The sequence below is a fragment of the Megascapheus bottae genome, unplaced genomic scaffold (assembly GCF_031878675.1).
Source record: "Megascapheus bottae isolate mThoBot1 unplaced genomic scaffold, mThoBot2.hap1 HAP1_SCAFFOLD_40, whole genome shotgun sequence".
Classification (NCBI taxonomy): Eukaryota; Metazoa; Chordata; class Mammalia; order Rodentia; family Geomyidae; genus Megascapheus; species Megascapheus bottae.
In genome coordinates this window covers 3,120,547-3,242,442 of record NW_028327715.1, presented here as the reverse complement: position 1 = coordinate 3,242,442, position 121,896 = coordinate 3,120,547, and the positions used below count along the sequence as shown (strand labels likewise).

At 39.7% G+C, this 121,896-nt stretch overlaps 1 protein-coding gene and 1 pseudogene across 1 annotated transcript; one reads left to right on the top strand and one right to left on the bottom strand.

The window, feature by feature from the left end:
* Positions 1 to 1,428: 1,428 nt before the first annotated feature.
* LOC150039353 (piezo-type mechanosensitive ion channel component 2-like) lies at positions 1,429 to 106,411 on the bottom strand. The gene is made up of 12 exons (XM_090327828.1): positions 106,396 to 106,411; positions 99,318 to 99,360; positions 67,386 to 67,548; positions 53,296 to 53,506; positions 51,625 to 51,838; positions 21,198 to 21,360; positions 18,268 to 18,387; positions 10,916 to 10,954; positions 9,538 to 9,673; positions 7,375 to 7,571; positions 3,076 to 3,306; positions 1,429 to 1,476 (listed from the first exon to the last, which is right to left on the bottom strand). Exons 1-12 carry the CDS (start codon positions 106,409 to 106,411, stop codon positions 1,429 to 1,431), a joined length of 1,581 nt encoding a protein of 526 aa, XP_090183954.1.
* LOC150039354 (poly(A)-specific ribonuclease PARN pseudogene) lies at positions 77,033 to 81,976 on the top strand (annotated as a pseudogene).
* Positions 106,412 to 121,896: the final 15,485 nt, after the last annotated feature.

The window sequence follows — 121,896 nt, the reverse complement described above, 5'->3', positions numbered from 1 at the left end:
TTTGATTTCATCCAAGTGTGTGGCTATCAGCAGTGGGTTAGGGGACACTGTATTTCAGCTTGGAAAGGTGATGTCATTTGTAGGCCCTATGATATTCCTTGACACCTGTCCCTTCATGTCCCCTCATCCACACTGACCTCTGGACTGGGATGCTCCTATTTATGCCTCCAATGGAGCTTGGAAGACAGATATAAAATTGTTAATGTTTGTATTCTTTCCTGGTGCCAGTTGTGAGGCTTACATTCTGGTTTTGGGCAATGTCCTTGAGCTTCTTGGCTCCAGGTTGGTACTCTATCACTTCAGCCACTCTTCTACTTTTGACCTTTGAGTGTCAGGAACTTTTCTTCTGGAGACGGCTTGGAACCTCAGTCTCCACATCTTAGCCCCTGAGAAGCTATTAGTACAGTGGTTCCTCATTGGCGCCTGGTTTCTATCATGAATTTTCACTGTTGTTTATCCCATCTCCTTTTCCTCACTTTGTTATCTGATATATTGAATTTATTTGTATTTGGTTATTTGAAATTTGATAGGGAAGGGGGGAAAACCAAGACGGGTGGGGAGGGTGGGGGAAGGATAATGGGACCAAGACATGTGAAAGGGTATCAATGTATGTGAATTAATGCACCTTCTATCTGGCAAATATCATGTAACCCTTTTAGTAATTACAATAAAAATATTAAAAAACAATATATGAGGTAGCAAAGTCAGATACAGTAACAATATGAGATTAACCAAAGGGCAACAAAAGAGAAGAGAAATAGCATATTACATTGAGAACAACAATCACACGAGATAAAGCTCTTGTTTCCATATCCTAGAGTTCCTTTCACTTAGTCTCATCCTATATGACCTTATGTACCTAGGTTTTGAGCTATTGTAATCCTCTGCTAGGAGAGTCTTAGATGTGTACTAATTATTAAAAATGAGGGAAACCATTGAACCTGTGTTCCTTTGGGTCTGGCTTACTTTGCTTAATATGATTTTTTCCCAAGTCTTTCCATTTCCTTACAAGTGGGGCAATGTCATTTTTTTCTGATGGCTGCATAGAATTCCATTGTGTAAAAGTACCACATCTTGTTGATCCAATCATCTACTGAGGGGCATCTGGGTTGGTTCCATTATCTTTGCTGTGGTAAACAGTGCTGCAGTGAACATCGTTGTGTTAGTGGCTTTAATATGTCCTTGTTTCTGGGCTTTTGGGTAAATGCCAAGGTGTGGGATTACTGGGTCATAGGAGAGCTCTATGTTTAGTCTTCTGACGAATCGCCATACTGCTTTCCATAGTGGTTGAACCAGTTTACACCCCCACCAACAGTGTAGTAGGGATACCTTCTGCTGGCGCCCATTTGTTAACATCTGATACTCTGGATCATGTTAAAGTTCACACAACCAAGGAAGACAAAATTTGAATTTCTTTAAGTTTTTTCCTTATGGAAAAAGATATACTAGTTGAATATGAGTGGGAGCTTGTTCCCACTGCATTTAAGGGAAAGAGAGGGAGAGTGAAAGAAAAGACCTTGATAGGCACTTGTGAGCAATAGTGTTATGAGGGAGTTTTGGCATGGAGTTTAGCTCAGAAAGAAAGTGGGGTTTATGATGAATGAATGATAGCATTTTCACAGTCCACAAAAACAGCACAGAGAGCCACCTGCTAGGATTTTTTTCTCAATAGCCCTCCTTTATATAACCTATGGTGTAGTACTAAGTATCCCACCATATAGGATGGAATTGTTGCTCCCAGAAAAAATTAATTTCAGTGATGGTAATGAGTGTCTCTATTTTTCTCACTAAATTTCTTCTCTATCACTGGTGGGGAGAATGTTTGAAGCTTTTTCCTTTTGCATATTAGATTGCTTTGATTGTCTTAAAGAAAAATCATGTACAAAAATCAAATATGCATTTAAAATATATCACTTTGCTAACTAAACAGGCAGTAAGTTAGGACACAATCTTCTCAAATAAAAATTTTAAAATATCTTAATAAAATGAACGAGCAATGGAATGATTATGATTTTGTTAGCACAAAAATAAAGCTATCATAATTTCTCTGATATTTTTTAGCATATACTTAGGGGCAATGCTGATATTTCATATCCATTTCAAAATATCCATAATAAAAATTTACTAATAAACAAACTTATAATCAAATTCATAAATAAATTGACAATCAACCAATAATCCCTTGGTATATTTTACATCGTATTTTAAAAAATTCTATTTTGGAGCTGGACGTGGTGGCTCATGCCTGTAATCCTAGCTACTCAGGAGGCTGAGATCTGAGGATCACAATTCAAAGCCAGCCTGGGCACAAAAGGACCCGAGACTCTTATCTCCAATTAACCTCTAGAAAATGAGAAGTGGGGCTCAAGGTCAGGGTGGTAGCCTTGAGCTAAAGAGCTCAGGGACAAAGCCCAGGCCCAGGGGTAGGGTGGTAACCTTGAGCTGAAGAGCTCAAGGACAGCACTCAAGACAAGTTCAAGCCCCACTACCCACAAAAAAAAAAGAATTCTATTTTGGGCTGAGACTTTGGACTAATTGTAGAGTTCTTGCCTAGCATGCACAAAGCCCTGAGTTTGATTCCTTGGTACCACATACATAGAAAAAGGCAGGAAGTGGAGTTGTGGCTTGAGTGGCAGAGCTCTAGCCTTGTGCTCAGGCCCTGAGTTCAAGCTCCAGGACTGGCAAACTAAAATTTCTATTTCTATTCATTTTTCTACATTTGTTGACATTGCAATTTACACATCTAATTGCTACTAAACTATTTTGAACTATACCATTGTACACTAGTATAAAAATAATTCATGCTATAATTCTTTGAGAGTAAAGAATTACCATTTTTAGTAAAAGTCAAAAGCATGGTATAATACACATCCATGCTTAGATGAAAGAGACATTTGAGCAATATGAATTATTCCTCACAGCCTCACATCTGTTCATTTGTGAAAATCAATATGTATTTAGAACCTAGTCTTTCAAAGTTTCCCTGGATAAGATTATGATGATGATTACTTTTTTTTGGTTATTGTTACGGTTTTTCTGTTTGTCTCTAGGTTTCTTGTTTTTCTAACAACATACCTTTGAGGCAAGTTCTCCTGGTTCTTTCTTTTCTAGAAATCCAGGTACCTTTTTAATTTCAGGAAGTTCAAAACTCCATATATACTGTAACACCAACAGCAGATTTCTATAAACAACCATAAATGGGGAGCTGATCATGGCATATTTTCTTCTGTTTCGAATCATCCAAAGAGTACATGACCAAATCAACAGCACGAAAGTCAGCCAGCTGTGGTAGGTGATGCTCCAAGCCTCCAGGGAGAAATATCAAGGAAAACACCGTCACAGACTAGTTGATGTACTTCCCACTTATATTATGTTCAGTTATCTAATAGACAAACCTTGAATAACAAGTTAACTAGGGAAAGGACAGAGTTCTAAAGGAAATGGAGAGAGACCCCAGACTGTGGAACAGGGAACGGAAAAGAGATGAGGTTTGTTGAGGAGGACACCGGCTTTTTGCTTCCTGTAGCTAGTGGAGTTTAAGGCCTTCTCACCTCAAGTCTCTTTGTCTCCACCCCACTTTGAAATATTAAAACAACTGCAGAGCCTGGTAACTCATACCCATAATCCTAGCTACTCAAGAGACTGAGATCGGAGGATCACTGAAGGGAGCCTAGACAGGGAAGTCTGTGAGGTTCTTATCTCCAATTAACCACCAAAAATCCAGAAGTGAAGCTATGGCTCAAGTGGTAGAGTGCCAGCATTGATAGACAAAGCTAAGTGACAATGTCAAGGCCCCAAGTTAAAGTCCCACAGCCAGCACAAAACAAAGCAAACAATAACAAAGAACAAACATAGAAAAATGCAAGTGACTTTTCCCCAAACAGTTTGGATCCAGCAATTATTTATAAATAGTGAATGTGAGCTATTTCTGGGCTAAGAAACAGAAGCTTTGAGAATCACAAGGTTATGTGGGTAAACAGGATGGACAGATAAATGGGGCAGAAATGAATCAATTAATAGATGGACATAAATTCAACATTTAGCTTGCACACATGCAAACATACATACACAGGCCAAGTTAATAAAGGTGATTAGGGCCAGGAGTTTGGCCTAGTGGTAGAGTGCTTGCTTAACATGTACAAAGACCCAGGTTAAATTTCTTAGTACTACATACATAGAAAAAAGCCGGAAGTGATGCTGAAGCTCAAGTGGTAGAGCTCTAGCCTTGAGAAAGTCCAAGGACAGTGTTCAGGCCCTGAGCTCAAGCCCAGGACTGGCAAAAAAAAGGTGATTGCCAGTGGTTCACACCAGTAATCTTAACTACCTACCCAGTGGGCTGAGATCTGAGGATTAAGATTTGAAGCTAGCCCAAGCAGGAAAGCCCTGGAGCCACTTATCTCCAAGTAACGAGCAAAATGCTTGAAGTGGAGCTGTGGCTTAGGTCACAGCAGCCTTGAGTGGAAAAAGCTAAGTGACAGTACCCATGCCCCAAGTTCAAGTCCCAGGACTCACATACACACACACACACACACACACACACACACTCACACACACACACACACACTCACACACACACATACACACATATATACAAATTTAAACCTGCTGCATGAATCCTGTGAACTAGGAAATCTGTTATCTATTACTGTAGTTTTGACTACCATATTATTTTAGGAAAAGGCCTTTAAAACATTTTGCAGCTATGTTGAAGGCTTAGTGAGATGAGACACAATTTTGAATATTATATCAAGAAACAGTTATAAATTCCAGAACATTTTAATAGTCTGCTTTATGTAGTGGGCAGAAATGAGGTAAATGAACCCAGCATGGCACTACGAATATTTTTTTCAGCAAATTGCAAATTTTCCCTAAAGCAGAACTAGCTTTTAAAGCAATAAGTTATTTAAAATTATTGGATAAATTACATGGTAATTATCCTGGAAATTAAACTGCTTATATTGTTAAAAAGTGATAACCATAAAGGTCCAAACTATTTCCCTCAAAGTATTATATTTTATAAACAATATATATCAAAATTGAGGATATGCTTAGAGTATTTACATAAAAAGAACACACTGAGTGGATTTATCTTCATTAATATATATTAATATATTAAAATTATTATATTAATATATTCAATGAACTTATCCCATTAGGAAAGGAAAGATACATTTGTCACTTTCTTTGTATCATTCAGGAAAAAAGAATCTTCAAAAAGCTGTGATTGCAGCAGATATTTTCCTCCCTCACATTGTTCTTTTTGGCAGGGTGAGGGTAGCAACAGAACAATGAATAATGAGGATTTTCAGGGAAATTTAATGCAATCTACCTTTGGGTTGTGGTAGTTAAGAAGTTGAGTGTGAGCTGTGGTTTCCTACCTTTGATTTCAGAGCTGTCAGATAAGTTGGCACACTCATACCATGAATTTTTGAAGAAATATAAAATCATTGTAAGGAGGCTTGGGTTCCTAAGCCTTCTGCTTTCATAAAATGCCTGTTGCAGTATGGACAGCCTTTCCGAGGACAGGCTCCTCCACCAGCCAGGATTATGTCCTTTGTTGGGTGGGGCTGCAACTGGGACTTCTCCACACCTGACACTTTTGGTCACTGGCTAGCACTCTACCAACTGAGCCACACCTCAAACATCATGGCTTGGTCACTTGTGGCCACCTTTTTTTCTTTTTCTTTGCTTCCTTTCTTTTTTTGGGGGGGGGTTATTGGGACTGGAGATATGACACCTGGACTTTAACTCAGTACCTGATACTTTTACTCACTGGCTAATGCTCTACTAACTGAGCCAAACACAACAGATCATGTCTTTCTTTTTTCTTCTTCTTTTTTTTCTTTTGCCTGTCCTGGGGCTTGAACTCAGGGCCTAAGCATTGTCCTTGGACTTTCTCAAGGCTAGAGCTCTACCACTTGAGTCATAGTACCACTTCTGGCTTTTTTCTGTGTATGTGGTACTGAATCGAACCTCTACATGCATGCTATGCAAGCACTGTATCACTAGGCCACACTCCCAACCCCAAAGTTCATGTCTTGAATGAAAAATCATGCTGTTTTAGTACAGATTTTCTTTTCTATTACGTAAAAAAGATATTGTATTCAATCTATTTTTTCAAACTCTAAAGAGAAAAATAAGTGTATGGTGCTAAATAAGAATTATAAATTAAATTCATACTACCTACATAGAACAATTCTTATTTTGAACTCAAACCACCATATACTTATTTCTGTAAGTAATCAGAGTGCAGACTTAATTCTATTTAACTAACAGAGTTGGAGCTGGGGGCTGGTGGCTCATGCTACAGATGAGGCTAAGATCTGTGCTTTGCAGTTTAAAGCTAGTCCAGGCTTACCTCAAATTAACCACCAAAAAGCTGAAAGTAGAGATGTGGCTAAAGTGGTTAAGTGCTAGCTTTGACTCCAAAAGCTCAGGGACAGTGCACAGGCCCTGAGTTCAAGACCCAATACTGGCACACAAACACACACACACACACACACACACACACACACACACACACACACACACACACACCAAATAGAGTTGGGGATCATGAGGTGAGCTCTTTTTATTTCAGGAACTTTTTCCCAGCTCCTTTCCCAGATGATAGTGTCTTTTTTAGAATCTGTAGCCAAGTCATACATAGCTTCATTTCAGAAATTGTCGGGACTGACTGCCTGGCTAAGTTATATCTACATTTTTTCCCCTGAGTTAAAGTATTTTCATTTTGTATCACCAAGCTGTCCCTGGAATCTCATCATTGGCAACAGAATTTAGAAGAGCTATGCTATAAATAAAAGTATCATGTTTTTCAAAAATAAATCAGATCTTCCAAGAATTTGTATTTAGGAAAGGGAAACATTAGAACTTTCTTTATCTTCTAAGAGTCAAAGAACTATCATCAGAGCTGTAATTTGGAAACAGAAGTAAGCAGAAACAGTAGAAATAGAGAGCTCACAGTTGTATCCATGATAGTTTGACGCTTGTCTTGGTATCTTTGGAAGTAATACAAGAAGCTTATGTCAAATGTGAACATCATTCATACCTTCTATACCCCAATATGTGCTCTTGGCCTTAAGTTGGCAAACTAGAAGACAATGTGACTTGATAAGCTAATTGGAGAAAAAATATATTAATATTTAAAAAGAAAATGAGTTGAAGAGCACATTACTTTGTAGTCCGTAGCACAAAAATCCCATGAAAAATAAAAATAGCCCACCATTGTCTGCCAAGCCATGGACAAGAGTGAGTTCCTTATGCTGGTTGTTAGATGCCAGTAGGTTCTGCAGCCACGGGGGCCTGTGCACCATTTTTCCGTGCTGTGTTGGGTGATGCTCATATCTACCGGGTAATGGGGGCAGATATACCTACCATCATAGCGATGAGGGCACAAATATAACTTTGTTTCATGATAAATTGGAACACAGAGACCATGGCATGAACTTTGACACTTCTTTTTTCCTCCTGGCTCCTTTCTTCTTCAAATTCTTCTTTGTCTTCTTCTTCTTCTTCTTCTTCTTCTTCTTCTTCTTCTTCTTCTTCTTCTTCTTCTTCTTCTTCTTTCTTTTCTAGACAGACAAATACCTTATATAACTATTCATGCAAATGTGTGATATCTGTACAAATGGCCCAGGCAATGTAGAATGGTCTGGTTGGGGCACAGCCTGAAAATACAGATTTTAGGAGGAATTGGCAATGAATCATGGCCCCAGAAGTCAAATAGAAGCACCCACTTCTGCTTGATGAGGGTCACAGTATACAGCACCCTGAAATTTCCATTTGAGAGAGTGTGACGGCATCCTCTAACATGATCTTCAAAGCTCCACCTGCTGGGATTCATATTTTCAGAGCAGCCTTCTATGAGTGTGATGGAGCTTCTAAAGTAAAACCCAATATGTAGGAGGACAAGAGAAAGCCAGTTAGCCTTGACAGAGAAAAGGGATGAGTGTTGACCATAGTATATTCTTCAAGGGTTCCAGAATTCCAATTTCTATATCACATGACGTTTTCTCCTATTTGGACTTAAAAAAAAACAAATGACAATAACAAGTGGACTCACCACTCTTCCCCAAACTACAAAAATAGTCCAGTGGTAAGCTATTTGCTATTTGCTTTGCTGTGCCAAAGGAAAGGAGAGGGTGTGTGAGAGACATCCCTTCTGGATCTTTGATGTCTCCTACCTAGAATGCTACCTATTGAGGGAAAAGTGCAAGTTCTTTCTCTCTCTCTCTCTCTCTCTCTCTCTCTCTCTCTCTCTCTCTCTCTCTCTCTCTCTCTCTCTCTCTCTGTGTGTGTGTGTGTGTGTGTGCGTGCTAGTACTGAAGCTAGAGCTGAGTAGAACTGAGGGCCTTTTTTTTTTTACCATCGCAGCCATGCCCAAATTTCTGGTTTTGCTGGTTAAATAGAAAGAAAAGTCTCCTGGAGTTTTCTGCCCAGGCTGGCTTCCAACACTCAGATCTCAGTCTAGCTAGAATTATAGGCATGAGCTACCAGAAATCCCTCCCCCTCTTTTTTTTGTTGTTTTTTATGGTCAAAAATGACTGTCTTAAAATGTTTTTATACATTGTCAAGAAATTACTGATATAGGGCCGGGAGTTTGGCCTAGTGGTTAAAGCGCTTGCCTAGCATGCACGAAGACCCGGGTTCGATTCCTCGGTACCACATATATAGAAAAAAGCCAGAAGTGGTGCTGAGGCTCAAGTGGTAGAGCTCTAGCCTTGAGAAAGTCCAAGGACAGTGCTCAGGCTCTGAGCTCAAGCCCAGGACTGGCAAAAAAAAGAAATTACTGATATCATTGAAACAGCAACAAATAGAAATATTAGTATACAACTAGCTAACTAGGTGAATCTGCATACATTCATGTAGGTTTCGTGTTGTTAAAAAGTTAACTTGTTGGGGCCAGGAGTTTGGCCTAATGGTAGAGTGCTTGCCTAGCATGTACAAAGAGCCAGGTTTGATTCCTTGCTGCCACATACACAGAAAAAAGCCAGAAGTGGTGCTGTGGCTCAAGTGATAGAGCTCTAGCCTTGAGGAAGTCCAGGGTCAATGCTCAGGCTCTGAGCTCAGGCCCAGGATTGGCAAAAAATGTTAACATGTCACCTGTAATCCTTGCTACTCAGGAGGGTAAGATTTGAGGACAAAGGGTTGAAGCCAGATCAGGCAGATAAATTCAAGAGACTCTTATTTCAAATTAACCATCACTGAAGCTAGATGTGGAGGTATATGTAGCTCTGATAGAGAATTGGCTTTGAGTAGAAAAGAAAAAGGACAGCACACAGGTCTTGAGTTCAAGTCCCAGTACCAACACCAAACAAACAAATATAAATAAATGAATAAATAAAAGCAGTGTAGGTATTAAATATAGGCACAAATTAAGGAAATGAGCTTAGCTTTACTGGCCTGAGACCTAAAGAACATTTGCATACCTGTACTCCTAAAGAATCACATAAGCAACAAACAGGAAAGATGCAGTGTGTCTTGAATGAGAGGGAAATGGAGCCCTGGGTAAGTTCTCCTCCTCCGCAGGTACTTTACCTGAGGACTCTGATGTCTCCCACCGGTACTGGGGGGTGGAGTATAGGTCGGTCTTGGCAGGGCCATTCTCTATGGGTAGACTGGGATGGATGGTATGATAGTCCACAGGATTGCCATTCACTGTCACCAGCAGGCCCTAGAAAGGAAGCCAGCAAACAGGACACCTGAGCCAAGAGCTGTGGGCTGCCTGCATGTCATAAACCCCGCCCCATGCTCACAAATATTCCAGTGATGAAGAAGTAAATAGAAGCTGAACAATTTAGGCAATTATCCAAATATTCTAATAGTGACTGTGATAATTCTCCCTAAAATTATGAGGGTTATTATTATTATTATTATTATTATTATTATTATTTACCAATACCAGGTTTGAACTAAGGACATAGAGCTTGCATTTCTGGTGCTCTACCACTTAAGCCATGCCTCTAGCCTAGATTTTTGTGCTGGATGTTTTGGAAATGGAGTCTCATGAATTTTTCTGCACAGGCTGGCTTCAAACTTTGGTCTTCTAGATCTCAGCCTCCCAAGTAACCAGAAGAAAAGGTATGTGCACCAGGCCTGTCCCTTTAATTCTGATCTCTCCTGAATGACAGTAATAAGATGCAGGCCTGGCCTTGCAGCACCTCTATTATGCATTGCACACTCTGCCTCACTGTGGTGTGATCTTGGGGGAAAGGACCATAGTGATGTTTATACTTTCTTTAGCCTTAGCTTTCTGCACTCCTACTTATCTCTGTGCCCTTGAGGTCCACCAGACCATCCTGGCCCTCCATCCCAACTCCCATCCCCAATACTGGGGCTTGAACTCAGGGCTTGGACACTGTTCCTCTTTCGTTCAAGGCTAGTACTCTACCACTTGAGCTATAGCTCCACTTGTGGCTTTCTGATGGTTACTTGGAGACAGAAGTCTCATGGATGTTCCTGTTCTGTTTGGCTTTGACCTTGGATCCCTAGATCTCAGCCTCCTAAATAGCCAGGATTATAGACATGCAAATATTCCTTAGGTCTCAGGCTAGACTCTGTCTGGGATTTCTGCCTAACTGCAAGGTCTGGTCTACTGACTGCAGATACTTGGGATTTTCCCTAGTTTCTCTGGCATTATGTATTTTGATTTTAACATATACATAAGTAAATGCACATGCAAGACTTTCTTTTTAAATTTTTTACTTATTAGTAGAGTCAGTACAAAATACATAAAACAGCCATATGTATTCTGTATGTTATACTCAGTGATAAATGAGGTATCACTTCTGCAAATAAAGTAATGGAAAAGCTTTGGCAATCTAGATTGTTAAATCAGACTCATAGGTGTTCCTTTTGTTTGTCATTTTCAAGTCACTTACATAAGCATAAATGTTAAGTCTAAGAATATACTAACATCAGATGGTTTGTAGTCATCTTGAGTCATGGATAAAAGCTGCAAAAAGCAATGCAAAACAGTATGTTATTAGGTAAGCAAAGAGCATTTTGAAGGTTTCTATACATCTATAAACTACTATCCATGCACCCACGCCAGCTGACTCCATGGTACGGTTCATTCTGCCATGCAAATGCAAAGGGTTCAATAACACCAGTTACATTTCACTGAAATCACTTCCCAGCATCTGAAGTTACCTTCAGTTATCACAGCAAATAAGCACCATAAGCCACATAGTTATCATGCTGCTGCACTGTCCAAGAATTTAATTCTATAGGATAATCATTTTACTTTTATGTTCCCAGATATCTATCAGATAGGAGAAAGATTCCTAAGGCACTCACTTTTCAAGGTATAAAGGTTTCTTACTAGGATGAATGATTTATACTGAAGTCTGGGATATATTGATGTGTGTGTGTGTGTGTGTGTGTGTGTGTGTGTGTGTGTGTGTGTGTGTGTGCGCCAGTCCTAGGGCTTGACCTCAAGGTCTCATGCTTGCAGTTGGCCTTTTCACTCAGAGCTGGCACTCTACCATTTGTGCAACTCTTCTATTCCTAGCTTTCTTGCCAGTTAATTGGAGATAAGAGTCTCTTGGAATTGTCTGCCTGGGCTAGCTTCAAACTACAATCCTCAGATCTCAACCTCCTGAGTAGCTAACAATATAGAAATGAACCAGCATCACTTGACTTGAGATTGTTTTATAATTTACATATTGTTGACTACAAAAAAATTCTTATATGACTGTGCTTCTTTTAAACTCTTTTAATAACAGGTGGTTTGGGATTCCCTAAAGTCATAATCAACACAGAAGGTATTTCTGCAACATTTTGCAGACAAGACTCATTTGCATTCTTAAAAATCACTCAGGGTCCTAAAGAGTCTTTTGTTAGGAGATGACCTACCACACCAGAAAACTAAAAGAGAGGCATTTAAAAATAAGTTAGTAATTCATTAAAAATAATCCTATTGTCATGTATTGATGATTTATGCCTGTAATCCTAGCTACTCAGGAAGGCTAAGATATGAAGAATATGGTTGGAAGTCAGTTGGAGCAGAAGAGTTTATGAGACTCTCATCTGCAATTAATCATTGAAAAGCTGCAAATGATGCTGTGGCCAAGTGGTAGAGCAACAGCTTTGAGTGCAAACACTAAAAGACAGAATCCAGACCCTAAGTTCAAGCCTCAGTGTCGGTGCACATCCACATGCAGACATGTATGCTCGCATACGCGCACGTACACACACACACACACACACACACACACACACACACACACAAAATCCTATTATATGTTATAAAAAATTAATCCCACGTATATTCTTAAAAAACCCAACTACTGGCATTGCTTTATGCTTTTACATATTTTCTTAGGCTTACACAAGGCAAACAATCTGTGCTATGATCTGCTACAACACACCATTTTGATAATAAATGTGAAGCATGAGTGGTTTCAAAGAGAATGCTGTTAGAGATGGGAGGATATGTTAATCTTCTATCCAGACCATTTTGCTACGTCAAGAAACTCTACTAATGGTAGCGTTGTGAAAGGGAGATGCAGGTAGAATTGGAGATTCTACTGGAGCAGTTCCCATGATCCGTTAGAGTAAAATCTCCTGATCTCTTTTGTACCTTGAATGAATCTTTTACCTGTACCTTGTGCTCTCCGGTTTCCAGGTTGTTGGTTGGCTGAGCTACACAGACACCAGTGTTGACTGACACTTTTCATTACATAGTATTTATTTTCATTTCTTCATTCATTTAGTTTGAGAGCATTGGGGTTTGAACTTAGGGCCTTGGACTTGCGAGGCAGGTGCTCTACCCTCTAAGCCATGCTTCTAGCCCTTTTTTGCTACTGTTTCTGAGCAGTTTCACATTTATTCCAGGCTGACCTGCATGATGATCACTTGTTTCCCATTTCCCATATAACTGTGGCAAGAGGGGCGGTCACCTTGCCCAGCTTTAACAATATTTTTTGTCAGTCCTGGGGCTTGAACTCAGGGCCTGAGCACTGCCCTTGTGTTTTCTCAAGGCTAGTGCTCTACCACTTGAGCCATAGCACTATTTCTGGCTTTTTCTACGTATGTGCTACTGGGCAATTGAATCTGAGTCTTTGTGCATGCTAGGAAAGCACTCTATCAGTAGCCAAACTCCTGGCCCATGCCCAGCTTTTATCGTTTAAGAGAGAGTCTCTTAAAGTTCTGCCTAACCTAGTCTTAAATCATAATCCTGATCTCAGGCTCTCGGGTGGTTAGGATTGCAGGCATAAGCCACCTTGCCTAATAACCCTATTATGTAATACTCTAATGACACATTAATATTTAGATATCATACAACATTAAACATGTACATTTGTTTACCAAACCATCATAAAAAGAGTTCATCAGAAGTTTTTAAATGTTAGGAAGTTTCCAGAGTCTCAATGATTTCTAAAATTCTGAGTAGACTCAAATGTTTAAACTTTATAATTTCATTAAGTACCAATCATCACTTTCCTTAAATTAATGGACTTGTTTCTTTTATTTTCAAATAATGATTGCTAAATAACCAGACTGGAAGAACTACATTTCTATCAACTGATCCAATAAGAAAAGTAGCTCTAGGCCTCAGTCTGCCTGGCCTCTTCTGTAGACAGCTGACACCAGTATGCTGTGTGGATATCTTTTGGTCACATCGAATATTCAAGGCATATCCTGTCCTTCCAACCTGACGTGGAAGAAAAGCTGACAGTCATTAGCCACTACACGGATTGTGAGAAGTTCATTGCTTGACAATTTTCATTTTGTGGCAAGGCCTGCTACACTGCTAAGTTCCATGGCATGCATAATTCTCTGGGGTTACAAGCTTGCACTGTACCTGCTGTCCTGAAGGAGCTAGCAGAGGTTATACAATATGTCTGTGTATCAGCCACAGAAAACATACAATAACAATGTGCTAGAAAGAATGGGGTCCACTTCTAAAGGACACATTACACAGGTACCATGGTACCATGGCTGAGGCAGGGAGTGAGTTATGTGTCTGTAATGGTAGAGGAGGACATGACTGACCCACCTTAGATTTGTCTGTTTGTCTGTCTGTCTATATGTCATCTATCTATTGTACTGATAACAAGGGCTTGAACTCTGGGGCCTTGCACTCTCAATCGGCTTTTTCACTCAGGCTAGTACTCTACTTCTGGATTTTTGGTGGTTAGAGATAAGTTTCAAAAGTTTCCTGCCTGGGCTAGCTTTGACTCACAATTCTCAGATCTCTGCAATAGCTAGAATTACAGGCATAAGCCACCAGGTTCCTCTATTTTAAAAGCACACGTATGGACCTGAGTATTGCCACAGCCATGTGAGTCACATGCTCTGATGCCATTGTGGATTTTCTGGGGCAGGGGGTTTTTCAGGTCTTTATGATGTATGGAATCACTAACTGCATGGACAGGACAGAAACAGTTATGTGGGCCTGAGCGGTTCAGCAAGATTGTTCTTATGAGGAAGCAGGTTTTCTCTTGCTTTCTGTGCATTCTTGGCAGTGAAGGGTTCCACTTATGACCACTACTTTGTGGTTAGAGTTGGTTAGCCCAACTGTGATTTATGATGCTCAGGCATCCCAGTTTTACTCACTATGGTCTTTGAATCCTCAGGCAAAGATTTCATCCCTTCTTTTTCCCCTTCCCCTTCCCCTTCCCCTTCCCCTTCCCTTCCCTTCCCTTCCCCTCCCCTCATTTCCCCTCCCCTCCCCTCCCCTCCTTTCCCCTCCCCTCTCCTCTGTAGTGGGTTTTGCACTCAAAGCCTTGCACTTGTTAGCTTGATGCTTGACCACCTGAGACATGCTTAAAGCCCTTTGGCTTTAGTTAATTTTTGAGAAGATCTTAAGTTAAAAAATTAATACACAGAGGGATTACAATGACAAGAGTCAGGTAATGAGTACATTTCCTTTCATACAGCATCTTCGGTTCCCTCAGTCTCCCCTCGTCCCTCCTTCCCACCTCCACTCATGAACTGTCTAGTTCACTTATATCAGTGTCTAGTGAGCGCCACTGCTGCATTTTTCACCCCTTTGTCCCCTTGAGTTCTCTACCCTCTTCCTACCCACCTGATGATATACACATGAATATACCTTCCATAAAGAAAAGAAGACAAACCTATCAAAAATAGAAATTGAGAGAGAGAGAGAGAGAGAGAGAGAGAGAGAGAGAGAGAGAGAGAGAGAGAGAGCCATTACTCCTTTACATTTGTCTCCTCTTCTGGTCTCACTATGTGTATCTAGAACCCTGTATAATTTGTCATATCCCAGTGTATTTTAGACATAACTTGAACTTATCAGAGAGAACATGTGCGGCTGTGGTTTCTTCTTCTTTTATTGTTTTTGCATTTTGGGGGGCATCAACTCATCTATTCTAGGGCATCAGGTCCCTTTCCATATCTTGGCTATTGTGAATAGTGTGGTAAGGAACATGGCTGTGCAGTCTCCTTTTCAGATCCTGACTCATGCTGCTCGGCTTAGATGTCCAGAGGTGGTTTGGCTGGGTCATAGGGAAGATTTATGTCTAGTTTTTTTAATTAAAGAATTTATTAACATTTATTTTTACATCATATTTCAAATGATGTGTTTAACAAACAAGTATTCAAGAAGGGAATCTCTATATACAATCACTGGCACGTAGATTTTAGAACATAGTTAAAATTAAGCTGAGGGTTTGTATGTCATAGATACATATTAACCTATGTAATAAAACATTACATCTGGCCTGGAGTTTAGCCTAGTGGTAGAGTGCTTGCCTAGCATGCATGAGGACCCGGGTTCAATTCCTTGTTACCACATATATAGAAAAAAGCCAGAAGTGGTGCTGAGGCTCAAGTGGTAGAGCTCTAGCCTTGAGAAAGTCCAAGGACAGTGCTCAGGCCCTGAGTTCATGGCCCAGGACTGACAAAAAACCCCATTATGTCTATAGAGTCATAAGTTTTTATATCTATGTAGTTGTGTTTATATTTCCAGTACCATGTCTATAGCATTGTTTATGCAAATATTGAGTCATCATTCTTGTACTGTTTGGATCTAATAGACACATATTAAGGATACCATGCACCTTTTGTTCCTTAGGTCTTGACTTATCTTATTCAACATGATTCTATGTCTAGTTTTTTGGAGGAACCTCCAGAAAGCTTTCCAGAGTGGTTGTACTAGTTTACATTCTCACCAACAGTGCAATAGGTTCCCTTTTCCACACCCATATCCTTGCCAACATTTGTTGTTTGAATTCACATTGGCCAATCTAACTGAGGTGAGATGGAGCCTCAGAGTTGTTTTTATTTGTAATTCCTATACAGTCAGGGATGATTAGCATTTCTTCATGTGTTTCTTTTCCATTCTTACCTCTTCTGAAAAGTCTCTCCTTAGTTCCCTTGCCCATTTACTGATTGGTTTATTAGGTCTGGGAGGAGTTATTTTCTTGAGCTTCTGGCATATATTGGATATTAGACTGACATATTATTGGTGAAGATCTTCTCTCACTCTGTTGACTGTCTTTCTAGTTTAATAACTAGTCTTTAACCATGCAGAAAATATTTATATTGGCAACTCTATCCTCTATCTGTTGTGCCCTGGGACTCTTTTCAAGAAGTTCTAATGTTTCTCTTTTTCTCTCTTGTTAGTGATTTTGAAGTTTTGGGTCTGACATCGAGTGTTTTTTTTGGGGGGGGGGTTGGTCATGGGGCTTGAACTCTGGGCCTGGGCATTGCCCCTGAGCTCTTCAGTTCAAGGTTACTGCCCTACCCCTTGAGGCACAGTGCTGCCTCTTGTTTTCTGATGGGAAAATGGAGATAAGAGTCTCCTGGACTTTCATGCCTGGGTTGGCTTTGAACTGTGATTCAGCGATCTCAGCCTCCTGAGCAGCTAGGATTACAGGCATGAACCACCAGTGCCCGTCCCGATGTGGAGTCTTTGCTCCACTTTAAATTGATATTGGTGCATGGTGACAAGCAAGGATCCATTTTTGTTTTCTGCATACAGATGCCTACTTTTCCCCACACTAATTGTTGAGGAGGCTATTATTTTTCTACTGTATGTCTTTGGCTCCCTTATCAAATATCAGATAACTATAAGTATATGGTTTTATTTTCCGATTTTTCACCCAGGGCAGGCATTTTCCTACCCCAGTCTTCCTACCTATGCATTCAGTAGGATTACAGGCGTACATACCAGACCCAGCTAGATTTTAAGTATAGTTGTAGTCTCAAGAACATTATTCACCTCAGAGCTCTATAGGCCTCACTGGACAGGTTGGGCTACCCTTGGTTCTATCTATTATTTAATGGACTAAATGTGACAGCCTGAAACGTGGGGTGATGTAATCAAAGGGATTCCATAAACTGTCAAGTGTCACATCCCCCTCAATGTAGGACAGCCATGCTGGTGCCAGGGCTGAGTATCTTAGATAAACTCACCAATTACCATGTGAATCTTTGAATGGACTCCTGTGTTCTCTATGCCGGGAGCCCCTTGCTGATACCAGTAAGAATGCTAAGAGGACTTGTCCTCACAGCACTGCACGAGGCCATGTGAACACACAGGCTGGCCAGTGAATGATCAAGAAGGTAGAAAACACTGTTGTTACAGATGATGCAGACCTTGCAGGCCTTCAGGACAATCCCAGTGTGAGGCCTTCACGCAGTGATGGGTCCAGGTTCTGTTCAGCAAGACCTTGGTTCTCCCCTAATTGGTTGTTGATTACTATGGAAGGGGCTCAACAGAGCAAACTCACTTGCCGAATGTATTTCAACTCTGATTTTCTTCTGGTGTCCACAGATTCCTTCCTTATTTGTTAATTTATGTTGGTGCTGAGATTTGAGCTTACTTGGTTTGCTTCCTCAGGCTGGTGCTCTATCATTTTAGCAATGCCTCCAACTTGGCTTTTTGCTGCTTAATTGGACATAAGGGACTCAGAGATTTTTCTGCCTGAGATGCCTTCAAGAAGAAATCCTCTGGATCTCGGCCTGCTAAGTAACTAGGATTAGAAGTGTGACTCATCCACTCTTGTTTTGCTTGTTTAAGTATGGTTTACTTCAAATATGAGATGTAGATATATTAAGAAGATTCATTTAAGGACTAAGAGGCTTCAGTTGAAGCAAGACCATACAGAATCACATTTGTTCAGGATTTCATTGGACAAGTCATTCCTATATTGTGACACCTAGCTGTGTAAATCAAACTGCACCCTCATGTTAACAGCAGGGACACGTCAGCAGCTTGACAAAGCGCATACTCAACAGTAAAATACCAACATAGCAGCAGAAACTATTGATGGAGTACGTGGCTCCTGGGCTTACTTTTCTCTCATCAGTTGGATAATGGGCTGCATACCACAGGCCCCGCCTCCTTTCTGCTGTATTCTGATTAGAGCTGCAAGCCAGGGCTTGGTCCTCTTCCTTTGTCTTGTCAACCTGTACCTGAAACACAGAACCACAAGAACAGCTCTGCCTCCCAAAGCTCATCTGTGAGGAGGCAGCAGGGGATACCACGAGTGTGGGGTTTTTTTTATTACATATTGTCCAGTACTTGAGATAGACCCATATATGATAGCATATGACTTATGTTAAATATTTTTAGTGTCTCTCAGTACATTCTAAACAGAACTAGAAAATAATTACACAAATCATTTAGTTTAAAAACATTTTATGTGGTGTGTGTGTGTGTGTGTGTGTGTGTGTGTGTGTGTGTCTGTCTGTCTGTCTGTCTGTCTGTCTGTCTGTCTTGCTACTGAGGCTTGACCTCAAGTCCTTGGCCGGTTGAGCACTAGTGCGTGAGTACTACTTCCACTTCCAGCTTTTTGCCAGTTAACTGGAAATAAGAGTCGCTCTAATCTTTCTTCTTGGATTGGCAGAAAAATCAGATCCTTTGACCAGAACCTCCTAAGTAGCTAGGACACAGGAGTGAGACATCAGTGCCTAGCAGTGTTCCCTAGACTTTCGCCTGAACCACTCACATTCGGTGGCCTGTATTTTTTTCATTGAATGTTCTAAGGTATCTGGGATCAGGATGTAATCAGCCTCTTCTATTTTCACATTACCTCAGCAAAAAAGTCCTACTTCCAGTCTACTTAGAATACAGATGAACTGAAATACTGATGCTGATGTGATGTCTGTGTTTCATGGACAGCTAGAGGTCTCTGCTTGTAACAAAGCTGTGGCCAGTGTGACTGCAGCCCAGATTGCTTTCCTGGTTCTCTCTGCTTGCCCTTGTTTCCTGGAAACCCCAGGTCTGGGATACCAGGCTATCACACAGACCTGGAGGGAGCAAAAGGATCTCACCAAACTACTGCTTTATCTGATGCCCAGAGAGAGCCAAAGACTCCGAGAACTATTCCTCACTTCCTTGGTTTCTGCCATGTATAAAACATTATTTAGAAGTAATTCAATCGTGTGTGTCAATTCTGTGTACATATTAGTCTATAGATACACATCAGTATCTACATTCGTTGGTATGTTTGTGGAGGAAGCAAACATAATGAAAATGTTAAAAACATTTTTTTTACCAAGAATAGGATATTTTATGAGAATTCGAGCACATGGCAATGCAAGGTGACCTTGCTGCTATTAAATGCTCTCTATGGTAGCCTCAAGGGAGATGACCCATCATCAAGGATGTAATCTATCCTTGCTAGTCGCCTTTGCCCTGCATGCCTGTTCATGCACTAGGAGAAATAACACGGAGAGGGAAAGCACATCCCTGTTTCTAGTGGCACACCTGCCAAGCCTGGGTTGGGACATGCTTTTCTCTTGTAGGATGTGCCAATTTAACAACTGCAGGCCTTGTCTGTTGAGGTCATGCTATTTTAACACCTATATTATCATGAGACACAGCAAGGCCCCTGACTGAAGACTGGATTTGTGGATCTGGTACAGCATACGGTGTGAAGCCAAGTAAAAGTAGGAAATGAATCCAGGCTGGAAATGATACCCAAGGAGAGATTGGATTCAGCCAAGTACTGATGTGAGTAGCACCCTGGCAGTTGATGGGGGAAAAGCACAGTCCTCTCTGTAGTATCAACTTTCTCCCTTTACATGCCATTGATGCACCTCTGAGCTCCTCACAGTCATTTAGGAGAAGGAATAGAAGACTGAGCTGTTTACTACCGAAAGAGGAGAAGTTTCCCCTCAAAAACCCCAAGTCTTTGTTGCCAATACTGTAGGCAGGGAGCTTCCTTACCCCTCTGCCTCACAGCTAGGCAAGGCACCCCCAAAGCTGGCCTTGCACTACAGGGTCCTGAGGGGATGAGAGCTCTGGACAAGATTTGGAAACTCCAATCGTTGTAGTAATAGAGGTTGCACGGTCTCTCAAGACTAAGTTTTGCTGTCAAATTAGGCTATAAGCTGGTTTGTATCATTTAGTGTGAGATTTTAGAAAATACCTGTCACACCTTTCTTTCCTTGTTTGTAAAACAAACCTAATACATTTCAGAGGAATTTAGCATACTGAGATAATGTATATAAACAACACGACACTTGGAGCGTACCAAGGGCTCAGTCCAAATGAACCTACTCTCCTGCTCACCATCCACCACTCATAGTGCACACAGGGGTGAAAGAAATCTGCTCTTTCACACTCAGTCCGCTTTGCAACTTTGTGTATTGATTGCTGTGTGTGTGTGTGTGTGTGTGTGTGTGAACTCAGGGCCTGGGCTCCGTCCTTTAGCTTTTTTTTTTTTCTTTTTAGTTCAAGGCTGGCACTCTGCCACTTGAGCCACAGTTTGACTTCTGGCTTTTTGTAGCTTAATGGGAGACAAGAATCTCACATGTTCTTTCTGCCCAGGGTGGATTCGAACCATGATCCTCATATCTCAGTCTCCTGAGTTGCCAGGATTAGAATTAGAAGCATGAGGGCCAGGAGTTTGGCCTAGTGGTAGAGTGCTTGCCTAGCATGCACGAAGACCCGGGTTCGATTCCTCAGTGCCACATACATAGAAAAAAGCCAGAAGTGGTGCTGTGGCTCAAGTGGTAGAGCCCTAGCCTTGAGAAAACCCAAGGACAGTGCTCAGGCCCTGAATTCAAGGCCCAGGATTGGCAAAACAAAAAAGAATTAGAAGCATGAGCTACCAGAGTGTAGCTTTCCTTGTCAGAATTATGATACCACCACCAGAACGTGAGCATCAGGAGGGACTAGAGTATTGACTAGTCAGTGGGCTAGAGGGATGCAACTCTTTACCCAGAGATTTAAGGTTACTTTGCAGACAAGATCACAGAGAGTGTTTGGGCCTTACAAGGGGTTCCTGTAGCCAGATGCGGATCAGCGTGGCCAGCGTGTAGTACATCACCAGCAGCAGGATGGGGTTGGCATGGTGATACCAGGACAGGTCATGGTTCACTATGATCTTCCACGTGCTGGAGCAGTCTGTTTGGATCACTGACTTGATACCAAACAACCTGTGAGCAAATAAAGAGAAGGCCTGAAAGCTGCTACAAACTCTATGATTCATGATAGCCCCAATCTATAACTATATACAGATATTTGCAATATGTATATAATATATACATCCTTGTCACATGTAAACATATATCCAACATTAACATCCACACTAACCAAATGAGCTCTATAGTGATTCAGAAATTCAGCACCGGAAGCTCATGCCTATAATCCTAGCTACTCAGCAGGCTGAGATTGGACAATCACAATTCAATGTAAGCCTGAGCAGGAAAGCCGGTGAAACTCTCCAATTAACTAATGGTCAAAGAGCAGGAAGTGGCTCGAGTGAGAGTTCCTGCCTTGAGAAGAAAAGCCAAGGGACAGCACTCAGGCCCTGAGTTCAAGGCTCAGTACTAGCATAAAAACTTCACAAAATTAGCTTCTACTAGTTTTTTTTTAAATAAAGAAATTTATATTTTGGTCACCACCAGCTCCATTATGAAAGTGCCAAGTATGTGGTAACATGTTACCAAGTCCAACTAAATGAACAAATATTTTGTTTCTGGCTGGACTTAGCATTAGCTGTTCAGCTAGTGTTGATATTATGGGGCAAATATTGAAGTTGGACATAGTTCTACAAATGAGCCACAAAAGGCAAATATTATATGGTAAAATTTCTATGATATATTGCTGTTAAATTTTATTTATAGGAAAATTGATTTTTTCCCCAAAGCTTTGTCCCTCATCATTTTGAAAGATGAGTTTATGAGATTTGTTAAACTTTGAAAGGATTTCTTTTTAATGCTAGTAGACTATTTCTAATTACATAGTAGAGAACTGTATAAAATATGATTGGTGTATAAAATGTGTAAATTTATAAAATGTGATGAATTTAGAAATGTATTTGCTTATATTCCTGCCTACTTTGGAGGCAGAGAGCTGAGGATCAAGGTTTAAAGGCAGTCTGGGCAGAAAAGTCTCTGAGACTTTTTTTTTTCATCTCCAATTAACCACCAAAAAGTTGAAAGTGGTGCTGTGGCTCAAGTGGTAGACTGCCAGTTTAAGCAATAAAAGTTAAGGAGAAGGAGGAGCCCTGAGTTTAAACTTTATAACAAGTATATATACATAGAAACACACACACACACACACACACACACACACACACATGCTAAATAAACACATTTCACAGAGATTTTTCATAGTTGCTTGTGAATTGAACTCTATACCTTCTGAACTGGTTTTAACATTTCTATAGAAACATTGAAGAACCTACATTTTGTACTACAAGATGTGGACCTAAGAAACATGTCAAGAAGCTGTAGAATTGTCCTCTACAAAGATTACTCTCTCTGTGTTTCTCTTTGTATCTCTGTTTCTGCATCTTTGCTTCTGTCTCTCTCTGTCTCTCTCTCTCAAGAGACTATATACTGTAGAAAGAATCTGTATTTAAGCAGAGGAATTTATACTTGGACTCTCATATTGTTTGTGTTGTTACAATTCGAGGTCCCTTCAGTATATAACTGTTAGGTTTACTTTGTTATTTACTTTCTAGGGTGTGTTGCATTTAGAAAGAACAGTGATTCTCATGTCAACCCTTACAAACTCCCTCCCACGGCCTGTTGACCACATGATGTGATGGCTAGCCTGAGGGAAGAAGGAGAGCCAGGAGGTATTTTCCCAGTGAATGTGGAAGGGGGGGCACAGGAACATGTTGTCAGGAAGAAAGTGTGATCTGGGGCAGTTAGTAGATGAGTAGATGAGAGGGGAGAAATGAGAAATGTTGAGGGATTGGTTTTTTTTTTTTCATCCCATGAGCCTGAGCAGGGGAAAATACTCAAAGGCTGGAGATAGATGGAAAATGGTTTTCACTGTGTATTAACAAACCTTATTCTATGTTGACAATATCCACATGATTGCTAAAATGTTTACAGTGGTACAAGTCTGGCATTCAAACTGTTTTAATAAAAATGGAGTCAGCCATCTTATTTATGAATCCACACTCATGGATCCAACCAATATAAAATTTTCAGACAAAAACTGTGTCTCTACTGAACATGTACAAACTTGTATTCTATAATAAATACCTACATAAGACAGGCTAACATTTATCTATGAACCATCTATCTCCTATTAGTTATAAGAAATAATCTAGGGATGATTTCAAGTGGGACATTACATGCAAACATCAGGTCATTTTTATAACAGGAACTTGAGTATCCATATATTCATATTCACACTGCCTCCTGGAACTATCCTTCTGCGCCTCCAGAGGGACAACTGTACCTGTAATTTTTTTAAATTTATTTTTTATTGTTATTATAAAGATGATATACAGAGGCGTTAAAGTTACATAAGTCAGGTAGTGAGTATGTTTCTTATATCTGTAATGAAAACCCTTCTCCAATCACCAAAGTCTTTGAATAACTATCTGAATCTCTTTATAAAAATGTCTCTTGGAAGCTAGGCAATGGTGACCCATGCTTGTAATCCTAGCTAGTCAGGTGGCTGAACTCTGAGGATTAGGGTTCAAAGGCAGCCTTGGCAGGAAAGTGTGTGAGACTCTTACCTGCAATTAACCAGAAAAAATCTGGAAGTGGAGCTGTGGCTCAAGTGGTAGAGTGCTGGCTTTGAGCAAAAAACAAAACTCAGGGAGCATGCCCAAGCCCTGAGTTCAATCTCTAGGACCAGCACAAATTTAAGAAAAAAAGGGAGGGGCTCTTTTTGCCTCAGGAGTGTATAATGACAAAACTGAAAATAATCTGTATGTTGCTTATTTGGAAACAAAAAATACATCTTTGTTTCTGCTTTTGTAATATTCCTTTCATCTGTTTGATCTGAGGTCCAGGTGTTTTTTTTGGGGGGGGGAGGGGTGTTTTTACCAGCCCTGGAGCTTGAACTCAGGGTCTGATCACTGTCCTTGGGCTTTCTCAAGGCTAGAGCTCTACCAGTTGAGCCACAGCACCACTTCTGGCTTTTCTATGTATGTGGTGCCAAGGAATTGAACCTGGGTCTTTGTGCATGCTAGGCAAGCACTCTACCACTAGGCCAAACTCCTGGTCCCGTGGGGTCCAGTTTTATGGATAGTTTATGTGAGAATCTTTGATAATTGCCTTCCTATCTCTGATTATCCTCCCCCTAGGACAGATGCTCACAAGCTCAACTTCTGAGCTTTGGGAACTTGTGGACCTCTAAAGACACCTCCACTCCACTGCGCTCTTCCTTTGCCATTTCCCTCCTCTGAAACAGTCATGATGGTTGACAGCAGAAGCAATGATGAAATGGCAAGACATTTGTTTCTTCTTATATGCGTTGGCAGATTTACACTGCCTCCCCCTGTTTCTAGCTTTGGCCCAGACTACATTTGCCTGGCCTCTCCACAGGATCCCAGGCCATTTATAAGACATGTGCAATACTGAAATCAACCCACACTTACAGGTAATTTTAACTGTAGTAAAATATGTGTAACATTGAAATGGACCACTTTAATCATTTTAACTGTGTAGTTCAGTGGTATGTTCAGTATTCCAATATCCAGAACTTTTTCAGTTTTGCAACACTGAAACTGCAACCCCTTGCTTAAACATTTCCCAACCCAATCTCCCCATCCCTGTAAACCATCCTTGTACTAATGGGTCTCTATGAACTCAGCTGGGTATCTTACAAACCATACCTTACATAAGTGGGATCTTACAGTATTGGTGTCTTGGTAGCTAGCTGAGGTCATAGTTCATCTATATCACAGCAAGTATCAGAATTTCCCTTTGTTTAAGGCTGAATATTATTCAGTTGCATGCATATGCCATGTACTGGTATCTGTTTAGTTAAATCATTGTTATGATATCATTGATATAAATTTTTTTAATACAGGGTCTCACCATGTTGCTTCAGCCAGCCTTGGGCATGTGATCCTCCTATTTCGGCCCACAAATAGCAAAACTACAGATGTGCAATGCAATGTTCAACATAGTACTTCTACTTTTACTCAGGAATAATGGTCCTGGGAATACACATGTACAAATATCTCCCCAATATTTTGCTTTCAATTCTTTTAACCAGGATTTGCTGACTTATACCGTGATTATAATTTTACTTTTTGAGGAATCACCATACTGTTTTCCATAGTGGCTCTACCAGTTTACGTCCTATCAGAAAAACTAGTTTCCAATATCTGCACACCCTTGCAAACCCTGCCAACATTTGTAACTTTATTTTTTTTAAGGGTAACTATCCTCAAGAGTGCAAAATGAGACACCTTTTCTCCTTGAGTGCTCAGAGCCCTTTTCACCCTGGCCCTCTGAAGTGAGCATTGGCTATCTAAAAGCATTAGGTTGATTAAAGTCTAAGGTAAATGCTTAATCTTGTCCTGCCACCAGGAAATAGGCTCCTTCCTGTTATTATAAAGTACTATACAAAGATAACATCTTTTTACTTTTTTTAGTTTTCCAGTCCTGGGGCTTTGAGGGACTTGGTGATATCCTGGAGATCTTTTTGCTTAAGGCTAGTATTCTACCACAACTCAACTTTCAGCTTTTTTGGTGGTATACTAGAGATAAAAATGTCATGGATTGTCCCACCAGAGCTGGTTTAAATCTTGATCCATAGATCTCAGCCTTCCCAGTAAGTAGGATTATCAGGATGACCCATAGGTGAGTTCTGGGTAACCAGAAGAAGAAAGAAATGGAAGGGCAGTGCGGGAGAGGTGGATGTGTCTTAGGAAATCTGAGTGCTGGGATATAGGCAGTAAGGAAAAGCAGACTTGGAAGACACACAAGAGACTTGTTGCTTGATGCTCAGCTTTGCAAAGTCGGGGAAAAGTTCTGGTGTTGTCATACTTCTAGTGCACACACTCAAGTTTACTTTGTTTTTCCTTTGGTCAGTTACTGTGTTTGGAACTCTGGACCCACCAGCTCTCACTCAGCTTGCTTATTCAGCTGTGCTCTGCTATTTAAGTCGAGCCTCCATCCTTGCTTTTTAGTGGTTCTTTTGGAGACAGAGAATCATTTTTTCTGCTTGAGCTGGCTTTGAACCATGGTACTCCAGGTTTTAGCCTCCAAAGTAAAATGGAAACATGTATTCCATTTTAAAAGTTAAAAAAATGAGGAGGATTCAGGTGGCATATATTCTCTATTTAATAGTTTGATTTATAAACAAGTATCTTCCATTGATTTACTTTAGGATGGTTCTCCCAATAAACTTGAAAATATCCGAGGCTTAAGTGTAGTGGGAAGAATGGGAGTGGGAAGAATGGTTTCCATGTGACCTTGAATTAGACACTCCACTATTTTATACTTCAAATTTCTCATTTGGAAAACAAGTAAAATGCAACTTTTGTTTTTCCAGTTTGTTTCAAACTCACTATCTTGCTGAGGCTGGCCTTGAACTTGAGATTTGTGAGTCTGTGGCTCCCATGTGCTGGGATTATAGGTATAGGGCACCACAGTTGGCCATACATAACAAATGGTGAGGGTTAGGTGTATGATATGACTAAAGCTTTAGAAAGGCTCATGACACTTCAAACTAGAATTCTTTTTTTTTCCCCAGTGTTGGGGATTGAACTCAGGGCCTGGGCACTGTCCTTGAGTTTTCTCAAGGCTAGTACTGTACCACTTGAGCTACAGCACTATTTCCAGCTTTTTCTGTGAGGAATTGGACCCAGGGCTTTGTACATGCAAGCACTCTACCACAAGGCCAAACTCCCGGTCCTCAAACTAGAATTCTGAGAAGTGATTTGGAAATGTCTTATGTAAAATTATTTTAGACTGCAAGCAAGTTTCTTAGTAGTATATATTAACTTTTGTGTCTCTTTGTGTAGTTTTCTTTGCATAATTAAAAAATTATCTTTACTTGTACAAAGATATTTCAAGTCAGCATGTCAACTTGTGAGCACAATGCATTTCGATCTGTATCACTCCATCTATCATTCTCCCCATCTCTCCCCAACCCCACCCATCCCCTCAATTTTTTCTAGTTCATTTTCACATATATACACTGAATATTATGACTGCATTCGCCTACCCTTCCTCTTTTCATCTGCCTACTCCGTAATCCTCACAAGCACATCGGTGACAACTATATTAGTACATAATAGTTACAAACCTAATCATAATGTATGTGTTTTAAGCGCATATAATAGTTGTATGTAAATGATGACATTTGTGCATATTTTATGCACCTTTGTAATATACTCATTTGAACTTATGAGCATTTCATTGCACTAAAAAAGACCCCACAGACTCAGAGGGAATGAGAATGTTAAAAGAGATGACATCGATCAAGAAGCTGTATTCATAAACTGCTCTGTTGAATGGAAACTCCTTTATATAGCAACATAAAGATAGTAAAAATTGATTAACATTAACCCCCGCAGACTAAGAATCTAGAACCAGGGGGAATTTACAAGAGGAGAAAGATATATTTCTCATTAACTTGAATGACTTCTGAAAAGAAAAATAAATATTGTAGATAGTACTAAGATCTACAAGATCTTAATATTTTCAAAATTGTGGATTCCCAACTCCAGTTTTCTCTACCAGAGCTTTGCAAGCCTTAGGTTTTATGCACAATTTTGATATATATTTTTGCCTGTGTGCACACATGTGAATTTAGGCCTTTTCTGGACATGTGCAGTAGTTGCACAAAGATGATAATTTTAAATGAACATATGGCAGAATGTTTGAATCAGATTTAATATAGTTGTGTACATAATGGAATACTGTGCACCTGTTAAAAATAACATACCATCTATATATCTATATATCTATATCTAGAATACATCAGGATATGTTTTAACTATTTAGACATTAAAAATAATTCTAGAGTTGTAAGAAGTTGAAAATATAGTAAGAATATGGGATTCCCTATACCCACTCTCTCCTGTTGCATTACCACAGCAGATTTGTCACAACCAACAAGCCAGTAGTGATGAGTCACTTTTAATTACAGTCCACACTGCATTTGGGTTTCTACTTAAGCCCTTTATTTATCTCTCTTAGAATCCATCTGGGGTACTGAATTACAATAAACCAACAGGGAACATTTATTCATCTAGTTGCTTACTTTTGTCATTATGGATGTAGTACAAATTGATATAGCTTTATTTTGTTGCTTAACTCATTCCAGCTAGAAACATTAAAACATCTTTCAGTTTGTGCTTATGTTCCTTTGCTAAGCCCATAGTTTCCTTCCTTTTTCTTCCCCTCCCCTCCTCTCCCCTCCCCTCCTCTCTGCTCTCCTCCCCTCACTTCCCCACTCCTCCCTTCCCCTCCCCTCCCCTAGCCTCTCTTCTCCTCTCCTTTTCTCTTCTCTTCTTTTCCCTTCCCTACCTGCTTTCCTCCCCTCTTTTATTAAAGTTGGGCTCAGGGCCTCTCAAGTTCTCTAATGCTTGAACTCTGGCCCAATTTCACACTTTCCTACTTTCTAGCACTACAAGCTGCTTCAGCTCTGTCCACATATTCCCTGACCCCACCTTAGGCAGTCATGCTTTAGTGAAGAGTGGTTTTGAGTTGTGAGTGGAAAAGTTGTCTGTGTACAGCCCTCCCCTCCCCTGCCCTTCTCCCTGGCCTGCCTCTCTGCTTGTGCCTTTCCTTGCAAGGCAAGCCATTCAGGCTTCTCTCTACAGGTCCTGGAGATTCACACCTGCCACAGAAGAGACAAAGGAAAGGTTTTCTGTTCCTATTAGCACAGCATATTTAGGCATGGAGATTCTTTTAAATTCTGCTTGTTGACTAAATCTTATTTTGTATAAAATTGGGTTTAACAGGCACCATTTTGGCAATGTGGAAAATTAAAAACAAAACAAAACAAAACAAAACAAAAACTCTTGGAGTGGGAGACCTATCTCCCAGGTGTGCCTGAATTCCAAGAGGCGGGGCAGGGATGTAGATAATAGGTTAGTGAACCTTTCTAGACCTATACCATGAACTCAGGAGACTCTTTGCCTCCTGACCAAGGCCCTGTTTAGGCTCCAAGTAGCTCAGCTGTCATTTTGCACTATGCCTTTCCTTAGTTTACCATGGTGTCCCATTCAGGTCTCCAGTAGAGTTGATCTGGTTTGTTGATATTATGTTTCTGCTCTTTCTTTACCAGCTTCATGGCTTATTTTCCTAACAGTATTAAGTATATTTGGAAAAAAACATAGTCAAGTATTCAAAGCTCACAAAGATGTCTACACATATTCTGTTTTAAGCTTTGTCGGTCTTGGTAACCTGAAAAATTTTGTTTGTTGCCCAAAGTGTTTGTTTTTTAAGTTTTTCATTTTCTAATTGACCACGTGGTTCCATCATGTTGAGGTTTAAAGTGATGTCATTTTTGCTGCTGAAATTCCAGAGAATTCAAATGACCGATTTTCTTTTTTTACAAAACTCTAAGCACCTCTTAAAACTTGTGCATAAGTGTGTGTGTGTGTGTGTGAACATATTCAGAATATGTAACTGTCACCATGGTACAAAATTATTTGCTTTATGACTACAAGCTAATGTAAACCCTGTGTTAAAGGAGTCGATTATCAAATGTGCTGCTTGTTAAATGGGAAACTGTTATCAATAAAAGCTGTAATGTGAGCCACAGTCTGACAAACTACTCTGTCTCTACAGCCTAACTGTGGTAGGAGTCACAGTTAATTGCCTTGGGGCAGGTCAAAGGGAAAAAAAAGAGGAAAGTTTTAAATATAAACCACAAAGAAGCTCATCAGATTTGGGTGCAAGCAAATGTGTCTAAGAGTTAATTTAAAACACAAATTATGGAAAAAACCAATAAGTAAATGTAAAAAATGAGGAAAAGGGCCTTGGGAAAGGAAGTGAGAAGACAAAAATGTTTTCCTTTGGATAAAAAATGATTTGGAAAGTAAAAAATTGTCTTACAAATCTCAAAAGGTTCAAATATACTATTGAGTTAGTCAAGTTTTAATGTGTGCTTTCCAAGTGTGTATGCCATTGGTTTATTTCAAGTTTTTATTTTAAAGTGCTATATTCAGCTAAACAGATTTAAAATTTTCATTATATCCAATGAGTTTTACCCTCTGCAGTGTTTAGCCAGACCCACAAGAAAAATAATAAACCTTATTCGTCAAGTCTAAAGTTATAGAAAAGCTCAACTTCTTATTTTAGTCTCCTTGTTGTAGCTTTTATTGAAAGTATATATATTTTTTGTAGCAGACTCCTTTGATCTGAGGACTGCTAGAAGCCTGGTTCTTATCTCTAATTAACCAGCTAAATATTGGAAATGATGCTGTTGCTCAAAAGTAGCAGAGTGCTAGCCTGGATCAGAAGTGCTCAGGGACAGCAACCAGTCCTTGTGTTCAAATCTGGTGAAAGTAAGGCCAGCTGAGACACACGATAGCAATGAGCACCTGAACTCCCAGGACAAAGCCAGTCTTGAAAACAAGGAACCCTGAAGAGGAGTATGAGGAGATGGTGTCACGTTCTAAATGGAGTCACTCCATTCTCATCCTTTGAAAATTAATCAGAGCAGGAGCTCAAGAGAAATAGTTAATAAGATTGCCCATCTAAGGTCCATGACTGGATAGCAACTTACATTCTTGCCATTTTTACCTGCTATTTGTATTTATAGTAAGTCTTAGACTGAGTACAGTTAGCCTTGGTGGCTTTCTGGGTCTCTATACATAGTCTATAATCCAGACATCTACAATCTGAACGTCTACCAAGGCTTCCTGTTGGACCCTTAACCACACCAATCCAACTCTAGTCTCAGACTGGTTATTCTCAACCAGTCCACTATGTTCTCCTTTACCTAAATGCCAAAAACCCCAGACATTCTCTTCCTGCCCCCAGTCCAGTAATATGGAAATTCCTCCTTCACTATAATGAGCCACAACTGGGTCCATGCTAACTTTTCTGTCTTGTGGCCAGGCTGTGTTCTCTAGTATCATTGATGTTAACTGGTCCTGCCACCCTGTCAGCCTTTTGCCTGATCTCACCTTTACAAAAGTTTCTTTTGACAGGATAACAACCATTACTCAGGATACCACCTGGGAACAAGTCAAGGCCACCCTATTACTAAAGGCAAATAGGGGCTTCACTTGCACTGCCCTGCCCTGCCTAGTGCAGACCTAGACTCTAAAGACCCCAGCCCCATTGACTCCTTGATGCCCCCACACTAGCAGAAAGTGCCCCCGAAAAGACCATGATGCCATTGCCTCTGATATCTTTAAATATTTCTGCTACCTCCTACTCGGGCTCCTGTGATCATAAGATAAAGTATCCCTATAGAATGGGGGAGTCAGGTACCATGCTACGATCAAGAAGGCAATCTCAGGTCTTTGATAGCCTCTTTAGAGTATGAATCATACCCTTGTTTATGTATTCCTTGGGTCCACTAACAGCAAGTTTTTGCTTTCTACTAAAATATTGTCATGGAAAATATGAAGACTTTTACCAACCTGTCAATTTTCTTGGACGGTACTCAATTGAACAACAAATCAGGGTCCCTTGAATACTTCGCCCATTGACAGTAGGAAGAAGCTCCAGAAGAAATGACCTCTGCCCATACTCCTTGACCTGTACTCTTACTTATTAAACAACAAAGGGGGGAATGTTAGCATGTTCTCTACCTCAGATCCTCAGCACCTCCCACTTCTCTTCCTGGGGCAGCTATGTCTCTTACCCCCAGCTGCCTCAGCAGAATACCTTCCACACAGACCAGAACTCCACCCTGCCTAGAACTCTCCCGGGATAGGTCCCCACACTCTGCATAGCTGTGCACACAGAGCACCTCCTACCTTTGGCCTCTATGTTGTATGGGTGCCCCTGAATAGGGAGAGGCACCATTTCTCCCTTTCCCATTGTGGAGGTGGCCTTGTTAACCAATGCTGGCAATAAGCTACTTTTCCTGGTTAAAAAATTCACTACCCAAGGTAAAGTTAGCACTGAATAACCCTAGACAAATTCTAACCAGTATGATGGCATTTAATAACCATAAAACTAGTCATAGCTATCATTGGGCTTCAACTTTAATCATCTGAGGCTGGATATTGAAATATTATTTGATATAAACTTGTTCCCATCTTCAAGTATTTGTAATAGTGGAAAAAAATCCCCAGTTTTTACATTTAATGTCGATGGTCTGTACAACCCACAAATGAAACTGGACAATGAAATTTTTCCAAAAAAGAACCTGAACCCCCTGCAGGGTTTTCTATTTTAACAAAATGGGTGGAAAGTTGGAGGCATTGTACTTGCCTGCTTAAGAAGTTCACCTTTTCCTTCCACTGATTCCTAAATGATGCTGGAGATACTTGGAGTAGAAGGCAATAATTATCACAGGGAAAATGAGTTCTGTGTGGATGGTGGAATTATTGTAGGGTGCAGGGGACCTGTAAGTCCAACAGGCCTCTTTTTTACATAGCTTATGCTCGTTTCCCAGCATCTGACAGGTACCTTTCCTAGAGAGGTCATCATTAGGCCTACTTGGTACAGGCAGTAAGAGTAGCAAGAACATTTGGTGCTGGCAGTAAATAATCTACCTCCCCCCACCCAACTTTACCTTGAAATGGCACTCCATTGGGGCAGTTCGAAACCATATAAGGTAACAGGATCCCTTAAATTGACCTTCAGGCGAATCTCCCAATGAGAGTCCTAACTGAGGGCTTTAACCAAACTAACAGTAGTCAAGAAGCTTTCCACAACTTCCCTGGCACCTTAATTCTCATTTCTGAATAAATTTTGCTTCTGCTCCAACTTTCCCTCTCTCATAATTCTTTATTTGGCAAAATCAAAAGGAACCCAATACAATACCACCACCTCTCCAAAGACTGTCCCTACAGAGCCTCTGCTCTCTTGCTCCTCACTTTCCAGAGTGGAGGTCTGGCCCTCACATTCCTGGGGATGTTCATGTTTTTGCCACCCTGTTCCTGTTGAGTTGAGCTGAACACACCCATGTGTAGCTAAGAGTTACCAGCATTCTCTAACATCTAAGATCAGAGTTTATATTATAGTTTCTATCTCTTCACTTCACAAAGAGCATTTGACTCAGCCTTTCCAAAGTGGAATTTTCAGATTTCCTGCAGAAGCCTAGAAATGCCAGTTCTAGGTCCCTATACCAGAATGTCTATGGCCTGAACCTGGGTGGAGACCAGGGAAAAGCAATTTTCAAACTTTCCCTCTGAGCCCCACCCACTGATTGAAAAGAACAGATAGTCTTAATGCTAGATTCCAAACTGTGCTGGACAAATACAATATAAACAGAGGTGGAATCATCTTTGTTCCCTCCAGATTATTTCTTTCACATGGAGAATTAAAGGAAGGAAGAGTTCCTAGAAGGGCTACTACTCTATGCAAACAGATGACTGAAGAAGCAATGAGGGTCATTGTTTTTAATTTTTATTGTTTTGTGTAGTTGTTATATAGAACTGTTACAGTTATACAGATCTACAGTTACCTAAGTCAGTACAATCTTTTTAAACTATTTTCCCCTTCCATTGCTCTCTCCCATTCTTTTCCTCCCATTCTCACTCAGGATATATCCAGTTTAATTTTTGCATAGTGTCTGGTGAGTATCACTGTTGTATTTGTTCATCCTTCTTCTACAATTCATGTACTCCCCCTTACCCTCCCAAATACAAAGAAAGTAACAAACAATACAAAAGAAAAAAAATCAAAAATGGCAGCAATGGCATCTAAAGAGTATCTCTTGTTTCCTTCTTTGGAGTTCATTTCATAGAATATTGTTTAATATATTATCTGTCCATAGATATTAAGCCTTGTCTCACTACTCCTATGCCTGGCTTCCTATGGCTAATGACAGGGTCCAATATAATTTATCATATCGTGTTTTTATTTGTTTGTTTTGGTCATTCAGTGTGTTTACCTGTAGTAAAGGCACATTCTAGTTACAACAAATGAGGGAAATCAAGAAGCCTATGTTTTTTTGGTTCTGGCTTACTTTGCTTAATGTAATATTTTTCAAGTCCTTCCATTTCCTTACAAGTGGTCCACTATCATTCTTTCTAATGGGTGAGTAGAATTCCATTATATATATGCATATATATGTGTGTGTATATATGTATATATATCACATGTTCTTGATCTATTCATTCACTGAGGGACATTTAAGTTGATTTTGTATCTAGGCTATGATAAACGGTGCTACAATAAACATAGTTGTGCTGATGGTTTTAGTTTGGCCTCATTTGTGTTCCGTTGGATAAATGCCCAGGAGTGGGATTGCTGGATCACAGTCTTTTGGGAACCTCCATGCTATTTTCCAGAGTGGCTCAACAAAGTTACATTCCCACCAACAGTGTAAAATGGTTCCTTTTTGGCCACATCCCCACCAGCATTTGTTATTGTTCGTTTTCCTGATAATGGCCATTCTAACTGGAGTGAGGTAGAATCTCACTGTTGTTTTGATTTCCATTTTTTATGGCCAGTGAAGTCTTCATGTGTCTATTAGTCATTCTTTTTTAATTCCTCTGAGAAGTCTCTCTTTAGATCTTTAGCCCATTTATTTGTTGGATTGTTGTGCTTTTCAGGGCTTACTTTTGGGCTGGGGGTTAATTTTTTAAGCTCTAAGTGAATTTTGGATATGAGGCCCTTGTCTGATGTACAGCTAGTGAAGATTTCTCCCATTCTGTGTGGGTTATAAAATCAACCCACAAATATTAGTGGTCTTTCTGTAGGCCACCAATGAGAGGAGTGATACTGAAATCAGGAAACTCCATTTGTAATAAATAACCTCAAAAAATAAAATACTTAGAAATTAACTTAACCAAACATAGAAAGGACCACTACTGTGAAAACTAAAATGTGTAGAAAACTGAAGTTATATGTCACCCTGCGCCTGAAGCAATTCCAGATCGATCAAAGACCTTGAGTTAAAGCAGGTATACCCTGAAAACTTTACAAGAAGGAATAGGAGATACACTAGGTCTGCTTGGCACAGGTCAATGTGGAGGGAGGACATGGAGAAATGACTGAGGGACAATGTAGAAGGATGCCTAAGGGAAGATATGGACGATGGCTGAGTGAGAACATGGAGGGATGACTAATGCAGGATGGAAAGAAATGGCTGAGCGACCATGTGGAAAGATGACTGGGAGAAGACTTGGCGTCTGGCTGTGGGAGGGTGTGGAGGGATCTATAAGGAAGGAAGAGAAAGAATGGCTGAGTGAGGAGTAGAGGACTCTAGGATGAAGTAGAGGCGTGGCCATGGAGGAGCTGAAGGATGCCAAAGGATGGCTGCTTTCCCTTCACAAGCGAACTGTCACCAGCCATTGTTAGAGGCTTGTCTCCCCAAAGCCTAAAGGAAGCATCAGAGTTCTGTGAGAGTATTTAGAGGTCTGCCTTTGAAGGATGACTGACTCATGAGGGGAAAAAGTCCTCCTGGTAATGACCAGTATCTCCTGAAGTGTCACTTTCCCTTCTCTACTGTATGTGGACACAACAGAGAGATAGTCTTATGGAAAGCCAGATGTGAAATCCCACCATACCCTGCAAACACTGCTGCAAACACTGCTTGGACAAGTCGGCCTCAGGAGCAGGGAGAAGCAGCTGTTTGCTCTAGTGAGCACCTCACAGTGCTGTTCCCAGCTGGGCTAAGCAGCTTTCTCAGACTGGAGGCCACAAGAATGACCTCTGCCTCTTAGGTAAGGAGGAAGAAGACAAGCAGAAAAGAAACAGACACTCTAGATTTAGAATATTGAGCAAGAAGCCACTCAAGCGTACTTGTTGTTCAGGACAAAATATATCTTCCTCTGAAGACAGTGACACCTTCCAGATACCTGCTCTTTATCTTTCTCCTAGTTTTTTTTTTGTTTTCATTTCATTAAAATATGCACATAATGTGGTGCTGGCAATTGCCCATGGTTAAACTTAGCTACATAATTAAACTCCTCACCCACTTCCCACATTGATCATTTTTATTCCTGGGAATTCTCACTAAAATGAAATCTGACTTAACAGGATCTCAGCAAACGCTCCACTGCTGCTAGGTGCTGGCAACTAATACCTGTAATCCTACTACTCAGGAGGCTAAGATCTAAGGATCACAAATCAAAGCTAGCCTAGCTAGGAAAGTCCATGAGGCTGTCATGTCTAATTAACCACTGAAAAAGCCATAAATGGAGGTGTAGCTCAACTGGTAGAATGCTACCCTTGAGTGAAAAAGCTAAGGGACAACATCCAGGTCCCAAGTTCAAGTCCCAGTACTGAAACAAACTAAAATGCTCCATTGCTAAGAAGTTTAAAACATTCTCTTGTTTTGTAGTGTAACTAATGTAAGAAAGTGACATAAACAACTGCAAATAAACCATTGTCATTTATGCTCCATTTATCCTATTGGAATTTATAAGGCAACTTTTACTTTTGTAATTAGTTTGTGATGGTTCTCACCATCACTGGATTGCACTAATCAACATCACAAAAGTAAGTAAAAAATCGTCTGCAAGACGTCATTTCTCTCTGGACACACTTCTCCCTTTTCCACATTTTAGATTCATGGCAGGTAATAACTTTTTCTTTGCATTGGTTATTGCTGAAGTTTTTTTTTTACACTAAATCTTAGTAAAGAGTAGTAACAAAAGCAAACAATCCCATTATTCCAAGCTTTCTGGTGACTTGTTTTAAGGCTTGCAGATCTATATGAAATCATACATGGTTTTGAGCCGAAAAGAATCTTAGCCATCACTGGCCTCTTCTGCCTGGTTTTCACATCTGCTTGAAGCCCTCTGTTATTTTTGTTTAGACAAACCATGGCCTGTTCAAGGACACCGATTATATTGAACAAAAAAGCTAGAACTATAAATTAGACTGCTTGAAAACTATTTCCTGCTGACCCATTGCTAATTCATTACTCTGTTGTTAATTACTAGATTGTGATGGGATGTATCATTTTAAGATACTTTGCTGTGTCCTGTGAGTTAACTAAAAGTCCCTCAACTTTGTATTTGTGTCCCTTGATCTGAGTTATACTTTACTGCAGTCAACTGTGCAATCTCCATGGGTCCAGGAAAGCCCCAAAACAATTTGGTGTAAGAAGCAAAGTACCCCACAAACAAGTAATGCTTTTTTATTATTATCTTAAAGAAAACATCCCCAAATTCAGGAGACTATTTTATTCCTGTTCTGTTCTGGCAATAAAGTGTCAATAATTTTTCAGAACTCCTCCAATGGTCAGGACTGAGCTAATAGGCAACAAAGACGCTCCTTCAATTTGCCACTCTGTTAACTCTGCTTATTTCTCATCTCTTGCATCCTTATTTAATTTAAAGCCAATATCTATACCTCTGAACTCAGCCAAAGATGTACTGAAGTGTTGTCTTCCCACGAGTGCAGACAATCTCCCATCTCAGCCCTTTGTCTCTTTATTTGGCACATAGGGACAAACCTAACGTGGAACTTCTGGATTTGGAGATTGGGGTTTAAAAACTGGGTCTCCGCTTCATGCATATAAAGTAATATCTCATAATCTGGCACAAAATAGTTGTTCTAGACTTTCTGTTTATTATCAGTGTGATTGTTAAAGATGATTCATGCATGAACTTGGCTTATGACAGGGATGAAACTTACTGGAGGTACCTTTGTCTTTCTGAGACTAACTTACTTTACTTAGCATAATTTTTTTTCTTGGTCCATCTCTTCATCTATAAATGACATAATATTATTGCTGTTGCAATTTTCCAAGACTAGCACATAGAGAGACTTTGGGTTCAGCAATCTTTGATGAGAGAAGAGAATTTCCCTCTGGGTGAAGCAGAATGTCTTGAGGATCTTTTTGATCATTCAGATCTGGTTGCTTCAGGGAGTACCATCACCCTTCAAAAGCTGGAGTGATTGCTAAGGGAATAGACAGTGAGTAGGACAGACCATCGTCACTGCCTGGCACAAGGCTTTGCCTCTACAGTCCTGGGGCCATCAGGGCTATTGAAAAAAAGAGTCAAAATGTCTTCCCAATTCCAGGTTTTATAGTGTAACCCAAAGGGTCTAGATTCCAATGGCTGGGCAGTGGGGTGAGGGGAAGAGAGCCCAGTAGGATTAATGTGCACACGAGAGGAATACGTACAGGCTATCAGTTATCTACAGAAAGCAATTTCTGTATTTCCAACTACTGTACAATTTCTCCTCCATGTTAGACGCATTTCTCTGTGGGAACAAGACTTAATTCTAAGAACTCTTTCCAGCAAGATCACTCTAGTTCTCATGGCATCCCACCAATCTCAGTGTAACACAGCCTCTTATACATTAGTTTTTTTCTTTTTTTCAATTTTGGCTTCTAACTCCTCCCTTCCCCATCTCCCTGCATGGATTATGTCATAGGGAAAACAGCCAATGTTTAACTATGCTTTTCATTACTTTCTTACTCTGGCTTTAAACATGTTTCCATGCCAAAAACTATGGGTACTTATTTTTTTCTCTGTGTGAGAAACTGTAATCTGTCAAATTTTACACTATGCTGTTTTTTCAGACTTGGGAAAACTTTGCATTGAGTCTCCTGGGCTCTGCATCATGCCTTTGAAGTTTCTAGGGGCATATGTATGTCTCAGGGATTTACCAATTGGCAGTTATTGTGTTTTATGCTAGATTTGCAGAATACTGCTTTGTACAGCATCCAGTCCAAAGGACAACTTAGTACCTAGTACAGGAGGTACTGTATGCACAACTGTGATTTCAGTGGACAAGTTAGACCATTTAGTAATGTCTTCTGCTACAGTCACTCTTTTGTTGTTGTCTGATCTTTCATTTATTTTTCAAATTTTGTGTTCATTATTATGAAGTAGCTGTACACGAGGGTTATAATTCAACATGTCACTTTAGAAGCACAATGTATTTTGATCAGTGCCACTCCTTTCATTACGCTCCTCCATCCTTCCCAAACCCACTCTCAGTTTTCCTAGTTTCATGGGATCCAGATTGATTATTATGACTGAATTCTCCCCCTTCATTCTTTTCATTCATTACCATCTCCCTTTACCTCTCCACACATATGTTCAGTATCAGATTCCTGGTATTTGATTTCGTTACACTGACAGTTAGGTATTTAAGGCGTTACATCATTTGAATTCTCCAATACAAATACCATAACTCAGTTAATACAGTAGTATGCATGTGCCTATGACCTTGTATCTGTTTAATTATATATTTATAAACTGGGAATAGATGGTAATTTTTTATCAACCTACTAAACACATTTTAAGAAGTTCACAGCAAGTGTGAAAAGACAAGAAAAAGAAGGCATCCAAATGGAAACCAATGAAGGTAAACAGTATTTGTGGGTAACATACTTTCTTTAGAAAACAATGTGGAACCTACAAAACAAGAAAGACCCCCTACCAACCTTCTAGAGTGAAAATTCTGGAGGACAGTGGCGAGGAGGTTCCTCATTCTAATGGCCTTTTGAGCTGTATGGACTCCAGAAGATGTAAGCTTAAGAAACAAAATGAGAACGCAGGGGCCAAATATTATACCACAAGTATTACACCAGATAGGGGTCCCAGAAAAGGTAGCTGACAATACAACCAGGACTGGTACCTTCCTATGAAAGTTATCCTTGTGGGGCGGGGGCCTTCCTCCAGCTTTGTGGATTAATTTGTGGATCTTAATTTGGACTTGTTCTGATCTGTTAACCCAAAACAACAGTCTTCCTTTAGTAACACACACACACACACACACACACACACACACACAGCCATGAGCTATGTAAAATTATTGACTCTCTTCTACTTTGTAGCACTACTATTTGTCCCTAGTACATAAAAATACGGTTGTTGTTTATATTTTTATCTTCTAACCTTCCATAACTGTATAACCTAATAAATCTAGGGCGAAACATAAACTAGGAATCTAAATGTCTTGACATACTTAAAGAACTGCATTTTATTTAAACATATCCCCATTAAAAATTACAGTTATAGGGCTGGGAGTGTGGCCTAACAGTAGAGTGCTTGCCTAACATGCACGAAGCCCAGGGTTGATTCCTTGGTATCACATACACAGAAAAAACTGGAAGTGGTGCTGTGGCTCAAGTGGTAGAGCATTAACCCTTATAAAGTGAGAAAGCTCAAGGATAGTGCCCAAGCCCTGAGTTTAAGACTCAGGACTGGCAAAAAGAAAAAAAGAAATATATAAGGTAATACTCTGATAAATAGTCAATTTTGAAGGAATTCTGAAATGACATCATAAGCAAAATACTCTATACAATTTCTAGAAAAAATCGAATTTGTGAATTAGAGTTTGGAAATGATTTCTTAAATGCCACATTGAAAGAATGATTGATAAAATAACAATTTGGCCATGTAGCCATTATCAAAATGAGAGTATTGCTCTAGCACAGCCACCATTAGGTGAAACACTTCCCAGACTGGGGAGATCATAGCAAAATAATGACTTGGCAAATAACAGGAATCCCAGTTGTTTCCTCCAAACTCAATACCAAGAAAACAAACAGATCTAACTTTTGTAGTGGCAAATATTTTGATAGGCTTCATCTAAAGAAATACGATTATGAAATCAGCTCCTGGATTCTCAGCCTTTTGCATCATTAGGGAAAAGCAAATGAAACCCAGGAGAAATTGTCAGTACACACTTGTTAAAATGCCTAGAATTCACTTTACCACAAGTGAATGAGAATGCAAGGGAGATGGAACTCTTGGTTAACCACAGGTGAGTGTCAGTCACTAGACCAGGCTCAGTGAAGTACCTCATGCCTCCATGTTTGGCATTCTGCATGCTTCTGTTTCTATGAGATCCTAAAAATCTCAAGTCATCTAGTTACAGAAAGCAGACCAGTGGTTACTGGTTTATAGAGGGAGGCAAGATGAGCAATGGAGAAATCCCATAAAGCCACAAGGAAATCTTTAGATCAGACGGGTAAGTGTGCGTTATGTGTGCCTCATTGACTGTGGCAACGGTGTTGCCAGTGTTTCTGTCAAAATGTAGAAAAATGTACCCTTCAGTTGTATCCAGTTGATTTCCTATCAACTATATCTCATGAAAGCTTTTAAGAAAACACCAAGCTAATGTGATCAATAATGAATAACTAGCAAGTTTATGGAAACATTTGCCAAAAGTCTCTTAGCAGAAAGTTTCTTCAGAGGAGAGAAATGAAAGCATCTTAGGCTTAATGCTCAAAGAAAATCTCTTATTACTGAGTCATGGTTACTTGGAACTAACAAGCAGAAGTTACTGCACAAATGACATTCACAATTTCAACAATCCCAGCAGTCATCAGACAATATGTCTCTGTATATTTATCCTTAAAATATCTTAGGAAGCAGCCCAATTGGCTTATCTACAATCAAACTGAAAAATTAATGAGGTGTTGCTGCAATCAGTTAAACTCCAGAACTCAGATGAAGGAAGATCTTAACTTTCACAAACAAGATGATCCCATATTCTGTTAAAGTCTGATAGTTAAATAATTGTTTGGTTCTAAAATACTCTTTCTCAAACAATCTCTTTAGAGTTAATTTTTCATATACTGGCCTGGATCCTGAAATTGTTCATCTGGAGAAATCAGCCAGCTCCATACCCAATAGGTCTGGCTTGCTAGGCTGCCTGCTAATGTATTTCAAAATGGATGTAAATGACTGAGTGCCTAGGCCTTCCTGTGGCAATATGCAAAGGCTGGGTGGCTTCTAAGGTGTCAGTAACCTGGTAAAGGGATTGTCATAAATATTCAAGGAAGATAGTAGAAACATTATAAATTGGGTCTTTTGTTTCATGGAGAGTATAGTTATTAAATGAACCTGCTTAGGATGCATTTTATAACTTTTGTAAATCTGAGAGTTTCCTCACACAAAAAATGGGTTTAAAAATTAATATGTGGGTGCAGGTAGCCAACTTGTGTAATGCAGCTACTCAGGAGACTGAGATTGGAGGATCATGGCTAAAGCCAGCCTGGCATGAAAGTCCATGAGACTCTTATTAACTACCAAAAAGCTGGACATAAAGCTTTGGCTGAAGTGGAAGAGGGCTGCCTAGAGTAAAATTGCTCACGGACACGACAGTGAGTTCAAGCCTCAGTACTAGCACCAAAAAAAAAATAAAAGCAAAGTTAACCTGGTTCTAGACACTGGTGGCTTGTGTCTGTAATCTTAGCTACTCAGGAGTCTGAGATCTGAGGATCATGGTTCAAAACTTGTGTAAGTATGGGCCGGGAGTTTGACCTACTAATAGAGTGCTTGCCTAGCATGCATGAAGACCCGGGTTTGATTCCTCGGTACCACATACACAGAAAAAGTGCTGGAAGTGGTGCTGTGGCTCAAGTGGTAGAGCTCTAGCCTTGAGAAAAGTTCAAGGACAGTGCTCTCGCCCTGAGTTCAAGTCCCACGACTGGCCAAAAAAAAAAAACAAACAACTAGCCTAGGTAGGAATAATTTATGAGATTCTTTTATCCAATTAAACATCAAAAAGAAAAAGCCTTAAGTGGACCCATGGTTCAAGTTTTAGAGGACCATCCTTTAGCACAAAAACTCTGGGAACATGCCCAGGCCCTGAGTTCAAGCCCCAGAAGACACACACACACATGCACATGTGGGTATTATTGGAGAGAATTAAAACAAATGTCACCAACAAAAGCCTCATACAAAATAACTGACACAAAAGCGATAGCAATTTCTAAGTTAGATAATTGCACTCAAACTTAAATTGCCTGAAGCCCAAATAGGTGATATATTCTTTTACATATTATGATTAAATTTCTAGTCAAATGCCAAACACTTTGCACTCAGGATAACTTGTTTAACAAACTTAAAGCTCCAAACACCTTTTTACAGTTTTTACTGTCTATAAGCACTATTTCATAAACATTAAATCACTTAATATGGAATTCATAGAAAAGCTACTCTTACATTTAATCCCATTTATGTATGGGCATACATACATACTTAGAACTTCAACTTAATGTTGGTAAACGACTGAATTATGTTTTCTAGAAATAATACTAAGAAAAACATTAAAAATAATCAAACTAAATCTAGAATTAAAAACTAAGAATGGAATTAAGTTTTCCCAGATACAGGACTAAGAGAGATTAATTTTGGATCAGTGATAAAAAGATAATAGTAAACGCTAAGAAAAGGTACAAAATAAAAGAGGCTTGCTTTGTTGTGTTTGCATTCGGTTGTCTGAAGCCATGAATGCTATGTAAGTTGGAACTCCATCAGAATTGAAGAACATATTATATATTAACCTTCAAAGAGGGAAATTTAATAAAAAAAATCACACCATGAAGAGTTTATATACACACTCCAGTGGCAGAAGGAAAATGAACTCAACATTTTTCGGTTATATCCTACAAGTAGGCACTGAGAAACCCTGTGCTATTTATCCCACCCACTGCCCAGCACAGCACATCACTCTGCAGCCCCGTGGCTTCCCCTGCCAGCCATGCAGGCCCCAGATTAGAAAAGAACTCCGGGTGTCCCAAGAAGAATATACTGATTATGATCTCAAATCTATTTTGTCAAATATCAAATCTATTTATTCTTTAACTATACTGACTGTAGCCAACAGTGCTAGCTTTGAGCAAAAGAAGCTCAGGGACAGTGCTTAGGTCCTCTGTTCAAGCCCCAGGACTGGCAATAATAATAATAATAATAATAATAATAATAATAATAATAATAATAATAATTTTTTTCTTTTGTGGAGACAAGGTCTGGCCAAACTAACCTCAAATTCATGATCCCACTGCATCTACTCCCCAGTGCTGGGATTACAGAAATAGCTATCATGCTTGGTTTAAACCATTACTAACTTCTCTGTCCTTGGACTTTCTCAAGGCTAGAGCTCTACCACTTGAGCCACAGTATCACTTCCGGCTTTTTCTATGTATATGGTACCGAGGAATTGAACCCAGGGCTTCATGAATGGTAGGCAAGCACTCTACCACTAGGCCAAACTCCTATCCTCTAATTTCTTTTTTTTAAGCTAAAACAAAATATTAGCTAGCCCCACCCCTAAGGAATCACAATCCTTCTCCATGCACCTTGTTTAGTTTCTTAACTGAACTTGATGGTGAGTAACCAGGGGCTGGGACACCGAGCACGGGAGTGGGATCCAGTGAGTACGGACACATCAGATCCTTTGGAACACTGACATCTCACATTCTGTTTATGTCCACATAGCTAAAATACTAGAAAACGTGGTGAGAAAACAAGGTTGATCCAAGAGTTCCCCAGTGTCCAATGTGGGGTCATCCTGTTAAATCCTGGGTGTTCAGAAGCCCGTAAGGACCACTGGCAGAATTCAGGCCTAGCTAGGTGGCCATACACCAAAGACAGTCTCTGGACACCGTTCAGCAAGTGATAGGTGTTTGCTGAGAAGGGATTGCCTCTACCAGGAGGACTTTTGTTCTGCACAGCAGAAGGGGAAAGTTCCAGAAAGAAGGGCCCAGGCAATATTTTGAGGAAAGAAAACAGTGAGATGAGTAAGCAAGCAGGAAAGGACCGTTCTAGTGAAGGGAGGGGTGCTGGGCTGGGGTCTTCATTGTGCATGCAGGGCCCTGACAGTGTAATGGAGATAAGGCTAGGATTATTTGAGGAGACATGTGTGTGAATCCTGAAAATGTCTGATGCCTTCAATAGTCTGTGATTTTCATCAGCATGCACATACAAATGCATCCCTATGCCAGGCAGGCATGGTAATCAGGCTAATAATCTTGCCCACTTCCTAACTCCTTGATTTCCTGCTGGACTCATTATGCTGTGATCTTCCTCATGTCTCAGACATAGCAAGTGATTGCCACCTGCCAGTCACTATCACCTCTTTCTCCATAGCCTAGTCTCTTTGCCACCAACCACCACGCTGTGCTCAGTGTGAAGTCACTCCATACCAAGCCAGCAGAATGAGGCCAGAGTATTTAAGCAGGATTTTGATATGTACAATGCTTAGGAATTAAGATTCAAGATTTCTGAGCTAGAGTATTTATTACTATTAATACGTGGGGACCATTTGACCCTTGATTGCAGTGTTAAGAAGAACTTGCAGGACAAAACAGGACTATTCTAGAGTACTCAAACATCCATGCAAACACCCTGTGGCTTGGTAAAAAGCAGCAGTTGTTGCATGCCCAAGGTAAGGTGTCATGGCTGGGCAGGATTTTGGTACCACACCATATATGTGGTTATGCATTTAGGGGTGACTGATCACAAGATGTGGTACATGTTCAAATGGACTCAGAGTCCAAGTACTGAAGTTGGAGAGATACCCTACACCAAGACCTTTATTTCTGCTCACCCAGAAACGACTATTATCACACAGATCACATAAATATATGAATGACATTGAACTTTAACATTCTTTGGTTCATTCTCGATCATAAAACTCGCTGTCACATAATGAGAAATGCCATTTGAGTTACTCCTTCAAGCCAGGATTGTTCTGGGTTAGTGGAGATGAAGTCTCAATACCTTTTCTGCCTGGCTTGGCTTTGAACCAAAATCCTCTGATGTTCCAAGCTTTGCTGTTTCTTTTGCTTACATCATTTTAATTCTGAAATAAACAGAAACTTTTCCTTCATTACACATGATGTATTTTCTAATCATTGCGATTCATGGAAATAGCAAATAAAAAAGGGTAACAGGACAGCTATTGTATATTTACTTAATATGAGTGCTATTTTCATGAGAACAGTCTGAGAATCTTTCCCAGCACTTCCCATTTCTTCATTCTCCACTTCCAAAATTTAAGGTGAACAAAGCCACAGAATAACAAATTGAGAGTAAATAAACAAGTTCAGCCTTGGAGTGACGTTCCTTAAAATTTGGGGGTCAGAATAAAAGCTAGCCACTGAGTAAGAGAGACAATCTAAAATTACCTCTGCCTTACAGCATTATATATTATATGCAAAGTGTTCATCAGTAGGTCAGAGAAATAAATACATGGGTTCAGAGTATCTATCTATCTATCTATCTATCTATCTATCTATCTATCTATCTATCTATCTTCCTAAGAGTATCTATCTATCTATCTATCTATCTATCTATCTATCTACCTATCTTCCTACCTAGCATCCATTTTCGATCTACACTCTATCTCTGTCCATCCATTGATTTCTATGGATCTATCATCTATGCAGCCAATACTGTTATTTGAATTCAGAGTTTCATGCCTGCTTAGCTTGCTCGGCTGGTGCTCTGCTATTTGAGCCAGGCCTCCAGCCCAACTTTTTGCTGGTCATATGTAGATGGAGTCTCAAGGATTTTTCTGCCGAGGATGGCTTCAAACAAAGATCCTCAGGATCCCATCCTCCTGTGTGAGTATTTGGCACCAGCTCTTCCACAGTATCTACGTTATGATGAAGAAAACACGATCATTTATTTCTGCCTCCTGCCCTGCCCAGCACACTTACCTGCTTTGGATACGAAAAAGCAAATACAGGCTCACTGTATGCCAACACTGCTTTTAGACGAATACACTTCAGAATTACTTTAGGTATCATCTTTACAGGGAAACCAGTAAAAGGTATGCTGCCAAGCTATTAGAATTGGCTCTTAGGAGAGTCACCAGAGACTACAGAAGAGGGATCACTGCAGATATGTGTGTTCCCTCCATGAGAACTACACACTCATGACAGCAAAGTACACACTGGATTATTCACTTTACCTCCTGTCCCTTACCCAGCATACCGTCTTTGCAAGGACTCCATAGGACAGAAGTGGTTCAGTATTCCTAGATTACATAGCTGGACAGATAGTCTTCCAGGCAGGAACAGGTAAGGATCTATACCCAAATAAATGGACAAATCTGGACATTTAACTAGTTCTATTGCGTAAACACAATGTGGCATGATTACTCAGCTTGTTTGCTTGGCTGGCACCATACCATTTGAGCCATGATCTAGCACAGATTTTGCTGGTGAAATCATTCTTCCTTCATCTTTCCAAACAGAATATGTTTGTACTGCCTGCAGAAATTTTCCATGAAAATATATTAGCTAAGGCAAAATTTTAGTTTGCCATGTTTCTTAACAATACTTGCCAGAATGGCAGTTTTTTTTAATATGACCTTTTTCTATTAGGTTATTTCCACTGGTATACATGCTCATTTTTTTCTATTAAGTAGATTCATTTTGATATTTTATTTTTTGGATCTACTCCAAAAACTGTGAGCACTATTTTTTTTGTGGTTGTAATAAACTGAATTGTCTCAAATTTTGCAAGAATAATTTAACACTGGATAAGTGTCTTAATGTTCCCATAAGTACACTTGTCATAATAATGAAATTTGTTTTAGAAAGTGCATTCTTATCACTCCTATGTACAAAAATGGAAGAAGTTCACATACTTTCTTTCTTCTTTTTTTTGGTGGGCTATGGGGCTTGAACTCAGCCTGGGCACAGTCCCTGAGCTCTTCAGCTCAAGGCTACCATCATTCCCCTGGGCCTGGACGTTGTCCCTGAGCTCTTCAGCTCAAGGCTACTGCTCTACCCTTGAGCCAATTTCCCCACTTCCAGTTTTCTAGGGGTTAATTGAAAAATAAGAGTCTCAAGTTCTTTTGTGTCGTGGCTGGCTTTGAACCTTGATCCTCAGATCTCAGACTCATGAGAAGCTAGGATTACAAGTGCCGGCACACATACTTTCTTTCTTGATCCAACATCACATCAAAGTTCTATGTCAACTTTGTTCTCTTCAACATGGTCTTAGCATCTTTTCTATATCTTCTTCTGAATAAAAGATGTGACAGAAAAAACTTCACCATGGTCTGGGTAAATGTGAAAGGAAACCTGTAATATTTTGGGATCACTGGGCTAAAGAAAAAGTCACCCTAGAAAGAAAGGAAATGTCAGATGTGTGACAAACTGGCCTGAGATTGCCACACATAGCACCCACATGATTGAAGCCATCCAAAGTCACCAAATGAACACCGACCTTGGGAACCTCGAGTTCCTCCAGCAGAGTCAAGCACCACCCAGCCCCAGAGAGCCTCTTCACACTAAGAGAGCAAAGGGTCAAGCAAAGGGTGCTTGCTCATCCTGAGTTTTATTTCATCTAGCTGGTCAAACCCCAGGGATGACTGCAGGGTAATGTGACTACACAATACAACACATTGCAGCCTACCAGAAACATATTCTAGAAGAACAGTTCATGGCAGAGGAAAATAAATTCAGTACCACATTACAAACATGGTGTACAGTAGAATTCAAACTCTGCTTTGGAAAATGTCCATATGTGCATAGGAAGAATAGAGATATTAAAATCAACAGTGTTTAGGTCTGGGAGGTGGAGTTACATCTTTTAAATAGTATTTTTCCTCCTCTTTCTTTCTTTTCTTTCTTTCCCCTTCCTTCCCTCCCCTCCCTCTCTCCCTTCTTTCCTTCTTCCTTTCCTGTTGATGTCCATAAACAGTTTCATTGAAACACATCTCTAATTATTCTTCAAATCTTGTCTTCACTGTTCTTGCACTTTGAAACACCTGTGACGGACTTATAGCCTTCGAAGTCTGAATCACTGGACTGAGAAAGTTTGCCTGATCTGCTTTAGGATGATTATAGTTGTTGTATTTCCCATTAGCTGCCCCTAGATGGCAGAAAAGATCCTAAGCTTCACACACACACACACACACACACACACACACACACACACACACACACACACAACCTATTGCCCAAACGAGAACTTGCAAATTTCCAATTAAGTTATCCTATAATAGTTGGTTCTTTCAGTAGTACAAAACATATTTTCTATGTGTTTCACAAAACCACAAATAAAAAACTGCACTAAAATTTAGATCTAGTCCTTCCTAAATATAATAAATATGATGCAATTTGTACTATTAAAGAAAGTCCTTACTTTAAATGTATTTATATATGCATTTATTCCTTCCTGCCTAATAAGTATTATACAATATGCACCATTAAAGAGCCTCTCCACTTTTGCTGTATATATATAATGTGCTATTCTCATTACACTAAATATGACTTTTTGAGTTTTCAAGTCACCATTTACTTTAACTGAACTTAAATAGTATTCGAATTTGTTTGATTATCATTTGCCAGCATTATATGGACATAACCACAAATTAGAATTTTTTTACAGTCAAATCTGACATAAAGCCCGCATACAAACTATATTGAGACCAGCTAAAAGAAGGATGTAAACTTGTATAGCTGAAAATGAACAATCCTGCTCTTTTCAAATATGGCCTCCTCATTTCTGAATAGGAAGACAAGATACACTGAACCGTTCAGTGATGGAGACCAGGAGTCTGGAACAATGTTTATTTCCACAGCCTTTCCTGACATTTTGATTCCTTTTCTGCAACTTTAAATTATGAACTTTTTGATAGACAGAAAAGGACAAATAGGACAATAGAAAACCCTCTACTGATGACCTAATGTAAATAATTTTGTGGTCTTTATCTTTCTTTTATGATCTGTCATAATTGTTGTTAAATCATTTAAATGTTGCAGACATCCCGAGGCTTCGTGAATAAGTGCCTAAGTAGTTTCTAGAGCATCAACATTTGCCTGTCCTGCCACTAAGTCACTTGAGAAACTTGCATACTACTTCCTAAAGTCCACTGAACATTGAAAACTCCTCTAACTTCCTAACATCTTTTAGTGATATAATATACTGGCATACTGTACATGTGTGTTGGTGTTGAATGTTGATATTGATTTCTCCTTTAAATTAGTGTAGTTCTTAGCACATTTTGTCTATAAATCTTTTTTTTTGCCAGTTCTGGGGCTTGAACTCAGAGCCTGGGCACTGTCCTTGGACATTCTGCTCAAGGTTAATGCTCAACCATTTGAGTCACAGCAGCTCTTGTGGCTTTTTCTCTGTATGTGGTACTGAGGAATCAAACCCTTGTCTTTGTGCATGCTGGGCAAGCACTCTACCACTAGGCCACACTCCCTGCCACAATTTTGTTTTCTATATGTTCTGTATATATGTACCATAGACCCACATTCCCGTGGAGCCATTTTAGCTATGTCTATCCTTTGCATGTCCAATATAGTACAGGTTGAACCAAAAGGCTTGACACTATGTACCTCTGATGTTGAAAGGCTCAGAAAATCTGAAATATCAGGCCATCTCATTTTGGATAATGTTATTTATTTATTCATTTACCTATTCAAAGCTGGACCTAAGGCTTGAACTCAGGGCCTGGGTGCTATCCTTAGGCATTATCTCTTAGCTTTTTTGCTCAAAGCTATTGTCCTATTACTTGAGCCATAACAACATGTTCAGCTTTTTGGTGATTAATTGGATTTAAAAGTTTCACAGATTTTCCTTCCTGGCTTGGCATCAAACCATGATTCTCAAGTCTCAGTCTCTTGAGTAGCTCGGAAAACAGGCATGAGCCACAGGCACCTAGCTAGGAATGTTAATGTTGATCAACTGAGTATGTTGTTGAACTATCTTTGTAACTTATGATACTTTTCTTTTCTTTAGTAAATAATCAATGTGGTTACACTCTGATATCAGGAATCAGCTTTCGACCCACTTGAAATAAGAATCTCAGACTGCAGTCAGAATCATAAAAGATGAACAGATAGCAATTTTTTGTTTCTACTTTTCCTTTCTGGGCATTTCCTTGTCAAAAGTCTTCCCTTTCTAATGGAGAAAGGCCCTAGAATTGTTTCAGAAACTTTGAAAGTTCTGGGTTCTTTATCTCTAATTCCCATGTCCATGGTAAGAAGTTGATATAATACTTACTTGCCTTTCTACCGAGGAAAATTAGATTTGCCCTGCCCCCACATTAGACCAAATGCTTGGATTCTAATGCATTTTTTCGGGGGGGGGTCAGTTTGAGGCTTGAACTCTGGGCCTGGGTGTTGTACCTGAACTCTTCAAGGCTAGTGCTCTACCACTTTAGACACAGTGCCATTTCTGGTTTCCTAGTGGTTAATTGGAGAGAAGAATCTCATGGGCTGGCTTTGAACTGCAATTCTCAGATCTCAGTCTCCTAAGTAGCTAGGATTACAGGCATGAGCCCCCAGTGCCTAGCTTGTTTTTAAATTCTTATAATCAGTTCTTTATTATTTTGAATGCTTAATTCATGATGATCTTTTTGGCCTGTGAAAGCTTTCTGTGAAAGCTGAATACTTAAAACATGCCCTGATTATTCTTCATATAAGTTCTTCTAGGAAATCCTTTGACAGCTAAGACCCTAGGTCTTAGGTATCCCAGGAAATTCTTTGGCTTCTACCCTGTGTCACCCAGAATCAGCAAAAATAAAGTGCTAGATTGCTTCCCTACCCCACCAAATCTTGGTTTAATCCAACAATTGGCATTCAGAATCAGCCTGAAATTTCACAGGGCCTAACCAAGACCATAAAAGCCATGGGGAGGAAACTCCCTCAACTTACAATGCCTGAGCAATTTATCTTACCTTGCGTAGTAGTAATTGGGGGGGACTGCTTCTTGAAAGAATTGGAACTGATATAAATAAAGCCCAATCAGATGCCCAGCAGTGAAAATTGCCAGCAGAACGCAGAGACAGCTGAACAGCAAAGGGTCAAAAGTCCGGCACCAGGACCACCAGGTACACAAGCCCAGGAATACAAAGAAGTAGACAGCTGATGTCAAAGATGGTAACATCATGCCTAAGGAGAAAGAAACACAGTCAGGTAACAGGGAACAGTCATAGAACTTCATCTTTCACTCAGCACATGTACAAATGGAAGTGATGTCATTTTCCTTTCTACATATGAAAATAATCACTCCAGTTTTCAAAATATTCACCACAATCTATCGATGTAAACAGAATATTGCTATATGTATTGCAAAAAAGTCACACATGAAATAGTAATTTGACAAGTACTCTAAGAAAGCACTTGAAGAAATTATCCCAATGGTAGTTGAGCTGAAAAGATCAATTTTTCACATCTGTAGAATTTACATTTATATTCAAATGTTTCCCTCTTTCTTCTTCTGGAGTCTTTCGGAAGCATATGTAGATCCATTCCATTGTTTTCTTTAGAATCCCTTATATTTTTCTGTTGACTAAGACTTATAATAATATGCATGATGGCAGCTTAAGTCTCATGAAAACTTTGTCCTACCTGGTAAGGTCTCCAGAAGAGGACATGTAAGATCAGGCAACGCTTTATACATATTTTAAAATATTCTTGACCATTTAGAAAGATTACCTCATTGAAATATTGGGTTATTCCTTGAGGAATTTCCTATTTCCTTGCCCTGTCCCATGAAGAAGCAGCTATTTTAATTTAATTTTATGTGGCCTGGGTATGTGATAGTATATGGCTTTAACTCAGGACCTGAGCACTGTCTCTTAGTTTTTTCACTCAGATTCTATCACTGGATCCACAGCTTCCCTTTTGGGAGCTGATGGGAGAGAAGATATTATGGATATTTTTCCTGGGGCTAGCTTAGATCTGGGATCCTCAGATCTCAGCCTCCTCAGTAGCTAGGATTCTAGGTGTGAGCCACTGGCACCTGGCCAATTGACTTATTTTTGTCTTTGTAATGGAAACAGTTGGAGTGCTAGTGGGCAGCAGGATGGAAGGAGGGCAAAGAATGAGACAATATTATCATGGAATAAGTAAATGGTGGCCAAAATTGAAAGGAAGTAAGTGTCTGCGGTGGAAGACTGCTATCTAACTTGAGAAGGAAAAGAAATTTACCCTGGAGAACTCAATTAAGATTTCAAATGACTGCATGTATACAGACATGCCTCTGCAATATACTAGTCAGGGGTACATTCACATCACTAATTGAAACAGATCACCATTCAAAGGTTTAGAGGATGAAGAAGAGCTGTTATTCTGCTCTAAACACAGAAAATGAAGTGACTTAGATACGGAAAAAAAGATTATTTGATAGAGAAAACATCCGCAAACACCAAAACTACAAATGAATAGGAAAGGAACTCTCTATGGGTGGTTTGTATATGTGAGTGGCTTTAAAAAGCTTCAGTGTTATTCCAGTGTCCTGGAATAGAATTGTTTCCTTGCTTTTCTTTGCTTTAACCATGCTTTTCATTATTCCTTTACAGACCAACCTGTTTTCTCAGTAGATTCTTAGTAAAGATCATACTCACCTGAGGAGCCCAGTAAGATGGTCACCACAACTTTGCCTGCTGTGGTTATCATGTTGCCAATAAATTCCTTAAGCTTGGAAGCAACTGAGGCCAGCCTGCGGAACATTTTTAACTTTGCGCTTTCTTCCATCTCTCCTTCCATACCATCTCCTTCATCTAAATCCTCCTCATAGATTAGTGCTTCTTCTGAGTCCATTTTTTCTCCTCCAGCCTAAATAGAAAACAAACAAAATATCTTCCAGTGTACATCTTTGATGACTCAACATGGTAGGTGATACAGGTCCCAATTTCTGAATTAACCATAAAGGTCAATTTCACCAATCAGGAAAGCATTCAGATCACCAGTTTATCCCTAGGTTTCTGATAGCCCTGTACTGAAGTTCAAACATTTGGATCCATCCTAAAGAAGCCATTTCCTAGGAAATGCCTCTAGTCATAGAATCCTGGGTAGTAACCTATGCGTGCTTGTTTTTGATAGGCAGAAGAAACTGAGACATATCTATTAACAATATCAATGTGGGGATGTCTGGGTTTGAGTCTTCAAATTTAGTTTTCCCTCGAGGTTCTGGTGGTTTAAACAGCAGCACCTAGCTGTCAACAGGTCATCTCTTAGTTCACCACCTGCAGTGTTTTCTGCCCAGAAGATGAGCAGTCTCCAATTGCTTGGCTACTTATGGCAGTGTTTCTTAACCCTTACATTTCCAGAGATGCCATCCTGGCTGGCTCCTGGTGAGCACAGTGTAACTGCCATGTAGGGGAAACTCAAGGACCACATCTACACACATCTCCCTGTGCTACTTCCCACTGGGAATGCAATGCAGTGGGATCTTGCTACTTTGTTGAAGTCTTGGTCGGGATTTTTATTTTTGCTCATTAGGAGGGTAAGGAATTTTAACAAATTTCCCATATAAGCAGTAACTCTAAGACAAAAGATTCTGCCTGACTTGTGAAGCTGTTTGCATTTGTCCCTAGGCCAATAGCCTGCACATCTGAGGCAGCACAGGGCAGCTGGCCACAGAGCCACAGCACTTAGGCCCTGTCAGACATCTTCAAAGATGAAAGAGAGAAGCCTGGCCCTCCAGGTTTCCATGTCACAAGTTCTTTCTGGAGATGTTCAGCTTAGACATTTGCACACTGATGGTGTCTGGTCCTCAGCATGTTTCATTCCCTGGCTGGGAGGGAAAAACCCAGGAAGGATAATACCATGTTTAAGGACATCCTGAGTAGCCCTGAGGATTCTGAGAACTTCTGTTGATCAGGGAAGGTACAAACCACAGGAAATGTGAGGAATTCAGGTTATAAATACACCTCCACCCTTTCCCCTCCAAATGCACACGCACACATGTATGCACATACACTCACACCCTCATAGACAACATGTACACACCCATGCCATACACACACAAATCCCACACACAACATACCCATAGAGACATATGTATACACATGTATACATACCTATGTCCACATACACGGTTTCAGAAATACACCCCAACAACACATGCATATACACAAACAATCCCTACATACCTATACATACATATACACACATATACAGATGCACCTCACATACTTACACAGATTTTCCCAACATGCATGTACACACCGTTGCACATTATCACCAAATGCACACACCTTTTGGACATGTGCATATGTGCATAGACATGTACACATACACCCCAACAGGACCTCATCTTGGGCTGACTCCTGTTCACACGGGTAAACTGGATTCCACTCTGTTCTATTGCAAGTATTTGGAACTGTGTACTTGTGTTTCATTCACATCCATGGATTTAGCTTAGCACAGTAGAGATAAACTTGAAGAGAACCATGTCTATCCTGAATATACAAAACATTTCCCTCTAAACAATATAATATAATAACCATTTTTATGGTATTTGCATTGTACTTGAACTTAGAAGCCATCTAGGGGTGTTTAAAGAGCATGTGGGGAGATGCACATTTCTATGCACTTTAGGTAAGAGACTTGAGAATCCACCTACTTTGCTATCCACAAGGGATCTTGGAACTAGTAACTGTGAATATTAAGAGATCACTGCTTTTATATTTTTCCCCTGAAGCAGAAAAAATATCTCATGCTATTTTTTACAACAATGTTTGTATACATATAAGGCCAGTCCCCCGTCCCCCCCTTTATGTGTGTGTGTGTGTGTGTGTGTGTGTGTGTGTGTGTGTGTGTATGAAGAGATACAGCAACAAAAATGTAAACAACTAAAAGATAAGCCAACAAGTTAAGCATCTCAGGAATAAATGCTACTCAAAAAAGTCACGTAGCATGACATGACTATGACTTAGGATTCGAACCCAGGGAGGGCCTTCCCAAGGAGGTGAAATTTAAGCAAAGACCTGAGTGTCACAAAGTCACCAGCCATATGGAGGTCCCAGGGGACAGCATTCCTGGCAGATGAGGGAGATGGCCAAAGGCTCTATGGAGTGCCCCGAGGGAAGGGAATGTGTCCCATGCCATAACCTCTCCCACTCCCTCAGAGTACGACTCCTACATTTTCATTCCTCTAATTCTCACTGGCTGGCCATGCTTTATATTTCACAGAGGGAAGATGAGAAAGCTGTGTCTAGTCCATCAGATTACCTCTCCTCTGGCTGCCTATACCCCATACCCTCGGCCTTCCTCTTGGAGTTAGGCAAGCTGTACATGCCTCAGACAGTAGGTGGAAGTACAGCCTAGTCATTGACACTTCAGTCCTGTCTTACTTGGTCTCCATTTCTCTCAGATCGCTCCATTTAAGAAACAATATTCCCTGATTTCTGGCCTTAGCCATACACCCCTCTCTCACAAGTATTCTAACTCCCAAATGAAATTTTCCAAAAATTTTGGGTAGATATTTATTCCATGTGTCCATGCATAATTCCTCTTGAACCTGCTCTGATTGGACTTTGGGCTCTAATAAAGGATATGGTAGGCTTCATTTTACAAAGTACTTCTGTTCTCTAGTGGTTGCCTGGAATGAACATGAGTGGGAAGGAGCAATCAGAAGTGGAGCAGATGATGCTTGGGGGTGTGGGGGGGGGAGTTGAGTTGAAGCTGAGAATCTACAGAGTATGGCTTGGCAGTCAAGCTGCCAAACCTGAGGTGGGAATGGCAGGTAGAGAGCCCAAGTCATTCCTGTCTTTATATCTTTTGTTGAGATAGAGCATCTAGAAGACTGTTTCGAAGTTCTGTCTGGAACTACCAAGCCAGCAGCTAGCACAGTGGGTTGGACAGAAATGGTCCATCTGGGATTCCCTGGCACACTGGTAGATTTTACATGAGGGCTCTGCGGGGTTCCCTTAGAGAGAATTTAGAGGTGGCTCACCTGTATGCTGCCCACCTGAGACCACCTGACCTTCCTAGAAGCCTAGAAGCAGATCATGCAGGGAAAGATATAGGGAACCAGAACCTACAAACTCTGCCTCTGGAACTGGAGAACTCTTTGCCTTCCCTGCTAGAGGCCCCCTTTCCTCACACTTAAGGAAGAATCACTATTAGGATCCAGTCTGTATAGCATCACTTTCCTGGTGCCTAGAGGAGTGACACAGGGAAGGTCTCTCTCCTGGTAGGAAGTTTGTTTCAGCTCTTTCCTCACTTCCTTTGAAGAGGAAGGAAAAAAAGAACACATCCAGGGCCTCCTGGGTTAAGTTAACACACTGCAAAGTTTCCTATCAAATGACTTATGATTCAATTACAGAATGGCTACGGATGTAGATGAAATCAAATAGAAGTCTGGTCCAGGAGCCTTAGTGAGGTCACACATATGCATTGGGCTGACCTCTCCTGGGTATTTCTCCCTGTGATTTCTATCAACAGACCACACTGTACTTGAGACATTTGTTAGTTTTATACCACATTCCTGGGGTCCCCTTTTAGAAATGCTTTTGAAACCCTAAGCTGGAAGAGAGAACAGAGTGAGGTGGGCTCTGAAACTCGCTACTGTCCCAGATGGTGGGAGGCAAAACTATCATTCGTCACCTCCATTGGCCTGGCTTCTATGCCCACAGGATTTCCCTCTAAGTGATTCATCTGCTGATATGTAAACAGGAGCCCTCCAAGAGCAGAGACTCACCCCGTCGTATTTACTAACAGAAATCTTGCTTGCTGGAGTCTCCATCTGTCCCTGCTGAAAACTACAACTTGGTCTTTAAGCCAACAAGAAGTAGCTGGATACAAAGATTTAATTCCCTTGGTTCCATGAGCTATGTACAACGAAGTGAACCCTACACAGTTTAAAGAGTCAAATGAAAAAGCTTGGAGACTTATTAGCCTTGTCAAAATCTGAGGCTCACAGAAAGACATTTTTAAAGTCCTTTGTTTCATCGCTTTTAAAAAGCTGCTGCTCTCCACAGGAAATCCTGTCGTTTGTGACACAGGATGAGCCCAGAGGATTTATACTAAGAGACATAAGCCAAGCTTGAAAAGACTAACACTGTATGATCTCACACAGCATAGGGGAATCTAATGTCAACCTCCTAAGTTGATTCCACAGAGTGGAATCGTGTTTGTCAGCTGCGAGGGTAGGGAGGTGTGCAGAGAAAGAAGAGAGACTGGCCAAAGGGTATAATGTAACACTTGAGTAGGAGAAAGTTTTCTAGTTACAGATGGTACACTGTGGTGGGCCACTGTATTTACTAATGTATTGTGTATTTCAAAATAGCTAAAAGAGATTATTTTAAATATACTCAATACAAAGAAATAAGCATTTCAGCTAATAGCTGTGCTAAAAGTGCAAGACTTGATGAGATTATACCATGACTTAATCAAGAATATAGCAAATTGAATGCTATAAATATTATAAATGCTCTTAGTAACTACAAATAAATTTTAAAAAACACCATGAATACTGCAAAACATCCTTGATTCCAAGCTTTGATCCCCTGCTTTAGGAGATCTCAGCCTCCTGAGTAGCTGAGATTGCAGGCATGAGCCATGTATGCCCAGCAGGGTAGAACTCTCATTTTATATAGTGCTGTGGAATTAGCTTCATACAAAGCTTCTTTTTCTCTGTATCCAGATAAGAGCCTAACTACAAATCAGCTTTCACATCTCACCCTAATTACTACAAGCTGTCCTTTCTAATCTTTTGACACAGAGGACATAATTATTTTTGGTAGGACCCAAGCATTCATGTTTCCATATCCCTAACACTATATAATCCCATCTTAGGAGGAACAAATACTAAAATAAGAAGGGCCATTTGGGGATGGTCAGAAGCAAGGTTCACCCAGCTCAAACAGACCTCCTAGAGCATTATGGGATTGGGTTCTAGGAGCATGTGATGAAAAAGCCCCTTGGTGGCCATGCTGGACCCTATACCCGAGGTGTTGTTGGTGAATCTTACAGTGGAGTGGAATTCACAACAAGCACGGTAGGAATATAACTTGTTTGAGCAAAAGCTCAGCAGACTCCCTTCCTGAGAAAATATTCTGAAGAAGTCTCTGTAACCTTCTTTAGGCTTCAGTGACACTTCTGACTCCAGAGGAAAGCTTTATGTTTGATGGAAATCTGTTTCTTTTTCCCTATGGTGAAAACTAAACTTTAAAACATTTCTTTAGAAGTTTATCATATTCACATATAATGAGCCAAAAGGACTGGGAGATATAGGGAGCATTTTTCTCAAGTGTCACCATTGTTCATGCATTGTTTGTTATTAAAAGTTAACAATTTATCTTAGCAGAATGGGCTCATCTCAACAGATGAGCCAAAGAAAGGGAGGCAACGGTGTTGAGACATACAGCAGACAACAAATGGCCTTTCCAGTATTCTCTGAGAAGGCAAGAAGTAGGAGAGAGGAAGGCAGAGTTATTTGTGAGTGATCACGTGTGTTATGCAAGCCTAACGTGACAGCATTTCACAGATGAAGCAAATATTATGTTCTTTGGCTAGACTTGCTTTGGGGAAGATTATTTTTCCTTACTTATAAAGGCAGTTTTATTACTTGCCTATTCCACCTGGAAAAGTGAATATGTAGGTTTCTCTTTCAAACTCCATATAGAGAGCAACGAGAGTTTAATAAAAGACAGGCACAGACTAAGATGACATGGACCAACTAGATTGTTAGCCGTAAGTCCTGACAGTCCTGTTTCTAGCACACACCCTTTAAACCTGAAAGTTCATAGCTGTAGGACCTATTTTGGCCCCAGAGTAACACTTCTTGCTTTAAATCTATTTTCTCTTATAGGAAGTATCTAAGTTTGGCCCTTTTACATGACACATCCCACATCCTGGTGCTTTTCTGGAAATTTAAAAAAAAAAAGTGAAGACAAAAGCAGTCTTCTGACAATAGACAAGTCTTTCCGGTCTCAAAAGTTTCCTGAAAGACACATAACACATAACTCATATAATCATTTGTAATAAATTAAGAAACATTTAAAAATATCTTTACACATGTGTTATAAAGGTATAAAGGTTGAGTGTAGCTAAAGCTGTTTGTCCAACAGTCTTCCCTTCTTCCCCATCCATATCCATCCATCCATCCATCCACTTACCTATCTACCTACAAATTCATCTATCCTCTGTCCATCCTTTTGTTTGTCTTTCCATTCATCTACCCATCTATCCATCCATTTGTATACCCATTCATACATGCGGCCAGCTAGCCAGCCATCCACTCACCCATCCATTAATATACTTACCCACCCACCAATCCACCTGTTTACCAGTCCATTTATCCACCCATCCATCCATCCATCCTCTCACTCCTCCAATACTTATCCTCCTATCATCACCTTATTATCAAGCACAACCTCTACTTCAATCGAAATCTTGAGTTCAGGATGCAGTAGAAAAGAGAGCCTGGAGGGCATCCTTAGGAGAGGACCACAAAAGCTCAGTAGCTATGTGTATATGATCATATAAAATAAAGCTTATGAAATTGAAAACAAAAGAATTTTTATTTTACTTTTTGTGTTGTTTTCTTCTTTTTCTTTTATTTTTTCTTTTTAAATTTATTTTAATGTCAGGGTAATGTACAGAGGGGTTACAGCCATTCATCAGGTAGTGGGTGCATTACTTCTCACATATTAACACCACTTCTCATGTTTTTTCCCATGTTTCCATCACCCCTCCCCCTCCCAATCATCTTGTTTTCCCCTTTCCCTTCTCTATTTCAATAAACAAATAAATGCATATATAATATACCAGGTGTTTTTTCTTTTTTATTCTATTTTTTCTCTTTTGTTGCTGTTTATGATTTATGTACCTTTTGTCTTTTTTAAAATTTTATTTTACTGTCAGGGTGATGTATAGAGGGGTTACAGTTGTATTTGTAAGGAAATGAGTATATTACTTCTTGAATATTGTTACCCCCTCCCATGTTTTCACCCATTTCCCTCCTCCCCACCCCCTGAGGGAAAAAAGTCAGGAGAAAATGAGGAAAGAGTGGAGAAGTGACACTGTCTTAAAAGAAATGTACTCATTACTAGCCTTATATAATTACAACCCCACTGGATATCACCTCTGCAATAAGGATATATATATATATATATATATATATATATAGAGAGAGAGAGAGAGAGAGAGAGAGAGAGAGAGAGAGGAGAGAGGAGAGAGGAGAGAGGAGAGAAGCGAGGCAGAGGCAGAGGGAAAGAGACAGAGAGAGACAGAGAACCTTCACAGAATATCTAGTACTCCGGGGAAATAAGCCAAGTATATATAACTCAATAAAGTTGAAATGTAAGATCCTAAGGACATTGTGAGTGGAAAGGATTGGACCTGTCTGCAGGGATTTGGAAAGCTCTACTTGACTTATTCCCAAAGTTGATGTGATTTTAATGAGGAAAAAATTCTTGGCAAGCAAATAAAAAAGAATAAAGATAATCCTTGTTAGATATCAGTTGCAGATCGCCTGACACATAGTGGGAACCATACAGAAGAAATGTCCAGTAAGTGAACTCCTCTTTGGATGAATAACATGTTCTTAGCTTCTAGGGAATGGCTGATCAAAACAACATTGAGATTCAATCTCACCACAGGTGATAAGGTTTTCTTGATAATAGCCACCATCAAGAAAGAAAATAACAACAGATGCTAACATGGATGTGGCCAAAGGGAACTATTACATTGTTGGTGGGAGTGAAAACTGGTTCAATCATTCTGGAAAGCAGTATGGAGGCTCCTCAAAAGACTAAACAGGGACCAGGAGTTTGGCCTAGTGGTAGAGTTTGATTCCTCGGTACTGGAAATGGTGCTGTGGTTCAAGTGGTAGAGCTCTAGCCTTGAGAAAAGTCCAAGGACAGTGCTCAGGTCCTGGGTTCAGGCCCCACGACTAGGAAAAAAAGACTAAACAAAGAGCTCCCCTATAACCTGGCAACCCTACTCCTGGGCATTTACCTAAATGATCACAAACCAGACCATACTAAAGCTACCAGCACAATCATGTTCATTGCAGCATTGTTTAACATAGCTAAGATATAGAATCAAGCCAGATGATGTTTCTCAGTAAATGAATGGATCAAAAAATATATATGCACAATGGAATTCTATGTTTCACTAAGAAAGAATGGCATTGCCCCATTTGTAAGAAAATAGAAAGACTTAGAAAAAATCATATTAGGTCTAGTAAGTCAGACCCGAAGAAACATAGGCTCCATGGTTTCCCTATTTGTAATAGTGTATGCCTAGAATAGTCTTAATAGAGGTTCAGAATATTTCCAAAACTATGTACTTATGACCACATAAATGATACTAATCAAAATGATTTCTTTGATATGGAAAGAACAGTTTTCGTGGTTATTCTCTCCCTCTCTCTCTCCCAGTTATTTCATTTTTTTTCTCCTCTAGTTTATTTCTCATGGTTACTGTTTCTGATTTTGATACCCTTTTGTCTTGTGTATAAGTTTATCTGATTTGGGAAAGAGAAGGGTAATCACAGACAAGGGGTAAACCAATTCAACAGTGATACTGACACCATGTTGGAAATGAACTTTAAAACTTGGGGGGAGGGGAGTCCTAGGGAGAGGGTAAGGGAGAATACGAGGGATGAGTAATACTATTTAAAAGGAAATGTACTCATTACCTTAATATGTAACTGTAACCCCTCTTTACATTGCCTTTGCAACCAAAAAACAAGCAAAAATAGGCCTGCCAACATATAGCTGCACCCCATATCTCTGGAGATAAAAACTTTTGAGCCACACTTGACCTAAGGCATATTCTTGTTCTTTGATTCCTTCAGTTTATATTTGGATTGCTTTGAACAAGCTTCTGTGTGAATCAGTTAGTGTTTTGTCAATGAACTTGGTAAGCATATGAGCTGTACGAAGTGTGCAGTTTTCATTGATTTTGTCATGTTCCAGTCTACAACAGAGAATAAGATAGTAAGGATCCTCATCCTCATAGACTTAGTGTGAGAGAGGTGCTAATTACCAATGCAGAGCAGTATGGAGAATAACGACAGGTTATGATCTTAACAAAGCAGGTACAGCAATAGCTGGTATTGTGGGAAGCTCATGTGGGAGATCAGAATCTGCCATGAAGGGACCAGGAACTCTGTAACTTCTCTAAGTTTCCATGCAGATACTTTGTTTTTGTACGTGGCTGAATAAAATCACCTATCATTTATTCCAAGAACAGAAGAAAATACTCTTAAGAATTTGTAAAAATATTGTTTTAGAAATCTCCTTACGGACTAAAAAATCCTTTGACATTTTGATTCCTTGATAAAGGCAGAGAACAGGTACTGTTATACATGGCCAATAAATGGATAAAATAAGACAAAAATATTTTGTAATTGTCCTCCCTCCCTCCCTCCCTCCCTCCCTCCCTCCCTTCCTTCCTTCCTTCCTTCCTTTCTTCCTTCCTTCCTTCCTTCCTCCCTTCCTTCCTATCTTCCTTCCTTTATTTCTTCTTTCCTGGAAATAACATCCTCCCTAGAACAATCACAGGACAGGTTTTCATTCGGCACAAGTCATAAAATGCAAGATTTGCAAGACACCTGGGCAGCTATCCAGTTCTTCACTGCCCTGAATGGTTCCATGTTGCAAATAATTGCTTTGTCTACTTGAAAAGCAGGTCTAGGAAATTTAAAGCCAATGGCTTCAGAGGCAATCTCAGGTTGGAATGGAGAAAATGTATAATGCCTAATTAGAAGGCATCAATAAAGACTGATTTCTCCCTTTCTTGCTCATTTTTTCTCTGTAAAGAAACATTAACTAAGGTCTGAAAGCTGAAGTAGAAAGCACAGCGTGGTTGGTCATTTATCTCAGATGTCACCACAGCCCAAGAGGTGTGGTAGATAAGAGAGCAGAGGGCAAAACCTGAGATTCAGAAGGAGCTTGCCAAGAACATTAGCAGGGTCTAAATTCTGCACCCCCCCAAATGTTGGCAATTAATTGAACTTTTGCTGGTATCAAGGCCTTCTGCTTGCTCTCCTACTTGAGCCATACCTCCATCACTGCTTTTTGTTGTTTATTTTGAAGATGAAGTATCATAGACATTTCTGCCTGGGCTGGCTTTTGGAGATAATCGAACACACTTTTCTGCCTAGGATGGCTGCCAAGTGAACTAAGGACACCTGGAAGAGTATATGCTTTATACTTCATGTTTCTATTTGTTTGATTTGTCTGGCTATTAAAAAGATATATTTCGATGACTTGAAGGGTTAGGCGGGGTTGGACTAGATGGAAAAAAGAAGGAGGGAAGAGGAGACACTGATTATTACACAATATACACATAAATTAACATCATGAATTGGAATCCTCTTGAATAACTATTTAAAGATACAAAGTTAATTGAATTTAAAGAAACTTTGTAAAGATACATCTAAGTAAGCAAGATATGACTGTAATTGCTACTGGATAAAAAACTGAATCTGTCAGAAATGTGGTTTAAAAATACGTGAAATTTTATTTGCTTAAAAACATCAGGCTTCAAAACCATGGTTGCAAATAAAGCAACATACACATGACATCAGTCTAGTATTGTTTCATTGCGAGATAACACTTTCTACCTAATTTTGCTTTCACAATATAAAGTTTTATAAGCAAAATATTGGAGGATAACCTATTTTTTTGGCTCTGACTGGTGGATCTGTTTCTGAATGAAAACACACAAAGGAAATGAATCATGTCTATCCAGATAGAACTTCTTTGAGGTGAGAGATGGGGTACTTTGCTTAGGTCTGTCTTCTGTGCAATTTCAGAGCAAGCCAAAGGCAACTGAGATGGCTTTGTGGCTTCCACTTTTCCCAGGTACTTTCCATAGAAGCCTGGGATTGGTGAACACTTCTCAAAGCTTCCTTATCACATCAACCAAGACCCAAAGACAGCAATCCTGTCCTGATGTTAGCTGCTACTTTAAAACAGTGCTACAGCTGGAAAAGAATTCTCTTGGGCTCCAGAGGATTAATCTTGCCATTTCTCCACTGAGATAAATGAAAGAAGAAACAATGCCAGCAAACACTATTCTTCCAGCATCCTCAAAAACCAAACATTCTGGAGTGTAAAAGCCAAGAGTTATAAGCAAGAGGAAGTATGTTGGGCCCTTGAAAAATAAAATAAATTCTTCTGCTTATTTTGGCTGTGTGTTCCCATTCCTTTCAGACTCAAGTCCAGATTGTTACAAGCAGGAATTATTTCCCTGTAGATTAATTGGGAAGAATTCACCTAGCATCTTGTTTCTCTTAAGTTATCTAGTGGACTGGAATGGCCAAGAAAATGGAAAATTAGTATCTATAATTTAGTTGAGGAGGAAAATAGCCCCGCTATTTGCCATAGTAGTTTCAAAGCTGGAAATGAAAGATGTCTAGAATATTTTGTTATCTTTAGGTAATGTAATTAATAATACATAAGTTTTGGATATTTAAGCCTAAACATAAAAATGGGGTATGGTACAGGAGGAAACATGATTTGAGAATTAACCCATGCTCTCCAGAAAGAATTAATGTGTTCTCTAGAGGTAAAACCCTCACTCAGAGCTTAACTGCCTTTCTGGGGGTCAGCAAGTATTTCCCTAGCCTTGGCAAGCCAAACAGAGTCTATGATTAACGATGAATGTTGTCTTTATAAGAAGTCTTGTAGTTCACTGATCTGTTATGATTGGCACAGATCACTTGTTTCACCTCAAAAACACTGTCCAAATTAAGCTTCTAAGCTTCTGTAAGTCTTAGAGGAGCCCAACTTTGAAATTGCCCCACTACCTCTCAAATCAAAGAACGGCATAAAGAAACAGCAACTTTTAAGCTACTAAAATGAGCAAGCACTGTGGGGGTGGGTGTTTAGAAGGGTATGAAGGGGTAGTGGCTTTGTTTGACAGTTTCTTTGGTATTGGTGACAACTATGTGCTAAGTGATTAATGCCTTTGTTTTTTTCTGGTGTGGAGATGGGATCATTCCACTGTGTAGCAAAGAAGAGAATCAACAGTTGTCTGAAATATGACACAACCATCATTGCTAGATAACTCAATCAACATGAATATTTTTCAACTCCAACTGTGATAGGAAAATAACTGACAAATTATCATCTCTTAATAATACAATGTCCTAAGCTTGCAAAACCTGAGTTACGAGTTAGATTGCTCACACATGTTACTTTAGCTACTTAGGAGGCTAATATCTGAAGATCTGAGTTCAAAGCCAGCTTAGGCAGACAAATCTGAGAGACTCATATCTCCAATTAGCTAGCATAAAGCTGGAAGTTGACCAAACCAAACCTGAGTTAATGGATTTATTTCCACCAAACTAGGGACAATTAGTAATGATTAAAAAGAATCTTAACACTGTACATAGTGTAAAATCCAAATGTAAAACCAGATATTCAACATTTTAGTTCCCTGTCTTAAAATTGTAAAGTCAAAAACAAATCACTTTTATAGCTTTCTCCGATTTTAGGAGTTGTAAACTTGAGGGAAAAAAATCTCCTCAGAAGCTGCTTTGCTTTAATTGTCTTTTACACTTTGCAGCTTTTTGCCCTAAAAACAGCAGAATATCGACACATAATATGATTCCATATCTTCAACTCATAAAGTTTATGGCAATAGAGTTTCTAGTTTCAATAGGATGAGATGGAATTATATCTTTCCTTTACTAGTTACTTTCCTTTAAAGCATATGAGGCAATTTTCTGCCTTTTTATGAAGGACAAATCATTTAATATAATTGAAACCCTTCTTCCTTTAGCTCTTTCTTAGCGGTTTACATTATTAAAGCAAACAATGTCAATTAATTTTAGTTTTACATGTTTAATTTCTCCCCACAACCTGTGACTAAAAACATCTGGGAGTTGTATCTTGTGTCAAATATCTAGTCTAAGTATTTTTAAATAACTTTTTTCTTTGTCAATTTAAGCTCTGTGTTAAAAAGCTCAATGGCTTTGTAGAAATGAGGGATACCTCAGATTTTGTGACATAGTAAGTTATTATTATCATGTAACAGTATTCCAGAGCAAGCCCCAGGACATTGTGACAGGTGTCTGACCTGTTCCCACACACCATGACAGAAACAAGAACACATTTCTGGTCCAACAGCTGTGTCTGAAACCTTTCCACAAGCTAACAAACACACAGTTCACTCATTATTTGTGCCACTCTTTAAGTTCTCATACCTTTAAAAGTATAGGATTATATTTAATTATTAGTCATCTTCAAAATCACTTAACCAAGGCAATAAAACTTGGAGGGGCAAGATACAGGGGAAAACTTCAAGGGAAAACTAATATTTTCTTTCACTAAAACCCACTAGATGCGACTTCTTTGCTGAGTATTTTGCAATAACTAAGGTTTCCAGACCAAGTGGGTCAGAATTCTGTGCATGACTTTTCGGTGTTGGGCACTTGAACTAATACAATGCAATTGCTTGGGTGTGATGAAGAACCGTGGGGTGAATGCTGGCTCCTAGCTGCTGAGGGCCTCGTGAAGGGCTAATGTCAAGTCTCCTGTATCTGTCTCCTCATCTCTGAGGTCTGGGAGAGGACATGTGTCTGGGGCGATGCCTTTGGCAGGGCCATTCATGCCAGTGCATAGTTGGCCATCCTCTGCTCTGCCCCTTTAGCTCTTACTGTCCTGTTCTATGTATCTATCATTCAAAGAAGGATGAATCACAGCCCTATCATTCAAAGAAGAAAGACACATGGAGTCAGACTTACCAATTCTTCCTCTTCACACTCTGAATTATACTGTGCTGCTTCTTCTGTCTCTGGCTTCTGAACAATGTTTCTGCACACAAGCCAGATGGTCAGACTTGCAATGAACATTCCAATATCAGGCACAAACACCCTGATGCCATTGCCAGCATCAGCTCCTTTTAAGCTATGAAGGAAAAAAATGAGAAGAGGACATTTAGTAAGTTCTTATAGTTGTATTATTCTATTCAGTTTTAATGATTTCAAGTCAAAGGTGCTCAATTTCTACCCAGTAAGTCTCAGAAAGCTTTGCACTGACTTTGGCATCTTATGAAATCGATTGTTCAGGAAGATCCCAGCATTTCACGGTAGTTGAAGAACTACAAAGAACTCTAAGTCAATGGTTACTCCTAATGAATGCTAGCCAATTATATTGCTGTTAAATAAGGCACATGAGCAGTAAGAATACGACTGCTTGTGATGTAGGTGAAGCAATTAACAACAAAACAGATGTTAGCAGCTAGAAAATACCTTATCCTAAATGTAAATCAAAGCCAACAGGTAAAATGGAGAAGACATGAAATCCATCCTCTAATCTGGGATCACATGATTATTTTGTGTCTAAGTTGCTATTATTTCTCATATTATTCAAAGACAGGTAGACCTCGATTAATTCTTCCAATCTCAGGGAAGAATATTCAATTTAGGATAAGAAGAGTCCTCATATCTAAATATACCTACAGCTAAAAATATTAAATCTCAAAAATAAATCCCCAAAGAAAGGTAGGTTAAAGAGAAACTTCTCTGAAGAGGAAATAAGAATGGCCTATAGACACATAAAGAAATGCTCTTGACATCTCTGGCCATAAAAGAAGTGCAAATCAAAACAAGTTTGAGATTCAAGCCCCAAGACTGTCAAAAAAACAATAGAACATCAAAGAAGGAAATGTTCATCAGAGATAAAACTTGATCAGGGACATGAATCAAAAGTCAGGGGCAAATAGTATATATGTATTTGTGAATGACTGTCATGCATATCCTTTTGTTTAACTCTTCTCTAAATGACTTGGAACAATGCAAATACTATTGAACGCAACTGTATTGCTTAGAGAAGTGAAAAAGTCTGTGATGTTCAACACAGATGTAATTTTTTTCCCTGAGTATTTTCAGTCTGTGGTGGTTGAGTCACAACTATGGGACTTGTAGGTACAGAGGGCTGACTAAATATGTATTTATATCCACTTTGTGTGATTGCATTTTATACTCATTGACATTATCTGTATTTAAAAGAATAATAAATAACATGACCTTCATCAGTTGGAGATGACCACTATTAACATTTACACAATAAAAATATCTGAGTAAGATCTCTACTTCCTGAGTACTTTGTTTAGGCTAAATAAGAGATATTTAATCTAATTAATCCTGAATAGAGTTAGGTATCTTTACCTGTCATTCACATATGGAAAAGAAAACCCTGCCAGATTCTGATAGCGCACTCCTGTAATCCTAGTTACTTAGAAGGCTTCAATCTGAGGATCCTGGTTCTAAGCTAGCCTGAGCACAAAAGTTGTAGAGACTCTTATCTGCAGTTTAACTTGGAAAAAATGCCCAATGAGTATATGAGTGTACATGTATTTATATGTGTGTATGTATGTATATGCACGCACTAATAATGGGGATTGAACTCAGGGCCTGGGCATTCCCCCTTAGTTTTTTTTTTTCCTGCCCAAGACTAGTGCTCTTTCACCTGAGCCACAGCTCTACTTCTGGCTTTTTACTAGTTCATTGGAAATAGAACCTCAGACTTTCCTACCTGGATTTGGGTTCCAAATCTCAATTCTCAGATCTTAGCCTCTCAAGTAGCTAGGATTATAGGTGTGAGCCATCAGCACCCAGCAACATTATATCATTAAAGCATCTTTGTGCAAAATAATTGAGGCACTTCATGAAATTCACAAAGAAAGTGAAGTTGTGGGGAAAAGTTCTTTTTTTAAATTGCTGGGGTGATGTACAGAGAGGTTATAGTTACATTCATCAGGTAATGGGTACATTACTTCTTGAACACGTTTTTTTTTTATCAATTTCCTTCCCCTACCCCCTCCCACTCATCTTGTTTCTCTCTTCCTTTCCCTTTTTCAAATAAACAAATAAAACCATATATAATATATCAGGTACCATATTCAGATATAGTAACAACATGAGATAAACCATAAGGGGAAAAGAATAAAAAATAAATAGCTTCACATAGTACATTAAGAACAACAATCACAAATATAAATCTCTTGTTTCCATATCCTGGAGTTCATTCATATTAAGTGACGTAAGCATGACCCAAAGAAACACAGGCTCCATGTTTTTCCTCATTTATAACTATTAGTATATGTCCAGAATTCTCCCAGCATAGGGTCATAATAGCTCAAAAGCTATGTATACATGGTCATATAGGATGAGGCTAAGTAAAAAGTTATCAAAGAAAAAAAAAGAAAAAAGTTATTAAAGAAAGGTAATGTGCTCCGATGTGAGCTCAGTTTCTTGCACACAATACAGCGGAGAAAAGCCAGAACTTGGCTTTTCCCACCTGTGGATTTCATTAAGTGTCCAATTTGCTGTTGCTTTGAGTCAACAGCCTAAGCTTTGTGCTTTGTGGTCCCCAAAGAGACATTTTATGGCATACACGTACTGAAGAATGAAATGAACATAGCTTGCAAAAGCAATCATACCACCTGCTGTGGTAAAACCCAGCTACAGGCTCCAGGGCTGGGCTCTGATTTTCATTTGAAATAGAGTCAGGCACTGAGGTACTAAGCTATAAACTTGCCTTGTAGATTTAATGTTCATATACTGTCATCACAGAAACAATGAGACTTTTGAAGAGCATAATAAAGTGTATATAAAATGAACAGGTAGGTCATAGAGTAATTGATATATCATTCAGAGGCCATCTTTTCAATAAAACTTTCTTTTTTGTTTTGATCATTGTTTTATAAAGAATATTCATTTCAACTGAAATCTTCAGAACGCTGTGCAGTAAAAGTAAGACAAGGAAAATAGTCTGGTGAAAAAAAGTGTTAGAAAGTCTGGTACGAGTAGCTTATGCCTTAATCCTAGCTACACAGGAGGCTGAGATCTTAGTATCAAGTTCAAAAAAAGCAGCCCAGGGAGAAAAGTCCATGAGACATTTATCTTGAATTAACCACCTAGAAGCCAGAGTAGATCTGTGACTCAAGTGGTAAACTTCCAGACTTGAGTTTGAAAAAGCTAAGCATTAGTATTCAGGCCTTGAGTTAAATCTCCAGTATAATCACATGGCACAAAAAGGTGTTAGAAACTCCTAATTCATATTATTATCCTAAAAGACTTGAGAAGATCTGAAGTAGAACAAATGATTTGAATGTATTGAGCTGTGTTTCTCAAATTTATTTGACCACAAAATAACATCTGGCATCTATGACATTCTATAGATTTTGAGAGACACTAGCTGAGACCATGCTCATCGGTCTAGATTTTTTTTTAACAAAATTAGATGGCTAATTAGAAACTATACTAAGGTACACAAAGACAGGCCCAGTCTAGCCTGTACAGCCTATAACAGTATCCTGATAATTGTCTCAGGATGCCCCTCTGCCAGTCAAGCTTCCACATTGCTCCCAGAGTTTAATTTCTAGAAGCATTGAGCTGATGATGCCCAGTCTTGTAGCCTCAGAAAACACCCATTTTGCCTAGGCAGGGAACTAAGTTCTTGTTTCCCCAGGACTTGATTGCCTTATATCTCACTATGATTTCCTTGTATCCTCAATTTGTTTCTCCTCCCAACTAGCATGCAGATAAGAATGCGTTTTCAATTCTCTTCTGAGCTGGGCAGGGTGGTTCATGTTATTAATCTGAGCATTTAGGAGGCTGAGTCAGAAGGACTGTAAATCTGAGGCCAGCAGACGTTATGAAGAAAACAAATCCAACAAACAAATGTTCTTGCAAGTCTCATTCATAGCATCCCCATTGTAGAGTCCTTTCAAACTTGTTATTCAGCTACAAATAACTGATTTCTTGCTATTGAAACCTGTGCTCTGCACACACTGGGGTTGAAAATGACTAATGCTTGGGTCAATCCCTTGTTTACCAGTGTACCCAGTACCAGGCTTCCTTCTAGTTTATCACTGGGTCCTGGGGACTTTCAGTGTGTGGAACAGTATGCATGACTCAGAGGACGGCTCAATGCATGTCGGCCCAAGACACTGTGGCCCTTCAAATATTCACTGTGCTTCCTAGAAATGAAGATTGCACAAACATGACTGATGAATTAGATAAGATAGGACCACAAAACCCCTCGTCATATAGTTTGTGGAAAATAAAGCACTAACATTTGTGAGGAAAAGGTTATTATTGCCCAGGAAATGGTATGAAGATCACAGGATCCATGAATAAAACCCCAGTTGTATTTACAGAAAGATTTAATTGTAAAAATTGGACATTTTAAAGTATTAATGAAAATATTTTATGCATCTAGATGCACGTTTGCCTGAGATCCTAGCCACACAGAAAGCATGGGTAAGACTCACAGTCCAGGCAAAAAAAAACATGTGAGATGCTATCTAAAAAAAGTAACTAAAGCATAAAAAGACTGGGTAACAATCCAGTGACAGATCCCCCCTCCCACCCTTACCTACACACACACACACACACACACACACACATACACACATACTCATACACACATACTTACATATATATATATATATACTTTATTTTAGTATATATGTAAGAGAAACATTTAAAAATAATTGCTGTTGTGTTATCTATGAATATTAAATGGATCAATCTGGTAGAAATCTTCATCATTACTTTAAAAATATTAAGTTTTTACTCATCACCATATACTAAAGTATTGAGTATGGGCCATAATGGTTTATCAAAGAAATGGAAAGATAAGGCAAGGTCAGATTGCACTAAGCTTAGAGATTTTTTTTGAAAGAGTTCACATAACCAGACTTTAAAGATATGGAGCAAAGGAAGAAAGACCCTGATTATGAAGGCCACTGAGCCACAGGAGAGATAGTCATGGGTTCTGAAACTAAAGATGTGCATGAGGGATGCCAAGAGTCTGGAGTGCAAAGCTGCAGTTCGAAATGAAAGTCATATGGGCTTTGTACATGCAAGAAAGGAAGTCCTGGTTACAGGGGAAGAGTCAAAAATTATCCTTTCATATGTGTTCACCAAAGTCAGTAGGGTAACTGCATCCTAGGCAATGAATAGTATAAAGAAAATATACGTTCAAGGCTCTCTTAACTAGTCTATGTATAGTAGGACATTTAACAACATACTACATTTCCTTTCAAGTAATCCTAAAACAACAGTTTGCCAGACAGAGGCAGGTTCCCTGATTGCCAGAATAACAAGACCAGGGCATTGGCCAACCCAATGAACAGTCACAAGACCTAGCACCTGTTACATTTCTCCATATGCTAAGATTCTGAAAATTTTCCTTAAGTTTGACTGACTAGTGCCATGTCCTAATAATGAAGGAGTGTGTCAATGTATTGATAGAAATAAAATCCTCCAGTTACAGTAGGACAGGACTGGGGTAAGGCTCAGACAGAGCATTTGCAGAGTATGTGCAAGGGTCTGGCTTCTACACCCAGCCCTACAAAAACCCAAAAACAAACATAAAAATTTCACAAAGAATAATTACACTTAGGCAGCTCTTTAGAAGAGTGAATCCTTTGGTACAGAGGAGTTGGTAGAAAGGTCAACTTCAAATAAATGGCAATAACATGATTAAAATATCAAATGAGCACAGTTTAAGCAAACAACAGCTATTAAAATGCTTGTGCATGATTTTCTGATGGCTTCTGAAGTTCACACACCAAGACATGCATCCATTGTTTTTTTCCTTTATCTTAACTACAGTTCTGTTTAGTTCAGGCATCTTCACTGGGTTGAGCTGTAATAGCATGAACATTTATAGGCAGGGACTGTGTATTTAATAATAACATGCTAAAAGAGAGAAGACCCCAGAATCCAACTGCTTCACTCACCAAAAATTCTAAAGGTTACCTGGGTTGTGGCTGGACCTCATTTAACTTACACACTCCAAACCACTATTTTGACTAGGAGTTACCGGAGGACATGACTGTGTGTACATGTAGTCAACTCAGAGTAAATAAAAACTAATAACAGAAGCTTCCATTTTGAGTCTTTAATTCCTCCATTTCCAGTTCCTTGCTGGTTAGTTGGCTATAAAAACTTCAGGGAATTGAAGCCTGGGCTGGCTTCAAACCATGATCCTCAGAGCTCAGCCTCCCGAGTAGCTGGGATTGCAATGGTGGGCCACCAGTGTCTAACTTTAATTCTTTAATCCACCCAGGCCAGGAAACCATGGCCCAAAGATCAAAGATAATTTGTAGATCTCCAGCCCTGGGAGATGGACCGTGCCTTGAACTACTCTTAACAGAAGAGAAAACGGCACCATAACATTCTCAAGCACAGGGATGCATCCTCGGGGGCTGGCCCTCCAGATGAAAGACAACCTCAGTCACACAGACCAACTGAGGCTCCTTAGAGTGCACTTCCTGGGAAATTTACAACACATCTCCATCATTCCACCACACTGACACAAATGCAATGCTAGCTCAGGCCTTCTCACCTGCTTAAATTGGTTCCTGGAATAGCTTGAGAAAATGAGCCAAATTTATTCTGCTAGAAGGAAAATGGGATGAGAGTGGCACATATATCCTCCTGATAAACATTCTAAAAATTCTCCTCAGGAAAGAGTAGGAATATTTGTATGTCAAGAAATACATGTGTGTCTACTGTAACATATACATTTAACAGGCATTGTCCAAAGGGATGAGGAAAACAATGAGCTTTTTTAGGACAGGAGAGATCGACATAAGGTCAAACAAGTCTCCAAATGACATATAAAGTCTTCTGGTCATGTGTGTGAGCATGTATACATGTGCAAGAAGCTATGGTATGTGTATGTAAGGCACCATAGTATCCATGTGTGGAAAGCACCATAACGTGTGTGTACCAGATGTCATGATATATTAGCAAGATATCATGCCCAATGTGTTTACCAAGAAATTGCATATGTGCATGGCACTATGACAGCATATGTGTGAGCACCATAATGTCTGTGCAACTATTCACAATAGCCAATAATGTCTGTGCAACTATTCACAATAGCCAATCGATGGGAACAACCCAGATGCCCTACTGCAGATGAATGGATACAATACACACACACACACACACACACACACACACACACACACGCACACGCCAACAAACAAGATAAAATAATGGCATCTGCAGGGAAGTGGATGAAACTAGAGCGAATCATGTTGAGTGAGAGAAATCATGACCAAAGAAACAAAAGGCGCAAGGTATTCTTAAATATGTGGATATTAGATCCAAACAGTACAAAAGCAATGACTCAATACTTGGGTCCCCAAGGTTATGGACATGGTCTTGGAGATACAAACATAACTACACAGACATAATGATGGGCTATATACTCTATAGACATAATGTTTTATTACATAGATTAATACATATCTATGACATACAAACCCTCAGCTTTATTTTAATTATGTTTTAAAATCTATGTGCCAGTGATTGCATATAGAGATTCCTTTTCTGAATGCTTGTTTGTTAAACATGACATTTGCATTAGGATGTAAAAATCAATGTTAATAAAAATCTTTAAAAATAAATTAAGATAAATGTTTATTAAGTATAAATAAAACATGTTCATATTTTGTAAAAAAATGTGTGTAAGGCACTTTGCTATGTGGGTAAGGCACTATGATTCATGTGCATTGGGTTTCATAAGGTCTTCATGTATAATGAACCATGACAATGAACTATGGTCAATAGAGCATGTGAAGTGTGTGTGTGTGTGTGTGTGTGTGTGTGTGTGTGTGTGTGTGTGCACATGAGAGGTTCAGCCAAAAACAAGAACTGGGACTGGGGTTGTAGCTCAGTGATTAGCACATTATCAGCACGTATGAAGTACTAACTTCCATTTACAGTACCCCAAAGGAGAAAAGGACAGTTCCTTCAGTTGGTCAAGTCTGAGATGGGTTTTGAAGGATATCAGGAAGAATATGATACATCCAGTGAATTAAAAGCCATGTGGTTATGTTGTAATATAAAATATAAGAATGAATGGGGGCCGGGAGTTTGGCCTAGTGGTAGAGTGCTTGCCTACTATGCACGAAGACCCAGGTTCGATTCCTCGGTACCATATACTTAGAAAAAAGTCAAAAATTGTGCTCAGGCTCAAGTGGTAGAGCTCTAGCCTTGAGAAAGTCCAAGGACAGTGCTCAGGCCCTGAGCTCAAGCCTAGGACTGGCAAAAAAAGAAAGAATGAATGGTAGAAGTACTTTAGAAGATTATTTGGTTTCAGGTCTGTGAGAATCTTTGACATTTGGAGAGGTATTGGCAAAGCTACTTTCTTGTTGGTCAAACATAGAACAAGTTATTTAACTTATTACCTAAATATTGCATTATCTATTTATTATTAATATTATATATAACAATATATATTTATTGGTATATATTGCTATATAATATATAATATATTAATACAATATGTTTATATATTAATATATAATATGCCATATATTATATAATATATAACATATAAACATGTTATATATTAGTATATTAATTCTTATAATATTAATATACATATGAATGCATAATATATAATATGTTATTATACTTTTATAACAATGACTAGATAATGTAATATTTAGGTAATATACATAACATATATAACACATATAATAAAAATCACCATTTTTCTGACTGCAGTTAATTTAAAATTTGGAGGGACACACTCCCAAATTATATCAGTGTTCTATCCCTTATTTGAACCTACAGATAAAGAATATTCTTTTCTGTATTAACCACCATATATATGTACATATATATATTCTATATTAACCATGTAGCAATGAACTCTGCCTATCTTTATTACTTAGTTTTCTGCTGACTGTAAACATTTCCTTTTCTCTCCATTTACTTTCCTAACCACAGTGTTGATCCTTGAATTGTTTTTTATTAGATGGCCTGAGATGATTGTTAATCATATGAGGCTCAAATTGCTTTTGACTTGTGGGAGCCCCTCCAAGCTGGCGTCTGTGACTTCTTCCCACAATTAATGGGGTTTTGGCTTGTTCTCTATTGCAACAAGATTTTCAGGCCCATCTTTTACTTCTCCACCTTTCTTGTTTGTGGGCTTGAAGTGTGCAGGCATAGATTCAGAGCTGGCCTACATATTCGGGCTTTCTAAGTGAGCCGTGCTCCTGGGATCCTGGTTCTGGGCTCTTTCACTTGACCAATAGGAAATATATCTCTATGTATTTGCATATACTCGAATGTGCATATTATGACTATTTCCATGACTCTCTGTGTTTGTTTTTTTAAACCTTTGCATTCATTCTGATCACTTCAACTTAAAATTACCACCTCAGGCTTCCTTCTTGCCTTTTCTTTCTATGTTTATAATCTTCACTTTAGTGGTGAGAAATCTGGTTCCCTTGATTTCTAATATATTTAATTATATACCAAATCACTTAGTTGTTTAATATAAGTAATTTGCAAACCACCACAGCTGCTTTAGCTCCTGCACTTTTGCCACCCATGCTATAAACCACCTCTACATGGAGTCCACTTCTAACACGCCCCCATTTGATCCCTGCCCCCAAATCCTGGCTTCTGCCAGGACTAACGAGCTTCAGGTAACCATTCCAGGTGCCATGTGATCCCTTTACTAGGTGCATGTTGCAGAAACCAATCCCTAAATGCTTGATGGGAAAGGAAAGAAATCAGGGCAAGGTGTGCAGAACCGGACAGGTTCTGCACATGAGATCTAGCCAACATGGAGCCAGGTGACTTGAGAAGATGAGTGGTGTTAGGTGAGATGAGGGGAAATGATGGGTGAGGTGACCCTGATCAAGATTCATTGTACTCATAAACTGATATGATGAAGTGAAATCCTTTTGGGCAACTACTTGAAGATAACAAAAAATTAAATATTAGATTTTTTAAAAGGCTAAAGAAAAAGCTAAAAACCACAGGTGGAGAGAGATATGCAACCACATGCAGGTCAGCCCTGAAATACACAGAATCTGCTATCCACCATGTTGTTGACTCCAAATCCAGCTTTCCAGCCCTTCCCAGGACTTTGAGTTTCCCCCATTCTCTGAGTTACCAAGTGAAAAAGAGTCCCAAAGTGCTTAAAGAGAAGGAAAAAGACAGCATGAGCGTTTTTACCAATGTGTATTAAATAGAACTCACAATACTTACTGAGAAATCTTTTGATTTTGAAGCCCTAAGGCTTTGAACCACAATGCCAACCACTGTATTCTACATAATATGACTGTTATGTCTTTTGAGCCTTCAAGAAATTCATCCTTCATGTTTTCAGAAGATGATGTAGGGAATGAATGTATAAAACAGTAATTTGCACTTTAGAGTCGCATCCTAAGTGCTGGGCTGTGGCTGTCCCAAATCCATCAAGCTTGGGACTACTCCTAACCCTCTATGGTTCTGAATTAGACACAGATGGACACACAATCTGAATTGCTGCTTCTGAAGGTATTTGTGCAGTAAAAGCTAACATTGAGGCATAGGCAGGTTGCATCTCCCTTATGTTCCTCCACTAGGGATACAGTGCTTCTCGGTGAGACAGCCCAGAGTGACAGCAGACCCATTTCTGGACGCTTCACTGACACTTCTTCAATATGGCAGCCATATCCAGGAACGAGTTCCCTGAGATCCTCCAGAATGTCACCCATCTAGACACTTCTGTTCTCAGATCGACTGGTCTTCTTCCCTTTCAGACTTCACTTCCCCAACCTTGCCACACTTTATAGGGGCCGAATCCTAGGATGAATTCTTCTACCCACAATGCACTGACTCTTCTACGTACTCCCACCCACCCAGACTGCTTCCAGACAATTCCTGTCATAAATATTTCATTGGCCTGCAAAACTTTGATGAATCCTTGTCAAAGAGAAGCCAGTGTAAACCTGCTCTGCTTGAACCGAAGGCCTCACTGCAGAGATTGGGATTCAGTCCCTCCTGCCTCCCCACCCCCTCTGCCCCTGCTCAAACCAGAACATATCCAAAGAAAAAGGAGGACTCCATTTGTTGCTTGGAAGGGTAAGGATTGTGATTTGAATACAGAATGCACATTGCTGAGAAAGAGCAGCTCTCATTTCTCCAGGTGGGGAAGTTTGCAAATGTCATGAAATATCAGCCTGTGCTGTCTTTGCAGGGAGTCAGCATAAAACAGCCACAACTAAACTAACAGGTATGTCATTATAGTGTGCTACCTAGCTTGCAGTTCCCTTACTGGGCATTACTTTTCAATAGTTAGGAAAACATTATAGCCATAACTAAGGATTTTTTTAATAATACAAAGTAAGGGCATATCAACCAATATTTTATGTTTTCAGAAATGTAATAGAATGCAAGAAATTAAACCCTCCCCCATCTGCAACCACCTGGTGAGTTCAGGCTAGGTCAGGCTTAGTCATTAAGATTAAAAACTTTTCAATGCATTTGAACTGTGATGCTACAGATAAGGTATTTCAAATTTGTCATTGTCTATTCTAACAAAGGTTAAGCTGTAAAAACAGATCAAAATTGTTACAGAAATAAAATATTCAATCAATGAGAGAGAAACTGAGTTGTAAATTGTCAGAAGGTTAAGAAAAGGGAACCTTTACAAACCAAACTGTAGATATTAGTTTAGTTACGACTAAGTTGTGGAAAGCAGCATGGACTTTAAAAAAAAATCACAACTGGAATGACCATGTGATCTGGATATATAGCCAGAGAATGAAATGCTGTTGCTTGGAACCACATAGATGAACCAATAGGACACTACGTTAAATGAGGAAGCCGGGAATAGAAAGTCTGATACCACACAATCTTCCTATTTTGTGGAATAAAAATAGTTGACCTCTTAGAAGGCTGAGATCTGAGGATGATGGTTCAAAGCCAGACTGGGCAGGAAAGTCTATGAGATTTATCTCCCACTATGGACCAAAAAAGCCAAAAAATGGAGCCATTGCACAAGTAGTAGAGTACCAACTCTGAGCAAAAGAACTAAAAAGATAGTACCCAAGTTCTGAATCCAAGCCCAAGTGTTGGCATATACAACACTCACACACGCGCGCACACACACACACACACACACACACACACACACACACAAGCACACACGCACGCACGCACAGTAGTTGATTTCACAGAGTGGAAAGGCAGCTACTATGACAGGATTTATGAATGGCTATTAAGTCATGATTAGATAGGAGCAACAGTAGTGGAGTTCTGCTGACAGGAGGGTGTAGAGATGACAGCAATGTACATTTAGAGCTGTTAGAAGGATTATTAATATTTCACCCTAAAGATAAATGTTTAAGGAGCGAAACCAACTGATTTAATTATTACATAATATCTAAAGTTTATCACAGCCCATCGCAAGACTCAAATCCGTGAAGTTATTATGTATCAATTAAAAATAAGAAGGAAATTAAATAAACCCAAATAGTGAATGTATATGTTTATAAAATAAATTCTAACCTGGATATAGTTATATATTATAACAGGGATATATTACAGGATATAGTTGCTAAAATTACCTTAGATTATTCTTCCTTGGGCAATTCAATTGTGATGGTATTCAAAGGCACATTCAAGTCAGGTGCTAGTGTTTACACTTGTAATCCTAGGTAATCAGGAAGTTGAGAGCCAGAGGTTTGCAGTTCAAAGCCAGTCCTGACAGAAAAGTTCATGAGCTACCTGGCCCCACAGGAAGAGTAATCTTCATAAAGTGTACCAGGCCATAGAGGAGGCAGATTCCTCTGCTATCGATGGGGAATCAGTGATGGATCCCCGTGACCACATTAACTTATGGTTTTGACACTCCAAAAGAGAGATATCAGAAGCTTAAAAGGCATTCCATGGACTTTTTGCCGTTTCAGTTTGGCCTTTGCACTTTTAAGTACACAGACCACACAGATTCAAAACATATAACAAAGTCATTGAACTTCTATGTTTTTCCCAAGCCCTTCAGTAGATCCTCACCAGATGTCAAATTCGTTTGTCAGAGCTCCAGCACTGATTTCCTAGCAAGCCAAGGATTTGATTTTAATAAAGTTTTTCTCAATGGAATTCCATATTTAAATCAGGAAGAAGAATGATAGCTGAGAGAGCAATATGATGAAAAACGTTCTCAGGCTAATGGCGAGGGGGCACTGGCCTACATGTCTCCCGACACTTCACAGTGTCCTGTGATGATTCCTGAAGATCAGAAGAAGCTTATTGAGCAAGTTGTAATGAAAATAGAAGACTTACTACAAAGCGAAGAGAACAAGAATTTGGATTTAGAGCCATGGAGTGGGTTCCAAAGAAAGCTAATTAATCAAACTTTGAGCTGGAAGTATCTCCAAAGCATTCATGTTGAGACTTGAGAAACAGAAAAGAAGGAGCGATACATAGTTGTCTGCAAAGTAATGAGGAAGAACGCAAGAGAAGGGAGCAGCAGAAACATGCTAAAGAACAGGAGGAACTTAATGACGCTGTGGGATTCTCAAGAGTCATTCATGCCATCACTCATTCTGGGACACAATATGCTCCTGAACATCATGCACTCAGTCCACCAGTTCTACTGCCCTCTGCCTCCGCATTTGAATGGCTTTAAGGAGATGATGATGTGTGTCTTTCCCAGGCTCTGGGATACTAAATTGATGGCCAGCACACAGCCTTTTAAGGAAATCATTAACAACACATCCCTTGCAGAATTGGAAAAGTGGTTAAAAGAGACACTTTTCAACCTTCCTAAAGTTGAAAGTGCGGAAGGTTTTCCAAGCTTGCGAGCAGCTCTGTGATGTTTCTATCACCTGACTGCGCTTCAGCCCCACATGAACATCCGGGTTCTTTTCTTGGTCCACCAAAAATTCATGTGTCTGCCAAATCAAAACTCACCGAGCTTTTTTTAAACAAGCTATCTCTCATGGGGATCCTAGACCCCCTGATCTAAACCTGGAAGGGCCAGACTTGCAGTCTAAATGTGACCATGACTCTATGTGACATTTCCTAAGGTGTGGAAAACCAGTGACCTTTACCAGCTTTTCAGTGCCTTTGGTAACATTCACAAATCCTGGATTGATGGCACATTGGCCTTCGCATCTCTCAGCCAGCCTGACTTAGTTAAGATTGATATGAATACTAGCAAATATGCAGAAAGCTATGGATCCAAAACTATGCTGAGAATGTTGGGAAGAAATGGGAAGACAAGTAGACCAAGAGAAAACGGAAAGAAGACAGTTGGCAAGAAGTGGAGCAGAAGAAGCTGGACACGAAAACCTCGTCTCATAAGTGACAGAACCATGACTTCTGCACCAACAGCTTCTCGGCTACCAGCACAGTGGGAGAGAAGATTACAATGCAGGAGAAGCCAGCTTGGGAGATGGAGCAAGAAGGAGGGATGCAAGAAGGCCAAGAAATTGAAAAGGATGAAGGAAGAGCTTCTTTTGGTAGGGAGCCGTATGGTCAGCCTGGCCAAGCTCTTCGAAGTTCCTGACACCAGGTAACCAAGACCTGAGGAGCATGCTGGGAAACCACACTGCATTGCGTTACAAAAGCATGGTGTGGGAGGGGCAAAACCATGAGGGTTTCCAGTTTTTACTTTGGTGGCTGCTGCTTTTTTTCCCCTTTCTTTCTTTCTCCTTTTTAATCTAAACTAACTATGGACACACATCACAGCTGTGGGCTGTTTTGAGCATCGGAGTTACTATACTAACCTGTTAATTATTTTCTGCACCTGGAAAGCTTTCCTGCTGGTCTGTATGAAAACAGAGCCCACATCTGGTGTCTTGGCCTCAGGTTCAGGCTTGAGCTCTCTACTGCCTGTCCCAGTCTGTGGGGCAGTCAGAGGTCAAGGGCATGGCTCCTGGAGGCCACAGCTTCCCACCACAGCTGCTTGAAAACATCAGTCAGGCTTGTTTCCTGTGGGAATGATGCAGGGTGGATCCCTGGGGGAGCCGGCATGGGCCATTACACTCTCCTGCCATGCCAGCTTTTGTGAAGTGGCCCAGAGAAAAATCTAATGCTGTTATAAGTGGGTGCTTGGCTCGCTCTGCAGAGTTTCTTCATTGCTCATCCTTGCTTGATGTTTCTGTGTGCATGTGTGTACGCAATGTGTGTGTGTGTGTGTGTGTGTGTGTGTGTGTGAGAGAGAGAGAGAGAGAGAGAGAGAGAGAAAGAGAGAGAGAGAGAGAGAAAGAGAGAGAGAGAGAAGAGAGAGAGAGAGAGAGAGAGAGAGAGAGAGAGAGAGAGAGGAGGGGGTGGGGAGAGGCAGATCATGGTGAACCCTGACTTGGATGTGAGCACCAGTGACAACTGCATGCTCAGAACCTCCTCCCTATCGTCTGCTTCCAATAGATCATTAGTAGACATTGAACATTTTTGTATTGTGAAAATAAAAATGAGAAAGTGTATTTCCAAAAGGATCAAATTAAAGAAATTTTCATAGAAAAAAAAAAGAAAAGTTCAGGAGATCAGTCCCCAAAACAGCACAAAGCTGTCACTCAAAGGAGTGACTCTAGCAAGAGAGACCATTTAAATAAACAGGCTAAGCAGGGGCAAGGTTCTGAGGTCAAGTCCCAGTACCAGGGGCTATTCAACAAACATTTATGGGGGACACAGAGTTGAGGCAGATAGACTAAAAGTGGAAAGTGGGGATCCCCTGAAGGAAGGGGAACCAAGGTGCTCAGCCACACAAAGGCCTGCACGTAATGTTACTAGTAGCTGTATTCATAGTCATGTAACTTGAGTATCATTACTCCACCCAGTGACCCAGTCTATGCTAACAACCCACCCAGTAGAAGTGGAGGCTGATGGATTGTTGAGAATCCACAGATAGAGAAATCTAAAGTTGTTGCTGTGCGGAAGGAGGAAGACAAAGGCATAGACTGCAGGATTCTAGCACACGACTAGCCAAAGCTATGAGTCATTGTAACACATCTGCTTAGTCATTGCTGAGGGAAGACTTTGGGGGTGAAAATACTATGCATTTTTATTGTGGTGGGGTCCCATGACTGGAAGTAGGTAGTTGGCATAGTGAATGTAGATAACACCTCACTGGCAGAGAGGGAGGGAAGGTGGGAGGGAGAGAGGGAGAGAGAGAGGGAGGGGGGATGGGATAATAACAAGCTACAAGAGGGAAAAGAAAAGGTATGAGAGAAAGAAGAGGGAGAACGAGAAATCAAGGTAGGTAGAAATGTTGAGAGGAAGAGAGAGACAGGAGAGAAAAGGATCCAGAAATAAGAAAAGAGTAGAGGTTGAAGCTTGTTTTCCTTACTATGAGCGCTCATGAGCCAGTAGCTCATGCCTGTAATCCTCGCTATGCAGGAGGAGATCTGAGGACCTTGGTTTGAAGGCAAACCAAGTAGAAAAGTTCTTAAGACTCTTATTTCCAATTAACCAGCAAAAAAAAAACTGGAAGTGGAGCTGTAGCATAAGTGGTAGACTGATAACCTTAAATGGAAAAGCTAAGGGGCAACATCCAGCCCTGGAGTCTAAGCACTAGTATTGACACAAAATAAAATAACGCTAAGGAGGAACAGAAGAGAGGAAAGGCACGTGTAATACAGAAACATAGAAAAAAGACAATGTAAAAATTTAAATGAATAAGTGAAGAAGCAATGGCAACCAAAATCCAAAACAGACACTTGATATAAAGGAGCATTCTAAATAAGCCATATCTGGTAGTGTGTAAGTGTTGAAAGTAACAAAAATTGTACTAATTTCTAGTGAGAATTCTTTATGACATCTCAGCATGAAAAAGCAATACAGTCCAGAGGTCCATGAGCCTAAAGCATGGTATTATTTTAACAGAAGCTACTCCTGGCTCTTCTCCCCAGGGTGTTCCCTGCTACAATAATTTATGGCAAGGGTAAGATGAACAATTCTGGATGCAGTGGAAATTGTTTCTTTGGTGAATCATTTCACTTGAAATGTTGGGAAATGATGTCTTAATAAGTTCAAGACCTATTAAAAATCACTGATTTATGTGATTAGGTTATTGAGAGATTTTTCTCCTGCAGAAAGATTTGTTATTTTCATAAATAAGAACATCATGGATCTATCTATCGTTCTATCTATCTACCTATTTATCTCTATCTATCTCTACTGGTACTATATATATATATGTATATGTATATATACATGTATACTTTCACATCTGTACAGAATCTATCTATCTATCTATCCATTGATCCTACTGGCCAGATCCAAGCTTTCTAGTCTAATGGGAACCATATCCCACTGGCCTTCACCCAGGTCACATACTACTGAGCCTGTCTTGAATGCTGTCATTGCCCTTTTCTTTCCTAGGGCAAATACTAAACCTCTGACTCACCTCCATACATCCAGCTTCCCAAGTCAGATGCATTTCCTCTCCTGTTCCACCATGATTCCCTCCTTGGGGATTCCTGATCCTTCATACAAGCTTTGTCTGGACGTGGACATCACAGTGTCCTGTGTCCATTATGAGAACAGTGAACAACACAGAGGGGGGCTTCTGCTGCTTCTCTTCTGTCTCCACATTGAGCTTAAGGCTGGCATGTGGTCCTTATTTACTAAATATCTCTTAATTGAATTGAACAAGAAATCATCATTTATTATGGCCCATCAATTTGGCAAGGCTAAAAGTTCCGTAATGGCCTGTTGGTGCTGTAATGAATTTTTCCTTTTAGCATGCCATTTAACAAGCACTTCCACTCAATGTCCTCTGGGTGCCTACAAAGGCCAAGAGCCCCTGGTGGGGCTCCCTATCAGCTTTCTCCTCCTAAGGTTCTCAGACTAGATGTCTTCAGATTATGACATCTCTCTTTTTTTTTGCCAGTCGTGGGCTTGAGCTCAGGGCCTGAGCACTGTCCTTGGACTTTCTCAAAGTTAGAGCTCTACACTTGAGCCTCAGCACCATTTCTGGCTTTTTTCTATGTATGTGGTACCGTGGAATTGAACCCGGGTCTTCGTGCATACTAGGCAAGCACTCTACCACTAGGCCAAACTCCCAGCCCCTGACATCTCTCTTCTTATTGGGAAGCCACTAACACTTAAAGCCAAGATTTGGGCCATGTTTCTGGGTACTGAAAGCCCCCTGGATGGTTCAACCAGCTGTCATCAGCCTAGAGAGCTCGTAGGTCACTGCAGTGCTTGTGGGCTGAGGGCGTTGGGCAATCCCTGACTTGGAGGACAGAGAGTCAGTGACTTGTGAGGCTGAACACAGTGCTGGGTGGGGACTGTGGCTGCTTGTTTGCACCCTTTACTGAGCACAGCAGCAGACCTCAGTGCCTGTCATTTCCACCTTAGGCTGAAGCACTTATCTATTCCTCTCATTTCTCTTAGTAGGAAGTGGCACTGGGCTTGTTGTTTTCCTTGATCATAACTTTCTTCTTTCTTTTCCCTAAACTAAGGAATCCATGACCGTGAAAACACAGTAACTCTCCTAGGGTATGGGAACTAAACCAAAGCCACCCAGGAAAATGTGTCCTAGTGACAAAGAAAGATTCCAACAGAGCTAATATTATTCACTATGATTTTTTTTTCTTGAACAAGTCAAGCACCTGTTTTTTGCATACATCTGATGACCACTCAGTAACTCCAGGGCCAAGCTGATCTTTTGGTTTCAGATTTCTCAGGAGAAAGATTTCCTTGTCCTCCCTACTCCTGCCCTGTGATCTATATCCATTAGTGTTCTAATGCAAAAAGAAGAGGAAGAAGATGAAAATCACTGGCAAATTCACTAAAATGACATCCAGTCCTATAAGAAATTTGATTATCTATGGGGATGACTAAATAAATATGGTTAGCTGGTCAGAGGAGAGTGCAGAGAAGTTTTCAAACCCAAACATTTCTCATGATGGCCGAGTGAAAACAGTGTTCTTTCTGTTTACAGCAAGCAAGTCAATACATGGCTTCTGGTGCAAGCCATTTGAAGCTCTGTCTGAGCCTTTCTGGTCTCTAATCTGATATTTATTCTTTCCTGTGCTATTACCTTGGCCATTGATCAGGGTTTTCCATTTGCTCTTGGAATGACATCCTCTCAGACTATTTATTGCTCACAGTTACAAGGCCAAGCAAACTGAGGTGGGTAGATCTGGCCTGGGTCACCACTTGGCTCTGTCCACTGATGGAGTTTGGTCTGGTACCACATACTGTGGCCAGGAGAGGTGCAATATTCACAGTTATTTGTCTCTCTAACAGGGCCTTCCACACAATCCATAAAAAAAAATTCTTCTGAACCTCTCAGAATAAAGAGCGTCACTTAGAACTCACCTTAGTAGATGGATGCAAAGGCAGGGTGAATACCTTGTGTCTGAAAATCTCAAATCTGGGAACATTGATAGCTTATCAATAATCAAGATGACGACAGGAGAGGAAATTTCCAAATCCTGAAGGTTGGCTTCATATAGAGAATTGTTTAACAAATATCATCAATCAAGATGTATTGTATTCATAAACTGATCCATGGAATGGTAATTCCATAACTATTAATGATAATACAAATATAATTTAAAAATACCATGTAAATGACTCCAGGCTATGTGAATCTGGATCATAAATAATTTTTTTCATGTTAAGTCTATCCAAAAAATAGCTCATTATGTATAAGGAAATATTCTTAAAATTGAAAAATTGATTACAGGCATGAGTCACCCATGCCCAGATGATTTCTAAATCCTACAATTCCTGAAAGAAAAAAATAAAGATACTAAATATCACTAAGTCCTCCTCTGGCCATGCCTGTTAATAGCCTATTGCTTTTTTTTGCCAGTCCTGGGCTTGAGCTCAGGGCCTGGGCACTGTCCTTGGACTTTCTCAGGGCTAGAGCTCTACCAGTTGAGCCTCAGCACCTTTTATGGCTTTTTTTTTCTATGTATGTGGTACTGAGGAATTGAACCTCACCAAACTCATGGCCCGAGCCTATTGCTTTCTAATAACTTTAAACACTTTTTTTCTTTTGGCAGTATTAAGTTTTGAACTCCGGGCCTCATACTTGCTAGGCTGGTGCTCTATCATTTGACCCAAGCCTCCACCCTTGCTCTTTGCTGGTTATTTTGGAAATGGGGCATAGCAAACTTTTCTGCCTTCGCTAGTCTCAAACTGAGATCTTCCAACTTTCTACCTCTTGAGTGGCTAGGATTACAGGTGTGGCCATGAGAGTTTTCTTCACCATAAGCATATTTAGAATGCACATGGATAGCTTCACATATATGCAGAATAAACGGAAAATGTAATCTGTTGACAATGAAGCGTAACTCTTTCATATGACCCATCAGCAATAAGAACGACTTTTATGCAAAAAACAAATTTACTATTCTTTCCTCTTCCATAGGAAGTGATTGTTCAGCCTTAACGAAGGCAGCTTTCTCTGCTAGAAATGATGGTCTAGCTTTAACAGAGCTCTGCAAGTCCTTTTTTTTACACATATTTTTAATAATTTTTTATTGTAATTAATAAAAGGGTTCCATGATATTTGAAAGATAGAGGGTGCATTAATTCACATACATTGATATCCTTTCACATGTCTTGTTCCCCATTACCCTCCCCCCCACCTACCACCCACCCGAATCTTGGTTTTCCCCCCTTCCCTATCCAATTTCAAATAACCAAATACAAATATATCCAATATAACAGGTAACAAAGTGAGATACTGTAACAATATGAGATAACCAAGGAACAGCAAAAGAGATGAGAGATAACATAGCACCTTAAGAACAACAATCATTCATTATGTGGTTTCTGTTTCTATATCCTAGAGATCCTTTCATTTAGCATCCTACTATATGGCCTTTTGTATCAAGGTTTTGCTCTATTACAAATCTCTGCTAGGAGAGCCCAAGGTTTCTACTGATTATGACAAATGAGGGAAACCATTGAGCCTAAGTTCCTTTGAGTCTGGCTTACATCACTTAATATGATCTTTTCTAAGTCTTTCCATTTCCTAACAAATGGGGCAATGTCATTCTTTCTGACAGCAGCATAGAATTCCATTGTGTACAAATACCACATCTTGTTGATCCACTCATCAACTGAGGGACATCTAGGCTGGTTCCGTATCTTTGCTATGGTAAATAGTGCTGCAATGAACATTGTTGTGCTGGTGGATTTAGTATGTCTTTGTTTCTGGATGATTGGGTAAATGCCAAGTAGTGGAATTGCTGGGTCATAGGGGAGCTCTATGTTTAGTCTTGTGAGGAACTGCCATACTGCTTTCCATAGTGGTTGAACGAGTTTGAACTCCCATCAACAGTGTAGCAGTGATCCCTCCTGGCCATATCCACTCCAGCATCTGTTGTTATTAGTTTTCTTGATCCTGGCCATTCTGACTGGAGTGAGGTGGAATCTTAGAGTTGTTTTGATTTGCATTTCTTTTATGACCAGAGATGTTGAGCATTTCTTCATCAAAGAAATAGAACTACAGACCTATTTCTTTGATGAACATCGATGCAAAACTTCTCAACAAAATACTGGCCAACTGTCTACAACAACTCATCAAAAAATTATACACTATGATCAAATAGGTTTCATCACAGGGAGGCAAAGCTGGTTCAACATAAGCAAATCAATTAATATAATTCAATACATCAACAGGAGCAGGGACAAAAATCACATGATTGCCTCAATAGATGCAGAAAAGGCATTTGACAAGATCCAACACCCCTCTATGTTAAAAGCTCTGGAGAAACTAGAAATCCATGGAGCATTCCTCAATATAATAAAGGCTGTGTATGACAAACCCACAGCTAGTATTATACTTAACGGCGAAAAGCTAAAGCCATTCCCTCTAAAATCAGGAACAAGACAAGGATGCCTATTCTTTCCACTCCTCTTTAACATAGTACTAGAATTCCTAGCCAGTGCAATAAGGCAAGAAGCAAGCATAAAGGAGATCCAAATAGGGAAAGAGGAAGTAAAACTTTCCCTCTTTGCAGATGACATGATCCTGTATTTAAAGAATCCTATGGACTCTATTCCAAGCTCCTTAAGCTGATTCAAAACTTTCAAAGAGTAGCAGGGTATACAATTAACCCTCAACAATCAACTGCCTTCCTCTATGCCAACAGTGAGAGGAATGAGGCAACAATCAGTAAAGCAACTCCTTTCGCAATAGCCTCAAAGAAAATAAAGTACCTAGGAATTACTTTAACTAAGAATGTAAAGGACCTTTTTGATGAAAACTTTAAAACCCTGAAAAAGGAAATTTAAGCAGAACTGAGAAAATGGACAAAACTCCCTTCCTCCTGGATTGGAAGAATCAATATCGTGAAAATGACAATCTTGCCAAGGGCAATCTATAAATTCAACGCAATACCAATCAATATCCCAATGTCATTCTTTAAAGAAACAGTAGAGGCAATCCAAAATTTCATATGGAATAATAAAAGACCTCGTATAGCAAAAACACTTCTTAGCAGAAAGAACAGCGCAGGAGGAATTTCAATTCCAAACTTTAAACTTTATTACAGAGCTATAATTATCAAAACAGCTTGGTACTGTCACAAGAACAGGCCTGAAGACCAATGGAATAGAACTGAAGACCCAGATATTAAACCATAGACCTATGGCCACCTAATCTTTGACAAGGGAGCCAAAAAAATAGAATGGAAGAAAGATAGCCTCTTCAACAAGTGGTGCTGGCAGAACTAGTTAAAATATGCAGAAAGCTAAAGTTGGATCCTTCTTTGTCACCCTGTACTAGAATTAACTCCAAATGGATCAAAGACCTGGAGGTAAAAGCTGACACTCTGAAAACGTTACAGGAAGGAATAGGAGATACACTAGACCTCATTGGCACAGGTGGAAACTTTCTTAATAAGGACCAAGATTCACAACAAATCAGACAAAGGCTGGATAAATGGGACTTCATTAAACTGCAGAGCTTTTGTATGGCAAAGGACATAGCTAGTAAACTAAGCAGGAAGCCTACAGATTGGGAGAAGATCTTCACCAACCATACAACAGACAAAGGCCTCATATCTACAATATATCAACAGCTCAAAAAATTGAATCAATCTAAAACTGATCTCCAAAGTAACAACCATCCCATTAAAAGATGGGCCAAAGACTTAGAGAATTCTCTGAAGAAGAAACAAAAATGGCCTATAGACACATGAAGAAATGCTCAACATCTCTGGTCATAAAAGAAATGCAAATCAAAACAACTCTTAAGATTCCACCTCACTCCAGTCAGAATGGCCAGGATCAAGAAAACTGATAACAACAGATGCTAGAGGGGATGTGGCTAGGAGGGATCACTACTACAGTGTTGGTGGGAGTGCAAACTCATTCAACCACTACGGAAAGCAGTATGGCAGTTCCTCACAAGACTAAACATAGAGCTCCCCTATGACCCAGCAATTCCACTACTTGGCATTTACCCAATCATCCAGAAACAAAGACATACTAAATCCACCAGCACAACAATGTTCATTGCAGCACTATTTACCATAGCAAAGATATGGAACCAACCTAGATGTCCCTCAGTAGATGAGTGGATCAACAAGATGTGGTATTTGTACACAATGGAATTCTATGCTGCTGTCAGAAAGAATGACATTGCCCCATTTGTTAGGAAATGGAAAGACTTAGAAAAGATCATATTAAGTGATGTAAGCCAGACTCAAAGGAACTTAGGCTCAATGGTTTCCCTCATTTGTCATAATCAGTAGAAACCTTGGGCTCTCCTAGCAGAGATTTGTAATAGAGCAAAACCTTGATACAAAAGGCCATATAGTAGGATGCTAAATGAAAGGATCTCTAGGATATAGAAACATAAGCCATATAATGAATGACTGTTGTTCTTAAGGTGCTATGTTATCTCTCATCTCTTTTGCTGTTCCTTGGTTATCTCATATTGTTACAGTATCTCACTTTGTTACCTGATATATCGGATATATTTGTATTTGGTTATTTGAAATTGCATAGGGAAGAGGGGAAAACAAGATGAGGGGTGGGGATGGGGGGGAGGGAAATGAGGACCAAGACATGTGAAAGGGTATCAATGTATGGGAATTAATGCACCATCTATCTGGCAAATATCATGTAACCCTTCTATTAATTACAATAAAAATATATGAAAAAATAAATGATAGATATATAGAGAGAAATAAATCAGAAAAATAAATAAAAGAACCATTAAGAGCTGTTCATCTAGGATGATGTACTTCCCAGGATTCTGATGGGAAACCCAGTTCCCATGAAATCTCCTAAATTGAAGCTGTTACTTCAGGTTAACAATAATATCTTTGCCATTAAGTAAGGTATGCTACTGGCTGAGATAAGAAAGGGGTGCAAACCTATAACAAAGGTAATTTCAGACTTCTAAATAGGAATCAGATCAAGTAAGAAATATAAACCTTTGGCTTCTGGATAATCGGTAATTAACACCATGCCCCCAAACACTGCAATTCAACCTCCGCTACTAACACCCTGAGATCCTGCCTCTAATTCATCATGCTGTCCACACTTGACCTGAATTCTTCATGGAATTTGCTGTACAGCTCAACTGTACAAGCCATTAATGAAGCCTAAGACACTATGCTGATCCATTCTGTGCCTATCAAGGTGCCAACAAAGCCCCTGGGGACTCCAGCTGTTACATTCCAGGCCACAGTGTTCTCTATAGCTCAGATCAACTCACAGACTATATTAGTTATAATGACCTTATTTAACAAAGACAGAGTTCATAAGACTGTAGATATTTTCTTTCAGCCATGTTTTCAAATAGATTTTGTCACCAAGTATACATTATCTAGTGTTACTGTTTGAAAAATGAAGAATACATGAAAGAAGGGAACAGGGGACAAATAACAGCTTGCATAGTCAATATATGTCTGTGATCAAGAAAGTTGAAAATGTGAAATGGGTCTGAGGGGAGGGAACAGATCAGATAGTGGGGAATGATGGGAAAGGTAACTCTGAACAGGAGTCACTAGACAGACAGACACATTAGAAATTAGAACTCCCCTGGCCATACAACCTTTTGAAATCTGGAAAAAAAATAAAGTTCAGATTAAACCTTATAAAAGACTTGCTGATTATTTTTCTAGTTGGAAGCAAACAATTTAGGAAGACAAAGCTTTCTATAGCCTGAAAGAATGTAAATCATGTATTTTTTGTTATCTCCTCACAGATACACAAATATAACTAAATAGAAGACTATTATTTTTCAATAGGTGGGAGTAAGATCTCCCAGAAAATAAAGCTTTCACCTCTGCTGGTAGGCTGCTATGCTCAAATCTTATTATTCGATGCAAAAGAGCAAACATTGGGGCCGGGAGTTTGGCCTAGTGGTAAAGTGCTCGCCTAGCATGCACAAAGACCCAGGTTCAATTCTTCCAAACCACATACATAAAAAAAGCCAGAATGGCTCAAGTGGTAGAGTGTTAGTCTTGAGAAAACCCAAGGACAGTGCTCAGGCCCTCAGCCCAAGCCCAGGACTGGCAAAAAAAAGAGCAAACATATTCAGACCTTGTTCAGACCTGACTGTTGCATCTACTGCTAGAACTTTGTAGTTTTTTTGCTTTTAGTCTCTTTGGAAAACATTACAGAGTCACCTGTGAACCACGAGCAACAATGACAAATGTCATTTTCAGATGGGAGCACTTAAGACACAGTGTGTGATTTTCCAATTTGTTTATCCCATGATATGATGTTTATCCCATGATATGATGGCAGAAAGACAGCCTCTTCAACAATGGTGCTCGCAGAATTGGTTAAACATGAGGAGCTGGGAGTTTGTCCTAGTGGTAGAGTGCTTGCCTACCATGCTCAAAGACCCAGACTTGATTCCTCGGTACTACATACATAGTAAAAGGCAGAAGTGGTGGCTCAAGAGGTAGATTGCTAGTTTTGAGAAAGACAGTGCTGAAGCCCTGAGTTCAAGCCCTAGGAGTGGCAAACAACAACAACAACAATAAAAGAATTGGTTAAACTCATGTAGAAAACTTAACTTGGATCCTTATTTGTCACTCTGCACCTGAATTAATTCCAAATGGACTAAAGATCTTGAGATAAAGGCCAACACCCTGAAACTTTACAGGAAAGAATAGGAGCGTCTTGGCACAAGTCAAAACTTTCTTAACAAAGGCCCAGAAATACAACAAATTAAAGAAAGTTTGGACCAATGGGACTGCATTAAATTGCAGAGCTTCTGTATGACAAAGGACATAGCTAGCAAGTTATACAGAAAGTCCACAGAGTGGGAGAAAATCTTCACTAGCTATATAACAGACAAAGGTCTCATATCTAAAATGTAAAATCCTTTTAAATAAGTGCTGCAGGTGGCTTCTTGTTAGGTGGGTGTTTACAGAAAACAATATTAGCACTTAGTAAAATACTTAGCTATTTCACAATAGTATTTTTAAACACATTCAAAAGTTATCTTGAAATACTTGTACAACAGAGTTTCAACTCAACATGAAAAAGTGTCAGCTCAGGACTGCTCCTGAAAATCTTCAGGGTCTGTGTCTTATAGGAGTGGCTGAGTGCCCTCAAGCAGGGGCTTTATTTATTTATTTTTTAATAAAAGAATGAGTTTGGCCACTTTTCCTATTTTGTCTTACGGCCAATCTCTGTCTGCCTACCTGTCGCCCCCATCTCTCCCTCTCCCTCTCCTTCTTCCTCTCTTTCTGTTACACACACTAAACGCCCACTTCTTAAAGTTCTCAGTTATTTCTGCTCTCTATTTTTCCCCTTATGGTTAATTTCATGTGGTTATGGTAGCTGACTTTGTTACCTAGTTTATTATTATTATTATATATATATATATATACATATTTGTTTATTTGAAATAGGAAACAGAAGGGGTAAAACAAGATCATTGGGAGGGAGTGTGGGGAGGGAAAGGGGCACCAAAACATGAGAAAGGACATCCATGTTTGAGAAGTAATGCATCTACTATCTGACAAATATAACTGTAACCCTTCTATACATTACCCCAACAATAAAAAAGAAAAGTTCTCAGTATTGATGTTCTGGGAAACAAAGCTCCAACAAATGGCAACACGGGAACCTACCCAAATATAGTACAGGGTGAAAAGCTGGGTATTTCATAGTCCTGGCAGCATGGTACAGACACAAATAAGTTTTCATTCCTGTCCTTGAGGACTAAGGATTTAACTTGATTTACAGCAGCTCCACCAACAAAACAGGCATGATTCCTGCCCTGGAGATGTTACAACAGGGTCATTTCACTGGGAGTGACTAGTGCTAGGCTTAGTTTATTAACCCAGAGAAGGGAGAGTTGGAAATGGTGTTAGTGACAGACATGTCAGCAACATAAGATAATGCCATGCACATACTAAAGTCACATTTTCCTTCCATTCTTCTCAGAAGCAAGCCTGCTCTATCAGTAGGTAGTGTGACTGTCTACCAGATTACTACAAGGTAGTTGGGAAAAGGTGGAGTCCTTTCCCAGTTTGCTCTTTGCAGAGTCTACTCTTCTGTTAGCACGCTCCAACCAAATGCCCACGAGTTTCCCTATGGAATTTACTCCACAGCTCTGGGCTTAGCCTGCATGCATGGTGGGCTCCTTAGCTGTTCAGGGACTTCTGTGTGGGGAGTACATACAGGAAAATCATGTCCACACAATACATCTAACATGATGATGGAAGGATGTAAAAAGTATCATGAGAGGTCTGTGGACCTAAGCCCTCAGGAAAGATCTTGCCCAGTGGTAATGCCTAAGCCCTGAGTTGTGAGTCACAGCAGACCTGGACGAGACAGCACTGCAGAAAGCTGGAGTCCCCTCTAAAGACCATGCAGGGCCTTCTGAGTTACGTCTACATTGGACAGGGTCCTGGGAGCATATGTGTTTCATTGCGCTGCTCTATTTTTAGGGTGGCTTATATTCTAATATGTTCTTAGGAAGATTAAGATATTTCATTCCACAATCCACTCCATACATCAAATAAAATCACACACAGTAATGTTATTACTAATGTAAGCTGAATCACTGTACTGATTATGTGCCATTATTGACAATAATGTCTTTTCTTTTTAAGTGAAAATGGCAAGTGATCAATAAAAGACTATTATTTTTCAATAGGTAGGAGTAAGATCTCCCAGAAAGCAGAGCCTTTGCCTCTCCTGGCAAGTTGCTATGCTCAAATCTTTTTACTCCAATCCAAAGGTGGATTTGGAGGTGAGATGTATGTAGGTTTGCAGGTTGCAGATATGATCTGAGATTACTGATTCCGTCACACAAACTGTGACAATGTGTATAATGCATATAACAAACTGTATCTGAATATTCATATATATGCACAACACACACACACACACACACACACACACACACACACACACACACGCACACACACACACACAGGGTTTCCAAAATGGAAATGGCTGGATGCTGCTGTCTTGGACTTCTCTGTCTCTCTATCTCTGTCACTGTCTCTGTATGTATGTCTGCCTCTTCCTATTTCTGCTGGCACCAGGGCTTGAACTCAGGGCCTCGTTCTCTTACTTAGCTTATTGCTCATGGGTGGTACTCTACCACCCCTCAATACATTTCTCCAGTCAGGCTGTTGGCTGGTTAACTGAAGATGAAGTCTCAGAAACTGCCTGTACCCATGCTGGTTTTCAACTCTCATCCTTCAGGTCTTGTGTAAGGATTACAAGTGTGAGTCTATTCTAATTACAAACTTTGAAAAGCTTCACAGAACCACCAGCTCTCTGATGGAAGCTCTAATATGTTAAGTACAGGGTCTTGTTGTTATTGTTTTTTGTTTCTTTTAAAACAAAATATTAAATTAACTTTGAGTAAACCTTTTGGACATGAAGAGACAATTTAAGTATCAAGAAGCTGAAATGAGATTGTGAAGGGGAATGGGAATAAGAAGTAGACAAAGGTGTAAAGGAAGAGTGGACAAACAGCCAGGATCTTCAATATGTACATATGAAAAGGATGTAAACAATGTGAAAAGTGGGGCCAGGAGCATAGCCTGGTGGTAGAGTGCTCACTTAGCATGTATGAAGCTCTGGGTTCAATTCCATGCACAGAAAAAGCAAAATGTGGCACTGTGCCTCAAGTGGTAGAGCACTAGCCTTGAGCAAAAAGTGTCCAAGGACAGTGCCCAAGCCCTGAGTTCAAGCCTCAGGATTACAAAAAAAAATGTGCAATGTGTGTGGGAGAAGGGAACCAACAAGATAGATAAGAATGATGGAAGGGATGACTTTGATCCAGAAGCAGTGAACACGCAGGTGGACGTATTAAATTGTAATCCACCTGGACAAGCTTTTGAAGTTTAGGAAATAAAAAAAATAGAAAACAATTAAGACTATTTTGTTGTGTTGACAGCAACATCGTAATATTGTGTTGGAGGTGACACACAAGATAGGGTACTTCCTTTTCAGGATTCAAAATATCTCTCTATATAGGGAGTCCTAAAATAAAATAAGAATGGAGATTCAATTGTTTGTAAGGCAAACGTGCTCTGAGATCACTAATTTGTTCACACAAACTGTGACAATGTGTACAATTGTGCCTGATGTATATTGCCTCTGAATATATGTGTACATACATGTATATGTGTATATGTACATACACGTGTACATATAATATGTGTATATATATATGTATATGCACATGCATTTATATATATTCATGTGTATGTGTACATACATATATGTATTCATGTATATGTGTGTGTATCTACATATCCACAGGGACAGCCGATCACATCCCAGCAAACATCATCCAAGTAGGGTCAAGTAGGTTGCCCCTCCCCCCAGTAAGCAAACATTTCCCAAGGAGGGCTTAAGGGGTGGCCCCCTCAATTCTTCCTTTAGGTTATCCTATATACACATACACACACATACACACACACACATATAGTTTGAGACATCTGTGCTTTCTTATTCTAGGAGAAAGCTTCGAAGCTTCGGCTGACAATATCACTTCCTTCCCTTCTAATGTGATCACTTTAACATGATGTAGTGGATGAAAGAGGACGCAGCATTGACAGGATCAGTATCTCTTAGAATTGCTCTAAACTCTCACAGATGGAACTCAGGGCCTAGGGCTTGTTAAGTAGATGCTCTACCACTTGACTCTGCCTCCAGCCCCTTTCATCTTATTTTCAAGGTAGGATCTTTATGCCTGGGTTGGCTTTGGCTGTAAGCCTATTACTTGTGAGTTCGCTTGATGGTGGGGATGTCAGGGGTTTGTGCTGGTGCGCAGCCACTGGGTGAAATAGAGTCTCGTGTACTATAATGCTCTGGCAGGCCTTGAACTGTGATCCCGCATCCTCATCTCCCAAACAACAAGGATTATAGACTACTTGTGGAGCTCTCTGGCCCACAAAGAAAAACTGAGAAGTATCAACAGCACTGTATGCCCTCCCCCTGCCAAATCTAAAAAGGCCAGTAATGGTGCCAAGAAGATTGAAAGTGAGCACAGAGAAACAAGAGGCTTTGAATCCATCAACAGATGGCTTTTCAAGAGAGGAGCTGCAGATGGGTATTCTCTGTGGCTACTGGAGAAAGGCTGCATTTTAAACATTTTATTCTTTTTTAAGTCTTGATTTTTTTTCTATTACTCATTCTGGGTCATGAATTCAAGGCCTGGGAGCCATGCTTGAGCTTTTTTTGCTCAAGTGAGGTGCTTTACCATTTGAGACACACCTCCTCTTTTGGCTTTCCACAGGTTAATTAGAAATAAGAATTTCAACAACTTTTCTGCCTGGGCTAGATTCAAACCACAATCCACAAATCTCAGCCTCCTGAATAGCTAGGATTATACAGGAGCCAAGCAGTACAAAGAATTAGTCTGAGCACCAGAAAAAAACTTAAAAGAACTAGTAAAATATACTTTTAGACCAAAAGAAAGTGAAAAGTACTTTTGTCTGTTAGTGGCTACACTTACACTTACAGTTGCACAAACGGTGTAAAGGTCCTGGGACATAGCCCTCTGCTTTGCTCTCACTTTCTTAGCCAGTGGTTCTAGGATGCTGAGCAGGCCCCATACCCGAATGCTGATAATGAATCCATCTTCTTTTCTTGGAGAAAATGCTGATAAAGAGGTGCTGGCAGCTAATAGTGATAGGGTCCCAATTTTTCCTACTCCTGATTTTAATAATTGAGGTACATGTCACTATCTGCACAAATTTCTTCAGAGAAAAGTCACACCCTGGGAAGGTCATATAGGACACTGACAGTTGAGGAGATTTAGCTCCATTTCTAGAGGTTCTTTAGTAGCCAACTTACCTTCATACCACTAGGATCCCAGTGCCAGGACTTTGCACACACACTGCTTCAATTCACTATTTTCCTTGTGAGTCCAGCCCAGGTTTTCACAAAGACCCTGAGACTCAGGAAGAGGTGACTCACCCAAGGCCACAGAGTTGAAGCAATGGTGCAAGACAGACCCCTTAAAGCAAAAATTCCCTGGACACTGGCCTAACAACTGAGGGACAACTCAGTGCCATTTTAAAGTTTTCTTCTCTTAATAGTCTTCCCAAGTCACCTTGGGGTAACAAGATTAATGGGTAACAATTTTGTGATAATAGCAGAAAATAGTCTTCTCAACTGTGACCATCACAAACACACACACACACACACACACACACACACACACACACCTAAAATTTATGAAAATACTCTGAAGACAACCCCAGGGTCCATGAGCCTCCCTGTCTTTCCAACATGGCTACATTCCACTAAATCTCCTTTCTCTGATCTCTGATGTTTATCAGTCTCTTTAATTGGTGTGTAGGAACAGGGATGGGAAGCCCAGGAAATGAGGGGTTTGAGGATTGAAATCCTCAGAATCGGGGTTTTTCACCCCTTAGGATTTCATATTGATCTAGCATGGGAAAACCACCTAGAATAAAGTGGGACTTGTTGACTCCAGCTTACCTTTCGAAGCCAATCTGCCGAAAAGCCTTCTCCCATGTGGAGCCTGTAAGGGAAGAAGAAGTGGTCAGTGCACTTCCGGTCTCAGACAAGCCTGTTCTATTGTTACTCAGACTTGCCGGGGCATGGTATTCCATTCCAATGAAATGTTCTGGTTTTTCCTTCCCAGGCCTGGCTCTCCTCTCCAGTCTACATGTAGTCCTTATGTTTCAGTCACTTGATTTGATTTGATTTTTCATTGGCAGTCTATGTCTGTGAATGGTGAGATGAGGAGAAGGAGAATATGTGGCACCTGAATTATAGATCTTTTCTTTGTGAGGACATTCAAACCCCTCATTTCCTGTTATTTGGAGATATATAAATTATTAATAATCCTTCTCCTACGGTGCAAATCAGCAGCAGAGTATTTCTTATCGAACTTTGTACCTGGTAGCCACTTTTTTTTGCCACACCACCTTTCTCCTTCTCTAGCTTCTGAAGATTATGGTGAGGCAAAGGGTGAACAATTGAGTATATTGGAGAGACCTTGATCAAGTAGAGGTAACACCTCTTCTTCCCAAAGACAAGGCCTGTGATGACCCTAGAACAGATCTGTGCAGTAGACAGGTGCCTTTCCCTTTGGGATGAGGAGAATGATCTAAACACATGCCAGACAGCTCAGTTACCCCAAAGGGCGACAAAAGAGGCACTCCATGAAGCTGGTCTAGTGATAGAGTGCTTGCCTAGCATGACTGAAGAACTGGCTTTGATTCCTCAGTACCACATACATAGAAAAAGCCAGAAGTGGTGCGGTAGCTCAAGAGGTAGGGCTCTAGCCTTGAGAAAGCCCAAGGACAATGTTCAGGCCCTGAGTTCAGGCCCCAGAATTGGCAAAAATAAAAATAAAAAAGAGAAACTCCATTAGCCTCCATCGGGCTACTAATTTTTGGTCCTCCTGTCTCTTTTTCAATGAGAAGTCTGTACTCTTCTCCTCCATCTAGTTAAGAGTACTGGTTGGGGGCTTATAATAATCCAACTATCATAAATAAAAGGCTCTCTGCACTTCTCTGGCTTCTTACTTGCAAATAAATGTTACCTCTACTCTCACTTTTTCTACTTCATAATTCTTTATTTGGTGGAGGAAAGGACCCAAGACCCTTAGACTGATCAACAATTTTGCTCTCCAGTTCCAGGAAATGAACCTTTCTGATTCTGCATAAGGACAAAGCAAAAATGTACAAATGGGAATCCATCAAATTTGATGAAATCTAATGTCCAGACAACCACCCTTCTGAACTTCTAAATATGTCTACTTCAGAAGAATATGAATGAAACTCTTGCTAGGGACAAAAATAAAACATGGCTGGGTGTTGGTGGGTCACACCTACGCTCCCAGCTTAAACATATACGTGAAACCCAATCTCAACCCATCACTGGCTTCAGTAGCATGGACATGTTTTTTCAACTACAACAGAAGCACAAATTAGGTAGATTGCAGCTCAAGCACCAGGTCAAGAAGTGAAACTCTTATCTCAAAAATAACTAGTCTGAAACATGTGCTAGGGGCATGTCTCAAGTGATACAGCACCTGCCTGGCAATTTGTGACACTCACTTCACAAATTAGGAAAAAAAAGAAGAGGGAAGTAGAGGGGAGGGAAGGGTGAAAGGAAAAGAGAGAAGGGAAGAAGAGAGTGAGATTTGCCCTACTGCATTCAGGTCTTATCTCAGGAAGCTGGCTGATATCCAATCGACACTGCTAATCTCCATCCTTATACATCACATCTTCCTGTTACTAAGGTTCAATCATGAGTTTAATATTTCATTTTTTAAAGAACTTGGAAGGCCAGGCACCAATGGCTCATGCCCGTAGTCCTAGGTACTCAAGAGGCTGAGATCTAAGGATCATAGCTCAAGGCCAGCCTAGACAGTAAAGTCTGTGGGATTCTTATCTCTACTAAACTACCAAAAAAGGTGAAGTGGGCCTGTAGCTCAACTGGTAGAGTGCTGGCCTTGAGCAAAAGAAGCTCAGGGACAGCACTTAGGCTCTGAGTTCAAGCCCAAAACAAGCCCTCAAAACAACAAAAAAGCTTTATGCTAACAATTTTAGTCAGGAGAATGCAAAACTGGGATTTGAAGTCTACAAATTTCCATGTAATAACTGTTCCTCACTTGCTAGGCATATAATAATGATGCCAAAATGTGTTCATTTATGTAAAATAGCATTTAAAAATTATTGTGAAGGTGATGTACAGAGGAATTATAATTACATAAGTCAGGTATGAAGTATATTTCTTTTTGAAAACTGTTACCCTGTCCCTCCAATATCATTTTAATAAAAATAATTCGACATGTGTCATATGTGGGGAACTTGGATTCTTTTTAGATTTTGAGACTAAAACCAGTGGCAAAAGTTCTTTGATTTTAATAACTACTGTGATTCATGTTGCCCTGAATTCCTAGCATGCGATGTTCTGGTTGATAGCCACGGTAGAGTACTAAGCCAGAAAAGCATACTGCTTTTCTGAGAAAGTATGCAGCAGGACTTCATTCACTTTAGGCCAATAACATCTTCTGATGACCATTCTATAGTCAACGTTAATGGGAATGGTGTTTAAGTTTCTTACAAACTCTGCCTCCAATGGTATATCTGTATGTGTCCACAAAGGACATTAGCCAGACTTTGAGGAAAGCCAGGCACTCACTAGAAGGAGTAGCCCCAGGAAGTCTGAGCTAGCTCCATGATAGACAGAACTAGACCTCAAGGAGTCAGACTTAGTCCCTGGGGGGACAGAAATGGTCCCCAGGGAGTCAGGGGTAGTCCCCAGGGAAACAGAGCTATTTCTCAGGGATACAGAAACTAGGTCAAAGATAGTATGGAAGGATCAGTTCATTATAAAGTTGGGTCTCTATTAATTGGTCATAGTAATGTTTAAATATTTTTATGGAATCATTAAGGATTGCACTTTGGATATGAACTATACATAAATTTGAAATAGATTTAAGCTTATATGCTTGGATGATGATATCACTGTGATCCAGCTGAGTTCCAATGTGGTTTACTAAGTAAAAGGGAAAGACCAGGATTTGGACTAACCAGTCATGAGATTTCACTTGGTACCCAGTCAAATGAAACAGAACACCTGTAAATGTCCTCTGTCCTGTGAATATTCTTCAAAACAATAAAACTCCTATCTCAAGCCAGGTGCCAGTGGCTCACACCTATCATCCTAGCTATGGGAAGTTGAGAAGGAGAGGATACAGATTCAAGGACAGATTGGGCAAAATAGTTTGAGAGATCCTCTTCTTCAACCCACAGTTTGTGCTTCAATGGTAAAGCACCAACCTAGGAAGAAGCTTAAAGCTCTCAGTTCAAAATCTAATTACCACCCCCTCCCCACCCTTGCCTGATAGGAACTGTTCAAAGACAAGACAGTACTGTGGCCCCTAGAGATCCTACTAGTTAAGACAGTTTTCAAGAACTCCTAAGATTTTAGTAGCGGCTGCATTGTCTTCTGGGAATGTGGGCCACTGCCTGACTCAGGCTAGTTAGTGGAGGAGAGCCAGCGTTGAGTGCAGCCAAGGTTCTAGTGCTGGGAAAGTGTGGTGATGTGAAGGTTCACTGCTGTTCTTGACTTCTCATGCCTCCAGAGAGGAACAACACACCTTTTAAAGTGTTCTATATTTCCACGGTTCTCTAATAGCTCCTTCGGATATTACCGTTTTTAAAAAAATTTAAGAAAACAATAATTAGGAATCCTTTCCTTGGGCTTGGAGTTTGGCCTAGAGGTAAGAGTGCTTGCCTAGCATGCGTGAAGACCCAGGTTCAATTCCTCTGTACCACATTTATAGATAAAAGCTGGAAGTGGTACTGTGACTCCAGTGGTAGGGCTCTAGCTTTGAGAAAGCCCAAGGGCAGTGCTCAGGCCCTGAGTTCAAGACCCAGGACTGGCAAAGAAAAGAATCCCTTTCTTTCCTTTCTCTTTTTCCCCATGTCCTTTTCTTCACCCCCCCAACCCCATCTTGGGCTCTGTATCTTAGCTTTGTTCATTCAAGGTTGTTGCTCTACCATTAACAAATTATTTTAATGTAAAGATGATGTACAGAGGGCTTACAGTTACATAAGTATGATAATGAGTATATTCCCTTTCAAAGTGTTACCACCTCTATTGTATTCTCTCACTTTCCCTCCTTCCCCCTTCCCCAAAGTGGTAAAGTTCATTTCCAACAGAGTGTGTCTAGTGACACTTAGTTGTTGCAAGGTTTGACCCTTTGTCTCACCCTTTCTTTGCTTCCCCAGCCCTTCCCCAAATCAGATAAACTTATACACAAGACAAAAGGGTACCAAAATCAGAAACAGTGACCTCAGGGAATAAACCAGAGGAGAAAATAAATGAAACAAAGACATCATTTTATGTGGTCATATGTACATAGCTATTGAGCTGTTGTGAATCTCTGCATATATTAATTATTAAAATGAGGGAAACTAGGCAGCCTATGTTTCTTTGGATCTGGCTTACTTCAGTTAATGTAATTTTTTCTAAGTCTCCATTTCCTTACAAATGGGCCAATATCATTCCTTCTGATGGAAGCATAGAACTCCGTTGTATATATATACCACATCTTCTTGATCCATTCATCTACTGAGGGGTATCTGGGTTGGTTCCATATCTTAGCTATGGTAAGTAATGCTGCAGTGAACATTGTTGTGCTAGTAGGAAGTATGCCCTTGTTTCTGGACATTTTGGTAAATGCTAAAGAGTGGGATTGCTGGGCCATAGGAGAGCTCTATGTTTAGTCTTTTGAGAAACTGCCATATTGCTTTCCAGAGTGATTGAATCAGTTTACATTCCTATCAACTGTGTAGTAGCATTCCCTTTTGGCCACAACCCCACCAGCATCTGTTATTATTGGCTTTGTTTTTATTTGCATTGCTTTTATGGCCAGAGATGTTGAACTTTTCCTCATGTGTATATTGGTTATTTTTATTTTCTCCAAGGCAAGGGACAAATGTAAAGGGGATTCAAATAGGGAAAGAAGAAGTAAAACTCTCTCTTTTTGTAGATGACATGATTCTATATTTAAACAACTCCACAGACTTCTCTACCAAGTTGCTTGAGCTGATTTGAAACTTAGTCAAAGTAGCAGAGTATAACTTAACCAACAAAAATCAATAGCTTTTCTGTATGCCAACCAATAATGAGTGAGTCTGAAACCTGAAAAGCAACTCCTTTCGTAATAGCCTCAAAAAAAAAGCCATAGGCATTAACTTAACCATAATCGCTGAAGGAATGCCATGCTGAAAACTTTACAATCCTGAAAAAGAAAATTAAAGCAGAACTAAAGAACCTCCCATGCTCCTGGATTGGGAGAATTAACATCATGAAAATGGCAATACTGCCAAAAGCTATCTACAAATTCAATGCAATATCCATCAATATGCCAACAACATTCTTTAATGAAATAGAAGAAATCCAAAAATTCATATGGAGTAACAGAATATCCTGAACAGCAAAAACAATCCTTAGCTGGAAGAACAGTGCAGGAAGAATATGAATACTAAACTCCAAGCTATATTATAAACACATAGTTTTAAAAGCAGCTTGGTATGTCACATGAACAGACCTGAGGGCCAATGGAATAGAATTGAAAATCCAGAAATGACTCCATAGATCTATGGGCACCTAATCTTTGACAAGGGAGCCAAAATCATCACATGGAAGAAAGACAGACTCTTCAAGCAATGGTGTTGGCAGAATCGACTATACACATGTAGAAAACTGAAGTTAAATACTTAAATATCACCCTGCACCATAATCAATTCCAAATCGATCAAAGACCTAGAGATAAGAGTAGATATCCTGAAGATATTACCAGAAGGGACAAGGCCTACATTAGGGTTGGCACAGGTTGAAACTTCCTAAATAAAGACCAGAAACACAGCAAATCAAAGAAAGGCTGGATACATGAGATTGCATTAAACTGAAGAGCTTCTGCATGACAAAGGACATAGCTAGCAAGACAAATAGGAAACCCACCGATTTGAAGAAGAGCTTCACTAGGCATAAACAGATAAGGGGTTCATATCAAAAATAAACTTAGGGCTCAAAAAATTAAGCCTTCCTCCAAACAAATTCTCAAAGAAACAACCACTCCAGTAATGGGTGGACTAAGGAATTATAAAGAGACTTCTCTGTTACTCTACTATTTGAGCCACATCTCCAATTCTGGCTTTTTGGTGGCTAACTGGATAAAAAGTCTCGCTGACCTTTCTGCCTGGGCTGGCTTTGAACTGGGCTCCACAGTTCTCAGCCTTCTGAGTAGTTAGAATTACAAATGTGAGCCAGTAGCACTTGCCTGAAACTCTTCTTCTTCTTTTTCCTCCTCCACTGTGATGCTGATGCTGATGCTGATGTAGTTGCAGAAAGGGGTTACAATTCCCTAAGTCAGGTTGTAAGTACAAATGCTCCTTGGTCAATGTCACCTTTCTCTTTATTCTCCCTCATCTTCCCTTTCCTATCTCTACCCTCAAATTACTTGTTTCTTTCTCTCTCTCTCTTTTTTTTGTGGTCATAGTGCTTGAATTCAGCCTGGGCACTGACCCTTAGCTCTTCAGCTCAAGGCCACTGCCCTGCCCTTGAGCCAAGCTCCACTTCCCATTTTCTAAGCTTCATTGGAGATAAAAGTCTTGGGTCCTTTTGTGCCCCAGCTAGCTTTGAACCTTGATCCTCAGATCTCAACCTCCTGAGTAGCCACGATTACAGGCATGAGCCACCACGCCTGGCTACATGTTTCATATTTTGAAGCCTTCTTTCATCATTGATTATTGTAACTGTAAAATAAGTTCATTATTTTATTATACTGTACTAATAAACTTTGAATATGGAGTTTTGATTAAGAAATAGATCCCTCTTCATTTTAATAAGAAATGTGAATTTATCTGGTGAGGAGAAGTTAATAGTTTGGGGGCATGTATCCCACGACTATTTACAAAGAACATTATTCAGCCACTCAGCTAAGTGCACTGGAGATGAGAATATGGTTTCTGGTCACTAGAACTAAATCTCATTTGTGACTTGAGTGTCTCTTATTCTCCAGGCTCACCAAGCTTAGCAGTCATCTTGATCTGCTCAGAATGGGACTGGATCTATTGAAGTATGGTTTCTGCCCTTAACTTTCAAATACACACGAGAGGATTATGTGTGTTGTGAGTTCTTGGTGCCAATGAAATAAGAGGCACACCATAAATGGAACAGACATATCCAGATCCTTTGGCATTGAAACTATTTTTGGCAGCTCATTATTCAGTTACTGGGGAATTCTTTTAAAGCCATTAACCCCCACTCCCTTTACGTGGTAAGGGGATACTAGTCTCCATTGCCAAAGAAGTCCAAAGCCCAGGAAACAAAAGCGCCTGGCAGACTTTCTTAAATCTCATTTTTAAATGAGATTTACAGAGCCCTCAACTACATTGCTTTGTGAAGTATTTTGGGATCCAAAATATTAAATGGATAGCTTTTAGAAAGAAGTGGGTCCTATGTTTTAAATATCTTTTAGTAAAGGAAATTGCTGTAATTGTTTCAGTTTGTTACTATTTTTTTAATTCTACGGTTCCTAATGGATTCTATATCATAGATATGCGTATGGAAAAGCAAACAGCATGTGCAGGCCTCAGTTTCAGACATCATGGGAGGATCTTGGAATGTGTCCCCATGGGCAAGAGGCACTATTGCAGGACACAGAGCCCTAGAATATACTACACTTTAAAGGAAAAAGCAGGCAGCAGCAACATTGAACCTATGGAAGGCATAGCAGTCGTGAGAGTGATTTTTTTCCTTTCCAAACACAGCTCCTATAAATGAACAGGTCATACACCTTATGTGTTTGGGGAAAAAATGTGTGATATCCTTCCTGGATGACTTCAGGAAGGGATGGTTGCTATTACATCAATAAGCAAATAAACAAAGTTATACGGATTATGTATCAGTCATAATTTTTGGCACTGAAATGTAGGAAGAGAAAAGGAAACCACTGAAATGCTGTTCCCAGTTTTTCACTGAAACCCCACATGTGTGCTTCCCTCTTGAATCTGTTCTTATTGATAAGACCCAGGACACCACACATGCCTTAAGCTTTGCTTACACTTTAAGCATTTGTGAGTGATGTGGTAACATCTTTTCTCAGTTCGGATCTGCATCCACATATGGACTATCTGGGCTTGGTTTTTCACTTTAGGTTTTCCAGAGAGGGTTAGTCCCAGTGTTTCTAGACTTAATCTAGTGGGCACTTCTAAAAACGCTCACACATTCACATTCAGTGATGTCAACTTTGGGATAAAGGAAAACTCAGGGGCTTCCACATCAATACGAATAGGAAAACCCAGTTGGATGATCGTCAGAGAAAACAGTGGCAGTCCATTCTCATACATAAGCAATAGGTAGTTCCGTTGTATATACGGAGGTACTCATTTTTTTAAAGCACTGTATTCTCAAAGTTCCAGCCCTGAATAGGAGTTGCTTGTAGCTTATAATCTTGTTTCTGAGGCCAGAAATTATTCTAGTTATGTTGAATTTTAGGAATGAGTCTATGGTGGTTTGATAAAAATTTGCATAAACTCCCATTTCTCCAGCCTTTCTTAATGTGTATTAAACATTTAAATAACTTAGAAGAGCCATTATAGGTTCTTCTTGAGACAGGAAAATCAACATGGCATCTGGAGTCATAACTACCAGCGTGAATGATCATAAGATGCTTTTTAAATTCAATAATAAATGAGAAGAGTGGAAACAGAAGGAGTCATTATTTTCTGTTCTGTGTACACCATGGTCTTTGATTATTCCCCCAAAGCATCCGTGAGTAACAAGGAAATCACCATGTGTGACCTTTCCCATGACTCCTTGCAGGTTGGGTCAAGCCCATTTCCCTTTCCCTTCATGGAAACACATAACTGTTTTACTTACCTATGGACTTGGTCCAGGTCCTTACTTCTTATCATGGCACTATGTTAGCTATACTGCATATTGACTTAACTTGGGGAGATTTTGTTTCTATAATTGTACAAGGACTTCAAATTTTAAAATCAGATAATGTTTCCTACTGAAGTATGAGCTTCAGAAAATAAAGTTATGTTTTTTTAGGGCCTTGAAGTTCTTGTTAGGCACCTGAGAAAAATTTTAAACTTTATAGAAACATACTTTAAGAACTACATATACAATGCAACCTCTCTCTTACATTGAGTAGTCATAATTAAGAAATCTCAGCTGCCATATGAAGGGGGTATGACAGGAGCCAGGTTTCCTATCCCCTTCTCCTACTGAATAGCTTGGAAATTCAAGCACTGCTCTGCTTTGTTTTTAATTACTACATTCTTTCCTGAAACCCAATATGTAAATGCATATACCAATATTGCCATGCCATCTGCCTTTGACTTAATCTTAACTAGCCAAAATATTCCAGATGTACTGCCAGGACTACTAATAAACATCTAATGGGAACTTACAAAGGCAAAATAGCTGTATAAGTGACACAGACATGACCTGCTCCCTCCTAGACCACCCCTGCTGTAGAGTGTACTTTGTTTCACTGAATACAGCAAAACCCAAGATCTTAGATAAGGGCAAGAGCTTATTATCCTTGTACTGGGGAAGCCAAGAGAGCAGGATCAAGAGTTCCAGGCCAATCTGGGATTCATAGCAAGATCATGTGTCAAAAAGGAAGGAGGGAAGAAGGGATGGAAGGAAGAAGAAAGGAAGTAAAGAAGTATGGTAATAAAAGGCATGATTCTAAATAGGAAGCACGGAACACTGAGACACATTAAACTATAATACCCTTGTATAATCCTTGGAAGTTCAGAAAAAATAAATTAAAAATTAAATGTAAATTTATATCCAAGGATTCCCACAAAATACATTCCAGCTTCACAAACTGTATTATGGAATAGTAAAATATCTTACCTTGCATTGTTGCTCTCGTTGGTTCTGAGAAGAGAGGAATGACCAAGAGGTAGATAAGGTAGACAAAGGACAGTCCATTGTATCGGAATGCACATGCTGTGATTAGGAAGAAAAGATAGGGAATATATCATTAATAATGACAGGATAACAGAATCTAGGGTGTATATAATTGCTGCAGTGGTATCAGATATTACTGGATTAAATAGTATCACTTCCTATATACATATGTCAATCCCAAAGTAATTTCCTATTGATTTCATGTTCATTACTTTGAGAACAATGTGAAATAGGAAATTAAAACACCTGGTTCCCTATCATTAAACCTCAGTAGGAAGTATGGCAATTAAGTTAGAGGAGCAACTAAAATCATAGCAGTGACAATATTTTTTTTTGCAAATCCTGGGGCTTGAACTCAAGGCCTGAGCACTGTCCTTGAGTTTTCTCAAGGCTAAAGCTCCACCACTTGAGCCTGGCTTTTCTTCATATATTTTTTATTGTAATTAATAGAAGGGTTATATTATATTTGCCAGATAGAAGGTGCATTAATTCACATACATTGATACCCTTTCTCATGTCTTGGTCCCCATTTCCCTTCCCCCCCATCTTGTTTCCCCCCCTTCCCTATCCAATTTCAAATAACCAAATACAACAAAAGCCATATAATGAGTGATTGTTGTCCTTAATGTACTATGTTATCTCTCATCTCTTTTGCTGAGCCTGGCTTTTATCTATGGCTATGGTACCCAAGTCTTCATGAATGCTAGGCAAGCACTCTACCACTAGGCCAAACTCCCAGCCGCACAATAATTTTAATATAGACAACATAATTATGTAAGTTATGACATAAACCTAAAATTCTGAAAGAAGTGTGAGTGAAAAGTATAGATATTTAAAGTGCATTGCCATCAGACTAAGATGATCGCAATCGAGCTATCAGACGCTTTCAGTAAGTTTTACTGTAACCATAAGGCAAAAGCCAGCAGTAGATTTACCAAAGTTCAGAGTAGGATATATCAAAGCATACCACTCGAGAAAAGTCCTCAAAACAAAAGAGAGAAGAAAAGAAGGTAAAGAATTAAGGCTACGAACAACATGACAATAGTGAGCATTCCTCATCACGGGTGTGAATGTGTTAAATGCTACAACCAAAAAGTATAGCTAAACAGGCCCTGTACTGCTTACAGGAGGCTCATTCCACTTTTAAGGACAGACACAGACAAAAGGTGAAGGGATAGAGAAAGATATCCATGCAAAGGGCAATGTGAAAAAAAAAGAGGTAGTTATACTTACATAAAATACGACTTTATATTTAAAATACAAATATAAAATGAGTTGAGAAAGATCATGATATAGTTGTAAATCTATAAGAGCACTAAGAATGTAAAGTAATTGAGGACAGGTGTAAAACAAAAGAGGGCCTGCAATATAGTAATAGCTTTCAGCAATGGACAGATCATAGGGGCAGAAAATCAATGATTAATGTCAGACTGAAACTCAGTCAGTGTTAGACTCTATGAATCTATCAGATAGAGACAGCAGCAAAATCACATTCTTCTCTGGTACCCATGAGATTTTCCTAGACAGAATACATGTCACAATTACAGGCTCATGCCTGTAATTCTAGCTACTCTGAAGGCTGAGATCTGAGGATCATGTTTCCAGCCAGGAAAATCCATGAGACTTTTATTTTTGATTAGCTGACAGAAAACCAGAAGTGGCACTGTGGCTGAAACTGGTAGAGCTTCTAGCCTTGAACATAAAGAGCTCAGAGACAGTACCCAAGCCCTGAATTCAGGCCCCATAACCAACAACAATAATGAAAAAGAATACATGCCCTGCCACAAAACAAGTTCTCAAACATTTAAATAGAGTGAAATCTATCAAGTACCTTTACTAGCCACAATGAAAGGAAACTGGAAATCAGTATTGGGAGGAAAAGTTTTTAACTTATAAATACATGGAGAATAAACACCAAGTTCCTCAACTACCAAAGAACCAAAGGAGAAATCTATAAGGAAAATTCTAAAATATAGTGAGAAAGTTGAAACACAAGCAGATCCAAATTTATTGGTTACAGCAAAAGTAATTCTAGTAGAAAAGTTAACTAAATTCACAGAGATAGAGATAGATAGAGAGAGAGGGGGGGGGAGAGAGAGAGAGAGCTAATTATCTAATATTATACCTCAAGGAACAATAAAAAGTCAAAGTAAGCCCAAAGATAGAAGGAGGAAATGATAAAAATCAGAACAGAAACAAATGAAATTATAAAAATTAGACTATAAAATGATTAAAAAGTGAATGAATCTAATAGTTGTTTGTTTTGAAAAGATAACCTTTGTTGAAGGAAAACACAGAGAAGACTCAAGAAGAAAAGAAAGAGACATACCACATAAATAGAAAAATTATGAGATGAAAACCCACCACCCCTTCCCGCCATGGGCAGTCTAGAGGAAATGGAAAATTCCCAGATAAAGGCTACTAAAGAAATAGAAAATATAAACACACCAAACATAAGCAAAGCAACTAAGAATGTAATTAAAGTGGCTTGTCAAAGAAAAGTATAGGTCCTTAAGCCTTCCCTGCTTGTTCTACCTAACACCCACAGAGAAACAATGGCCATCTTTCTCAAATTCTAAAACTTTAAAGAAGTAATTCTCCTGAAAGACTGAAGATATGTAAATATATTACTAATGTTCATAGACACACTCTGTATCCACAAATATACCAACAAATTGAATTGAATGGCACTTTCAAAGTTTCATTCAACAAGATCAAGTGGGCTTTTCCAAGACAGCAAGGATAGTTGAATACTTACAAATCCATAAATGTGTAAATAACATGAAGGATAAACCTACCTGACCATCTCAAAGATGCAGAAGAATTTTAACAAATTCCAACTTCCTTTCATGGTCAAAACTCTGAGTAAATTAACTGTGGAAGGAATGATCCTCAATATAATAAAACTCACATAAAATCCCACAGCTAACAGAATACTAGACAGTGAGAAGGTAAAAGCTTCCCTGAAAGAGAGCATATACAAATATATGAAACATGTGTGTGTCTGAATCCCTAAACTTGTCACTAAAATTTGTTAGAATTTTTGGAAATCAGTTAAGTTAAATAATGCAATCCCACTTCTTAGCTAAAATTGAAGTTTCTTCTACTAGAATGCAAAGACTAACTCATTCCATCAACAATGCTATGTGCTGGCTTGGGATATAACACACAGAAAATGGCGAGGTCAGAGGCCCTACTGCCTTCGTGGGTGGGACAAAGAAGAATAGGCAATATATTAAAATCTATGATATGTTGGAAGTATGTCAGTAAAAAGAAGAAAAGGAGAGAGGACAAGAACAGATGATGGGAAGGTAGGCTATAGCATTCATTAGAAGTAAAAAAAGTAAAGGAGTTTCAAGATAATACGATAGCTCATTCCAGAGTAGAGAAGGGGACAGAAGTAAGCAAGCAATCCTGTTGATCTTGTAAGGGACATGCCAGGTGGTTTAGCCTTTGCATCACAAGTCCCCAAAGGATGCAAGTCTGACCATTCTGGAGTGCCAGACACAGCCCTGAAGAAAGCATAGGTGTGAGCAGAAACCTCCCAAGAACCAGATCTCACAGGTCCTTGCAAAGTGTCCAAATCCTAACTGTTTACTTTGAATGGTGCATAAAGAGATTCTCCCCATTCTTGGTTTGAGGCTCCAGCTCCACTTCCTACCAGGACCCACCCTGTGCTGCTGTCCACGTGAGTTATCTGCCCTCTCTGTGCAACTGCTCACTGACCCTGCCTCAGACACTATCCCCTGCAACCAGACCGTGTCAAGCCCCCTCTCCATCCCACAGACTGTCATGAGCACACCCTACAGCAAAGGAGTGCCTCTTCCTTTGAGGGTCCTCCAGCACATGTCCTACTTGTCACCAAAATCATTTATTCATCTTGGTATCTACCCAGTTTCCAGGACTGTCTGATCCATCCAAAGTAAATGAGTAAATAAGAGTGTAATCAAAAACACTTGTGAGTATCTATGTCCGTTGGCCTCCTTTCACTCTAACTTGAGATAATCAACTTAAAAGCAGGAAAAAGTTTGCCTTGTCTAAAAAAAGCAGAGGTATAACTCTGGGACTATGACTGATGGCATAATATAGTGTTGAATGAGCCCATGCAGAGGTGGTCAGGAAGCAAGGGGAAAGACAGGAAAAACGAGGGTCCCAACATCCTCAACAAAAGCAGCACTCCAATGACTTAATTTCCTTCCATAGGCCTCACCTCCTAAGAGTTCCACCCCTCCCCAGCAGGGCCAGGGAATGGAGACCAAACCTTTTAACACACAGGACTTTGGGAAATATTCAATACCCAAATTATAGCGGTATCTAAAAGAAATTGTGGAAAATCAAGGTTTGCAGCATTTCTGGTGACATAAACACACCCCAATTTGGCATGGCCTACAATAAAAAGTCAATAACAGTAAGTTTTCTTTGTCTTTGTATTGAATGGATTCATTGTCAATGTTAATATGAATAGTGTTGCCAAATCGCATTATTCTGTGAACTTCTGGGTCAAGAGCAAAATGGAAGTTTCTGTGTGTGTGTCATTTGAAAGAGAATCCATGGTGCACTTACATATCTTTACTTGTGGTGCCTTACAACCAAATGCTCAATGTCAAGCCCAGAACATGCACTTCATGTATGTTACTTCATGTAGTCATGGCACTTTATTTTATACGTGGAATGCTCTTCTCTTTTCACATATGAAGAAGTGGCCAATTGTATGTACATGTGTGTGGGCAGCATCAGTACTGAGGCTTGAACTCGGGGCCTCTAACTCTCAGTTAGCTTTCATGCTCAAGGCTGGCACTGTACCACCTGAGGAATACCTCCACTTTCAGCTTCTTTGCTAGTTAATTATAGGTATGAGTCTCACAGACATTTCTGCTCAGACGTGTTTTGAACCATGATTCTCACATCTCAGCATCCTAGTAGCTAGGATTGAAAGCATGAGCCATGGGCTTCCAGCTTAGAAGCCGGGTTCTTCTTTTTTAACCAGAAAATGCAGAATATTTTATTGATTTTGAATAATAGTACTATTTAGATTATTTCAAAATGTTATCTCTTTGGAGCTGGAAGTTTGGCCTAGTGTTAGAGTGCTTGCCTAGCATGCGCGAAGACTCGGGTTCGATTCCTCAATACCACATACATAGAAAAGCTGGAAGTGGTGCTGTGGCTCAAGTGGTAGAGCACTAGCCTTGAGGAAAGCCCAAGGACAGTGCTCAGGCCCTGAGTTTAGGCCCCAGGACTGGCAAAAAAAAAGTGTATCTAAGGGGTACTGCGGTAGCCTGGAGCTGAAATGCTCAGAAACAGTACCCAGGCACCCAGGCTGAGTAGGCCAGTTCAAGCCCTACAAAAAAAAGTATCTATTCCCCATACATATTTTTCCTGATTTTCAATATATGTATATATATAAGTATATTGATTCATATATATAAACATATGTATATATGTGGCTCTTGTGTAAGCAACATTAAGTCAAAGCAGAATTAATGTATATCAACAAAGTTTATTATAAAATGAACTAAATTTAGAATGTTTAAAGGATGGATTTGAGAAAATTGCGATATTACCTAAATTGTTAGACTAATGTCAAAATAAATTGCTTCTGAATTAAGTCTTGAATTGTGCACAAGTGTCTGTGTGTGTGTGTGTGTGTGTGTGTGTGTGTGTGTCTGTGTGTTTGTATTTACTAATATTAGGTTTTGAACTCAAGGATAGAAGTCTGGTTCTTGAGTGATCCCAAAATGCATGACCCCAACACCATAACATATATATATATATATGTATATATATATAGTGCACATCTTTTTCTCCCCTTAAATATCAAAGTCCTGGGGAGGCCAGGACGAGAAACTCATACATCCTCAGGGCTTAGCACCAGGTCTTCCTTGTATATAACAGCAAGGATTCTGTGTTGTTTTCTTTTTCAATGTTTCATAACCATATCCAGTTACAGCTTCATAACTATAATTGTAGAGATAGGAGAATGTCTATTTGTGTGTTTTTCCATATCACACCTTTTAGCTATCATTGATTTTGTAGGCTGGGTCTCATAAATTGCTTCTAATTACTACAATACAATAAAAAATACTAGGATGCAAAATAGAGGTGCAAAAGTACTGTAGCTCAGTTTTGGGCATCCCTCTTCTTTCCTGCTCACACTGAAGAAAGCTCACCACTATATGGTGAGTTATCTTGCAGAGTGTCCAGGGTGATGAAGAACAGAAATCCCCAGTTAATAAACAGCCAATAATCGCATGTATAACTTGTAAGAAGGTCCTTGCATGGCTATCTGCTGACCTGGGTGTACTTCAGCTGCAGTCCATGAGGGAAACTGAGGCAAAAGATTCAGCTCTCAGGACTATGGAGACTGTGCCTGTTTGATAGGTCACTGCTTGGCTAATTATATGTAATAACAGGTAAATAATATCCAATCTTTAAAAAATGGAATTCATTTATTTTTTTTTGAGTAAAGGAATCCCATTCACCTAATGACAGAGGAAAAATTACTGGATTTTTTTTCTGCATGAAGCTGCTACCTTGGAGATATCTAGGCCACTGAAGGCATCATGTTGTATCTAAGTTAAGTTACCCCCATCTAGGACAAAATATGGCAAGGCAGCATATTCAAGCTAGAAAAGCCTTAGAAGGCAAACCTTTCTTCTTCATCAAGAATGATGTGCCTTTGTCCAGGACCTGGAGATTAAGTCCATCCATCACTCTTCATAATGAGCCATCCTACTCCAAAGCACAGTGTTCTCTAAGCCCCACACTCTCCAGGGCCTCTCAAGCCAGCTGCATCTCTGTTCACTGTCTGCAGGATGTTGCTGTTGGCAGAGCATTACGAATGTTCAAAAGGAACAGATGATTCGCTTAAGCAAAGATGCCCTATGTCTCCCCACTTGCAAGTGGGTTTTGCCATCCAGAAGTGTAAGGAAAATGCTTCAGAAGGAAGACAACTTGGTAGTTTCTTTAAGTAAAGGCCCTGGTCAAGCCTAGAGGTGCACAATTAAAATCCAAGATGAACACATCATGCTTGTAATCTTAGCTAGACAGAAGGCTAAGCTCTGAAGATTTTGAGCATTTATTCACCCTAAACAGAAAATTCTGTAAGATGCTGACTTCTTATTAACCAGAAAAAAAGTTAGACTAGAGCCTTTACTCTTGACTCAAATGGAAGAAGACCAACCTCAAGTGAAAAAGCCAAGTGAAAGCTCAAGGCCCTAAGTTAAAGCCCTCGTAGCAGCATAGAACATACACACACACACACACACACACACACACACACACACACACACACACGCACACGCACACACACACACACACATACGTGATAGCCTTCACGTGGACACTTATAATTTCTTAATAGATGAACGGGAAAACCCCTTGCAAATATGAAATGGTGATGACCACATAACATTTATATAAAAGTACATGTCCTTCATATATAATGATTTCCCTATTAGCATAATATGATCCCAAAGAAATCTATCCTACTTCAAGATAGTAATTGTATTGTTAAAGGTAAATGTGCTCAGCTCAGAGATGAATTTCTAGCATGATCAAACACCATCTCACTATTAATGGCAGGCAAACAAGCCCTTCTGTGTTTAGAACTCCCTTTCCACTAAGGACATTTTAAATGCTCTTTCTCACTCCAAAGAGTTTGTTTATTTTAACAGTTGCCAGCGGAGTAGATAAGCTGATACACATTACTCTGAATAAGCAGACCCCATACCAAGTGACAAAATAGTTGTCAATTCAGCTATTCTCGAAATTCCTGTTTAGTTTTTTTTGTAATATTTTTCTTTCTGTGCTCTCAAGCAGTCAATATCTCTTCTTTAAATGATGTCTTCTCAAGATTATGATAATTTCACTAAGTTTTAAAAAAGAGAAAGAGAAACAGCTGCAAAGTATTTACAATGAGACAGGAAACAAATTAAACAATCATAGATTCTCCTCAGGGAAGTGAAAACTGTCAAAGAAACTGAAGACAGGAAGAAGGTGTTGTGTCACCTGATTCATTCTCTATGTGCATAGAATTATGTCCCCATTGTGTGTTGCTGTGCTTTACATCCTGCTAATACTGCTTCTCAAAAAGTGACACTCAGGGGATTATGGACAGTTGAGACAGAAGCAGACTTTACCAATACAAAAATTAGCATTTATTTCAAAAGAGATGATCGCAGACTTTTCCACTATCCTTTACAAAGGCCAAGATAGAGACTTGCATGTCTTCTGCCACCATGGAGTTCCTATCTGGCATTCTTCATGCACACAAAAGAACACTCAAATATTTGTGACCTAAAAGATTAATAGAAAAAGAGAAAATATGCCCTCACACTTGGAAAACAGCATCCTTGTGCTTGAACTTTAAAACTTTATCCAGAGATAGATGAAAGCTGAAATTGTTGCAACAAGTGTGTCAGTCCAACATTGAATCACTCATTTATTATATATATATATATACTTGTAAAAACAGAAATATTATACTGCACATTAATTTTGTAAAATTTGCTAATGCAAGGTATGGGGTTAATTAATTGAATAAGTGAGATCAGGAGTGTCAAACTTCAACATATTAAAAATCAAGTTCACAGAGCCTTTCTCAATAGCTGGGTGAAGTAATGCACACATGTCTTCCTAGCTATTTTATGCCCAGGCCATCCCAGGCTTAAAAATTTGCAAGATTCCATCTCAACAGAAAGAATCTGGGCCTGGTGACATGAACTTCTCATCAGCATTATAGTTGAGGGAAAAAGGGGAAAAAAAAGAAAAACTGGAGGTTCAACATAGGAAGTAAGAGCCTACCTGGAAAGTAACCAGTGGAGAAAGGGGCTGGCAGGGCTCAGCAGGACAGAGCAAACCTAGCAAGTACAAGGTCATAAGTCCAAACCCCAGGAAAGAAAGACAGATTTTTTAAAAATTGTTATGTTAAAGATTAAATCTAGGAGGGTTGTGGGCATGCTTCACTGCAATTTTAAAAAGGTAGGATTGTGTTCTATTCTGTTTTCTACAGCAGTAGATAACAGTTAAACATTAATAACATTATTTAAATCCCTAAACTCATCTTGATAAATTGAACAGTTTGCATGAACTTAAAAAATAAGCATTTTTCTCTGTTAAAAATATCATTTGATGTTATGGACCATTTTGTAAGCCTATTCAAAGAAGTTATTGTATTTAAAGCTTAAATCCCTCTGCTCAAGTTCAACCTTGAACGTGCTACATAACTCTGATACAGGAGAAAAGCAGCACAGTTTGCACCTCATGATAATAAATGAGGAAATATAGCTCATATATAATTTAAGCTATGTGTAAATTAAATTTGAATTTACAAAAATGTAGGTATAGCTTGATGGTACAATGCATGTTTAGCATGTGCAAGGCTCTAAGTTCAATTTCTAGGAACAAAAAAAATAATAAGGAAGGAAAGGAGAGAGAGGGGAAGACAGAGAGGGGGTGGGAGAAAGAAGGGAGGGAGGGAAAAAGGGAAGGAGATAAGTGCATAAATGTTCATTGGACTCCATTGCCAAAAAAAAAAAACAGTAAAATCCAAGTGCTAATGGCTCATGCCTGTACTTCTTATTACTCAGAAAGCTGAGATTTGAGGATCATGGTTTGAAGCTAGCCTATAGCTAGCCTATAGAAAAGTCCCAGAGACTCTTAACTCTAACCAGCAAAAAGCTGAAGTGGAGGTATAGCTCAAGTGGAAGAGCACTAACCTTGAGCTAAAAAGACAAGAGTACAAGGCCCTGAATAAATACTTGTTTAAATCATAAAAGTAAAATTTCCTGGTGGGATGCTTGTAGTATTTTTGGCTCAGTCCTTGGTGTTACTATCAACTGTGCACTTGAGTAAACTTGAATATCAGATAAAAAATCTGATATTTCTTAAATTTCCAGAACTAAATGTTGTATTCTTCCTGCTTTTATGGGTGCACTGGATTTGGTAACTGATGCTTAATGGTTGAGAATTGTTTTTTTCCAGTCTTGGGGCTTGAACTCAAGGCCTGGGCACTATCCTTGGGCTTTCTCAACGTTAGTGTTCTACTTGAGGCACAGCGGCACTTCCAGCTTTTTCTACATATGTGGTACCAAGGAATCAAACCCAGGGCTTCATGCAAGCTAGGCAATCACTCTACCATCAGGCTACACTCTCGTTCCCAGTTTCAGGACTTTCATAGTGAAATTACTTTGGTATCAGAACCTACCTCCAAGAAGTCAGTAGAAGTCATAAGCCACTACAAGACCTCCAGGATATTGAAACAAAAGCCATACAATGAATGATTGTTGTCCTTAATGTGCTATGTTATCTCTCATCTCTTTTGCTGTCCCTTGGTTATCTCATATTGTTACAGTATCTCACTTTGTTATCTGATATATTGGATTTATTTGTATTTGGTTATTTGAAATTGGATAGGGAAGGGGGGGAACCAAGATGGGGGGGCGTGGAGGGGAGGGTAATGGGGACCAAGACATGTGAAAGGGTATCAATATAAGTGAACTAATGCACCTTCTATCTGGCAAATACCATGTAACCCTTTTATTAATTACAATAAAAAAAGACCCACCTAGACAATTTCATGGGCTTATTTTTTTTTGTGCACAAGCATCTTTGCTACACTTAGCAAAGGGACAGGGATCAGGGGGCCTCAAATAGTGGAATACCAGCTGAGTAGCTAGGATTACAAGCATGCACCATTAGTGCTAGGTTTCTTGTAACATTTTAACACATGTGTACAACACACACTGATCAAAGAAGTAATTATCATCTGCACCTCCTTATCATTCTTTGAATTTGAAGCCCTAGAGCTCCACTCATCTAGACCTTGAGGTTTATCTTTCTTCTTTTCCTCCTCTAATTAAAAGTGGGGAGGAATCTTTCAAAATTAAAAGGATTCAAGCAAATGGCATCCAGCCACATTGTCCACAGAATTAATATAGTAAATCTAATTATAATTATATATAAGCAATTTTTAATGCCAGGAGTTTGGCCTACTGGAGTTGGCCTGGCATGCACAAATACGTGGGTTCAATTCCTCAGTACCACATTCATAGAAAAAAGCCAGAGGTGGTGATGTGGCTCAAGTGGTAGAGCGCTAGCCTTGAGAAAGCCCAATGAAAGTGCTCAGGCCTTGAGTTCAAGCCCCAGGACTGGGAAAAATAAATAAATAAATAAATAAATAAACAAACAAACAAACAAACATTTTTTTTTACAGTGTCTGGGAAGGGAAGGATATACCATAATTTCTCTTTGCCTGCTACCAACCAAGTTGAGGTTGTTCTCACTGTTTTGTTTCAGTCTGCCATTTCTACCATGAACAAATAAATCCCTAAAAGCAAAGAACTCTTATTTTTCTTTCTCTCCTAAAAATAAATTTTTCACCTCTATCCTGGGGAATACGTTTATTCTGTCCAGATTGCAACCTGGAAACTAACAGAAATCCAAACGTCCTATTCCTAGTTTTCCTGAGGGCCCTGAATACCTTACTTCAAGGCCTCCCAGATTGTAGAAACAGGAGCATGTCAATGAACAGTATAACGTGCCTAGGACATGGGAATGCTGAACCTACTTGACTGGGGCTCTCTGCAGTACCATGTGAGGCAGATGTGACTGCCTTTTCTAGAAACCACCTTGGTGGGCATGCCTTCCCCTGTTCTACTGAGCTCTCAGGATTAGACCAGACATTACTCCCAACAAAACAAGCCTCCAGGTTCCCTCCTTCTTATCCTGCCTCTTTACGCCTAACCAGTAGCTGCTGTAAGGACCCCATTGGATTCTGGACCAGGCAAATGTGAAATGTGTTGGTTTTCCAGGTGAAGCCTACATGGGAAAAATGACTTCCACTTTGTTTCAAAGCTGCTTGGCTGATACAAGAGGGACCAACACTACTTTATCTTACTGCTAGGATAACAATTGGTTAGAAAAACAATTGTACTTGATTGGACATTTTCCTAATGAGGTTCTTGATACAATGACAGATCCCAGGAAAGTTCAAGGAGACAATGTGGTTTGCGGCTTCTGAAATGGAGATAAAATAGAAGAGAAGCCTGAGCTTAAGTCAAAGCTACTGGCCAGAACAAGGTCTTCAGGACAAGCTCTGCAGGCATGGAGCCTTGCTTTCTATCGGAAGTAGGACAGAATCAAGCCCCCCAGTAGGAATCCATTTGGAATCCACAGACATAACCCCAGAACTCTGGGTTGTTACAGGCTGTGTAGCTGGGACTCACTTGACAAGAGAACTTCTTAAGAAAGCTGGATATACAGCAGTTTTATTCTAAAACCACCAGTCCATTTAGCCCATTTTAATTCTAAAGCTAATTAATTCAAGTGAGAGGAGAGAAAGGTGGAAAGGGACACTAGTTATTAGATATCTAGTAGAATTAAATTTACTTTGTAATCCATTGCTGAACAAATAAAATTTCACCTAGAGTATGTGCCAAATGCTAAGGAAATCGAACTGCTGGCACTTCTCCCATGACTAAGGGCCTTATCTCTCTGGATTCACACTGAAGGCCTGTCACCATTATATCAGAGAAAGAAGAAACAAAAGATAAGAGAGGCTAACTAATCATAGCACCCCTATGATTTCCAGTACTCA

What these genes read in the sequence shown, in the direction of transcription:
- LOC150039353 (XM_090327828.1), bottom strand. An exon ending in GTGCCCTCATCGCTATGATG is followed by an intron (nt 3,307 to 7,374) that starts GTAGGTATATCT and finishes TTCTCCCTGGAG; the next exon opens with GCTTGGAGCATCACCTACCA. An exon ending in CAGGAGAACTTGCCTCAAAG is followed by an intron (nt 1,477 to 3,075) that starts GTATGTTGTTAG and finishes CCTTAAATGCAG; the next exon opens with TGGGAACAAGCTCCCACTCA.